This window comes from Heteronotia binoei, chromosome 15 (genome assembly GCF_032191835.1).
Source record: "Heteronotia binoei isolate CCM8104 ecotype False Entrance Well chromosome 15, APGP_CSIRO_Hbin_v1, whole genome shotgun sequence".
NCBI classification, from domain to species: domain Eukaryota; kingdom Metazoa; phylum Chordata; class Lepidosauria; order Squamata; family Gekkonidae; genus Heteronotia; species Heteronotia binoei.
In genome coordinates, this window is record NC_083237.1 from 45,354,169 (window position 1) to 45,466,155 (window position 111,987).

A 111,987-nucleotide genomic window follows, 5' to 3' on the forward strand; every position below is an offset into this window, starting at 1 on the left:
TTAAAATTCTAATATCAAAAGGTATCCTTAACTTAAAAAGAATCTTAATAATAGAAAAAGAAAAAAAGGAAAAATTATTTTGCAAAGAAAAAAAACCCATTTCATATATTCTTATAAAACCCCACTCAGTTATTATAGCTACTTTCTTCTTTTAAAACTTAATTGGTATTCTCAAAAATCATCCAATGTCCTTTTACTTTCCATTTTTTTTCTATATATCTTCTGAATTTATCCCAATCCATTTTAAATCCAGGATTAGTGTTTTCAGATACTTTTAAACCCTATGCTGGTGGAACTATTGTCTGAGTGCATCCTTCTCTTCTTCCTGCGTTCCAGCCTCTCAACAATTCTGCAAAATTGGGAAGCTCAAGCAGCTTACATTGTTCCCTTCTCTTGCATTTTCTCCCCACAACCACCCTGCGTGTGAGAATGTGTGTGACTGGCTTCGGATCACTCAGCAAGCTGCCATGGCAGAATGGGAATTCGAACCTGGATCTCCTACATCCTAGTTCAACACTCTAACCACTATACCAGTGTTTCCCAAAGTGGGCAATATTGCCCCCTGGGGGGCGCTGAAACGATCCAAGGGGGCAGCAGTAGCCTTGGGTGCAATTGGGGGGCGGTGAATAAAAATAAGGGGGCAGTGGAAGCATAAAGGGAGAAGAGAAGAGGGTTGGAGGTGTCAAAACATCATGTTTCTGGGAGGGGTCCAGAATTTCTGATTTAAATAAAAATTCCAATTAACAAAAATGGAAGGTTCCTTTTTGTCTACTACTTAGTGCGTATTCGCCCAATTAGACTAGTAATGAGGACCAGAACTCCTTCCAATTACAATATAAGAAGGATGCAGTTTATTTACAAGTCAGAATAAAAAAATAGAGGTGTACAGACAAACAAGAAACAGAAAACCTTACTATATCTTAGCCAATGCTTGCTACAGTTAGCAGCTTCTTAAGGTTGCTTGCAGTTTCAGCAATACAGTTCAAGTCAGGACAGTGGAAGCATTGAGGCAATTGCACAAAGTTCTCTGAAGAGTTCTAACCTGTAGCTTTCTCCTCACAAGGTTTTCTGCAGAGCGTCAAACTTCTTACAGTTCTCTGGTTACCAGTTGGTTGCTTCTGTTGATTTCAGTCAACTGCAATGCCCCAGACACAGAGTGTCTTCTGCAGGGCCAGTGTGTGGGAGTGGGCAGGGTAGGCAACCGCCTAGGGTGCCACCCTGCCAGAGTACGCTGCCCCCTTCTCCCCCTTCCCATGTGGCATGATCACGCCAGCCAGCAAGCAAGCCAAGAGCCCTGGGCGCTCTGCTTTTCTTCGCAGGGCAAACGTTGCCTGAGCTTGTCTGAGGCAAATATGTCACTGCATCTTTTAGTCCACTTCTTGAAGATAGATTTCTAGGGGGGCACTAAGTAATTTTTTTTTCTGAAAAGGGGGCATTAGACCAAATAAGTTTGGGAACCTCTGCACTATACCATGCTAGTTTTCTAGGTTAGGTGGAGAGAGATTGACTGGCTTGGGATTTAACCCTGTTGGTCACATACAACACTATAATCACTAAGAGTTTTGCATCCATTCTTATAACCCTGTGAGGTAGGCTAGGCTAAAAGTAAGGATGTCAACCTCCAGGTGGTAGTTGGAGATCTGCTATTCCAACTGATCTCCAGGCTACAGAAATGAGTTCACCCGGAGAAAATGGCTGCCTTGAAAGGTGAAGTCTATGCCATTGGAGTCCCTCCCAAACCCCACCCTCCTCAGGTTCCACTCCCAAAATCTCCAGGTATTTCCCAACCTGGAGTTGGCAGCCCTAGCTAAGACAGAGCAACTGGCCGAAGGACATCTATATGACTGAGGAATCCATTTATTTATATACCACCCTTCCAATTGGAGCCCAGGGTGGTTAACAAGAAGTTGTGAATACATTTTCAGAAATACTATTTTATATATATATATATATATACACACACACACACACACAATAAAATGTAAAACAATGTTTAAATACAGCAATAAACAATCACATGGCGTTGAATATTCCACATCCTACTCCAGGGGGGAGGAGACGGGAAGGCCAGACTTGATATCAACTCCACAGTTAGCATGCCTTGGAGATCAAGATACACTAAAGGAGGGGTGGCCAACAGTAGCTCTCCAGTTGTTTTTTTGCCTACAACTCCCATCAGCCCCAGCAATTGGCCATGCTGGCTGGGGCTGATGGGAGTTGTAGGCAAAAAAAAACATCTAGCGAGCTACCGTTGGCCACCTCTGCTAAAGACAACAGCAGCTTTGGAAAACGGGATGTATGGCATACCTCTGCTCAGGGGTTGTTTTGTAGAAAAATAGGTGGTGGAGCTCATCCAGGGATTGTTATGCAGCTGCATCTACTATTCAATGGACAAGGAGGTGGAACTCTCAGAAAGGTTCAGGAGCTGCGCTTCTGTGAGCTCCCACTGAATCTGAGGCCTGCCTCTGCTGTACTCCTTCCCCACACTCTTCCCCTCGCCCAAATCTCTAAGGGGAGGAAAACACAGATACACACCCCGAAACCAATAAACAACTCGAAATCTTCTTCGACAACTAGGAAGACTGTAGCTCTTTGGTCTCGCACAGCACTGCGGGAGCGGCCCGCCTCCTACTGGCCGCCGACGGCACGACACGCTCGTGACTACAACCCCCATCATACCGTGCGTGCCGTTTCCCACGACGGAGATTTGAGGCATTCCGGGAGTTAGAGTCCATTCGGCCGCTCTTTGCGGGAGAACCGACACCCTCGGGACTACATCTCCCAGAATGCTCAGAAGCGCTGTTGCCCCGCCTTTCTCGACCACCCTCCCCGTAGCAGGGCCGAGCTGAGTAAAATGGCTGCTGCAGAGGCCGGGCCCGGGCAGTGTCGGCGGCAGGGGCCGAACCTCCCCCTCTTGTTCTTGTGCTAAGGAGGGGCGGGCGGACGGGCCTAGCTTTGCAGCGGAACCGGGTAATTATGGCAACCTGTGGGGGAAACGCTTTGCCGAAGAAGCTGATATTGTGGCCGGGAGTGGGGGTGGGGTAGGTGTTAAAAGGGGGGGGGTGATATTAGGTGTGCGCAATGCAGGGGTGAGGGCCTGAAACCCACAGAGGGGGGTGGCAGTGGGGTGACGTTGGAGAAAGGGATGAGTCTCTAAGGCATGAGGGGTGTGATGGGGAGCTGGTTGGGGGTCTATTTTGGAGCTGAGAGGATCCCCCCAATTGTGGCAGGGGGCCCTTTGGAGCGGCTGCATTTGAAGGTTAGAAATGATGAAGGGAGAGAAACAATAGTATCCGAAGAATACGCTGTGTGTTTCTCTTGGAAGGGGGAGAAAGGTCTTGAAGGGTCAGTGTCCGTTTTAAGGGGCCTGACTTTCGAGGAAATCACTAAATCTGGGGGTGGAAGTATTTTGCGGCCTGCATATGTATGCACATTGGTAGTGTTGGACACATTTTCGTGGGGTTTGGAGGTGTAGCGTGGGGGCTTTTGTTGGCCTTGGCAGGACGTTTGGGGCCGCTTTCTGTGGGTTTAAGGTAAGAAGCTGGATCGTTGAGAGCTTGGGATCGTTTTGAGCTATGATGTAAGGTTGGGGAAGCTTGTTTTTAATATTCCGGGGGCCTGGATTGTTGGAGGAAATGCGTGATTAATGGAGTTCATATACATCAAAGGAATGGTAGACCTGAGAAGCAGGTTATGGAGGGGAACAACTTTGGCTGAAGGTGGCGCAGAGCCGAGAGTGAATGTAGGTGAGAGCAGGAAAAATGAAAGTAGGAAGTGCACGGTGAAGTGAGAGTTACGCCTGCTAACAGGCTATTCAAAATGTGGGACTTGGAGTGGGGGAAGGAGTTTGGCAAGTTGGTGGTGTGACGTTTGCCAGATGACATCCAGATGTTGCAGTTCAGTATGAGAAATTAATGGGATGGTGGGTTAGGGTGATGTGGGGGGGGTTTGTGTGTGTGGGGGGAAGAGATGCAGTCCTAAGTGGGATGACTTGGTGGCTTTAAATAAAAGGTTGGATAAGGAACTCATAGGTTTAGCTGTGGGCTGTCCTTGGGGAAAAGAGGTTGGGCAGGTGGTCTGCTCGGTGGTTTCCAGTTGTCTGTGCTTTTTGCAATATATAACAATAATGCACATCTTATGGTTCTGTTAATGTGTGTAGCTTCTAATGTGCGGTGGTAGAGAGTTTAAAAAATGAATGGGGAACTTTGGAAGACTAGGTAAGCAGTTGAGGCTCTTTGGTCCTTACCTCCTTAAAGCTTAGGAAACATTGTATTGAATGTCTTAATCTTTCCAACATATCCCAAGTGGTCTTTTGCCATTCTCTTGATTTGCTTTGTCATTCCAGTGCTAAAGATCTTGCACACCTTCAGCCTCTCATTTGAGTTCTCTCCTGTCACTTCCCCTGATGTGCTTGTTGCTTTTAATTCTCGAGTTGTTCCTTCAGGCTTTTATAGAAGGAATGGACTGAGGCTTCCAGTGGAGAAGAAAGTCACATACACTGGGAAAGACAGAAAGGCGCTGGGTGCCAGGCAAAAGGAAGGGGATACAACAGGGAGCCTGTGAGCGTTAAATGAGCCAAGTCTTGTATGGAAATCAAGCAGCTATGGAGGAGAGTTCATGTGTGGGTAGTTTTTGATGACGGAAACCTCATTTAGCAGGTTTAGATATAAGGGCTACAGAAGACAATTATTTATGGACGAGACCTGTAGCAGTGAAGTCTAAATAAACTTTGTATAAGGCTTTGACTTTAAAATGTTAGATTGTAGAGGCTTGGAAGTATTTTCTTATTTCACAGTTCCCCACCAAGAGAGGGGCTCTTAAAGAACCCCAGCACTCATCCTGAGAACACCTCTGGCTCTAGGCACTTCCTGTGTTCACAAAGGAAAGGGTTTTGTTTTAAAAACTGCCAGGTGTGCTCTTCTTGCTATTACATGTTGTAAAGCAATTGGTCCTGTTATACAAAACAGCTTCTGGGACTAAACCCTGATGCTTTCTCCTTTCCTTCATCTTTCCCCCGACTTGCAAATGTGCATGGAACATGTCTGTTTTCAAGGGGAACAGGGATGATTGTAGATGGGATAAGAAACCTTTTTCCATAGTCTGCAGTTACTGTCTGATTTAAACACGCAGGCTTCAAACGTGGCAAGTGTTTAATATTCTATCATGGCATTTTTCTCTTGTTCACGTTTGGGTAATAATTAGAAATGCATAATTGGTGCCCTAATATATCTCTTCAAGAAAGCCAGCTGTGAGCTGTTCATTCCCAGCCCTTCTTTCCTCGCCTCCAAAATCCTTACCCTTGAATGCAGGTGATAACAAACCTCAACTGTACTAAGGCTTATCAGGGAAGAGGAGGGTGTTTTCCTGAGAAGGGAGTAGTGTCTGATGAATAGAAAGTCAGTCCAGGAGCCAGGTCTGTGGGTGGTGCGTGACATATCTGTGCATGTTCCAGGGTCGGGTGCCAGGATTCCTGAATTCTGCGCAAGTGGAGTGCAGAGCGCAGGAAACTAGACTGAAGCGCTCAGGGGGGTCAGATGCTGGAATACTGCTGATATTGCTGACTCTTTCCCTCCCTTGGTTGTCACCCAGGATTTGCAGTTCCTGCAGACATGGAAGAGGAGGAGAATCGACATCCCCCAGTAAGGGAGGATCCTGCACGAGGTGGGGAGAAGCCGGCCGCTGAACCGTCTCTCGATGCAGATTGGGACCAGTCGGGTGCCTTCTGTGCTGGCCAGGTTATCATTTTGGTAATGGCTACCTCTCTTCTGTGATGAGCATCACTTCTGAACTTTTGTATTCTGATTGTGGTTGGCAGATGCAATGCATGTTGGGAAACTCTGTGTGGTTGAGCTCATGGAGAATGGGGCTTGCATCGCTGGGAGCGTTAATTTGTCTTCTCCGCTCTGGAGATGCAAATGAGTGTCTAAAACTAGGTTGCTTATTTACATATGTAAAATGGGCAGCAGATGATTTTGGAGATCTCCCCCTGCCCTTTTCTTAGAAGGGTTTGCCATTCCCCCACCACCACCACCTATGTATATGTTGCTCATTTTTGCAAACTTTTGTCTTGTACTCTGCCTGGGGTACAGGATGACATGTAATGTATTGATGAGGATTCTTGCAAGAATCTGGAAGAGGCTGGTAGAGCCCTGCACGTCATCCTGCCACTGGATGAGGATTGGATGATGAATTCCTCCCCCCACGCACACCAATACAGTACAAGGGGCTGAGTCCCCTTTCCCCCTTTTTCTATCTACAACCGAACCAGTGGTGGTGGTCTAGAATTCTCTGCTCAAAATCTCAACTCTACATTTTTGTTGCAGTAGCCACTCTCCCCCATGGATTGCATATATGTGCTCACAGAGCTTTGTGGGAGTATGAGGAGAGGGCTTGGCTTTGCAGGAGAATGACATGCTTGTAAGGGTGGTGGAGCAAGCCCTCCATTCCGCAGGAAGGGGCACAGCTAGTTGTGAAGAGTGGGTGAGCCGTCCCTTGATTCTTTTATTGTTATTAGCCCTGGAGGTGTCAGTGGCCCTACATCATCCCTATTTTGCAAATCTTGCAAGAATCTGGAGGTCACAAGGCTGACATCTGATGACGTGGCTTCCTGCCACTTGCTACAGCAACAGAGATTTGTGTTTTCTCTGCTTGTGCAAACTTGCGTTTTGCAGGATTCTTCAAATGCAACTGGATTTCTCCACCGACAGCTGCTTTTTCTATCCAGAGAAAACAGGCAGGAGCCAAATGCCACAGCGGATGACCAAACGAATCTCCCACATGTCTCAGATTTCAAGAATCTTGGGTCGTCTCATGATTTAAAGATTAAAAATTAACAGGTTTTTGTTCTGGCGTATGCTTTCTAATGCACCTCACAAAGTGGGCCATAGTCCCTGAAAGCATACGCTACAATAAAAGCTTATTCATCTTACTGCGCAAGGCCCTTGTTTATTTTTGCTGCAACAGTCAAAGACGGCTCCTCCTCTGGAATTATTCACTTTCCTGGGAAACCATGAGATAATAGCTTATTTAAAATGCCAATCTAAATACACATTAAGCAGTTTTATGACATGTAACATCTCGTTTTATAGTCTTTGCTGCACATTCAGTAAATCGTAAGTATGTAAAATGGCAAGGAAATAAAAATACATGTGCATTAATGAAATGTAGGACTGCCCACCTAATCCATCTGCATTTTATTGATGGATCAGCCCATCAGTCATCTCTCCCCCCGCCCCTTAACACAGTGGGCAATCAAGTGTTCAGCTGTCTTGAATTCTAGAGTTCAAATGAGTAAAGAAATGTTATGGAATTGGATAAGGGACTCCCACTGGGTTAACTGAGGGCTTGTAGCCGAATGCCTTATTATAGCAATAACTGAATTGCGTGATTGAGATCTCACTGCTAATTGGGCTCCAGTGGAAATGAGTTTCAGGTAACCTACACAACCATCGATAATTATGAAGTGTGCGCATTCAAATCAGAAATGAGGCAACCTTGCAACTATGACATGGAAAGGTCCTGGAAAAAGCTTTGTCTTGACTGTAGCTTTCCTGCGTATCGAAAGGATTTGACAGGCCTTCTTTTGTGCCTGCAGGTGGATCTCTGAACTTCAGAATCATGTTTAATATCAGCACTTAATTTAATTGCCTAGACTTGGATCCAAGCTGTCTCTGTGCTCATCAGTGATCTTCTTTTCCCCTAGGCTGCCCTTTTTGGAATAGCTCCTTGTGTCCCCCAATAAGCCATTCCTAAGAATACGAGGGACGGGGGCATTCTGGGGCAGAGGAGCCTGGGAAGAGGCTTTAGGAGGCCAAGGATGGAAAGGCTGCTCCGCCTCCCCCCCCCCCCCCCGGTGCTTAGGGTTCTTTGCATCTTAGGTCTCACTGCTTCATTTTTTTCGAAAGCCAATCCTTGCGCATTTACCCCATATTAACATGTTTCTATTACAGCGCAGACTTTTTAGAAACCACATTTTAGAAACCACTTCTTCATATTATCCCAAATTGGGTATTCATTAAAGCATAAATTCTTGATTTACACTCCATCCCCTGCTTCTCCCCTCCCTTGGTGCATGCTGATTGTTGTGTGGGTATGTTTATTTATTCAAGCTGTGTGGATTGGATAAAAATATGGAGCAGAGGTCCATATTTGGCTATTAGCCACTGTGTGTGTGTGTGTGTGTATGCCACTGTGTGACACAGAGTGTTGGACTGGATGGGCCATTGGCCTGATCCAACATGGCTTCTCTTATGTTCTTAGGATTTCAGATCCATAGAATAGTGTTTCCATCAGCCTTTCCAAGAAATCCACCAGAACTGCCAACTCACCTGCCCCCCCCCCACATGCATGGATTTTAAAAAAGAATATTATCGTTTAATCTTATACGCTTAAAAGCAGTGGTATAGGAGAGGGCTATCCATCAGTGGCTATTAGCCACAGATTATTATTGGAACTCTCTGTCTGGGGCAGTGATGTTCTGTATTCTGGGTGCTTGGGGAGGCACAGTGGGAGGGCTTCTAGTGTCCTGGCCCTACTGGTGGACCTCCTGATGGCACTTGTTTTTTTTTTGGCCACTGTGTGACACAGAGTGTTGGACCGGATGGGCCATTGGCCTGATCCAATATGGCTTCTCTTATGTTCTTAGGGTATTTTGGCTTTGGAGGGTTAAGCAAGAACTAAATAGTTAGAAGCACTCACAACAGAAATACTGTCTATAGCCAAATCAACCAATTGGGGAGGAGTGGTGGTGGTCCTTTTTTCTTGCCCAAATTTGACATGTGCTGCCTGATTCGATGCACTTTAGTGGGGCTCAAGTTTGCCCTGCTGCTCTCAGTTTGGCATACTCTCAGGTAAGTACTTTTGCCTGAGGGTAGCTCTTGCTGAATGCAGTAGGACTTGCTTTCAGGCAAGCATAGGATTGTGGTGTCAGGCAGAAATATGTTCCCTTGCTTGGAAGTGACATTGACTTGCAAGGCAGCATGCACTGGAGCCGGGAACTTGGGAAAGGTGCATCCAGAAAGCATACTGGCAGTCTTTCCTCCAAAGAGAGAAAACAAACATTCATAAAACTGGTTGCCTTCAGGGCATGCTGAAGAAGGGAAACAGAAAGGTAAATAAGCAGTATAGCCAGCACAGAGGATCAAGCTGACTTAGACAATGGGGGAGTTTCAGTGAGGCACAATATACAATATATATAAAGATGACTGTAGGCAGCAAAGCCAGGGACTTCAGGTCTAAAAATGTCTCAGGATGTGTGCGTCGGCAACACAGAGCTGATTCTTCCTTGGTTGCCAGTTGTGCATCCTTTGCAACCGCATGGCAATTTGAGAGTCAGACTTGAACAGGAAAAGCTTTTAAGCAACCCTTTGTCTTTGTGATTGATTCTTTTTGATGTCCTGCTGTAGTTACTGTTGGGATTGCCTTGTGAGATGCTCTTTGGTTCATGTTGGCACTGGACTCATTCTGTTAGTTCAGATGAATTCAGAGACCATCAGTGCATTTGGGAGGGGGGGGAGCTGGCTGTGGGCTGCTGGTCGATGCGGTTCTTGAACTTTTTTTGCACCTCGCGCTAACGCCATTCCTTGTTTCCTTTTTAATCTTCCCAGAAAGCTTTGCAGCAAGCTGTGGGCAGTGGCTTGGCGACTGAACTGCAAGATCCAGCCAGTGAGAAAGGTATCTCAAAACTGAGGGGGTAGCCTTAGACCTTGAGAGGAGCTGGAGGAACAGGACTGGGGTGGGGGGTGCACCTTCAACAATGGAATCCACGGGCCTTACAACAATTCTGTCTTAGCAACAGAGTTGCCAGTTGTTTGGTGGGGAGGATGTCCCTTTAATAGAGGCTTAATGCAGAATGTACCCTGACCTGGATGGCCCAGGCTAGCCTGATCTCATCAGATTGTCAAAGCTAAGCATGGTCAGTCCTGGTTCGTACTTGGATGGAAGACCACTGAGGGAAGTCCAGGGTTGCTGCGCAGAGGCAGGCAGTGGCAAACCACTTCCCTTCATCTCTTGCCTGGCAAAGCCTTTGGGGGGTCACCATAGGTCAGCTGCAACTTGATGGCAAAAAACCCAACGCAGGATGAACGCACTTGCCTTTGCCTCTGCCCAATAGCCACCCTGAGTCCCTGTTTTCCTTTTCAGACACTGAACGCAAGCACACGAGCCGAAGGAAATGGTGCCGCAGCTCCAGATCTGAAGGGCTCGGAGGAAGTTGGCTGGGAACAGGGGATGCTGCGTTGGTCTGTGACAGGAACCCCCCAACTGGTGAGGTATGTTTGGGTGTGTGTGTGTGTGCGGCTTGTATTAATGAGCACACAGATCTTGGCAAATGGCTGCTGCTGATTCTCAGCACTCTGTGGTTTTCCAAATGAGTTCTGCCGAATTCTGCATTTATCCCCCTAGGTTGGGGCTGTTTCTTTGCATGTGCCGGCATCATGATGGTATATTGGGATGAACAGTTACAGGTCTTGGCAGGGCTATTTTTGAGCAGGAACGCACAGGAATGCAGTTCCGGCTGACTAGGCATCAGGGGTGTGTGGTCTAATATGTAAATAAGTTCCTGCTGGCTTTTTTCTACAAAAAAGACCCGTGAAACAGCAGTGATGTTAGGGGGTGTGGCCTAATATGCAAATGAGCTCCTGCTGGGCTTTTTCTACAAAAAAAAGTCCTGGGACTTGGGTTTGTATTCTTCCATTCACTAAAGTGTGGAGCCTCCTTCTCCAGCCAAAGGCTTTGCCATCAGTTGGGCACAGTGGTTAGATACAACCCAGTGTATTGTGAATACGGGGATATCGTAGTGGTGTGTCTCTTTCCTTCTTCTCTTCTGGAGGAGAAATTGCAGGTCTCAGCCTGCCCCTTACTTATACAGACTTATTTGTTCCTCCAGGTTTTTGAGCCTCCTCCTTCTTCTGCGGTACCTGCCTTGGCTGGAGTCCTGGATTACCTGGAATGGGCATGCCATTTGCCTCAGGAAGTAGAAAGTTCCTTGGGGACCCAGGTGGTTTAGTAAGTGGGATTTTTAAACAGCGACAATTACAAGGGGAAATGAGCCCTGTCAACTTCGTGTGCTGTGCAGAATTCAGCTTTGAAATTCTGCAAAAAGAAAAAAAATCTGCAGAATAGTAAGCTTGCATGGTTGACGCAATGCAGTAACAGCTTTACTAAAATGTAATCCTGTTCACCAGTTTCAACAGCGTCTTAAATATGTTGGACTCTTGTTTTAGTCATTGGATAATGATTTGGATCCAGTTGCAAAAAGTAAAATGAAATTTGCAGAAATGTATTTTTAAATGACTCCGTGTGAGAGGGTGTTTCAGAATCACCCCCAGTCTACAGGTAACATTAGGACTTGGGGTGGGGGAAGCACTGCTGGTTCTGTGCAGTCCGATGACCTCAGGCATTGCCACATCCCCGAGAAAAGGGGAAAGCAGTTGCTGAAAGCACTTCTCAGCACATCTTCGATGTCTGAATGTGCTGCCCAGATGACTGTTCACAAGCACCCTTAAGAGGTCAGACTGTGTCAAGTGAAGTCTGGGATCCCCAATGGGCCGCAAGGAGGGAGACCATCTCTAAGGTATGTAGGGTAAAAATACAATGAACTACACCCACTGCCGTGTAGGTCAAAGCACACGCCAGAGCAGCGGAGCAACAGTTTCACCCACCTAGGGCTGGAAAACAGCTGGATTCAGAGCTCCCATCACCAACAGGAAATGGACAGGTTTTGGTGGCAGTTCGGTATATCTTTCAGCCCCCCCCCCCCCCCCCCCCCCCAAGGATGTGAAATTTTGTGCTTGGAAGCATTTAAATGTAGTGGTTCTCAGGGCAGAGAGCAGAGATTATATCTTCCAAGCCTTCATGATGCAGACATTTTCTTTGTTCCTCCCTCACCCTTCTTCGTGAATTGCCTCATTCTAAAGCTTTATGGACTAAAATGTTGGGTGCGGAAGGCAAGTGAGGTTCCCATCCTGATTCTGTTTCTCCCCTTTCCCCCATCCCTTGCCCAAACAGTGGGGAAGAAGATATGGAAGAGGTAGAACTGGTGGCTGAAGTCCAGCTGGGGGACGTTGCTGCCTTGTCGGGCATCTTAAGAAGAGGTCGTTCTTGGAGGATGCAAAAGTCTGGTATGTGTCTGTGTGCATACCCCGGAGAATGCTTCTCAATTGGTGGTACACATCACCTAGATGGGGCACAGGATTTTCGTAATGAGAGTTTCAGGGTACAAGCTTGCCCCAGAAGGTTGGACCAGAACCAACAGGTTGAAATTAAATCAGGAGTTTTTGTCTAAACATTATGAAGAACTTCCTGACTGAGTGGCTCCTCAGTGGAATATGCTTCCCCAGGAGATGGTGGGCTCTCCTTCTTTGGAAGTTTTTAAACAGAGGCTAGACGGCCATCTGACAGCAATGCTGATTCTGTGAACTTAAGCAGATCATGGGAAGGAGAGCAGGAAGAGTTGCATTCTTTCTCCTGGCCCTTTCTTACATGCCCAGGGAAATACCGATTGCCACTCAGGTCAGGCAGCGATTTTTCTTCCTGCCAGTTTGGCCAGGGATCCTGGAGGGTTTTTTTCCTTGCCACCTTCTGGGCATGGAGCAGGGGTCACTGGAGGTGTGGGGGGGGGGAGGTATCTGTGAATTTCCTGAATGGAGCAGGGGGTTGGACTAGATGGCCCTGGAGGTCTCCTCCAACTCTGTGGTCTTATGGGCTTTCAGTAGTCAAAGATCCTTTCATTTGTGTCTTGCAATGGGAGCTTTGGTTTTTCAAAGCTTAGACTTTCAAACACTTGTTGGTCTCTAAAGCGCTACTGGACTCAAATCTAACTGCAGGGTGGGTTTTTTTGGGGGGGGGGTCTCTTTTTTTGTCTCTGTTTAAAAACCTCTTTCCTTGGAGGTTTTTAAACAGAGGCTAGATGGCATCTGACAGCAATGAAGATCCTGTAAATTTAGGGGAAGGTATTTGTGAGTTTCCTGCATTGTGCAGAGGTTTGGACCCTGGGGGTCCCTTACAACTCTATGATTTGAAAGCTACTGTAAATTATAAACAGAATAACAGAATGTTTGTAAGCATATAAACCTTGTTCTCAGAAAAAGGAAGGGTTTAACGTGGTGGGACCCAAGTTCTTTCGTAGAGTGGTTGGTGGGATATAGGATATGAAAGTCTGAGAACCACTGCCCTGTATGAATGAGAGACTGCTGGGAAGCAAAACCCTAGATGTTCCTTAAAGCAGTAGATGAAAATTGGGTTTGCAGATGGGCCACAGGGAGGTCTTCAGGAATTTTTAACAGCATCCAGGTGTTGGGCCGCCTTCCCCACCCGGGATCCTTGTCTTAGAAAGAGGTGGGGGACTGTTGGCAGTCGCAGGCATCCGCAGCTCTCTTCACCAAAAGTTTCTCAGTCCCTGGCTGTTATTTAGGGTCTCTTGATCATCAGCCATGGAGGAGACTTAAGACTGAAGGACCAAGTAGCAACTTTTGTGACTCAAGATTTGGATTGAGGAAATGACAGGCCACAGCTTCAGGGCTGGATGTACCGTCACTTCACGGCCAGTGGACAGGGGAGGGCTTGGGTATTCTAAGAACCTGACCTCTAAGGAGCACCAGGTCTGATCTAGAGCTGGGTAGGCTAAAATGGAGAAGATAACACTGAGGAATGGTGGTCTCCCTTTTCAAAGGGCAGGTTGTCAAAACGCAACTCCTCTAAGCCTCCTAATCGCTTCTTTATTATTTTTTTTAATCCTCTCAACAGTCTGCCTTGGATCATCAGCACCTTGCTGGAGAGGAAGGAGGGACTGTGCCGTCGGCCACTCTTCCCTTCCGGAGCAGCCCTACCCTCTGGACCCACACAGAACTCTGCCAGTAATGGACAGGGGCCCTTGGACTTCTGTTTTAGTCAGGAGTGAGATTTCACAGTCCCCCAAAGCAGACAGGACTTCACCGTATCTGGGCATGACTCTGGGCACTGGCATGGGGATATCCAATGGGGGGCAGCAACGCCCGCAGGGCGCCACGGGCCGTGAGTCCGAATCCCAGCAGCGCTCCCAGCCGCCACCTGCCAACTCCCTGGACAAGGCAGATTCCAGCACCTCCTCCTCTTCCTCATCCTGCTCTTCATCGGCATCTTCTGTGTCCCGCCATCAGGGCCTTCCTGGAGAAGGAGGTGGAGGTGGCTCCGTCAACCCCTGCCCTGTGATGCGTTCCCCAGACCTGGATATTTATGATCCCTTCCACCCTACCGATGAGGATAACCTGAATGGTGATTTCGGCTTTGGCGACTCACCCCACAAAGAGGCAGAGGGCGGCCGGCACGACCAGAAATATGACCCCTTTGACCCCACAGGCTCCAACCCCAGTTCTTCTGCTAGCACCCCTTCTCCCGAGGAGGATGACGATGATGACGAGGAGGAGGAGGAAGACGACCGGGACCAGCCTCCCCCGGACATGTCCCACAGCATCAGCCGCATCTCAGAAACGTTGGCTGGGATCTATGACGAGAACAGCTTGAGCCAAGATTTCCCCAGCTCAGACAAAGGGCAAGACGATTCGGAGCCCGAAGTGGAACCCGGCAGGGATTATGAAAGCGAGTCGGCCTGTCCCGCTGAGCCCCCTGAGGGCAAGGAGCCCCCCGGGGCCGATTCCACATTGCCTGAGGAACTTCCCCCAGAACCATTGGAATCTAAAGCTCCTGAGCCACGCCGAAGGGTCTTTGTGGTGGACAAAGCTCCTAAAGGCCGTCTGGATGCTGAAGCGAAACCGCAGCTAGAGGGCAAAGTGTCCCTGGAAGTGGTCACGGTTGGAAATGCCAAGCTAAGGACAGGGGAGAAGGCATCCAAGGGAGGCGGGCATCACCGGGGTGGACGCCGGTCCTCGATGGAATGGGACGGGAGTGGAGGCGGGGACTCAGAAATCGAGGAAGGGGAGATTGTCCAGCCAGAAGACGAAAGGTACAGCCCCATTCGACTGTTCCGGAGCAGGTGTCGCCCCGCTGAGCAGCGTACCCTGCGGGTGGTGGAAGGCGATGACTTCCTGTCATTGCACGCCGACTCCGATGATGAAGGAGCCTTGCAGATCGACTTCAGCGAGAGCCAGCCTGACCCACGTTGGAAAGGCGTGGACTTGAGGCGGAAGATCCTGACTCAACGCCGAGAACGCTACCACCGTGCTCCATCCCCCTTGCCGCCGCCTCCGCCTCCTCCGGCCCCCAAACGCCCCGCTTCCAAGTCCCACTCTGGTTCTAGCTCTGGCTCCTGCAAGAAATCGAAAAGGGAGCGCAAAAGATCACGGGAACACAAGGCCTCAAAATCCAAGGAATCGTATGCCACTTCGTGGAACCCGAAGAAGAAATCAAAGTCTCGCTCCAAATCCAAGGAGCGGCGACGCTCCCGCCACAGGGCCTCGCGGTCTCGCTCTCACCACCGAACCTCCCGCTCCTGGTCCCCTTCCATCAGCACCAGCTTGTCCGCAGTTGGTTCCTCGCACACCTCCGCTGAGCGTCGCAAGAGCAGGCGTTCTAAGTCAAAGGAGAAGCGGCGGGGGCGCCGTTCCCGATCGCGCAGCAGCAGCCGTGCCCATCGCAGCAGGCACAAAGACAAACACCGCGGGGATAGTAGCAGGAAGAAGAAGAAACGCTCTCGCTCACACGAGAAACATCCCTCCCGTCGCTTATCGAAGGACAAGGAGCGGGAACGGGAGGTCCACCTGTTGGAAGAACCCAAGTCGGAGAAGGTCTTGATGGAAAGACGGAGAGACACACGGACTGTTGTGCCGCCATCAATCCAAGACCTCAATGACAACGACCTCTTCACCATCAAGAGGACCATTACGGTTAACCAGCAAGAGAAGATGGAGGGGCTTCTGGAGACACCGGAAAGAGCGAAGCGAGAGGTGCTCTACGACTCTGAGGGAATGAGTTTTGATGCTTGCTTCTCAGACCGTGAACCTGTAGAGGAATCCAAATCCAGCGGGGCTCGCTCAGCAAGCAAGGAGGAGGTCGTCCCCTCCCGTAAGGACAAGAGGCCCGAGGAGGACACCAAGCAAAAGTTGCCCAAGGAGAAAGAGCGCAAGAGAGCCTACCCTGAGGACCGTCCCAGTGCCCGGGACAAGTATAAAAAGAAGCTCAAAGAGGGGCCTCCCTGCTCTGAACAACAGGAATTGCCCAAAGCAGAAAAGAAAGCTCGACCCGACAGGGACAAGGCTGGGAAGAAAATTAAAGCTGGAAGTCACAAGGAGAGCGGCAAGCTAGGTTCAGGCCGGAAAGTGAAGCTCCAGTCTAAGGTGGCCGTACTGATCCGGGAAGGGGTGAGCAGCACCACATCAGTGAAGGAGGTCGGTTCCATCGGCGTGAAGTTTAGCCGCGACAAGGAGAGCCGCTCGCCTTTCCTCAAGTCAGAGGAGAAGGTGCTGATGGTTGGGGCTTCGGCGGCAGGCCAAGGCGAGATGGCCGACATCAAGGAGCCAGGATTCAAGCCCAAGAAAGTCAAAGGGCTGAAGGCCAAGTTGGGCGTAAAGAAGCTGAAAGGGCTGAAGCCGAAAGGTGCTTCGGAGCCCAAGAAAAAGAAAAAGCTCAAGGTGAAGACGGGGCTGAAGAAGTCCAAAGCGGACAGCTGCAGCCAGGGCGCGAGCAGCCCTTTGAGGGTCAAGGAAGAACCCTCCTGGTCCGGCTCGGAGAAGTCGGAGGGCACTGCCAAGCCGCCGAGCCCTCAGCTGTTGCCTCCTGGCCAGGAGCTCACGCCCGACTCCCAGACTGTGGACAGCAGCTGCAAGACGCCCGACGTCTCCTTCCTTCCTGAAGACCCCCCGGCTGAGCAGCCCAGAGTACTGGAAGATGATGAGCCCGAAGCAGACAGCTTGTCCGAGACCAAAGAGGAGCAGCCGCCGCAGCAGCCTCCCCACACTCCGCGCCCTTTGCCTCCGCCGTCTGCTCCCATGTCTTGGAACCTGCAGGGTGGGGTCGACTGCACCAGCGGAGTGCTGGCATGTATGTATCATGACGGGGAACGAAATGGAAGGGGAGTGAGGGAAGGTAGCCTTTGGTGCAGCCCTTCTGCCAACAGGTTTTACAGCCCTACAGACCCATCCTAAGTAAGTCAGGTGTTCTAAGAAAGCAACACTGGAATTTATTTTGGAACAGATTGTGTTATGCAGTCCTCTCAATCTCTTCTCAGAAGCCAGATCCTCTGTCCTGCAGAAAAATAAGCCCGGTTTAGAGCCAGATTTCCCAAAGGTTCATTGCCCAAGCATCAAAGTTTATACTTGGCAGAGGGTTGGATATAGTCCATTTTTGCTCCATCTCAGCTGGTTCCTCTCCTTATTATGGCCTCCATCTCACATAACTTTTGTCCACATGAGTCCTATAATCCCCAGCATGGCCTTTTTGGGTGACCAAAGTGTCCCTCCCTCCCTTTTCCCTCCACCAGCAGAGAAGTTTGGTTGGTTCTGACCCAGATTTGGGAAGTCTGGCAAATTCCAATATCCCTTCAGTAAAGAGACAAGTCTGTTTTTCTGTGGTTGGGTGTGAAAGCTTCAATATCTGTATGTAAACAAAGAACATCTGTGCTTAAAAATGGCAATGGCTAGTGCTTCTCTCCCTCCTGCAGTCAAACTCTGTGACTCCCAAAATCCCAAAGCTATTAATTGGCTGAAGGAAAGGCACAAATGCACATGGGCATGATTTTTGCATCCATTTTTGGCAGAACTGAGTTATCACCATTGTGATAACAGATGGAGCCACAAGTTCTGATCTGCATGTTCCTCTATTTGCCTGTTTTTCATAGCTCAACTCGCTGTGTGCGTACTTTTTTTTGGGGGGGGGGGGGGGGAAGTGCATGACGGGGATGAACGGAAGAAAGTAATGTGAGTATGAAGTTTTATGGTCTTCAGAGGCCAAGGAATGGAGTTATGGAATTGACCCTAGGGCAATAATGTTGGTGACTTTTGGGGGGGCTTTTCTTCACTATCCCTCCTAAAACCACCTTTGAAGTCTCCTCTTCGGCCCCATCCCTGCACTGATGAAACCCATAAGCGCTTCTGTGCCTGTTGCAAGGGGAAGTGTGTTCTTAATCTAGGCTTTCCATCGGCCTAGAGACAGCCTCGAGAGCCCTGTGGCACAGAGCGGTAAAGCTCTGGTCACAACCTGAGTTCAATCCCGGCAGAAGCTGGGTTCAGGTAGCCGGCTCAAGGTTGACTCAGCCTTCTATCCTTCCGAGGTCGGTAAAATGAGCGCCCAGCTTGCTGGGGGGAAAGTGTAGATGACTGGGGAAGGCAATGGCAAACCACCCCATAGAAAGTCTGCCATGAAAACATTGTGAAAGCAGCATCACCCCAGAGTCGGAAACGACTGGTGCTTGCACAGGGGACTACCTTTTTTTTAGAGACAGCACACCAAACTGTTGTGTGATGGTCTGTAATGCCTCTGCCCACTTTGTATGCTGAAAACTGGCAGGGGCGGGAGGCTAGGCTCTGGGCATCTGTCTCGTTGCAGTTCTAGGGCTGATGATCCAGAGATTACTCTGAAACTTAATTGACTAGAAAGACTGGGCCCTTCCATTATACTGAAAATTTGACCTGTCCAAAAATGGGTGAAGTGGAGGATTCTGAGAATTTCTGACCAGTCTTAATGTTGGGAGTAGAAACACAAGCAAAACACACACAAAGCCGCTTTATGCTGAACCAAGCCTTTGGCCTGTGAAGTTCAGTCTTCTTGCCTACTCTAACCAGCAGTGGCTCTCCAAGGTCTCAGATCTTTTGCAGTGCTTGATCCAGTTTGGTGTAGTAGTTAAGTGTGTGGACTCGTATCTGGGAGAACCGGGTTTGATTCCCCACTCCTCCACTTAGAGCTGCTGGAATGGCCTTGGGTCAGCCATAGCTATTGCAGAGGTTGTCCTTGAAAGAGTAGCTGCTGTGAGAATCCTCTCAGCCCATCCACCTCACAGGGTGTCTCTTGTGGGGGAAGAAGATATAGGAAGGGGTGGCCAACGGTAGCTCTCCAGATTTTTTTTTGCCTACAACTCCCATCAGCCCCAGCCATTGACCATGCTGGCTGGGGCTGATGGGAGTTGTAGGCAAAAAACATCTGGAGAGCTACCATTGGCCACCCCTGATATAGGAGATTGTTTGAGTCTCTGATTCAGAGAGAAGGGCAGGGTATAAATCTGCAGACGTCTTCTTCTTTTAACTGGAGATGCTGGGGATTGAACATGGGATTTGCTGCAGTGCTAAGCAAGCGTTTTCCCACTGAACCATAGCTAGCCAATGGCCAGCCTAGATGAGGAGGGGGAAGAGGATGCCAAGGTCTTTGGATGAGGACTGGCCTATGAAACACATGGATTCTGTGTCTGCAGAATAGACTGAGGCAAGGGCCAGCAGGACTGGAAACGCATTAATGTTCACACGTTCTAGGCCTGAGCCTAGGATTAGTCAAGCGGGGGCATAGCTATTTGGGGGTCAGTTCTATTCCTAAGGCTCTTGTTTCCCACCTAGTGACTGCCCTGCTCTTCAAGATGGAAGAGGCCAACCTCGCAAGCCGGGCAAAAGCCCAGGAGCTTATTCAAGCAACCAACCAGGTACAAAAGCCTGTTTTGTCTAAGTGCTGGAATATAATTAATGATGTCAGATTGAATGGTGGGATGGATTTTGTTGCTGCTCTTGGCAAAATGGTGATGCTGACGACTTTGATTTCAGCAACAGCTTGTATTTGAAGCTCCAAAACTTCAAAAGCAGCCGAAAAACCTTGTTTTGACAACTCTGCTTTGATTTTTCTGATGTATTTGGATATTTTTTGGAAATGTTTGTTCTAGCTGTAATCTGTCTTTTAAGTTGTACTTCTGGCCCTTATGGAGATATATGGGTAGCTCCCTGGGCTGGTAAAGGCTTGTTTTTATGTTGGGTCGGGGGGGGGGGGGGGCTGTTTTTCCTTGGCCTGCTGCCCCACCTCTCAAACTGGCCAGCTAGCTCTGTTCTCTGTTCCTTACTGGAGCCCTCTGTTGACTTGTTACTGACAAAGTTCCTAAGTTATTTGACCCAACCGCCAACTTTTGGAGGTATAGTTCTTGCATAACCCATGCCAATAGTTTCAATTGATTTTTTTTTTGTGAAAGGTAGCATAGGGGCTGCAGCCCTTAGGTTTAGCAGTTTTGAGTGTTGTTGACTAAAGTGGGGCTTACCTCTAAGCAAGCATGCCTGACTGGATCAGACCAGCAGCGCATCTAGCCCAGCATCCTCTTTTACACAGCAGCCAACCGTTGCCCTGGATGGCCATCAGCCAGAACAGAATCCAAACCCCATCCCTGTTGTTGTTGTTTCCTGTGACTGCGAATCAGAGGTTTGCTGCCCTTGACTACAGCTAGTGGCTGTTGATGCACCTCTTCTCCAAGAATCTTGTCTACCTCTCCCCGCCCCTTTTAAAACCATCTTTGCTTGTGGCCCTCGCTAAGTCCACTGGTGGTGGATTCCACCATTAATTAGTGGATAAGTGAGTTCTGATTGGTGGTCCAGTATGCCAGACGGTTCTGTCCAGTTTGCTTGGATCCTGCAAACCAGTTCCATGCTTGCTTAGATAGCCTCTGCCACCGTGCTCACTTCTGTTTCTGCTGGCGCTTCCATTGGCATAAGGGCTCGTTGAAAATCACTGATCTTGCGCGAGTGGAAATGCAAGCACAAGAAAAAGCACATTCTGGCAAAGGCCCCCTAGTGTGGGCATACCTCATTTGTAGTATCCAAGCCTCCTCCTAGTGGCAAGCAGGTGATGTGGGGTTTGGAGCCCCCTGCATGGTGTGCGTGTGGTAATGGCATGCTCTGGAACAAGGGTGGCCAAACTTGCTGAATGTAAGAGCCACACAGAATAAATGTCAGGTGCTTGAGAGCCACAAGACATAAACGCCAGATGTTTGAGAGCAGGCAGGAAGGAAGGAAAATAGATGGGAGAGGTGGAAAGAAAACTTTAACTGCATTCTCCAAGCCACTGACTGGCTTTGTTTGAAGAAGGGCTTTAAAGTGACAAATGCCCTCTCCAAACCAGCCAACAGGGTGGTGGGGGCTTCAAGAGCCAGATAATATTTGTGAAAGAGCCACATGTGGCTCCTGAGCCACAGTTTAGCCACCCCTGCTCTGGAATATCAGGGCATCTCATAACGGAGCTCTGCTGAAGATGCCACTTGCAATGCATGTTATCAGGTGCTACTGGATTCCTCGTTAATTTTGCTACAGCAGACTCACAGGGGGCTACTCTGGGCTTGGAAGATCTTTTCTAGACACTGACGCAGCTGTGCCCAGTAGAAGACTCGCTGTACCTAAAAGAGTCTCTCTTTCAGCTGATTATCATGCCATTTCTAGCTCCTGGTTCCACTTCCTTCTGATCAATTTTTTTTTTTGACAGCTTTTATTTTTGAAAAAAAATTCCAAAAAACAAATTGGAAGTTTTGTCGCACTAGTTCCGAAGGTTTGTTCTGACAGTAACCCAAAGGTTAAACTGTTCCTGTCTCTGAGAGTTCTAATCACTCCCATTTCTGGCAGCTTTTCAGCAGTCCCCCATTTAAAAGTTGATGGAGCAAACTGGACGGCAGCCAGTGGAGGGAATCCTAGCAGCTATGGGCACTTCACAGAGAAGGAGTCAGGGGGTTGCTTTTTTCCCATGGGGGAGAGGAATGCATGGCTTACCCAGCCTTTCTACTGTACAGCAAATTGCAGGTATCCCACTTAGGGCCCAGCATTCCTGGATTGAGTTCTGAAGCATGGAAAATAAAGACATGTGTGCCACAATGGTTGGCATCTAAGTAATGGACTAAAGAACTCTCTTGCTTGTTCCATTTAACTATGTTTTCCTGCTCTTTTTCCTCTTTAGATCCTGACCCACACCAAGCCTTCGACATCCTTGGGGCCTCCTCAACCACCAGCACCACCCACCCATCCGCCTGCATCGCACCTGGCTGTGCCCCCTGTCTCGTACCTGCTTCAGAGCTCCTTGCCTATGGGAGGATGCGGCTCAACGCCCCCTACCCCTACAGGGGTGTTGCCGGGGGCTTTGAGCCAGGCCCCGACAGGCTCTTCCTCGGCTGGCATCTTTGCTTCCTCATCAGGCACTGATCTGGGCAGCACCAGCTCTGACGGGCGGGGAGACAGTGATAAGGTAACAAAAAACATATGGGGAATTGTTTTGGGAGTAAGAGAACAGTTGCCATTGGAGGGTGTGCAGATACTATTTGAAATTTCTCAGGACTTTTTGCTTCAGGATCTGCCTCCCTCCAGACAGGGATGCTGCTTGCTTTGTGGTGTTCCTCGTGGCTGATCAACTTCCATGAGCTTCTAAAGCAGCAGTGGCCAAACTTGCTTAACGTAAGAGTTGCATAGAATAAATGTCAGATGTTTGAGAGCTGCAAGATATGAACGTCAGATGTTTGAGAGCTGGAAGGAAGGAAAACAATGGGGGGAACAGGTGGAAAGAAAGCAACTTTAAATGCATTTTCCAAGCCACTGGATAGCTTGGCTTGAAGTGATTTAAAGAGACAAATATCTTCTCCAAGCTGGCTGATGGAGCGGGCTTTGAGAGCCACACAGTCTGTCTGAAAGAGCCACATGTGGCTCCCAAGCCTTGGCCACCCCTGCTCTAAAGAGTAATACCCCAGATTTTGGGCAAGGAACAACCCAGTTTTTCATATGTACGAGAAAATTATTTGTGAATCTTTGTCAGTGCCATAAGGGGATGTTGTAATGTGTACATGAACCTGTGAAGCTGCCTTATACTGAACCAGACCATTGGTTCATCAAAGTCAGTATTGTCTGCTCATACTGGCAGTGGCTCTCCTGGGTCTAAGGAAGAAAACTTTCCCATCACCATTTTTAACTGGATCAAACCTGGACCATCTGCATGCCAAGCAGAAGCTGTTAACTCTGAACTACAGCCCCTTCCAAGAGGAGATGTAGGCTGAGCTAAGTGCAGAGATTATTTTGTGTCAGGTCATATCAAAAGAGTCTGGTGTGAACCTCTCGGGGGGGATTTGAGGCCAGGCTCTCTCCCTTACTAATTTACCTCACAGCATGGTGGTGAGGATAAAATGGAGGATGGTGCATAATTATGCACACCGTCCTGAGGCCCTTGGAGGAAGGGCCGGATAAAAATCTACTGGATGGACAGAAGTCCTGAATGACCCAGAAGAAAATTGGCTAGGCCGGAGTTGCGCCCTATGTGGCTTGCTTACCTAAGACTCGTTGTTTGTAACTTCCCTGTTTCCCACTAATTTGTTTGTCTCCGCTTCACTTCAGTACCTGAAGAAGCTTCACACCCAAGAGCGGGCTGTGGAGGAAGTGAAACTGGCCATTAAACCCTATTACCAGAAAAAGGAGATCACCAAGGAGGAATATAAGGATATCCTGCGCAAAGCCGTCCACAAGGTTAGAAGGGGTGTGTGTGGTGGGAGATTTGGGAGCAAAGGACACAAGGGCAAGGTGTTAACTCCCACCTCCTTTTCTGCTCCTGTCTAGATCTGCCACAGCAAGAGTGGAGAAATCAATCCAGTCAAGGTGAACAACCTAGTGAAGGCCTACGTACAGCGATACAAGTACTTTCGAAAACATGGGCGCAAGATGGATGAGGAACCAGGCCCCCCCAAGGAAATGGGGATGTTGGACAAGTCTGGCTTGCCCATGCCCCCACTCTGATCTCCTCTGATGTCGGAAAAAGTCAAAAATGGGGCCCTTCTTTTATGCAAATAGGCTTGGCTGAGATCCCTAAACCCCCATTACCGTGGGGTGTGGACAGAAGGGACGGGATGACTCTTTTTTTTTTTGTTTGGGAGGGGTGGCATTTGGAGAGTGCAGTTCTTGTTCATCTGCTGCCTGCCCCCCAACCCTGCTCTCCTCTCTCCCCCCCCCCCCAACACTTTCAGCTTTTAGCCACAAAATCGACGTGTGTTCTACCCTGTAAATATGAGATGGAAATGAACGGGACTAATTTTTAGTTCCACCGCTCTGGAATCCCCCATGATGAATCGGTGGATGTTGCTCCTTCTCCTCCCCACCTAGTTTTTACTCATTTAGCATGTTTTTAATTTGACGGTTTTATTCTTGCGCTCCCTCCCCGCCCCCACCCTCAGCCTTTGAGAAGCAGCAGTACCACAATCGGCGGATAGATGGCGACTTTTGGCCGAGGTTGGGCAACACCTCTCCCCCGCCCCTGCAGTTGTAAGTTTGTCATACTCCCCTCCCCTCTATTATTTCCCTTTCTCTTCATAAAACTGCATTTAGCCATCTAAAACTCTGCTCATCTCTGTGATCCTTTTAGGCCAGGGTGATGCGTCGCTTTGGAGGACTTTTCAGCCCTCGTGGGCAACAGTCTTCCCCTTCCACCCTTTCCTTCTGCAGAGCTCGTTACAGAGCAGCAAACTCTAAGAACCAGATTTGATCCCCAACTCTTCCTCCACATGCAGGTGCTGGCAACCTTGGGCCAGTCACAGTTCTCTCAGAGGCGCAGAGCTGTTCTCTCAAGAGCAGTTCTCTCAGAATTCTCTCAGCCCCACCTACCTCACAGGGTGTCTGTTGTGAAAAGAAGGGAAGGAGATTGTAAGCCACTCTAAGACTCCGAGTAAAGGATTCTCCCCCAGGCAAAAAAAGTTTCTTCTTGGCTATCAGATGTTTTGCAAGTGCCACCCCCCCCCCTAAGTCTTAGAGCAGGGGTGGCCAAACTGTGGCTTGGGAGCCACATGTGGCTCTTTCACATCTATTGTGTGGCCCCTGTTGGCCAGTTTAGAGAAAACATTTGTCTCTTTAAATCACTTCTTCCAGCCAGCAGCTTGGAAATGCATTTAAAATTGCTTTCTTTCCACCTCTCCCTCCCTCTATTTGCCTTCCTCCCTTGCAGCTCTCAAACATCTGTTTAAGCTATGTGGCTCTTACATTAAGCAAGTTTGGCCACCCCTGTCCTAGAGGTTGTCCCAACACTGTATGGAGGCTCCTAAAATTGCAGCCCTCCCTCCCCCAAGCATAATTTTCTCCCTTTACGGGAGGGCATGGGAGCTCCTTTGTTCCTTGGGGGCCCTAGGGATGCCAGCCTCTAGGTGGGACCTGGGGATCCCCAGGAATTGCAGCTCATTTTCAGACTACAGAGATCAATTCTTAGGAGAAAATGGATGTTTTAGAGGGTGGACTCTGAAGCATTGTACCCCACTGATCTCCCTGCCCCTTCCCAGGCTCCACCCCCAAATCTTCAGTTTCCAGACATAGATCTGGAAGCCCTACCTCCCGTCCCTTCCAGTGGCCGAGGTGGACCTGGCAACCTTTCCTGACCGCAGTGGACTGTTTTTCCGTGCTCTTTTCTTCACCATTCTTTTCGCCATCAAGTCAAGCTGACTTCTGGCAACCCCTAGTGGGGCTTGAAGGCAAAGAGATGTTCAGAGGTGGCTTGCCATTGCCTGCCTCTGTGTCATGACCATTGTTCCCTCTAAGCTGAGTTAGTGTGAGCTAGCTCACAGATTTTTAGCCTCCAGCTCACACATTTTTGCCTTAGTTCAGGAAGGATGGTCCCAGAGCACACTAATTTATGCAGCAGCTCACAACTTTCATGCCAGTGGCTCACAAAGTAGAATTTTTGCTCACAAGACTCTGCAGCTTAGAGAGAACATTGGTCATGACCCTGCTATTCCTTGGGGGCCTCCCTTCCAAATACTAATCAAGGCCGGCCCTGCTTAGCCTATGAGGGCATGTCTAGCTTTAGAAAAAATAGAGTGGATTTCTGTCTTGCCTTTCACTCAGAGTCTGAGTGCTTTACAATCTCCTTCCAGTTTAGTGTAGTGGTTAAGTGCCTGGACTCTTGTCTGGGAGAACCGGGTTTGATTCCCCACTCCTCCACTTGCAACTGCTAGCATGGCCTTGGGTCAGCCATAGCTCTCGTAGGAGTTGTCCTTGAAAGGGGAGCTGCTGTTAGAGCTCTCTCAGCCCCACCTATCTCACAGGGTGTCTGTTGTGGGGCGGGGGGAAGGTAAAGGTGATTGTGACTGCTCTGAGACTTGAGATTCAAAGTATAGGGTGGGATATAAATCCAATATCATCATCTTCCCTTCCTCTCCCCGCACTATAAAGTAGGCAGGGCCTTGAGAGAACTACTCTTGAGATAACAGCTGAGAGGACCGTGACTGACCTAAGGTCACCCCATCAGCTTTATGTGGAAGAATGGGGAATGAAACCTGTTTCTCCCAGATTAGAGTCCATATTCTTAAGCACTACACCAAACTGGCTCTCTTCAGGTGACAAAAAAAATGCCTTGTAAATACATGTCTGGAAGGGGGGGGGGGGCAGTGGGTGTGGGTAGAAGACAGTAAGCCTGGCCACGTAGCTGGAATTTGGTGTTCCAAGTGTTCAGTGGCAGTTGGGGGGGAGGAGAAGCAGGATTTTGTTTTAAAAAGCAGACTAGAGGAGGAAATGGCCTCAGGCTGCAGCTCCCACAAGCTGGACATGCAGGCAGCCAGTGTGTTGTTGTGAAGTAGAAAACTGCACTTCAAGGTGGCTGCGTTATTGTTGTGGTTCCTGGCAAAATGAACTTAAATAGGATGTAGAAGGGCAATAGCAGTTGAAGCGCTTGTTTTAGAGTCCTGTTGCTATTGGGGCTCTCAACGTTAACCAAACTCCTTTCAACTGTTTGCTTGTTCTTTCTTCCAAATCATGGGTTGAAACGCTGTGAATCTGTAGGGTCATCTCTACTAGGCCCCATGCAACAGATTCAGAACTGGCTGGCTGCAAGCTCCCAGTCTGATAAAGATGAGTTTGAATAGTAAGGGGAAAGTGGAGGAAGAGGCCCTGCTTCGGCAGAGAGGGTGGGATATAAATCCGATAAACTAAAAGAAAATGGTAAAAAATGAATTCTGAGCCCAATCTAACTGCTTAAAAGAGTTTATTGAAGAAAATGCAGCGCGGAACAAGGTTTTCTTAAACACTTCAACAGAAGGAAGCAAGAACTTGAACAGCAGACAGCACAGAAGAAAAGGGAGAGCCAAAACGGTAAGCAGAGCCAGAAAGAAAAGGAAAAATGGAATCTGAAGTATCACAATAATGAAGAACCTTAAAAGCAAGTGAGAAAGATTTTTGTTTAGGGGGGAAAACACTGCATCATTGAGGGCTTAAAATGTTTATTCAGAGCTGAGATTTCTGAGATCCATTTTAAAAATAACTAACCCCTGAACAATACTGACCAAACTCCTCTGTACCTTTCCCTTAACACACCCTGAGTGCAAACAACAGAAGCAGTAGTAAAAAAAATACAGCATAACTGGATTAGTTATAGGAAGTGGCTTTTCCTATGCTTGGCTTCTGACAGGAGTGCAGTGAGTACTACTAATGAGTGGTGATTCTGAAAGTGAAACAAGTAAGTGTATACTGAGTTGCTCTGAGTAAAATCAACTGCCCCATTAGAAGGATGACTAAGGAACAGCTGCCATCACCTTAAGGAGGGAGAGGGGGCGGGGCTGCAGTTCAGCTGGCTGAATGGTCCCTTCCTCATGCCACAGGTGATGAGAAGGGCCCAAAGGGAGTGTCAGGTGTGACTGAAATAGCCACAGCTTGCACATCCATCCTCTCCTCCCAGTCTCTCAGGCACTCCAAAAGGGTAGAGTCCTGCAGCGAGTCTGATATCCTCAGGTCTGGTTCAGCTCCGTTCAACGACGACGCCCCATTTGCCTTGCTCAGTTCGTGAAGCATTTCAAACACCTTGGGGATGACCTGGATGGGGGCAATAAAGCCAGGAGGAACAGATCACAGACTGCATTAATTCCTGGGGCTGCAAAGCCTTGTTCTCTCACAGAATATCTTCAAAGTACCTCATCTTTATCCTCAGCCTGTAACATGTTTCCACGTTCGTCTCAGTACCGCAAGGCAGAAAGGGGGAGCAGGGGGCAGAGGCAGGTTTTTGCTAGGCTGGTGTTCGCCTGTTCACAGCAAATGCTAGTATCACTGTGATGAACTAGACTGGAGTGAACTTTGTGAGCTGCATGGAGTGTCTTTACAGGTATGATGTCCTATGGCTGGTGGAGTATGTGGGTAAATATGGGGCAGAAGGAAATCACAATTGCAAAACACGGACCAAAAGGCTATGAATTTAACAGCCTGTCATTTCTACAGAAAGCCGAAATGTGTACAAGAGAAACAAGAACTGAAACAAGAACTCTTAGTGGGGGGTGGGGGGGAGTGGGAGGTATTTGTATTTTCTAAAAGGAAAGATAGGATGTAAATATTTTAATAATTGTTTTAAAAAGTAGGGTCCCAATGGATCAGAGCAGTGTTCCGTCTTGTCCAGAAACCTCACGCTGGCCAACTAGCCGTCAAAAGGCCAATGAACGGGGCACAGAGGCCAAGGCGTTCCCCTAATGATGCCTCCATAGGTTGCGGAGGTTCCAGTTTGGTGTAGTGGTTAAGTGTGCGGACTCTTATCTGGGAGAACCGGGTTTGATTCCCCACTCCTCCGCTTGCACCTGCTGGAATGGCCTTGGGTCAGCCATAGCTCTGGCAGAGGTTGTCCTTGAAAGGGCAGCTGCTGTGAGAGCCCTCTCAGCCCCACCCACCTCACAGGGTGTCTGTTGTTGGGGAGGAAGGCAAAGGAGATTGTGAGCTGCTCTGAGATTCGAAGTGGGAGGGCGGGATAAAAATCCAATATCATACTGAAAACATCCTCAGCGAACAGAGGACTATTTTTCTGTGGCTGTTCATTCCCAAGTCTCACGCTCTCTGATTCCAGAGGGGTGGCTTTCTTAGTCTGGTGCTTCAGAACACGTGGCATAAGCAAGACCAATGGATTTCTTGTGTGCCTACCCAGACGGCTTAAACTGGTGAAGAGGAGGGAGTTAAGGAACCGACAGAACAGCCAGGCGGCTGCAGAAATACAAATAAAGGGATGGGGAGGGAGAGGAGGGTTGTCTGGGAAACTGGTCTGGCTGGAGAACAGCACGACAGACGACTGAATGTGGGACAGCAACAGCTGAGCTTCAGCGCAAGCCAGATATGGAGAAGATCTAGTTGGGGGTGGGCTAATGATCCTGGAAGCAAGGACTCCTGGCCCCGTAGGGCAGTGGGGATGGGGGCCTGTGAGTTTCCAGCCTAAGAGAAACTCCTCAAAACTGTTGTCCTCCTTAGACCTGGCAGATGTTTCTTCTAATACTGTTGTGAGCTTCTGCAAACAAAGATTTTATAGATCTTTAATAGATTTTTTTCTCATTCAGATAGGAAGATGAAAGAGCCTCTGCCTCTTGTGCATTTTGCACAAGGCCAGCAGCCTGCTAATACTATGGGAATTTAACAGTAGATGTATCAAATTTTCTGATTCCATAGCCATTAATTGGTAAGTGCTGTTGGTATGGACAGATGTTTTAAGAACAACAACCATGTTTCAAATTTTCTGTGTTCTGCCACTGTCCTACATTCAGGCTTTTAAAAATCCACATTAAGCAGTATTATTATTTTTCCACTGTTGGGAAGAGAATACAAGTACTTTCAGAATTCTTCTGCCCGAAGTGCTGGAACTCATTGCTTATGGAGCAAGATTTGAGTCCAGTAGCCCCTTTAGGACCAACAAGATTCCCAGGGTGTAGGCCAGAGGTTCCAACTCATTTTTTGTGAGGACCGGATCTGACCTAAATGAGACCTTGTTGGGCCAGGCCATGGGTGTGCCTATTTAAGATTAGGTAGCAGAGATACAAACACAAGCACACAAATATATATTTTAAAAAACTTAGAACATACTTAAAATGTGAGCACTCATTGGTCTTAAAGATGCTTTCTTTGTATTTCTCCCATGGGAACCAGCTCTGGCTCTTTCCTCAGCCAATAGATGGAAGAGAAGCTTGGCTCAGTAGCTCTGCAGTGCAATTGAGAGAACCTGGCAAAGCAAGCTATTCCTCCCCCCTTCCTCCCCGAGGGAGGAGCCTCAACCAATGGAGAAAACAGGTTATGCTCTGTACCTCCTGTACAATTGAGCAAGCCTTTCAAAGCAAGCTGTTTTGTGGAAGGAAGCAAGAAAGAGGGAGAAGGAAGCAGATGAAAGCCAGTTGGGGGCCTGATTTGGCCCCCAAACTGCATGTTTGACACCCCTGGTATACGCTTTCAAGGGGTCAAAGGCCTTTTCAGATATCTGACAAAGGAAACATCGACTCTCTAAACTATTCTCCCTGGAGCTAGGTTATTAACCCACATTAAATTTGCTTCAGTCTGCACACCTAGATGTTTTCTTATGAGTAAAAAAAAAAAAAAAAAGGAGCACAAAAGCAGGGTACTGTGGAAAACAACAAACCTGAAGACACGTACCTGTACCATGACCAGTTTTTTCTTCCAAAGGCGTTTGGGATCAGGATCAGGCCAATCCTCCCCAAAACATAACCATAGAGTATAGTTAGGGGAGCCATTGCGTCCCTCCAGGAATTCAATCAGTTCTGTAATGGAAAAGGGGGGAAAAAAATGTTTTTCTCTGCTCCCTGTTGTTCCACCAGATGATGAGATGGGAGACTTCCTTGGTGGTTATCCCATCCAGTTCGAGTGGTTCTTCAGTGGAACAGGCTTCCTCGGGACGTGGTGGGCTCTCCTTTGGAGGTTTTCAAACAGAGATGAGATGGCCATCTGACAGCAATGCTGATCCTGTGGACTTAGGCCAATCATGAGAGGGCATGAAAGGTGGCATCAGTGCTTAGTTCTTGTGGCCCATTCTTAAAAACATAAGAGAAGCCATGTTGGATCAGGCCAATGGTCCATCCAGTCCAACACTGAATCCAGTCCAAGCCCTCCAACTGTTGCCCCCCCAGCACCAAGAATACAGAGCATCCCTGCCCCAGACAGAATTCCAACAATATGATGTGGCTAATAGCCACTGTTGGACCTCTGTTCCATATGTTTATCCAGTCCCCTCTTCTTATATTGTGACTGTGAGCTAGGGTGGCCATAATGTCTGAAGGCCAGCCAGGAACACCTTTGGGGGGGGGAAGGTAGGGGTGCGACCCAGGGGGATCGTTGTGGGACCCAGGGGGCCAGCACAGCGGCACGCCGAAGCAGCCTGTCACTAATAACACAGGTCGAGATGCAGGACAGGAACCCGGAAGTGACCGACAGGCTGCTTCAGCGTGCCGCTGCGCCGGCCCCCTGGGCCCCACAATGATGGGACCGATGCCACAGGGACGGGCTCGAAACACTCTATAACCCCTCAAAAGAACAGCAGTCTAGCTCGCTTCCCCCGAGCCCTGCCGCCATAAGCCTCAAGGGGGCTCATTTCGCGGCATCTCCCGGCGGGAGGGTGGCACCCGCACGGGACACATATCAAATGAAAGAGGGGGCGCAGGGCTATCAGAAACAGCTGACGGAGGGAGTCGGGAGACCACCCCACTGGGGGATCCACACCCCGAAAGTGATGAAGGTGGCGCAGATAGAGCCAACAGAGCAAACAGGACAAAATAAATAGGCTGCATTATGCAGCACAGTTGAGAAAGTGCCTTATCCCATATACTGATGAAGTAAATACAGGATCTGAGAACAAAATTGCACCAGAAGACACAAACACAAAGCTCCCTTACACTGAATCAGTGCTTGGGTCCACGAAAGTCAGTATTGTCTAGTCCAGTCACAAACACAAAGCTCCCTTACACTGAATCAGTGCTTGGGTCCACGAAAGTCAGTATTTTCTAGTCGAGTCACAAACACAAAGCTCCCTTACACTGAATCAGTGCTTGGGTCCACCAAAGTCAGTATTGTCTAGTCCAGGGGTGGCCAGAGGGAGGGAGGGAGGGAAGGAAGGGAGGAGGGAGGGAAGGAAGGAAGGAGGGAGGAGGGAGGGAAGGAAGAAAGGGAGGAGGGAGGGAAGGAAGGAGGGAAGGAAGGAAGGGAGTAGGGAAGGAAGGAAAGAAAGGGAGGGAAGGGAGGAGGGAGGGAGGGAAGAAAGGAGGGAGGAAGGAAGGGGGGAGGGAGGGAAGGAAGGCCCCCTCCACCCGCTTTCGGCCCCCTCCCTCCCTGCCTGCCTTACCTGTTTCCAGGGCGGCGGAGAGTACGGCGTCGGCAAGGCCGGCGCTGGTCACTGGAGGGCCTCCAGCGACCAGCGCCGGCCTCTCCGACGCCCTCCCCGGCCTCCGCCTGCACTGGAAGCCCGCGCGCGGGGCCCTGCGGCGGTGGCGGAGGCCGGGGAAGCGTCGGAGAGGCCGGTGCTGGTCGCTGGAGGCCCTCCAGCGACCAGCACCGGTCTCTCCGACGCCCTCCCTGGCCTGGACTGGAGGCCCGCGCGCGGGGCCCGGCGGCGGAGGCCGGGGAAGCGGCGGAGAGGCCGGCACTGGTCGCTGGAGGCCCTCCAGCGACCAGCGCCAGCCTCTCCGCCGCTTCCCCGGCCTCCGCCACCGCCCCCGAACCCCGCGCGCGGGCGGGGAAGGCGGCGAGTGAGGGAGGGAGCGTCCCCGTGCACGCGCAGGGACGCTCCCTCCCTCGCCGCCTTCCCCGCCCGCCCGCGCGGCCCCCGGCTCTCTGGCTGGCTAAACCGGGACCTCTAATGGTCCTGGTATAGCCAGCCCGGGAGCCGGGAATTGGGGGCCAGAACCGGGACTTTCCCGGGAGACCGGGACGGTCTGGCCACCCTACAGTGAGCCACCCAGAGTCCGTATGGAGTGGGCGGCATACAACTTGAAGGTAAATAAATATAAATAAAAATGTGCCCAGGGAAATGCTGTGATCCACTTTGGGGTCAGGAAGCAATTTTTCTCCAGGCCAGTTTGGCCAGGAATCCTGGATGTTTTTTGCCATCTTCTGGGCATGGAGCAGGAGTAACTGCAGGTGGCAGTGAGGGAGAGAGGTATTTGTGAATTTCCTGTGTTGTTCAGGGGGTTGGACTAGATGACCCTGGAGGTCCCTTCCAACTCTATGATTTTGTAAGGTGACCTTTTTAGCTTCTGAGATCTGACAAGATCCAGCTAAAAATGCTGGATTTAGGGGCCAGGCTATTATGATAATGATGATTTAAAAACGTTTCTAGGCCGCCTTTCCACTCAACTCAGATTTCTCGAGGCAGCAAACATTAAAACATTTCAAGCATTGAAACAGTGTTTAAAGTACATATCACAACATTTAAAACATTAAAAATATAAAGACATTAAAACGGGGAGCCGGCCAAGTGAGGGTTAGTCCAGGAACGCCAAACAAAACAAGTCTTCAGCAGCTGGTAGAAAACGATAGAGGGAGACAGACGAATCTCCCCAGGGTGTGAGTTCCAAAGTTTTGGTACCACACGGCTTTTTTTTGTAGCAGGAACTCCTTTGCCTATTAGGCCACACACCCCCTGATGTAGCCAATCCTCTAAGAGCTTACACGGCTCTTAGCCCAGGACCCACTGTAAGCACTTGGGAGGATTGGCTACATCAGGGGGTGTGGCCTAATAGGCAAAGGAGTTCCTGCTACAAAAAAAAGCCCTGGTACCATAACTGCCCTTACTTGAGTTGCCACCCAAAGGTTCTATCACTGGGAGGGTCATTGCATGCTATCATGTAGAGCAGATTATTGATGTTGGGTGTGGAAGAGAGATGGAGGAAACGTAGAGATAGGGCCTGAGTTCAACACATTTAAGCTGCACCTCCCAAAGCCGCCTTTCTTTAGATGCTTCTATCCTGCTTTTCTTCCTGATGGGCACACATGAAGCTGCCTGATACTGAATTGGATCCTTGGTCCATCAAAGTAAGTCATGTCTACGCTGACTGGCAGGGGCTCTCCAGGTTCTTGGGCAGAGGTCTTTCACATCCCCTACCACCTCACCTTTTTGTGTACCTATTTAAGATTAGGTAGCAGAGATATAAACGGACAGACAAACATGACTAAAGATTTTTTTAAAAAAACACCTTAAAACATACTTAAAACATTAGCACTTGTTGGTCTTAAAGGTGCTTTCTTTGTATAACTGGGCAAAGGAAGCTCTGGCTCTTTCCCTTTCTCCCCAGGAGACCAGGAGGGGCCTCAACCAATGGGGAAAATCGACATTTTGCTCTGTAGCTCCTGTGCGATTGAGCAAGCCTTGCAAAGCAAGCTGAGATGCAGAAGGAAGCAAGAGAGAAGGAGAAGGAAGCAGACAAGAGCCAGTAGCTTGGGAGGTCTGATTTGGCCTCTGGGCCGCATGTTTGACACCCCTGGTGTGGTCAACACTGCCTTTGATGGACCAAGGTTCTTATTCAGTATAAGACAGCTTTATGTGTTCAGCCCCCAGAGGGTTAGAAGCCATACCATCATACCTTGCACGAACTGCTGCAGGCTGTAAAGGCCACCAAAGCATTCCTTTGGGAGTCCCCCATAACGCATCTCAGCTGTAGGCGTCTCAGAGTGGCTCCAGAAGACACGGCAAGGGCCCAGCCGGGTGCCGCAGAGCAATGGACCTTGGCTGCGGAGTAGCACTCCAGGGGCCAGGCGTTGCAGAATGCGATTGGTGAACGCTGCTTGCACCTGGTCATTCAAGGCAGAGGTGTCAGGCAACATCACAGTTGCTAAATCCGGATAAGTGACCGGGGATCCAGGAGGCACGAAGCACAAGCCCTGCACGTTGCTGAACGTCTCGATGAAGACCTGCCGACCTCTATAATAGACCCGCACTTCGTAATCTGTTTCTAAAGAACAGAAGGAGGGGTTGGGGAGGGGATAAGTGAAGCCCCTTCCAGTATCTTGCATCATTATCTGCAGAAATCACTGTCATTATTCCTCTAAAAAATAAAGCTTGTTCAACCACTAAAAATATTCTTGTGAAAACAGAAGGCCAGAAACGGGCATTTTGCCACTGTGCTGCTCTACCTCCCCACCCTGTTAAAAGAGTGAAATAATTCAATGTCACCTTCCTCTAACAGTCGCAATTGCTCCTTTGTGTAGCCTACAAGATTGCCTTAGGCCTTTTTACAAAGAAGACCTGGAACTGTACACTGGTGTGCAGTTATGATTCATGCATGTAGTGCTACGTCCATGCGTTCCCTTGCATGTGCGCGCATGCTTTGCTGCTTAGAGCCACGTTCTGTGAAGTTTCTAAATAGTAGGAGAAAATCTTCACAACTGGGAATCTGACAACCTTGTTGCAGAAGACTCGGATTTCTGAACAGTACAAATCGCCTTTTTCTGTTGCAGGAACTCCTTTGCATATTAGGCCACACACCCCTGAAGGCCTACTGCAAGCTCCAGGAGGATTGGCTACATCAGGGGTGTGTGGCCTAATAGGCAAAGGTGTTCCTGCTACAAAAAAAGCCCTGATATATTCTTTCAGAACTACACTCCTCCTCCCCCTGCAAAAAAGCTGCACAATTTTTTTTTGTCTGGTCACACCTTAGAAATCTGTCTTGAGCAGAGGTGGCCAAACTGTGGCTCAGGAGTCACATGTGGCTCTTTCATACATATTGTGTGGCTCTCAAAACCCCCACAGCCAGCTTGAAAAATGCATTTAAAGTTGCTTTCTTTCCACCTCTCTCCCATCTTCCTTCTCTCAAACATCTGATGTTCATGTCTTGCAGCTCTCAGACATCTGATGTTTATTCTCTGTGGCTCTTATGTTAAGCAAGTTTGGCCACCCCTGGTCTTGAGAATATCAACTGCCTTTAAGCCTAACCTTTCCTTGCCTTGGCAGTGGAGCCTCATCTCCCCACAGGCTTAGGACTGCCATTTTCTTTTTCAATTGCCACAAAACCGCACCATTTGCAAGGCGAACAGGTGAAATGCTGGCCACAAAGAACTGGTCTTACTAAACCAGTTTGGTGGTTTTCATGTCCGAGGCAGACAAGAGTTCCTTCTAAGCCAGTTATCGGAAAGCCCAGCATTCCAAGCCATGCTTTGATGGATGTGTGGGTAAAAACAGGGTACGTATTTGCCAGGCTGCAGTATGGATATTCGTATTTCTATTGCCCGCCTTCTTCAAGCACTCCTCCTAAGCCACTCGCAACTTCTGGTGAAACCCTGTCAATTGCACACAACAGAGTCCTCCAACTTAAAAGGGGGGGATGGACCCCTTTTAAATATAGGAAAAGTGGACCTCTTAAGTATGCTTCAGAACCTTTCACACCTAAAGCAATGACAGCAATGCTGATCCTGTTAACTTAGGCAGATCATGAGAAGGAGGGCAGGAAGGGTTGCATCAGTGCTTAGTTCTTGTGGCCCTTCCTTACATGCCCAGGGAAATGCTGTTTGCCACTTTGGGGTGAGGGAGCAATTTTTTTCCAGGCCAGTTTTGCCAGGGATCTTGGAGGTATTATTATTATAATCATTATTATTGCCATCTTCTGGGCATGGGACAGGTGTCACTGGGGGGGGGGAGATATTTGTGAATTTCCTGCATTGTGTATGGAGTTGGACTAGATGACCCTGGAGGTCCCTTCCAACTGCATGATTCTATTGAGTCTATTCTATGATTCTATAGGAAGGTATTATGACCAGAGTTCCCTCTAAGCTGAATTAGCATGAGCTAGCTCACAGTTTTTTAGCCTCCAGCTCACACATTTTTGTCTTAGCTCAGGAAGGATGACCCCAGAGCACACTAATTTATGCAGTAGCTCACAACTTTAATGCCAGTATCTCATAAAGTAGAATTTTTGGTCACAAGACTCTGCAGCTTAGAGGGAACATTGATTATGACCCCTGCTAACTAGGCAGAGAATGGCAGAGAATAAAAGCTTGGTCCCCCTAATCTGATACTATCCAATATTACATAGCCTTAATTTAGCAGCAGGATTGCAAAAATTTAAACAGGTGATATTCAGTCCATCCTTGCTGCATCTGTCATTGCAGAAGTTAAAACAGACACAATATGCAGATAATCTGGAGTTCTGACATGTGGGGCCACAAACAGATCGCAGCAGTGGTGCTTCAACATTATATCCCCCCACCCCTCCCCACCTGACTGAGAGTATCAAAAAGAAAAGCGGTGTCTGGCAGGGTGTGCGTGTAAAAAAAACATTTCCTGCTCAGTTCATGATGAAATCCTAGCTGAAGGGAATGAGGCAGTAAGCTGCAAGAGGGCTGCTTATTCCACTCTTCCTTCAAGGAGCTCAGAGAAGCACACATGGTTTTCCCACAGCAACCCCATGAAGTAGGTAAGTCTGAGACTGTGACTGACCCAAGGTGACCCAAGGTAGAGCAGGGATTTGAACGCAGCTCTCCCAGATCCTAGTCAGACACCCTAACCACTGCCCTATACTGGCTCCCTAAGGGGATGAAGAGAGAAAAGAGAATGTATTACAAAATTATGAACACATGGCACCTGGTAATCTTCCGCTATTACAAATTATCTCCAATCAAGATCAGTTCCTCTGGAGAAAATGGCTGATTTGAAGGGGAGGACTCTATGGTATTATACACTGCTGAAGTCCTCCCCCTCCCCAGCCTCCATCCCCAAAAATCTATAGGTGTTTCACAACCTGGACCTGGTAACTCTGTCTTTAGGGTCAGGACTGGCCCTGCCACTAGGGCACTGGCCTTCTGGGAGCGCTGAATTGGGTGCCCCCCAAGTGACTCAATGATGTTACCCATGCAGGCGGGCACCAGAAGTTAGCCGTGCCTAGGGTGCCAGACAGTCTAAGGCTGGCCCTGTTTAGGGTTAGAGGTAGGCCTCTGGAAAACCCATCACCCTGGAAATGGCGACATTACTGTTAGATGCAATCTCAGTTTTGGCCACAAGGGGGCCTGCATCCCAAAAGCTTACCTAGCACATTGGATTTCATGAGCTGCTCCAATGGTGTCAGTGGAGTTGCTGGTGGGGCCTGATCCAAACCAGATGGGGGGAGGCCTACACAGGAAGCTGCATTATCTGTTGCTGGCACTGAACAGAGAACAGAAAAAAAGACGACAGAGTACTTGAGAACTACAGTGATCTACAGGGCTGGAGAAAAACATCCGGTCAGTTTTATAGAGGCATAATGAAATGTTATTTACTTGCTTTGGACGGCAGACTCTATAGCATAATGCCCTGCTCCCCTAGGCTCTTCCTCCACTTCCAAATCTCCAGGAATTTCCCAACCCAGAGTTGGCAACCGAACTAGGTAATGTAGGTGAGATGGCAAGACACAGGAGATAAGAAGGGAAAGGAGAATCCAGAGCGCATACAACCCCACCCCCCTTAAAACAGGCCCCAGGCAGGTAAAGGTGAAAGGTAGGCCCTGGTGAAGACCACTTACTCTAGAGGGAGAAAGGGGGTAGCAGAATGACTGAACACAATGCTTATATCAGGGGTGTGGGATATATCCTCTAGATTCAAAAAGCCTACCAAAATTATTGGTGTACAAGGCTGGTTCCAACGGTATCATCGGGACTGTTGGCGGAGTCAGATCCACACCAGAGTGGGGTAATCCTACATAGTAAGTTGGGTTTTCTGCTCCTGGCACTGAATAGAACATTGTGGAAGGAAGAAAGACAAGAGAACACTTGAGAATTGACAAACGCAAAAGTTCTGGAATGGCATAGCGAGACCCAGCATATGAGCCACAGATGGTGCTGAAGAGGAAGTTTCCTGGATTCCTTTGGAGGACATTAAATATGGGGGGTGGAGGTCTGGGGGGCAGAGCTGTTTTCTCCGGTCCTTCGCACCAAACCCTTGTTGCCTTTGCAGTTTGGTTGTTGGTAGCACATTTTTAACAGATCTCTGTACTGTAAGAAAAAGTGTGAGAAGCCCTGGACTCTCATCTGTTGAATGAACAATTTTTTAGTGATTTGCTATTAAAATTGTGTGTCCCATCTAGAACAGTTCTGCATCCTACCAGTGGTACGCATACCACTGGTTGAAAACCACTGACCTAAGGGACTGGGAACAAGTAGACGATTGGGGAGGAGAGATAGAGAGCACTAAAAATATTTGAAACAGGATCATATGTTGAAGGTGAAGGCTAAAGGTAGGTCCTTGGCTTGAAATGCTCAGAACCACTTAAGAGTGGCAGGATTATTAAATGCGAGTCCAGTTTTGGCTACAAGCAGGATTGGATAAAGACTCTGGATCTGAAACAGCATACTAAAATTACTGGCTCCCAAGATCAGCTCCCAAAGGACTAGGGGTGGAGTCAGATCCAAAACAAATGGGGACAAGCCTATGCAGTAAACTGGATTTTCTGCTCCCAGCACTGGATTGCAGCAACACTACAGGAGAGAGAAAGACAGTATAATGCTTGAGGACCAAAGTATGCAGAGTTCTGTACCCCAAGGCTTTTGGCACACAACAGTCAGATTTCTTGGGGAAAGAAGAGTGATCTAGTGCATTGGGGTAGGTGGCACTAAAGATCAAGACTCTGGGGTCCCTTTGGAGGGCAAAGAATACCATGGGGATGGAATGCAGGACTCTCTCCACTTGGCAGTTTGCTGGAATGAAAGCAGATTCTCCATGGTGGAAGGATGTCACAATGTACAGGTCCAAGTGGGCACAGCCATGTTGGTCTGAAGCAACAGAACAAGGTTTGAGTCCAGTGGCACCTTTAAGACTAACAAAGTTTAATTCTGGGTGCAAATTTCGTGTGCAGGTATCTGATTAAGTGTGCAGGCACATGAAGGGCTTATACCCAGAATTAAACTTTGTTGTTCTTAAAGGTGCCACTGAACCCAAGCTTTGTTAGAATGTTCAGATGTTACTCCTCACTGCACTATTCCTGCCCAACTTCTCTTCCCGCAGGGGTTCATTTCTCATGCTTCCTCTTGAACATAATCTGGTCCCTGATGCAGGACTTCTGTCCCATTTACAGTGCAGTGAGTAGAATTGCACCATGGCTTTGGAATGGCACACTGCTTTGCAGTGTGGTGTTAAGATGCCCAAACCACACACACTTTTGCTAACAGTACGGAGATCTATTCGAAAATATACATGTGGGCTTATGCAGCCTCATGCAGCTACCTTCTTTCAGTTTGGTGTAGTGGTTAAGAGTACGGACTCTTATCTGGGAGAACTGGGTTTGATTCCCCACTCCTCCACTTGCACCTGCTGGAATGGGTCAGCCATAGCTCTCGCTGAGTTGTCCTTGAAAGGGCACCTTCTGTTAGAGCTCTCTCAGCCCCACCTACTTCACAGGGTGTCTGTTGTGGGGGAAGGAGATAAAGGAGATTGTAAGCCGCTCTGAGACTCTGATTCAGAGAGAAGGGCGGGGTATAAATCTGCAGTCTTCTTCAATCGTCTTCTCCATCGGTAGATCACCAACACACACTTCCTTCCACTACAGCCCTTGCACGCCTTCCAAAATGTTATAAAAGCTTCAAGCACAAAATGTTGATGGAAAAGCAGTACACCCGCATGTTTTACTTTTTATCTATTTACTTTCATTGTACACTGCCTCTCTTCCCAATAGGGATGCAAAGGAGCTTACATCATTCTCCTCTCCTTCATTTAATCCTCACAACAACCCGGTAAAGTAGGTCAGGCTGAAAGAAAGTAACCAGTTGAAAGTAATTCCAGTGAGCTTCCATGGTAGAGTGGAGATTCGAACCTGGGTCTTACAGACCCTAGTCTGACACTCTAACCACTGCACCAGGAGTGGCCAAACTTGCTTAACATAAGAGCCATATAGAAAAAACATCAGATGTTTGAGAGAAGAAAGGAAGGAAGGAAATAGATGGGGAAGAAGAGGTAGAAAGAAAGCAACTTTAACTTTGAATGCATTCTCCAAGCTGCCACCTAGCTTGGCTTGAAGACAAATGCCTTCCCCAAGCAAGTCAATGAGGTGGTGGGGGCTTCAAGAGCCACACAATACGTGTGAAAGAACCACACGTGGCTCCCAAGCCACAGTTTGGCCACCCTTGCACTATATCATAGGAGTACAGATCTTGGCGTTGGTACACAAAACACTTCTCATTGACTTCTTTTGATCCCTGTTTTCTCCAGCATCCTATCCAGCCTTGTACCAGACCCCACATTGCTCACCTTGTTCAGAACCGGCCAGGTCCAGGGACTTCAGCACATTTTCTAGTAAGTCATCCTGGAGAAAAGGATGGAGTTGGCTCAAAGTCCTTCATTCTCTCCTCTGCCCCCTATTCATTCCTCCCCTTTGAGCTGCTCTTAGTCATCATTTTGTTTGCATTTCACCATTCCCTGGTTGATTGGAGGGAGGAGTGGGGGAGAAAGAGAGAAACTGACCTGGCAAGGAGGTGAGCTGTCTCCACTTACTCCCAGATTTTTATGCACCCCACAAGCCGCTGGCTGCGCATGGTCATTTGGACCTAGGAGTGAAAATAATACATAAACCATGATGCTTTCCATCTCACCTAGACCATTTGTTCTCCCTTCTGGATTCCCATCAGAAACCCTTCTCCAGATATCTGGCTAGTTTGTCCTTACTGGCAGGACGCTGGATTTCAAACACTTTGTGAGGGTCTTCCGAATCTGTGCTGTTATCGGCTATCATTTTAATCTCTGGCTTTCGGTTCAGGGCAGAGCGGAAGTTTCTTTTCCATTCCGAAGGCGTTGGGACATCAGTCCTTGGATCGTAGCAGCCGCTGGCAGTGGCCCAAGCCTAGAGCAAGGAGAGAAACTTTCCCAAGTCTATAAATGAATTAATGAAGGATAAATTTATTTATTTATTCTTGTTAATTTGTATTCCGCCTTTTCCCGCAAGCAGGCTCAGGGTGGATCACAACAAGAGTTAAAACAATGAAAAATTACAAGCTAAAACCATAAAATACAATAAAACAACACATAAATCAAAGGCGGTGGTTCCCATTGGGTGCATTCTATATATCCATCTATGGCTATTAGCCGTGATGCCAAATGAAGCCTCCATGTTCAGAGGCAGTAACCTAATGAACGCTCATTGTGAGATCAGTACTTTATGCCCTGCTTGTACACCTTCCTGAGGGCATCTGGTTGGCTACTGTGTGAAACAGGATACCAGACCAGATGGACTTATGAGACTTATGGTCTTATGAGAGCCAGTTTGGTGTAGTGGTTAAGTGTGCAGACTCTTATCTGGGAGAACCGGGTTTGATTCCCCACTCCTCCACTTGCAGCTGCTGGAATGGCCTTGGATCAGTCATAGCTCTCTCAGAAGTTGTCTTTGAAAGGGCAGCTTCTGTCAGAGCTTTCTCAGCCCCACCCACCTCACAGGGTGTCTGTTGTGGGGGAAGAAGATAAAGGAACTTGTAAGCCATTCTGAGACTCTGATTCAGAGAGAAGGACAGGGTGTAAATCTGCAGTCTTCTTCTTCTTATCCAACATGGCTGTTCTTAAATCCAGCCCATTAGAAACTTTTGAAATCTCAAGAGTAGAGCATGAAAAATATTACATTGTCCTATTGTTTGTTCCCAGCATTAGATACAGAGCCATTCTGTATCCCGGGGAGGGACGGTGGCTCAGTGGTAGAGCATCTGCTTGGTAAGCAGAAGGTCCCAGGTTCAATCCCTGGCATCTCCAAAAAAGGATCCAGGCAAATAGGTGTGAAAAGCCTCAGCTTGAGACCCTGGAGAGCCGCTGCTAGTCTGAGAAGACAATACTGACTTTGATGGACCAAGGGTCTGATTCAGTATAAGGCAGCTTCATATGTTCATATTCTGTCTCTGAGCATGGAGGTTGTTTAACTATCATGAAAACTGTCAGTAGGACTGTTCTCCCATGAATTTGTCCATTCCAGTTTTCTTTTTAAAAAAATCATATAAACTAGCAGCTGTCATTACATCTTGCTGCAGTATATTCCATACGTTCACTGCAACAGGTTTGGGGCGCCTTCAACTAAACTTTTAAATTTCTGTGAGGCAAATGCAGGCATTTGCTTCCATCCCATAGACCAGAATTCAAAACCAACATTCATCTATACCTAACCTGTAGGTAAGGAGTCCCCAATGAGGCACCCAGGGGTTTTTTTTGTAGCAGGAACTCCTTTGCATATTAGGCCACACACCCCCAGATGTGGTCAATCCTCCTAAAGCTTATAGTAGGCCCTGTAAGCTCTTGGAGGATTGGCTAAATCAGGGGTGTATGGCCTAATATGCAAAGGAGTTCCTGCCACAGAAAAAGCCCTGGTGACACCTGTGGGAGTCCACAAAGTGTTTTTAGAAAGTGGGCAGGGCCAGGTGGAGCTCCTGCCCTGCAAGGCTTCTGCTTGGCTACTGGAGATCTTGATTGGCTGTACAGATCAAAATGTCATTTCAGTGGCAGCAGACACAACAGTGTTGGTTTCATTCTCTTAATCCTTTCCCCTTCTTTCTCCCCTGCACTTTGACTTCCTCTGTCTTTATGTGTATGTGGCTCCGCCTCCTGTGGTGGCCATTTTGTGGTTGTGTCCACCACTTTGTGTCAGAATTCCAAAAGTGCCCAGTGGTTCAAAATGGTTAGGAACCCCTGCTGTAAGGCATTACTGTGATTGTTTAACTCTGGTTGGTGGGCAGAGCACAATATTAAATATGTTATATGGCTCAAGACCTCTGGCTGAAGAAGCTTATTAGTAATAAAGGTAAGGCTATTAAATACATTATTAAATAAAGCTTGCTTTACAGATTTCAACAAATGATGTGCACCAGTTTGAATACTTGGTAGGTATTATTTTTTTAGCAGCAGCTTACGAGTGAAAGATCACCAGAGGTAAAAGGAGAATGTTGTATGTGGTTCCTAAAAGAGTAGGGACACATCCACACAGGTAACAATTTTACCTCAAAGAGCTGGAAATCTTCTGGGGTAGCACTCTGTCGAGACTTGTGCTTCCACGGTATTCGGAACCGGGTCCGTTCTGGGTTCAGCCATGACGCCCCTGGAAATCTCTGGGCATCCAGCTGCTCCAACAGCCAGGGCACTATGAGGGGCCTCTGAGTCCCCATGGGAGATGCTGGATGTGGGGCCCAGGCAGGAGAGCAAATCAGGTGCCACAGTGTAATCTGCTGGGGAGAGAGAAGGAATGACATAATTTGGGTGTGTTTTTTAAGATACATACCAGATGACAAAGCTTGGCTCGGCAGCAACGGCACACACTGGTTTTTTTAACGAGCTTCCCCCCTTCCCAAAATGGGTTCACAGCTTCTTACTTGTTGCCCTCATAATAGCCCTGGGTTATAATATGTTTGCCTGTTTTACAATTGGCCGAGGCTAAACTAGGGTTGCCAAGTCCAATTCAAGAAATATCTGGGGACTTTGAGGGTGGAGCCAGGAGCAAGGCTGTGACAAGCATAACTGAACTCCAAAGGGAGTTCCGGCCAACACATTTAAAGGGACTACTTTTAAAATGCCTTCCCTTCATTGGAAATAATGAAGGATAGCGGCCCCTTCTTTGGGGGCTCATAAAATTGGACCCCCTGGTCCAATCTTTTTGAAACTTGGAGGACATTTTGAGGAGAGGCACTGGATGCTACACTGGATGCCCCCCCCCCAGAGCATCAGATACCCACAGATCAATACTCCATTATCCGCTATGGGAATCGGTCTCCATAGGGAATAATGGAGTGCCCAGCAGACATTTCCCCCCCCCCCTTTCTGATGACCCTGAAGTGGTGGGGGGGGCACCAAACCGGGGAATCCCCTGCCCCCACCTGGGGGATTGGCAATCCTAGGCTAAACGGAGGCCCGGGAGACAAACACACGTCCCAGAGGCGTCCCTCTCCGGGAGGGGGATCCAGAGTTGGCTGTGCGTCTAAAGTCCAAAACCGGCCAGCTGATCCCTTGGAGAATTCAGATTCCAAGGGATTGCGGAAGCGGTTGCGAAACCGGCTTGAATCATCCTTTCCTTCGCCTCCTCGGGTGAGACAGTCGAAATCTGGAAGGGATCGCGTCTATCTTTCCCCCTCCTCCTCCCCCCCCCCTCTCTCTGACTCTCTTCTTCCCAGAGGGAGGGGTCTTCACGGGACACCCCGAGGCAAGACCCACCTGGCAAGGGATTCTTTTCCTCCTCTCCCCGGTGCAACAAAACGCGAGACTTCTCGGACCTCCTAAGGACCACGTGATCAGGAAAAAGTTGGTTTCGATTCCTAAGAACGGGGATTTTTCCGGGCAGCCGCCTCTGAGATCCGAACTCTCCGCCTCCTTGCTGTGTGCAGTTCTCTTGGTGGGACATTTTCCTAGAGGACAGGTTTTTTTAAAGCAAGAGACAATTTTAAAACAGAGGGCATAGCTCATATTAGGATGATTCACAATTTTACAAAATAGTAAGCTTCGGAGTTCCACAGAACTCTTTAATCAGGCTGGAGGTAAAGCAAAACAGAACGGTGCGGGGGGGGGGGAGAAAAAATTATGTTTAGCGCTTCGTGGTAAAAGCTCTCCTCTCCTTTTGAACTAGGATTTGGGAGTCCCAGGTTCGAATCCACGCTGCACATGGAAGCTCACTCTACAGTTGCCAGATCCAGGTTGAGAAACTCCAGGAGATTTGGAGGTGGAGCCTGGGGAGGACAGGGACCTCAGTGGAATACAATGCCAGAGAATCCCCCCTCCAAAGTATCCATTATCCCTTGGTGAACTTGATGTCTGTAGACTGGAGATGAATTCCAGGAGATCCCACCTGGAGGTTGGCATCCCTAAAGCTCACTGGGAAATCTTGGGCTAGTCAGCCCTTTTCAGCCTAACCTACCTCATGGGGTAGGTTAAAATGAAGGAGATGAGAACAAGGTTGTACATCACTTAGAGCACCCATTGAAGATAGAAAGCGGAGTATAAATGTCTAAACTAAACAGGCTTTAAAGAAGAGGGAGCAGAGGAAGTGTCATGCAGAATTAATTAACCTAAGATGTTCTTTGTGCCTAGAATAAACGGTTTAATGTAATTAAGTCTGCATAACACTTCCCATGCTCTCACTGAAGGCTGTACTGAGTGGCAGACAGAACAGCTGCTCCATTGCATCTGTGATGTCTTTTTCCTCTTCTCTCCCTGCCCCCTTTAACATTCAGCTAGGGGGAACTCCAGAGCTTGCTCACTGAAGTCTGAATCTTTTGAAAGGCACTAATCAAAGTATTACTTGTGCTTTGGGATTTAGAAAAAAAAAAGAAGTTTCTCAGGAAACGAGAAGTAGACAGCTGCCTTTCGTGTGTCTGTATCTTGCTTTCATCCAAAATGAACGGGACTGGGCATCTTAAAGGGTGACTTTGGACTTGGATGTGTGTAAAGTGCTGGCAAGCCACAGATTACTTACAGTTCAGAAACATATTTGGGTAAAGGGATAGGGACTGTGTGGACTGTTCTACAGGGTATAGTTCATGCTGTCTGCTGCTGCAAGTTAGCTCCAACAACGTAATTTCTGCATTATTTGACATGCTGTGTTAATGCTTATTCTTTGTCTCTCAACTCTGTGCAGATTTCTGCTTGGTTCCAGATTTCCACAATCCAGATCCTTTTGCATGTTTATTGGACATCCTGTCCTGTTGGTTGCATTAATTTACACTGTGTCATCCACCTTAAGTTCCAGTGAGAAAGGTGGGCTAAAAATAAAATAAATAGATGAAATAAATTGTTAATAGTCCATGTCTGGTAGTGGTGGAAAGTGCATTTAAGCCAATTTATGGCAACCCCATAGCGAGAGCCAGTTTGGTGTAGTGGTTAAGTGTGCGGACTCTTATCTGGGGGAACTGGGTTTGATTCCCCACTCCTCCACTTGCAGCTGCTGGAATGGCCTACCACAGGAGTTGTCCTTGAAACGGCAGCTGCTGTGAGAGCCCTCTCAGCCCCACCCAACTCACAAGGTGTCTGTTGTGGGGGGAGAAGATATTGGAGATTGTGTCTCTGATTCAGAGAGAAGGGCAGGGTATAAATCTACAGTCTAATTCAAGGCAAGAGACAAACAGAGGTGGTTTGCCATTGCCAGCCTCTGTGTAACAGCCTTAGTATTCATTGGTGGTCTCCTATCCAAGTACTAACTTCAGCCAGCCCCTCAGAGATTGGATGAGATCAAGCTAGCCTGGACCATCCAGACCATGATTGCACTAGAGTAGGGCCCATTCAGATACTCCAGTCCACAAAAACTCTACTCTGCAAACACTTATGCTGGAATAAAATCTTGTTAATCTTGAAGGCGCCACTGAAGCCCTTTGCAGATGCAGAGTTCACCTGCACACTAGGAGTCCAGCAACTGTGCATGTCCTGTTTATGTGCATACCATATCCTTGTTTGGACACAGTGGATACCTGGCTCTCCATCTCTTTCTCCATGGAGTCATTCCAGTATTCATTTTTGGCATTTGTAAGTATGTTGCTCCAAGTGTCTTAAAAGACAACTCATGACAGGATGAAGGGATTTCTTTTCATGTTTGTAAGAGATAACAGTAGAGGGTGCTAATGTCCAATATTTACTGGTAGCTTTTATGATTTGTTTGTTTGATTAAAACACATATGCAGGAACACAGGTTGAATCCAGGGCCTAACCAGCTGGCTGGAGAATTTGGAAAGATTCTTTTCAACAGTCTTTTTGCTGCCCCAGCTCTTTTTCAAACAGATGTGACTCCAAGCACCTGCTTTCCCTTAAACAAATAAATTACACAAATGGAGAAGACAATACAGACATAGATTTCAAGCCGCCTCTTCTAAAGTGGCACTGGATCCCTAAGATTCCCCCTGTGTTTGAAAACAGACCCATGGGGGAGGGGGCACCGCACATGAATCTCATTGCAAGTGAGATCTCTGCTGTGCTTTCCTTGTGAAAGCCAGGAGAGTCACAAGACGCTCTTTGTCATGTTGTGAAGTGGTGCTCATGTCTAGACTGATTCTTTGCTTTCTTTCCCTGACAAGGAATATTGATACAGAAAGATATGGCTGGATTAATCACCAACCACAAGGAGTATTCTCCGGAGCAAAGCCCAAACCAGGCTTTTGAGGAATTGTATGGGATGCATTTTTCTGCTCCCATTTTTTCCAGGGTAAAGAGATATGTTTTCAAATGAGGAAAGTGCCTTTATGTGCAATTGTGCCAGTGTAAGCATGGGGAAAGAGCACTGATTTGTGCCATTGTGAGCATGGGGAAAGAGCACCCATTATAGCTGAGAAGGAATGACCCTTCAGAACAGCATTAGGCTCCCAAGCCACAGTCTTTAGTTCAGCATGATGGGACCAGGGCCCAAATCATCTCATGCCATCCAGTAACTAGAGTGGGTTCTGCAATGCAGGCACCACAATGATTGTCTAAACTGTTTGCTCTTCCTTCCAGTTAGAAATGCCCCTATCCCAATGTGGTTTAGTAGTTGGAGTGTCACGGGTTTTTTGCCCATTCCCTCATTGGTTGTTGGAATAGAATGTAGTAGTTTGTTGTTGTTTTTTTAAAAGACAACAGTTGACCTGTTGGTGAGTGTGGTTGGGAAGAAGACAGCAGAAAAAAATAGCAAAAAATATAATTCCGTGTATGAGACTGTAAGCTATTTGTCAAGCATTTTGGAAATTCTGTGTTCTGATCTCTTTCCAGTCCAACCAATGATTATGAGCCAGCTAGCAGAATCTGAAACAACACTTCAGTTTTTGTTTATATGACATGGTTTGCCAGGGAGTGTGGACAAAGTTTAATGTGGGCAGTTAGAACGGGGCAGGGAGGGAGATAGGACAAGAAATGGTTAGTTGGAAAAGTAGGTTTTTGGCCAGCAAAAGAAAGGTGATTTTTTCCCCCCTTGCATACTATAAAAAACAGCAGCTTAGCTCATTTGAAGTAAGCTAAGTTGTACACTATGGGACTTGCTCCCAAGTACACAATCCTATGGGTTCCTGCCCTGTGTACACATACTAGAGCCCCACTACTGAACATGGTAGGACTTGCTGCCGAGTAAACACAATACAAGCACTGTAAGGTTGGATTTCCAAAAGAATGCACGTTTGCTGGTGCACACCCCTATTGAACTGGAAGAAGTTTCTTATTCGCAGAATTTAGAGGAGCCCTTTGACGCAGCATTGGGCTCTGATTAGACATCTCCTGCTCTTTCAAATAGCTGCTTATGGGCAAAATTTCAAGAGTCCTCCATTGCCTGTTCTCTCTGCAAGCACGCAAATTCCTGTGTCTGTTGAGTTGGCTATCATGCAACCGTTGAACCACATAGAAGACCTAGGCTGGTCTCCGTTTTCCTATCCACAGCTTGTATTTTCTGAGTAGAGGACACAATGCTGTTACAGCCCACAACTCCTGTATTTATATATTGGTTGTAAATATCATGTTTTGTTTCCCAAAGGAAAGTGGCTTATATCATTTTTTCCTCCTCCATTTTATCCTCATGGCATCCCTGTGAGGCAGGTTAGACTGCAAGGCTAGCCCTAGGCTACCCAGAGAGGGGTTCCATGGCTAAGTGTGAACTGGGATCTACTAGAAGGTACTCTGACACTCTAACCCAGGGGTGACCAGGCTTGCTTAATGTAAGAACTGCATAGAATAAACATCAGGTTTTTGAGAGCCGGAAGGAAGGAAGACGGGGAAGGGGGAGAGAGGTGGAAAGAAAGCAACTTTAACTTTAAATGCATTCTCCAAGTTGCCAGTTGGCTTGGCTTGGAGAAGTGATTTAAAGAGACAAAGTCCTTCTCAAAGCTGGCCGATGGGGCAGCAGGGGCTGCAAGAGCCACCCAATATGTGCGAAAGAGCCACATTTGGCTTCTGAGTCACAGTTTGGCCACCTCTGCTCTAACCACTGGCATCTCTCAAGGAGTCTGGCATTCAAATCCCCACTTGCACTATATTTCTTTACTTCTGTCTCCTGCCTTTCCCCCTAATGAGAACCCAAAGTGGCCTCCATCATTCTCCCTCTCCTTCATTGTATCACAGAGCTTTGTGGTAGTGAACCTCCCAGGGGATTGTCGTTAAGGATAAACGGAAGGCAAGGGAGAACTATGCGAGTCACCTTGGACTCTCTGGAGCAGGGGTGTCAAACATGCAGTTTGGGGGCTGAATCATGCCCCCGGAGGGCTCTTATCAGGCCCCCAAGCAACTGGCTGTCATCTGCTTCCTTTTCCCTCTCTCTTGCTTCCTTCTCATCACAACTAGCTTTGCAAGGCTTGCTCAATTGCACAGGAGCTAGAGAACAAAACCTCTATTTTCTCCATTGGCTGAAGCTCCTTCCTTGGGGAGGAATAGCTTGCTTTGCCAGGCTCTCTCAATTGCACAGCAGAGCTACAGAGCTAATAGCTACTGAGCTATTTTCTCTATTGGCTGAGGCTCCTCCCTTGGGGAGAAATAGCTTGCTTTGCCAGGCTCTCTTGATTGCACAGCAGAGCCACTGAGCCAAGCCTCTCTATCTTCTATTGATGGAGGCTCCCCACCGCCCAAGTCCATGGGGAAGGAAAGAGCCAGAGCTTCTTTTGCCCAGTTTCCTGGATCCCATGGGAGAAATACAAAGAAAGCACCTTTTAAGAGCAATGAGTGCTAATATTTTAAGCATGTTTTAAGTTTTTAAAAAAAGTATATTTGTGTTTGTCTCTGTTCTTTATAAAATTTCTATCTCTGCTACCTAATCTTAAATAGGTACACACATGGCCCAGCCCGACATGGCTGGGCTCAACCAGACATGGGCTGGCCCAACAAGGTCCCTTTTATGTCAGGTCGGGCCCTCATAACAAATGGGTTTGACAGCCCTGCAATGTAGGAATGGAGGGTGGGACTGAATTGCGTGACAGTCGTGAGAGAGGGTAATTCTACAGGTGAAGCGTTTTTCCCCTTGGTAACTTTTACTCCGTTTCCGTCCACTGAACTCGCGTTTCCCCTGAGGCTTTAAAAGGGAGCCCTAGCGGGAGTGATCCTCACTAGAAGATCCTGATGCTGGGAAAAGAAGGGGGACGGCAAAAGACGAGGTGGCTGGACGGCGCTGCTGATGCAACTAACGCGAATTTGAGCAGACTTCGGAGGATGGTGGCAGACAGGAGGGCCTGGCGTGACTTGGTCCATGGGGTGGCAAAGAGTCGGACTCGACTGTGCGACTGAACAACAAAGCGGGAGTGTAAAAAAGCGACACCCTTTGCTCCTCTCTACTTTTATTAGAGGCGGACAACATGTGGTTTTCGACAGAAGGAAGGAGTGATTTTTTTTTATTTATTTAAAAACCCGGTATTTTCCAACCATCCTGCTCCTCAAAGACACGCGATGGGGAACCCGAAGCCGCACAAGGACACTAAGGAGACTGTAGCCCCTTTGTGAGTGTGCGTGAGGCGATCGAGACAGAGCGCCCCGCCCGCTTCTCGGCCTTTTTCTACACCCAGACACCCCGCCTTCTTTCCCTCCTGCGCGCGCACACGCCCCTTCAGCCGTTGCTCCGGGGCACGCACGCGACTGCGCCCCGCCCCTCGCCCCTTCCTCCCTCCCTCTCCCCCACGCGAGCCCCCCCGCCCTCCGCGGGCGCTGACGAGGAAGAGGGCGGAGGCGGACGAGGAGCCCGGAGCCGCTGCTCGCCTCGCCCCTTCCCTTCCCTTCCTCCTCTCAGTCGCTGCCAGACGTTGCCGGGGTGGCTCCTTCCCCCTTTTTCTTCGCCTTAACCCCCGCAGGCGCTCACATTTTTCTCGCCGCCTTCTTCGCTCCCTTTCCCTTCCCTTCCACTCCACCAGCGCGGCGGCAGCAGCAGCAGCAGCCCCTCGGCTCCGGCAGCCATGAACCCCAGCTGCGCCCGTTGCGGCAAGATCGTTTACCCCACGGAGAAGGTGAACTGCCTCGACAAGGTGGGTGCTGCGGGGGGAGAAGGAGGCGGGGAGGGGAGGGGTGGAAGCAGGGAGGGCGAGAACCGACCTCGGGGTGGGGTGGGGATTGCGGGGCAGGGAGGGCGGCTGGGAAGGGGCGGCGGCTGGGAGCTGCTGGAAGTGTGTGCAATTGGGGGGAGGGGGTTAGATTAGGAAGAGAGGGGAGAGGTAGCTGACGGCGGAGGGAGGGGAAGAGAAGGAGTAACTTGTGGGGTTGGATAAGGGAGAAGGGGCAACCTGGGGATTGGGAAAGGGTAATTTTGGACTGGATTGGGGGCTGAATAAGAGAGGGGAAGGGGCAAATTGGGGGTTGGGGAAGGGTGCGATTTAGGGGTGGATTGGGAGTTGGGGAAGGGAGGGGAAGGCAAATTGGGAGTTGGGGATGGGTTCATTTGGGGGTGGATGGGACTTGATAAAGGAAGGGAAGGTCTGATTTGGGGGTAGATGGAAGTAGGTCAGTTAGGGGTTGAGAAAGGTGGTAAGGGGGGTTGGGCAGGGTGTGATGTAGGGGTGGGTTGGGGTTTGGGTAAGGAAGAGGTGAGGATAGATTGGGGTAGGAGAAGGGGCAAACGGGGGGTTACGGAAGGGTTTGATTTAGGGGTAGATTGGAGTTTGGATAAGGGAGGGAAAGGGGACAGTTTGCGGGTGGGTGGAGTAGGGGAGGGAACTAGAGCACTGTCCTGGGGGAAATTGGCAGGGAAGCAATACAGGCCCCCAAGTGAGGAATTGGCAGAAGGAGAGTTGAAAATAAGGAAGTGAGTGGGAAGGCAAAAAGGGAGGGAGGGAGGCTTTGATAGCTAGTGGAATGCAAGAGGTGAAGAAGGGGTAATTGGTCATGGGAAGAGAGACCCAAGGCAGCTTGGATTAAAAAGAGAGGTGGCAAAGGCTTGAGGGAGAGGTGAGTAGGTAGTAGTTGCTGCGAATGGACCCAGGGAAGGACGGATGTGAGAAATGGGTGAGGTGCCTGGGAGAAGGGGGGGACAGGTCTGGGTGGGCTAATAGGTTGCTGTATGAAGGCAGCAAATGTGAGTTCTGATGGAGGACCAAAGAGGGGTTGAATAAGCAGGGTGCATCTAGGGGGTGTAAGTGAAAAGAGGGGGAAATGAGGTACACCAGAGGAACCAGGTGTGGAGGCTTTTTTATTGACCTGTGGAGGATAACTAGCTTGGTTTAGGTCGGTCAAATGTAGTGTTTTGTATATGGCCTGCTTCAGTGAGAAATGCAATTTGGTGCTTGACTTTGGGAGGGGGGATTACAGAAAGGCAGAATGGGAAGGGTTTAATAAGACTGATGATCTGTGTTAACAGCTGGTCCCTTTGAGGATGAAGTGACTTGGTAGGCTGCAGATGTTTGATCCCACATATGTCATTGGATAGTGATAAGCTATGTGTGTGTGGGGGATGTAATTTCACTTCGAGTTAAAAGGTTAAGGCAGCTAAGATTCTCCATGGAATGGGAGTAAAAGGCTAGAATACCTAGGAATTGACACATCCCTACAGTGTCTCCTTTTTGAGAAAGACTTGGGTTTAGGGGACAGAAGCAGAAGATTGTTTTGAGGTTCATAAACATGCAATATCAACAGGATAAATGACTGCAAGTGATTGCGTATAAGATTCATTACACACAATTAAGGTTTGGAGCCTGCTGTTTATTTAGGTGAGCTCAACTCACATACCTTCCCACTAAATGAGAATGCTATAATATGAAAAATCTGCTTTTGAAGATTTACAGGGAATGATGGCTACCAAAGCAGATTTCCCATGTTATAGCACAAGGATGGCCACTCAGAATAAATATCAGATGTTTGAGAGCCGCAAGACATAAGCATCAGATGATTGAGAGGTGAATAGAAGGAGGGAGAGATAGGTGGAAATAAAGCAACTTTAAATGTCCACTTCAATCCGCTGACTGGCTTGGCTGGAGAAATGATTTTAGAGCAATTCCTTCTCCAAATTGGCTGGTGGAGTGATGGGGGCTTTGAGAGTCACGTAATATGTGTGAAAGAGCCATGTGGCTCCTGAGCCACAGTTTGGCCACCCTGTTATAGCATTCTCATTTAGTGGGAAGATATGTGAGATGAGATCACCTAAGTAAACAGCAGACCCCCAAACCTTACTTTCTCCTGCCACTTTTCTTTGTTTAAGCTGCTGTTAAGTTCAGTTTGCTTACATTTCTGGTAGCATTTCTTCTCAATTATCTAAGAAGAAAGTGTGGCATAAAAGAAGACTGCTGGAGAACAGCACCTTCTCAATTCCTCGAGTTCATGTTGCAAAGTGAGGGAAAAACCACCATGGAACAACTGAATTGGTGTTGGGGATGTTCCAGATTTGACTGCCAAGTTCAGAAAACGTTTCTGAACTGTCTTGATGGCTGTTGATTTGAAAAAAAAATCTGTGTCATTGCCACATTTTGTGGAATTTTTTTCTTCAGTGTTTTTAAAATTGCTTTTTGTGAACAATTAACAGAATTTTTCCAGTGCTTATATTCCACGGTAACAAACGCAGCTGGGTGTCTCAACAGACAAAATGAAAAGGATTCACAGGGAATAACTAGCTGTCATCTGCTTTACATTAAATTCTGGTCTCCTGCCTCCACCCTTCAAACTGATTGTTCTGCAGTGCCTCCAACTTTCAAAAGTTAATATTGGGCTTATAGATCTCTTGTAAGAATTGATTCCTCATTTTGCAGTTATGGTAGCTTACAAATATTTTAATTGCAGCCTCCTCCCTGTGGTACTCCATAGTTAAGGAGAAGTCAGTTGTGTGTGTTTGTCAATATTCTCAGTGAAAATGTCAATTCTGGTTTGCCTTTCGGTTGCTAATACCTGCATTTGGGGGCTGTTCCTTCCAGGAAAATGTCTCTGTGGCTTGTCCTTTAAATGAAGATGTTTTGATGCAAGATTCCAAAATGAAGAGGTTCTACTCTTTGCTCTCCTACCATATTCTAGGGGCAGCTGATGGCCATGCTAGATGTGATCATGGCAGAACAGGTTGTTTAAACCTCAGTTTCCTCAGGGGAACAAAGAGAGCTGTATCCTGGCTACGCCTACTGCTTAACTCCTTGTTATAATATTTGAGCTTGGCTGAGGGGGGAAAAACACCTGGGGGGATCAGACTGTGGGAGGGGTAAGCTACAGATGAGAGTGAGCTTAGCCTTGCCCTGCTAAGTCGTGGGTTTAAATGAATGGGTCTGCTATCATTATCTAATGAGCTTCCTGTGGATAGACAATTGCAGAGTAGGGATGTGGTTCCTTATCATTCTGAAAGGGAGGATGTTCTGTGTAAAGGGCACTGACTTTAAAGGAAAACACAAACCGAAGTATTGAGGAGTGGCTGGCCTTTTCTGTGGGTCTCTTACAGTTGTGTGCCATGTGGTAATTACACTCGTCTCTCCCTTTCCTGTCCGCTGAAAGAAAGTCCAAACTTTTAGGTACTCAATACAGTATCAAGATCTGGGATTTCTTCTAGTGCTGGATATGCTGTGTAACACTCTCTTTGAAGGTGGCAAGGAATACAGAACTATTGCCGTGTTAGGGTTGTGAATGGCAATATCTGTGCCTAGAAGATGGAGGAGTCTTACTCCAGTATTGATTGATCTGGAGATTTGTGATGTAAATAGTAGACAGTGAGAACCTTTTCCTTTAACACAGTAGTGGGACAGAATTTAACAGTGCTAGATAGTCAGGAGCCCGCTTGACTTGGTTCCATTCAGAGCAAGCTATTCTATTTTTTATTTTTAGTTAGAATCAAACTTAACATTTGGAAGTACTTCCAAAGTGAATAGAGGAAGGAAGGGGTCTATCTCAAGTTCATAGCTGAGGCAGGTGCCCTCCTCCTTGCATTGTAGTTGAGTTCAACTCAAGCAGAGATTCATGTGAAGCTCAGTTGTACATTTGGCATTACATGTGTTCTGAATTGTTTTGGGACTTAGCCAGGGTACCAGATTGAGCATTGTCACTTCAGGCTTTCACTGGAACTTCCAGCAAAACAAAATTTGTGCAGTGTAGATTCCATTGATCAGCTCAAGTTATAGTTATATCCAGTTGCTTAGATCGTAAGTCATGTAAGTTGAGAACTGCATTAGAGTGATTTTACAGGGGAAATGTTAATAGAACATTATGATTCACTTCCATATATGGAGCCAACTGGCAGGTTATATAAAAACTTCAGTTTAGTGTAATTTTCCTTAGTATGCAGATCCCTATCCCATCAGTTTTATAGATAACAAATTTCATGTAACTCCCACTTCCTGGTATTGTACATAGTTGGTATTGTGATTTCGATGACTTAATTCCAACTGCAGTTTCTAAGTTATTTTTTAAAGTGTGGGTACAGGGAAACTTTTGGCTGTAGTATTTTAGGCATTCACTTCCACTATGAGGTGTTTGTAAGGACTGCTGTTAATGCAAATCAGAATTGAATCTCTTGAATGGTCTGCATTGTGCGATATAAAATGGTACTTGGTAAGTTTATAGCAATTACTTTTTGAGATCACAGCTAATTCACAGGTGCATCATTCCTGTACCTTGTGTCCTGCTATAGGAACCTCACTGAATAAAAAGCTGTGATAAAAGCTGTATTTTACTACAAAATGTTTCATAATTTTTCTTCCTCCTGTTTTTTCAATGACCACTTGGGATGGAGCAGAATTTTTCTATGCAGATACAAAACTGAGGGTGAGCAACAATGGACTCCCTCATTGAGCTTTAGATGTCATCCACTAGGCAAAACCGGTCATTGCATTTTGTAGCTTACCGAGCATGACTTTCTTAGTCTCAACCATTCTTACAGCTGTATTCACACAGATATGCACACAGCTGATAGACATGTCAACAGATGATGTTTGATTTCCATATTAATCTTGCATGGTGTGTAGTACTGTCCTTTTATCTTTCTTCTTTTGGACTGCATTGGGTGCAGTTGTATGAAGATGCCTTTTGTGCTTGTGGTTTCTACAGTTATAGCTGCACCGGCATTCTCTGTGATCAGAGGGGTCTCCAGTATGGGAAGCATGAAGTCCATCCGGATTTTCACACAGATAACAGATGAGCAGTGGGTAACAGATAAGCAGTGGAGGCATATGTTTATAGATTCTCCTAACTTTTTTCCCCCCAACATTCATCATTTATTGAGATTAGTATATATAACAAATCCATAGTAATAATAAGTATTTAACAATTAAACAAACAAAAATTACATAGTTCATAATTATCCACTCATCCAACACCCTGTGACCCGTCACCCTTGTTGCCCATACTTATCTATCACTGCCTATTGTATGCCTAGTACTTGATATAGCTCTCTGGACCACCTTGGCCCCCACAGCCTAGAGGGAACTATGTTCAAAATCACATCCCGGACCCTGTAAATTATTGACAGCCGCCAAAAATGGTGCCCAAATGTCCTCGAATTGTTGTTGTTGCATCATTCGTCGGTAGACCAGCCTTTCATCCACCGCCAATCGCAGCATGTCCTCTAACCATTGCACTACGGTTCCTGAAAAATCCGTTCTCCATATCTGCATGATTATCCTCTTTGCCGTCATCAGTGCCCGAAATCCCCAATATCGCTGTGGGCGAGACAACACCCATGTTGACGGGAAGTGGTTTAAAAGAACTTGCATGGCTGTAAATCTGTGCTGACCTCCCAATACGCGGTTTATCCACCTGAGTATATCGCCCCAGAAATCAAGCAGCACCGGACATGCCCAGATCATGTGGCTTAGCCCCGCTTCACTTCCCTGGCATCGCCAACATGCTGGTGAAGTCAAGAGGTTAAATTTGTGTAGTCGAACAGGTGTCCAGTAAATACGGAAATGAATTTTTTGCTGAATTAATATCAAGCGTTGATCTTTAGAAACTTTTCGGATCACCCTGTTGATTGTGAACCATTGGAATGGTAAAATGTTAAGGTTCAGTTCATCTGCCCATTTTACCCGTAATTCTTCAATTAGCTGTTGTTGTTGCGTCCCATATCGAAAGTGCGTGTACAGGGCTTGCACTGGATTATCTTGTTGCCATGTCCGCCTTAATACAGCTAAAAGGGATGGTGGATCAGGGGCAGCCAAGGCATCCGGACCCAGCAACTGCGTCAGCGCCGTCTTTATTTGGTAATAATGTAGCCATTGGTTAGATTCAAGATTATACTTGTCTTGAAGCTCCTTAAATGTCCAGAATTCTTCTCTGTTTGGGTCTCGTAGATGATCAAGAGATGTTATCCCTTTTTCAATCCAACCCTTCCAGACCACTTGGCACCCTCCAATCCTCAATTCTGGGTTTCCCCAAAGAGTCATTGATCCATGTAAGAAGGCGTTAAAGCCTTGCTTGGTACCTATTAGCTGCCATAATCGCCTGGTGGCCTGAACTGCTGGAAGCAATACTTCCCCTTGGTGGTGCTTCGAACCCAAAACCTCTAGCGTAGAAAGAGGGGCCACTGTTGAAGCCTCGAGGGCCACCCAGTCTGGAGATTCCTTCCCTACATCTTGCCTCCACTTACTAACACTTGCCAACATATAGGCCCTATGGTATGCACTTAAGTCTGGCATACCAAAGCCACCTTGATCAATTGGGAGCTGGAGCCTAGCCAAGGAAAGTCGCGGCCTTTTCCCTTCCCATAAGAAGTTTGTTATTAGAGTATTGACTCTTTTAAACCACTTCTGTGGAATATACTGATGGAGACCTCGGAGAACATAAAAGAAGCGGGGGAAAGTAACCATCTTGAGGGCATTCACTTTACCCCACAGTGACAATGGGATGGGTTTCCATCGGGTAAAGTCAGCTTGTGTTTTCTCCAGGAGCTTTCTAAAATTCATCCCCACTAAGTTTTGACTTCGATTGGGAATTTGTATTCCTAAGTATTGAATCGAGTCCTCCTGAAGTCTAAACCGCCTTCCCACTGCCTCAGGAGTCTTCTTACCGCCCACTTGGAGTACCTCTGTTTTCCCCCAATTCACTTTGTAGCCTGCAAGTTGGCCAAATTCTTCAGTAAGCTTAATAATTGCTGGAAAAGAGGACTCTGGCTCAGTCACCATCAAAAGGGCATCGTCTGCATATAACAGAATTTTAAATTCGCTGAGACCGTGCTTCATACCATATATGTTCGTCCTTTGGCGTACCGCCTGGGCGAGAGGCTCAATGCAGATGTTAAACAGGAGTGGGGAAAGCGGACACCCCTGTCTTGTGCCGCATGCCAAATCGACTACTCCAGACTGCTCTCCATTGACTCTAATTCTCGAGGTCGCATTCTGATATATCAACTGGGTCCACCGAAGGAATTCTACCGGAAAGCCCAGGTATGTCATCATCTTCCTCAGGAACCCTCTGTCCACACGGTCAAATGCCTTCTCAGCGTCAATAGAGATTAGAAACGCAGATTCCGGCTTCTCATTATAAGTGGCTATTAAGTCAGTAATTAACCGAACATTATCAGCTCCCGAGCGACCTCGGATAAAGCCTGCTTGAGCTCTGTTCACCACCGAAGCTATTACTGATTGAAGGCGTTGTGCTAATATAGCCGTCAGTATCTCCTAACTTGAACTGATCTCAAAAAGTTCGGGGATTTAAAAATACTAACCAGTTAGCAAATGCACTTTAATATTCTGAACACTGTACATATTATAGACCAAGGATTCTCAATATATTGGTATACATAAAGGCCTTCAAAGTTAATAGCTATATGGTTACAAACTTTTATAGGTACATACTTGGTGGTATACTTACTATTTTCTGCTGTTAATGACTTGAATGAGTGGTTTATTCTTGTCTGCTGCGACATTGGAATTGTGAATTGCATAGCTCTTGGCTGCATGATCTTGAAATACAGTTTGCAGAGAGACTGAAGTCTGCATATATACAGGAGGTGAGAAGATTGTGGTTTTGAATTGTTGAGTCTCTCTGCAGACCTGCATCTTGGTGGTAGAAGTCTTGTTATTGCCTAAATGTCCAGATGCTTTACCATGAACAAAACAGATCTTCATAGGGAATTAGTTATAAACTTACAAAAAAATCTACAATATGAGGCCAGTTCTGCAAACGCCAAAATTTCAGGTGGACTTTGAATGTCACTGAGTCAAGTCTTGGGTTTTGGGGAGGACTTACCTTTCCTTTTGACTGCTGTGGGCTTCAAAAAAGAAAAGAAAAATACAGCACAAGTCTTAAATGAAATGTTATGATGGAGCATGAAATTAGTTACATTGCAGGTGAATAGAGAACAGGTTTTTCCTGCTGGGAACTAGAGGGGTCTGCTTTACTGAGGAATGTAGGAAATTTCTGCAAAAGGAGTTGGTGCATAGGTGAAGTTACAAATTTGTTGCCCTAGGCAGACAAAGTGAGAAAGACTCCCTTTGCTCCAGTAATGAGTCATTACATTCTTCTGTCATATTGGGTTGTGGTGATGTTTAAATATTGGGTGTGGTGCTTTTCATTCACACCAGAAGCTTCATAGTTTTTTCTAAGTATTCTGAACATGAGTGGTTTAGGAGTTTAAGAGTACTAAACACAATCATGCATCTGGACATTAAGCATGTTTGGCCTTTGCTTCATATTAATGCTCATTTGTAAATCTGTAGTCATTAGGGTTTGTAGAATCTTTTGGGATCAAGTGCCGTGTTCTACTGGAGAAAGTTTTCCTTACAGACGTTTCGTTCTCAGCTGCGGAGAATCCCGAAAGATTCTACAAACCCTAATGATGTTACCAGCCGTGAAAACCTGAAATCTTTGATAAATCTGTAGTGTTTGCATTTGGTAAAAAACTGGATTTTTACAGGAAGGGATCTTAAAATCCAAATTGATGTGATCATATGACAAAGTAAGCTGTAGCTTACACGACATCCATTAGCTTCTCCAGAATTGATGCTTGTTCCCTTCTATTTAAAGCAGTTTCTAGTCCTCATAGATACAGAGAAATTGTAGTAGAATGATTTATAAATCAGCCAAGCTGGTTTAAACCAGCTAGAATGATTTATAAACCAGCCAAGCTGTGGCTGAGATATCTGGGTTTGTAATGGTAAACTGATCTGCATCTGCCTTGCACATGTCCATAGCCCTGTATGGCTTTTTGCTCATCGCTGGAAGGGTCTTTGGCTTTCTCTTGCCAAAATGAATTTCATCCAATTTTTGTTTCTTATAGTAATCTGCTTTTCATGGGTGGAAGTCCTTATTTTTGAAATGTTAATTTTTCTGATAGAGTAAATTGTGAACATTTTCTTTAAGAATGGTGCATTTGCAAAAAATGTAAACTTCTGGATGTAAATGGCCCTGTAGATTCTGCCACTGTCTACATAGCTGCCAGTGGGCCTACCTGGGCATGTATATTGTAGCTCATGATACCCACCATATGCTTTACCCTGTGCTGTTAATCCTGAAATCCTTCATATTCATCTGCAGAATTTGGTGTGTGTTAAAGGCAAAAGAAGAGCCTTTTAATTTGCCTAGCTTGCATGAACAGGCTACATGAATAAGTGTTCACGCTGTGGAAGTTGAAAGAAATTAGGATAGACTTTCAGAAAGCGGAAGAATCAGTGAAAATACTTGAGCCTTTTTTGTGCTTATCCACAAAACATGGACTCTCTTGGTAGCAACTGCTTGGCTACAAGAGTTTGGCAGTTCATATTGTGTTGCTCAGGTAACATATGTGACGGGCGTTTTCCACTTGCTGTCATTGTAGTTGTTGGTTGATAACAATGCTGCCTGTTGCCAGAGTGGAGTCTGTTTCTTCCTTAGGGCATTGTGCAGGAGGAAGGCACCTCTCAGCTAACTCATTTAGTCCTGGGGTTCCAGAACTCATCTGCATTCTCACAATCAGCAAAACAAAAACATTATTCCCTTTAAGTATGCATCTGGAAATTGAGGCTGTTCCTACATCAATCTTGCATGAGATGAGCAGTCTTCTGAGACCAGATGGGAAGCCTAGGTTGGCTTTGAAGTAACTGTGAAGGGAGACCTTCCTTGGTATATCCAGATTATGTTTCTGTGCTTAAGGCTGCATAAGGCAACTTCCTGTCTGACAAGAGGCCTCTTGTTACAGCTGGGTGACAGGTTGCAAATATTTCCTTTTAAGGTTCAAGCTTGTGTCAGTATAACACAATTTTTTTTTAGGGCTGAGCAAATTGTGTAAGGTATTAATGCTTGTTTCTTAAAAACAAACAAGTTACCAGTAACTGAACGTTCAGGATTTCCCCCTGAGACTTTAATTAAACACAGTGTTTTGGGTTGAGTAGTCACAATAGAAAGGCCTTTGAGCATATTTCTCATCAAGCATTGTACAATCCTACCTAGAATTCTAGCCTTATTCAAAATACCATTTCTAGATCAAATTAGCATCCTTCAGGTAGGAAGTAGTAGTCTATTAAAAGCTTTTACCCTCCCATTTATCAACTCTTCTTTTTCGTTTTCCTCCAGTTCTGGCATAAAGCATGTTTCCACTGCGAGGTCTGCAAGATGACCCTCAACATGAAAAACTACAAGGGCTATGAGAAGAAGCCATACTGCAATGCGTAAGTTGCTTATAATGCTTACCGTCTGTTCCCTTCTTGATAGCACTAAAAGTGAAAAATATACCGTATTTTTCGCTCCATAAGACGCACCCGAGCATAAGACGCACCTAGTTTTTAGAGCCGTTTGTGTGAATTTAGAGGCATTTGTGTGAATTTTTTGCAGTATTCGCACCTTAAGACGCACACACTTTTCCCTCAACCTTTTTTTGGAGGGAAAGTGAGTCTTATGGTGCAAAAAATACAGTAATTAAAAGGGGCTGTGTGGATCAGTAAGCCTATATGTTGGTTTGTTGAATTTCCTTACTAGAGGAAAGATGAGCAGGGCACCTCCGATCTGTGTTTCAGAGCAATCTTATTTGGTCTTTTGGCATGCTTCTAAAGGTTTGTCATTCTTGTGGATAGTATTTCTGTAGTAGTGCTTATTTAGTTAATGGTACCAGTATGTTTGATGATAATAGAGAGTATGAAATATCATGGTTCTTTGTATAATGCTTGCAGTCTAAACACAGATGGTTAGGACAAGGAACAGTAAGGACTTCTTCCATTTTGGTGGGAGAAAACCCTTTGTATTTCTTTTCTGGAATAAGTGAAAGGCTTTTTTAAGGAAAGAGTTTATTCATTCAAAGTGTATACTGTGAATGTAAAATCTACAGGATTCATGTGTACATAATAGATATAAACCATGTATTTTCCAGGGCATATTTATTTATTTTATTTATAGCCCACCCTGAAACCATCTCAGAGCGGGTAAAATCAAATCATTAAATACAAATATAATTTTAAAATATCTGAGGCAGCAATTACAATAAATACAGTAAAATATAGTATAAATACAACAATTCTATAAAAATCCAAACAGCTGTGAAGAGGAATGGGGAGACATAAGGGGAGGGGAAAGGAATAAGAGGGGGAGGCCAAATTAGCTACCAGCTAGGGCCCCTATACTGCCTTCTACCATAGGCCCAGCAGAATAACTCTGTTTTGCAGGCCCTGAAGAATTGTACTAAATTCCACAGGGTCCTGATCAATGTTACCTCTAAACTACAGAACCTTGTGAGCAAAAATTCTACTTTGTGAGCTACTGGTGTTAAAGTTGTGAGCTGCTGCATAAATCATTGTGATCTGGGACCATTTTTCCTGAGCTAAGACAAAAATGTGTGAGCTGGAGGTTAAAAATCTGTGAGCTAGTTCATGCTAACTCAGTTTAGAGGGAACCCTAGTCCTGATCTCTTCTGGAAGAGAGTTCCACCAGGCTGGGACCAGAGCCTAGGAAAGAAGGATACTCTCTGGGCTGGGGGACCACCAGTAGATTTTGATTGCTTGATCATAATGCTTTGTGGGGGACATACCAGAACAGGCTCACTGTTAAGGGCTTTAAAGGTCAACGCCAGGACCTTGAACTTGATCTAGTCCATGATCTGGAGCCAATGCAGCCAATAGAACATTTAAATGAAACTAATATCTTCCACTATTTAAGTGTTACTTGCTTTAGTTAAAAAGCTTAAATGTGTATTTAAGTAGGCTGCAAATTCATTTATACCTTGTCTTTCTTTCCAAGGGAACCTAAAGTAACATATCATTCTCCTCTCCTCCATTTTATTTTCACAACAACCCTGTGGGGGTAAGCTAGGCTGAGAGTGCAATTGGCCTAAGGTCATCCAGCAAGCTTCTATGGCAAATTGGGGATTCAAACCTGGGCCTCCCAAATCCTAGTCTGACATTCTAACTATACCATGGTTGCTCTCTTCAGTTTAAATCTATATCTGAACAAGCTGCTAGTCCTACTGTAACTGTATAAGACTGTTTCTTGCCTTTCAGATGGCAAAAACTTTAATAAGTGATAGAGTAACATAGGGTGCAGCACTCTGCAGCACTGTGTGCATTTGCAGCTTTGCATATGGGAAAATTCTAAAGGGTATGCTCAAATCCCATAAATTTTGTATATGCTAAGTTATAAATTATGCTAAGTTCTAAATTGTATATGCTAAGTTATAAATTATTTATTTTTATTATGAATGTTTTATTATGAATGTTATTGTTAAGTTGTTCACCACCTTGAGCTGTGTGTATTCAGGGGTAGGGCAGTCTATAAATTTAAATTATAAATAAATTATAAATACATTTTTTATGTTGACAATAAGAAAAGTTTAGACTGGATTAGTATTTCATATGTTTAAACTTTTCTTAAAATTTCTCTGTGTGTAGTTTATTATGTTTCATAAAGGGAAAAATTGGGTTGGGGAGGAAAGGATAGAGGGAAAAATACAAAAAGGGGAAGAGAGAGATATCCTTTTTTTGTGGTTTCAGAATTTCTGGATATATTACATCTCTGGTTAGGACATGGGTGGTGGAAAGTACAGCAAATAGTGTGGATGCAAACTAGTGGCAGCAATTCAGAAAAAGGTAGCGGGTATTGAGGGAGGTATTTGACAAAGATGGGTTCCAGAGACAGAAAACTTTCTTACATGGTAGGATGGTGGCATGAAAAGGAAGAAATGTAGAGAGGCAACACTAGAAGTACAAAGAGGTATCAAAGAAGACAGTGAATTGAAATATAAAACTATAAGTGCTTTGAGAAGTAATGGTTTAAGTGTATAATTATATTTGGAAGAGGGACACAATCATTGTATTGGAGACAAGAAAACTTCTAGAGACACATTTAGAAAACAGGTTGGGAAAAGCTGAGAAAGAATTGGTGCTTAAATATTGGCATCCTCTGGAAACATCTACAATTTTCATAATGTATTTGCCATCAGAGCTGTGTACTTGGAAATTTTTTTAAAAACCCAGATTGCCTAGAATTCATATATTACTGCATAAGGGCTTGAGTAAGAGAGTTTCACTTGGAAACAGTTCTAAAGATGTCAGAAGGGATGCTGATGTTTTCTCTATCAGTGAAAACCTTGGTAATTTAATTTAGATATTAATCCTTATAAGCTTTTTGTTCACAGTGCAAACACTTTGAACTCTTAAACTTTGGTAAACGCACGCTGGTCTGCTCTGAAAATGGAAATAAGTATGTAAATATAAGAAATAACATGAAGGACTAGAAACACTGGGATTAATTGTGGTCTATTGGTATAAAACAACCTTGTCTGAAACCTGTGAAAGGCGTGACTGCTTCTGAAGCCCTTAATCCAGGTCTGTTGTTTGGCATCCTCAGCAATGGAAAAATTAATATTGCTCCACAGGGATCTTCTATGAGATTAACTTACTGGTAACAAAGAGAATGAAACTGTTTTCTACTAATAACTCCAGGCACATCCAGTTTTCTTTGTGGAGGCCCTGTTCTGACATTTCTACTTATGCCACCTACCATTACCTACTTATGTTGTCCAGACATATGTGATGTTTCAGTTTAGACTGATCTCTCTGACCTACATAGCTAAGAGGAACCAGTGCCAACTGTGCATTGTAGTGGGAAAGATCCTACTTTTTCTCCTGGTGCGCTTTCTGTGTTCCTAGCTGCATACTTAAATATATGTAGCCTTTACTAATGGGAGAGAAGCAGCAATCTAAGAAGGTAGGCCACTACCACCCCCCAGCTCTTTAGTGGCCAAGATGGGTGGCCCCTGTCATAGTGTGATGCCTTCAGGCCACCACAGCCTCACTAAACTTGTGTTTTCTGTTCCGCCTGCCTTCTCTGAGAATGAGCTGTTCTGTGAGCTCTGTTCACATCCTGTTACTCATAAGGCAAAGAATGAAGACATTGCTTGATGGGAAGATAGGGAATAATGGGATAGAGCCGCATTGACTTTGAATAGGAATTTGGGAAATGCACACATACAGGAATAGTGTAATAGATTTCAAGGACACCAAGGGTCCAAGTCCAGAGTGGGAAGGGAACAGTTCTGACAGACCTTCCCACCCCAGACTTTGTGCCCAATTTTGCAGCACAGAATTTGACTTGTGACACAAGATATCTAGCATGAAACTTCATTTCCAAGAGCCTTGGTTTTTGTTTGGTTTATTATTTAACTTGGTTTGTTTTTCTTTTGTGTAATGCAAAATGTTCAACTTGGAAAAAATTCTATGTTTTTAGTGAGTCTATTTTTAAGAAGTGTTTCCATTTTCAAGCAGGGGCATTTAAAATGTTTATTTTCAATTGAAAATGCAGCCACAGCTTGAGGGCACGATGTTTGAATTAGTCCCCTTTTCTCTTACAGAAGGGAATGCAATTATTAATATAATACTTGCTAAGATATATGCTTTTCTCTTAGATCTGTTATCTTTATTTTTATGCAAATGTATTCACATTTCATGTGTTAAAACCTGCCTAGTTGACTGAGATTTCTTTAATTGAATGGTGACAACCCGTAATTTTAACCCTTATAGTAGGAAAGTCGTACTTCAAAACATGCAGGCAGTGCTTGAGAAGTTCTAGAGCTGAAGTGTTCCTTGTCCCATTGCAGGTGCTTTTGTTTCTTCAGCCACTGAATCTTCAAGCAACAGATTTACTATAAAAAGCCTAAACTGAATATTCTAAGGCAGGGAGCCTCCTGCATATTTATACTTTGCCATAATATTTTAGCTAGGAGGGAGTGGGGTTCAGCTCCAATCATTGCTGTCAAAGCTACATCTTAGGTGTTCCTAGTGTCGCTCACAAGGCCCTCCTTTCTAAGCAGTCTCCATAAAAACTAGAACTACACAATGAAGTCCTATCATTCTCTGTGGAGTGTGGAGGAAAAAAGGCCACGTTTATGCTGGCAGAAGTGAGCTTGTTTTTCCAAACATGTTTAATACAGGCTTTCTTCTGTCCATGCTCTGGCTGCCTGCCAAGCTGTAAGCTTATTTCTCAGTGAGAGCAGTAGGAAGAAGGCTGGGCGTCCTCTCTGCCTTCTTGATGCCATACGGTAATCTGAACATAGCTTTCCAATAGGAGCCCTTGCTGCTTGATTGTGTCATCTGAGACTTTCCTGTTCTGATGAAGGGGAACGGGGTATGTTTGCTCTGTTCTCTGTCAATAGGCTCTAAAAATGAATCACGCTGATCAGTGAAATGCCCCAGTGTTAGCGTACTGGTGCAGTGTAGTGCTAGAACTATTAACTGGGATCTATTTGGAATGTGTGTGATTGAAAACTTGCTTCTGCCATGAACTTGCTAGATGACTTTAGGCAAGTTGCCTGCTGTCCTTTCTGCACCCTCTTCCCATCTGCAGTGTGGGGAGAAGGCTGACCCTACCTTATACATTAGTTTTAAGAACTTCAATAAAGTCCTTGTGAGCCTCTGATGTATTTATTGATGGGATTTATATCCCACCCTACTTCGCATGCAGGCTCAGTGTGGCTCACAGTCGTCTTAGAATACAGTAAAACAATATCAAAGCACAACCATACAATAAAACATTAATTTATACAAGTTTATAATTAAGCACCCAGTTTAAAATGCCAGATGGCCACACAACTATTAGATTCATTTCAGTGTAAGCTGAACAGTCTGGTGGAATATGTCAGTTGCTTCTGGCGTCATTGAATAGATAGCATCATGGAGCAATTGAACTGGTTGAGGCAAGGCAGACATCTTTCACGCTGGGGATTACTAAATGGTGCTGGTCCAAAGAATGCAAAGCTCTTTGGGGCACATGGGGAGAGACAGTCCCACAGGTATGCTGGTCCCTGGCTGCATAGGGCCGTAAAGGTTATTACCATAACCTTGGACCTGATTTGGGACTCAACTGGCAACCAATGCAATTGGTGCACCATTGGCCTAATGTGCTCCTGCATAGCCATCCCTATCAGTAGGTGCACTGCCACATTTTGTGCCAGCTGGAGTTTCCAGGTCAGCTGGTAGGCCTGCGTAGAGTGAGTTACAGTAATCAAGTCTAGAAATGACCAGTGCATGGATCACTATTGCCAAGTCCCGGGAGCAAAAGTAGGGGACCAGTTGCCTGACTAGCCAAAGATGGTAAAAGGCTCATCTGGCAGCTGCAGTGACCTGGGCCTCCACAGAAAGGGAGGTTAAGGGTGACAGTCTCACCCACTCACACTCAGGTCTCGGTCATGCATACCAGGTCTGCATTTTGCACTGCGAGATAATCCTGTAGAGTTGAGGTCTTATTAATAGACCTGGCATCGCATGACATCAGTGTTAGCCTCACTACCAGCATCCCTCTGGATGGAGCGAAGGTTGGAAGGGGACTGGGAGTAATCGTATCTTTATCTCTGGACTCCTATGCCCACCGTTATACCTCCTACATCCTCCGATCTCCAGAATCCCCAATATTATTGTGGCCTCCCCTGCTAGCTCCTCCCAGCTCAGATCTAATCCTACATGGTATCCTCCTGGGCCAACAGTAGCAATACAAGGATCAACTCACTAACATTCACTAATACCCAGCAGGCCTAGCAAGGGAATTCACATTCAGTTTAAGAGCCAACAAATAAACGTAACAAACAAAAGCTATCCACCCAACCCACCATTCTTACTCCCACCCCTCTAGTAAGAAAATCTAGTTATAATTGAGTAGATTATTGATGGGTAGGGTGATAGTACTGTTAACTTCTCCTTGTTGGCATACTTAAAATCAAATTCCTAGTACAATACTAACTTGACTAGTCAAACAATCAATTTCTCTCCCTCCCCTCTCATAAAAATTATGTATATAGAATTAATTTAATTCCTAATTCATAAATTAATTTAATTCCTAATAACAGCTATGATTATTCCCCACCCAGTACTAAACAAGCTATTTTATTAAACAATAATGTTTAAATCAGCCAATGTAATCGATTTAAGTCATTAATATTATATTACATTCTCTGATTTAATTAACCAACGAATAACAAACAGTAATAAATAAGCCACTTATTAATCAATTAGACGTCTCAGTTCCTTAACTCTCCAATGAATTCAGCAAATTAGTAGGAGTAAAAATGAACCAAAGGTAATCAGTTAAGGGTGAGTGGGTGGGTGGGATAGATTAAGCTAAATAGGTAGACTACAGAGGGGGATCTCTAGACAAGTATAACCTATGCTATGTTTCCAGATAAGGAGGAAAATAAGCAGGCAGTCGGAGAGGCGATTCATGATGGGTTCTTAACTTGACTCCACTATCTGTGTGTCTGTGTATATATACAGAGAGAGAGAGAGATCCCCCTCTATAGTCTACTCATTTAGCCTAATCTGTCCCACCCACCCACTCACCCTTGATTACCTTTGGCTCATTTTTATTCCTACTAATTTGCTTAATTCATTGGAGAAACTATTTTGTGTGTTAACTAGCAGAACAAAGTTAACCTCAGTAAATGTAAGGCTCTTACATTCCACAGAGCTCGTGGCGCAGAGTGGTAAAGCTGCAGTATTGCAGTCGGAACCCTCTGCTCACGACCTGAGTTTGATTCCAGCGGAAGCTGGTTCAGGTAGCCGGCTCGAGGTTGACTTAGTCTTCCGTCCTTCCGAGGTCGGTAAAATGAGTACCCAGCTTGCTGGGGGGAAAGTGTAATGACCGGGGAAGGCAATGGCAAACCACCCTGTTAAAAGGTCTGCCGTGAAAACGTTGTGAGAGCAACGTCACCCCAGAGTCTGAAACGACTGGTGCTTGCACAGGGGACCTTTCCTTTTCCTACATTCCACTGGTTAAAAATTATTCTTGCTGCTTTAGTTTGTCTACTGATAATAACTTCATCCTTATTTCTGTCATAATCTGTGCCATAGTTAAAGAGTTTCTGGTTGCAGGTATTGAATTTATTTATATGCAGTATGATGATGACCGTTAATTGGTGAGCAGAGTTTCTATTGGGTTTTACATAATCTCCCCTCCCCCCCCCCCCCGCCTCACCTGAAAGTAAATGAGCAAAACCTGTTGGAAGGAGAGACTACAGTAGGATAAATGACCTAAGAAAAGAGAAATTGAGGTTTTGCTCATGCAATCAGCATAGTAGATTTAATAACTGCTTTGAGGTTATAAAAGACTTTCTGTTACCATATTGGGCTAATTTTAGTTAAAATATATTTTCTAAACAATCAAGCAAGCTCAAGATCAAGAAGGCAGCTGAAAATATAAAAGGGCTCCTTGACATTTATTCTGCCAATTACGGTTCAGATGCATTTCTTACCTTTGACCAAGAATTGTGAACATGAAAGGCATTCATTGTTGTAGAACCACTCACCCCTCTCATGTTGTCTGTCTGCAAAGCCTCTATTTTTTTAAATTCTTGCACCTGTCTGTCCCACAAGCTTTCATGTAAAAGGTTTCTATACCCTCCTTTTCTCTACCTTACAAAGTCTCATAGCAGCTTACAAACAACATTCCCCTCCTATCCCCATAGCAAGTACCTTGTGAGGTAGGTGGAGCTGACAGTTTTGGGAGAACCGTGACTGGCCCTAGGTCACCCAGCTGGCTTAATATGGATTGTCCAGATTAGAGTTGGCCACTCTTAACCACTATGCCACTCTATTGCTCTTTTGGGAATGAACACATCTCCTTCCACTGTACAACACAACAGTTTACATGATTGCATGGAATCATGCCTTATTCTGCATTTGCAGTTTGTTGGGAGGAAGAAAGATTGACCATGAATCAAGGTGAACCAGATCTTGTGAAATGATCTGGAATTTGATCAGCATATAGAGGTTCTTACACATATACAAGCAAGCCAGGCCAAAGTGCATTGGAGCGCACAAGTTTTTCATCAACACAAAAGGAAGGACACTTGGGACTGGCTGGAGTGCTGTGGTTAATGGAAGAGGCTGTCTTTCTTGCTTAGACCCCACTGAACTGGCCTTTCCCCCTCTAAATGCAGTAGACTAGCTGGCAGGAAGCAAATGGCCTACTTGCACAGTCATATGTCTCTCCCCCCCCCATGCCTAGGAGAAAGATGCAGCACTTCTTTCTGCACAACAGCTGTCTTTTTAAAAAAGTCATATATTGGAGAGGAGGGAGAGGGTGTTTGCATTGGAGAGATGGTATTGGCTGGCTGCAGTTCAATTTTTCTTATAGCAACAGTTCTAGAAAGAATACTGTGGTGGAAATCTTAGTGTGACATGAGGGTTGCATCTGAATTCTAGTGTGGCTGTAGTAACTTCTCTAGTGGCAGTCCTGTGAAAATACTAGAAGCTTCAAAATGTCCAGTTTGGTGAACTTGCCACAGAGCTACTGTTCACAATGGCTTAATGTAGCATCTTAGGATTTCCCTGCCCAGTCAGGGTATGTTTGTGTGGGAGCACTTCAACAGTGCCTAAAATTGGGCCCAAAATTCTAGAGCTGAAATATTTGTGTGTTCCCTATTTCATGAGTTCTGAAGCAGATTTGGATGTTTGCCTGCTGACATTTTCAGTGCCTTCGGAAGCTGATGTGGCTGAGTCGTGAAGCAGGAAAATCTTTATTTCTGCCACCAAGGACCAAAATACATAGTAGAGGCTAGCACACGTTTTGTTTCCTGCATTGCAGTTTGGGTGAGTTTTTGTACCGCTCCTACACTGTGGTGCTCACCTGAGCTTTTTATCCCTTATGCAGATATTCACATGTTCCTCTCTTGTGGCTCTGCTCTCCTTATGGGAAGCTTGAGGGTGCAAATAGTGGAAGTTATTACAAACCAAAATCAACATGCTTTGAGGCTATGTTCTATGGTATCTTCAAAGTTATCTTGAAAATTCATGATCTGCCTGTCTGAGTCTTAGCTTTCCTTTTAATTATTTGATTTTTTAAAATTATATACTCATATTTCACACATCTATTTTTAAGGCAGTGGACTGGGAAGACTCTTTTGCAGACTTGCTGTTGTAGGGCCAAAAGAGAAGGAACTTTATAGAGTGATAAGCACAACTGCCTTTTTGCTTATGTGTTAATTATTTCACAGACTGAAAAAATAGGAAATAGAGAGTATTGCTTGATTGATCCTGGTCAGTGGCAGCTTGAGAGGACTATCCTGGAAGTGAATTCAGGTCTTCTTTAGTAGGCGCCTGCCTTCTTTTGGGGAAAAGGTGATGGATGAGTAGTTGTACATTACCATCAGCTTTTCTGCCACCAAATTTGAGCCTGGATATGTAACTGAAACTGCGCTTTATTGTGTTGGTTTTTCAGCTAGGGAAATTATTCCCTAGCCTTATAGGAGGTTAAAGGATCCCCTCCCCCCAACCTCTGGATCAGGGAACATAGCAATCATGCAGAGAACTTCAATAGTGGTATGGCAGACTGTAGAAGGCCGGCCCCTGTGCTTCTGCGTTTTCTAGTACCTGAAATGAACACTGGTAGCTTAGAGGAGCGACTTGTAAAGATCTGTGTCTGATGTGTCCCCATTCATGGATTTTTCTCTTCAAGTTATACTGTTACAGCTTATGTCCCACTTTCTGTATTCTTAAAGGCTTGGTGGGTGGGAAAATGGTGTTGCTTAGTAGCAAACTTCACACAGATGTCACCTTTTGCAGTGTATGGAACGAATGGCTTCTTTTCAGTAGAACTGGAAAACTAGATTTTAAATAGCTCCACTTTACCTGTTGCGCAGTGGTTGCTTGAATATAGTTTTAGAAGAACTGAACTTATACATCAATATAGTTCTGTCTTTGTTTCCTCGTCAGAGCTGAAACTTCCCTATAACCAGTTGCTTACCAAGTCACATATCTGTACTCTCAAAGTCTGGTCACATATTTTTGTCTCTAGAGTCTTTGGTCAGCTAGCAGTATGATTCTCATGCGAGTCATGCACTACTGTGTTTCATTTCTAGTGCTTGCATTATCTCAAGGACTTAGGACAGGTAAGGGCAGAAGAGAAAAGTCTGACCACAAGTGCTGGTAGCAGAGATAAAGGAAGAGGAAAATAAAATAACTTGCACATAATTGTATCACTTCTGAAGTTTTGGGGGATAAATCAAAATGCCTGAACATTTTGTTAGCTTTGTGACCGAAGCTCACCAGCTTTTTCGAAAAGACTGTGAATACAAATTTTCTATGCTGTGTTGTTGAACTCTGAGAGGTAGGCAAATAATTTCTGACCTTTAGTTTGAAAAAAAAAAAAGCCCACTTTTTTCTTTACTCTAGATAAGCTGCCAACTTATGCCAGCATCATCTTTTCACCCCAGGTAGTATTTTTGCCAAATCTTTTCTGTGTAATAGAAAATGAGCTACGGGGTCACCTCCCTTCCCATTGTTGTGAAATTGGGGAGAGTTGAAGGAGCGTGGGTACATGGCTGACAGCCATTTGCCAACAAAGAAGATTTGAATGTTTTTTGAGGAAGAACATAGATAATATTAAGACAAGAGAATGACGGAACTGAGTCATGAACAGGGCTTATGTGAAGAGGCAGCAGCTTGTTTGTTAAACCCTTTATATAGCTACTCTGATTACTATGTCTGCATCTTAGGATGGCAGAAACGATCCCATAACCACAAGTGCTAGTATTTCTGTTGACTGCATTGTCAAACACGTGAGTGTTGGATCTCATTCTAGTCATAAGACAGGATCCAGGCTTTATTTATTAATTTAATTTAATTTATATCCCACCCTCCCCACCAAAGGCAGGCTCAGGGCAGCTTTCTTCTTTACATCACACTATTCCTTTTTCTGACTTCCTTAGTGATCAGTAGCAATATAAATATTCCAGGGAACACATTTGGTAGCTGACTTTGCAAAAACAACATGTTAATGTTTACTTGGGCTTTTTGTGAAAAAGGCATGTATGTTTAAATGTGACAGTCTACCAATTTCCAGAGGTTCTTCACTATTAAAGACTTTAATACTGGGGAGAAAGGAGGCATATAAGTGAAGGAAATAAATTGACTACCAATGAGAGTTCTCTTGAAGCAGCCAATATCTTATAACAGAAGAGTTGGACTGGGCACTGGTGATAGTAGGTGCTGGATTCTTCACAGCCAGTTGCCTGCCAGTATGTGGATGCAGTTCCACAGTGGCAGTTCACTGTTAAATCCAGTTTATCTGCTTGATTTCAAGCCCTAATTCCAGGAATCCCTGGTGATTTAGAAGAAGAAAAAGACTGCAGATTTGTATCCTGCCCTTCTCTCTGAATCAGAGACTCAGAGCGGCTTACAATCTCCTTTGTCTTCTCCACCCCACAACAGACACCCTGTGAGGTGGGTGGGGCTGAGAGAGCTCTCACAGCAGCTGCATTTTCAAGGACAATTCCTGCGATAGCTATGGCTAAACCAAGGCCATTCCAGCAGCTGTAAGTGGAGGAGTGGGGAGTCAAACCCGGTTCTCCCAGATAAGAGTCCGCACACTTAACCACTACACCAAACTAGCTCTCAGTTTGAATATTCAGGGCAGCTCCTTCTGACTTAATAGACAGTGTGGTTCCTGTGTCTTGTCTAACGCTCTGCCCTTCTACTATACTGTGGCTTATGAGATAGAGATAGTATCAGCATTTAAGTATGAAGGAGTAATTAAACCTGTGTGGAATTAGGTATATTGGGTACAGAAGCATTTAACATGGAAGATAACCAATGGAGTTGAAAGTGGAATTCAGATGTTGACACAATCTTAACTTCTGATTCTCCTCAGCCTCATTGTTTCAGATTTCTCCCTATTGTGTTAGAATGCCTGTTGAAACAGGAGTGTCAGCTTTGGCGAGCATATTGCATTGCAGTTCATTTTTTAAAATCTCAGTCTTTCATATGGTATTTCAAAGTTGCATTCTGTGGCCCTTTGGCATTAGAGCAGTTACCTTGTATGTATGGGGGGAGGGGAGGGCGTTCCACAGTTTAAAATTGCTTTCTTTTTTCTCTGCACCAAAACCCGGAGGCCACTGCTGGGACCCCCCTTCTTGAACACAAGCACTGGATATGGTTGCCATGGCAAACTAAGGAGCCAGCTCTCTCCGCAGTAGCAGCATAAACCTCACGAACCGTGACTGAACCATAAATGTGCCAGTATGTCTACCCATAGTGTTATGTATATTTGGGAGCATGTTAAAGACTTGAAGGGAAAATAGCCGCCTCCTTCCACAGAAATCTGATTCCATTGGCAGGCAAATTACTGTGTGCATGTGTGTCCCTAGGCAATTATATGTTCTGATTAAATTCATGCTGCTGCCACTCCCTTGACCCCTTCCCCCCAATAGATGGCTGTGGAGATGGCTCTGGGTCCTGTGCTTTTATCCCCTTTCTAGGACTGCATTAAAAAAGTAAGAACCAAGAGGTAGCCCCTCATTGCTCCACCCCTGTCTGATTGTGTACCCCAGCAACTTTTTTGTATGCGGTTGCTGCTAGCCTTTGCTCCTTCCTGCTAAACTACAAACAACTTTTGGTAGCCAGATTCAAGCTGCAGCCCTCCCCATTGCTTGTCTTCCTCCCCTTTAGTATGTCTGTTTCACCCCCGTCTGTTGGTTCTACCCAACTAAACAGATAATTGCAGTTGCAAGTAAGATTACCATGGTTAATAGCTTACTTATGGTATGATTAGCCTGAATATATGAGAGAAACTCTTCTGGGTACAGGATTTGTTCCTTTTTGGGGCACCTGAAAATGGTTTTTATTGCAGGTACCAGTAGCTGTTTATAGTTTGGTACTCATCATTGGTGCAGCTTGGGTGCTGTCACAAAAGCCTTTGCCCTTTCTCTTCTAGGCCCATTAGATTCTAAGGCCACTGCTAGATCAGCTGGACAGCTTATAGTCTACTGCCTGCCTGCCTCCCTTATCTGCTCTCTAGAGCCCACTTCTTGTGTGCTAGGAAGGTGTGTTGTTATCAGCCTCTTGTGCAAATAGGTTGTTTGACGTGTACCTGAGAATATTAATTTACAATGCATCTCAAGCAGAGTTGTATCCTTCTAAGCCAGTTGAAGACTGGCTGGCCTTATGAGTGGAAAAAGGAAGTGGTTGTAGAGTTGCTCAGCAAACCACTGTGTATGAAAAAGAGTGTTGCAAAGATACTTGTTTACAAAATAGATAGAAAAAGATGCCTCAGAAATCTAAAACACAGTGTAAGTTTCTAGAGTCTAGTCTTGTGATGTGTAAGTACAATTCACACAGGGTGAGATCTGAACTCCTGCTTTGGATAGGAATTTTCAAGGGGAGTAGAAGTAGGAAGCTGTGGTTTTATTGTCCTTTTATAGTAGGTGTATTGCTCCTGGTGGAATGGAGATGGAAAAGTCTGCCTGGCATAGGTTGCTGTGACACATGTTAATTCTGAAAGCCGATCTTGGAGTGCCTTACTGATGAGAGTGAGGATGTTTTCTCTCAGAACATTGCTCTAATTTTTGTTATTTCCAGCTTGTGTGGATCACAACTTCAAATTGTATTTATTTCTGTTTATGAGGGGGCAACAAATTCCACTGTGTGGCAGAAGACTGGCTTGAGGAGCTACTGAGTTTTTAGAGGAATTTAAAGCAAACTTGTTGCAACCTCTGATGGCGTTCCCTTTATTTTTTCTGTATTTCCTATTCTGTGTCTGTCTACCATTTTTGAGCAGATGACCTTAACTTTGCTCCTGTACCTCTTATTCAGTGGCCCTGCGTCATATCTGCTGCCCAGCGAATTACACTCTTCTAAAATTGGGTTTGGGGAAGTATTCAAGATAATTTCTTTGTCTTAAAACGAAATCCTAGGGACTCGCATGTTGTGCTAAATGTGCAAATAATGCGATAATAGCATCTACATATTCAGTTTCACCCTTCTTATCTATTTACCTGTGTCTTGATATAAAAAGAGTCTGTGTTTCTGTATCAGAAGCCTCCCGTGATACGTAGTGGAGGGAGGGAAATGAATTTGGAATACGTGGGCAGATTTTATAAGTGCAATAGATAAATTTTAATAGAAATTACAGAGGTTAGTGGAGCTGGTTGCATGTTTAGCATCTGGGTTGAAGGCAGCTGGAGTGCAGAGGGGCGGCACAAATTCAAGATGGCAGCTTTCTGTCCTTATTGTGCTGTTGCTGTCCAATGATTTCAGAGTAGATGCCAACAGTAACTTCATGTTAGAAGGCCACTTTGAAAGGTCTTCAGACTTGCAAAATTGTTAGCATTTTTATGTCTCCATAGTCAGGGTGATTTCTATCTACTATATATATTGGCTTGGCATTTTGTGGGGCTTCTGCATTTAGAGTGCAATACTCTGCCTTTTTAGTATATGGGACACTGACACACCAATCCTGCTGGTGGTCCTTTAGTTTTCATGTTTTTGCACAATATAATCCATCACTGATGTCATATGGTCATAGATCTGCAAACATTTTGGGTGAAAGAGGTTGAGTCTCTTCACTTATTAGAAGTAACAGGAACAATGTTCCTGTCCATCCCATCGAATAAATGGTTGTCTGTGGTGTGTTCTGAAAGCATGATGTAATTTGCTGTGTGCTTTTAAAAAAAAGTTCTTAGTGAGCATATCTAGCACATCCTTTTTGGGTTAGAAGTATTTTTAATCTTTCACTTCCTGCGTTTCTGCTAAATTGTGCCTGCAGGTATTTTCCCTCTTCCTGCACTGGCTTGTCGCTTACCTTTAAGGCACACTTCAGCAACTTTATGTCAATACGAGTTTTAGTAAATAAATTAGATCCCTATGGACTTGATACTTAAGAAACTCCCCCAAAGCCCCCAAACATCTTATGTGTTGACAATAATTTATAGTTGTCATGCTGTAGAGATTGCAGTTGTGCAAACTACTGTCAACATTACTACCACCCATTTCTTTCTGGAACATAAGTTTTTTCCCCCGGCTTGCTTTTCTTAGTGAGGAAAAAGGCCAAAATGCTGCATCTGGCATACCTAGAACAAACACTGTGGGGGCAATGACTAATAGCACTTATAAATTTTAAAAAGTCATTATATTCCCATGTTACAGTTTATGTTTAAAAGGTAGAGAAAAGTTAGCCAGAGCAGCACAATAAAGGCTGGGACGGTCACAAACTCTCACATTCAAGCTGAATTTGTTTGTTTAATACACTGCCTTTCTCCCCAACGGGGACCCAAAGCAGCTTGCATTCTTCTCTTCTCCTTCTTATAACAACCTCATGAAGTAGTTTAGGTTGAATGTATGCACCTAGCTATGGCCCCCAAGCAAGCTTCCATGGCAGAGTGGAGATCTGGGCCTGGGTCTGTCACATCCTATTTCAGTCCTCTAATACAATGCTGCAAAGGCAAGACTAACCTGAGAGCCAGAGTGTTGGATTAAGATGAAATAAAAGACTCGGATCAAACCCCTTCTGTTATTCTACTAAGTAGCTCACTGAGGGACTTTGGGCCAGTTACATTCTTAAATTGACCTACTTCACAGGGCAGTCATAAGGCTGAAGTGGAGGAGAAGGGTGAGGAAGAATCTTGCTTTACTGGGTCTCTACCTGCTATGTGGGCAGTGGTAGGTATACTGTTGCTACACATGCCTGTGCCTATGCTGTGGTTTGCTAAAGCCACCTGAAAACTGTGCAGCTTATGTGATACGTTGCGTGTAGTGCTGTATGAGTAAGTTGTTTGCCTGTCTGGCACTACATTTTACATTGAGCCTTGGAGATACAAAATTCCAGAACTCTCTCCTTGGGACAGAAACCTCACTCCTTTAATGACAGTTGAATCAATTTAAAGGCTCGGTGCTTTATTTTAGCTGTTGATTGGTGGGAACCGGAAAACATTCATACACTCTTGTAGTATTTGTAAGAGGAGGATGATCTGTGGGTGTAGGAATTACCGCTGCTTGGTTTTGTGATAGCCCAGCATAAGCAAGACAGGCAGACGTATTTTTTTCACACCCTTCCTACTGGGAGCTCAAGTATAGCATAGCTGATTCTCACCTCCCCCATTTTATCCTTAAAAACCACATTGTGAAGTAGGTTCAAGCTAAAGGTGTAACTTGCCCCAAAGTCACTCAGCAATTTGTATGTCAGAGTGGGGATATGAACCAGGGTCTCCTTGGTCTGAAATAGTTTTCTGGCTTCATATCCTCTCTGTAGGATTGTGCTGAGTTGAAAGGCCTCAGGTTGCAGGGGGAAGCTTTAAACCCTACAGAGTGGGGGAGGGAACCATCTCCCACTCTGCCTCTCCTGAGTCTTCACTGCTCCCGAGTTCATTCAGCATGACAAACTTGAGCTGAGGCACTCACTCGAGAAGGCAGTGAATTCTTCCCATGCCAAGGAAGCAACACTGACAATATTCAGGAGGGGGAGGGAGAGACAAGTGCTTGACTGTTTCACTGATGTAGCCCAAGGACAGCTGAGATTCCCAAGCTCTGAAGCTGAAGAGCTATTCTGTTAGATCCAGTCAAGGCTCTGCCTGCACTGTGCTGGGAAACTTTGCTTCAAGGCAACACAGATTCTGTGACACGAAAGAATTATTCAAATGTGTAGATGTCTGATTGTTCTTAATTCTGCTAGCTATAGGGAGAGACAAATAGCTATGTGGAACAGTGAAGATCCTGCTTCCCCAGCCCTTAATATGATCTGAGTTCAGCAAGCGGTAGCTTCATTTTCAACATCCTTCTGCAGTTAGGAGGACTAGAAACTATGGAAGATGGTTGGGGTTTAAGGAATCTGCATAAGACAGACTTTGCACTTGTGAGGCATACACAAGCAAATCTCCTTTCATCCGGTTTTTGCAAGGTTAAATTATTTGCAAGAAAGAAATTCTCATCATGCAGTAGCACATGGAATTACAATGTCTCCGAAGTTAAGATCAGGGAAGCTGCCTACTCATGAACTCAGTTATCACTTCTCAGAAACTCATCCCAATTTGCATGGCACATCTGTTCATTGTTTTTCTGTACTAGCTAATCAGTCATTTTAACTCAAAAAGCCTCATGTAAGCATGACAAGGTATTTATTTTTAAACATTTCTGTGCCTTGGATCCCATGTGGAGAGAGAGATGAGAAGGCTTACAAATAAAGCATTAAAACGAATTAAAAACTTTATAAACTTAAGAACAGCTTAAAAGCAGGCCAGGGACAGCACAGCAACAGAGTTGACATGGAATGGATCACAAAAAAAAGGAGGAAACTAAGGAAGGGAAGAAAAAACCCTTTCATCAGACAAATAGGACAGACTTTGGCCTAGCGTCCAAAAGACAAAGTTGAATGTGCCAGGCAGATCTTATTTGGGAGGTCAGAAAAGGCAAAAGCTTTTTTTTGAGTATTGGGTAAGGAGGAATGTGCCAACTTCTGTTTCAGGGAACAAAGGGAATGCGGAGGGCCAATCCTCTGTGCAGTAACTTTCTCATCCCAGTTATGCTGCTGTGATGTGTTACGGGTTGCTTTAGATGAAAATGTAGAGGAGGAGGAGGCAAAGCTTATTTCCCTTGCCATAGAAATTGTCTCTGCCTCTTCTGTGCTGCCAGGCAACTTTTAGGCAGCAAAAAATTAGAATTTCCAGAGCTTGGTTCTACCCAGTGAACAGCTGGGGTTTTTTTTGGAGGACCTGATTCAAGTGCCTTATCTGTCACCATCTCTCTCAAAATATAATTTTCATAGACTAAGATTTTGAGTATGTTAACAATTTTGGTTGGCTGTCTTGCCCTTCCCTTCTTCCTGCCCCCATGATAGTATCAACACTTACCTATTAATCAACCTGAATAATTTGCATTAAAATGTATCTAAATCAGGGGTTTTTTTTGTAACAACTCCTTTGCATACTATATCACACATACTGATGTAGTCAATCCTCCTGGAGCTTAGAGTAGGCCTGTGCTAAGAGCCCTTTAAGCTCTTGGAGGGTTGGCTGCATCAGGGGTGTGTGGCCTAATATGCAAAGGAGTTCCTGCCACCAAAAGAGCACTGATCTAAATTATTGTATATATTTGTAGACTAGGCTTGTGTTGTAGCAGAGAAAAGTCATCTGGGTGGGTGAGGAGAATGTGTGGAAACCTAACCACTGTATGTTGTTAGGCAAGATCCTTCTGTTTCCTGTGCTTGTAGCGGAGATGTTGTCTTCCCCATCCTTGACTGATTTTCTACTGCAAACATACTAAGGAATGCCTTCAGTGCTTTTTGACCTTATGTATGTCTGAGGGATAAACATGTTTACCTCATTTCCAGATTAGTGCTTGTAATTAATCCTTTATCAGTCAGATAAACCTGATAAATTTGAACCAGTTCTCCATTAAGTCTGTCTGATTTTTTAAGCTCTTCTGAAAGAAGGGATTCCTTACACTTCTAGTGCTCTTGGAAGTGAAACTGATGACAACACCATAAAAACCTGCAGTGGGTTTGCAACAGAGCCCCAAGATGTAAGATGAAAATCTCATGCAACTAATCTCTGCATTTGTCCAACTTGGAATAAGAAAATAACATTATCTTGTTTTGTGAAACTTGAGTTCTTGGGCTAGAGCTACACTTAGTAAAGTGAACAACTACAAGTTTTTTTACTGGCTTGATATAAACCTTTAAAAGATGAAAATAGAAACTGCCCACATGGTAGTAAATGAAAGGAAAGTTTTATCATATGAGCTTAAAAGGTGTGTTGATCTGTTACTCTCTGGAAATAGAAGAGATTTTCTGAGTTTAAAATGCATATTCCTGTAATGAAAGAGTGGTAGTGATTTGGCTATTTATATATTTTATCATCATGTGTCATAAGGCTAAAGTCCTTATGGACAATTGAGAATGAGCTTGACCAAATCCATTGGGGTTTCTTCTGAATAAACTTGCATAGGAACAGCCCACAAGTATAGTAAATATAACAAAACAAGCTATTCTGAATTAACATTTATTTTACTGTACTCCAGCTCAGCAAAGAATGTGTCTTTCAAACATCATACCTCATGTTTTTCTGAAAGAACCATATATTTTTTGATTCTGAACCTTTTGAGCTTCATTAACCTCCCCTCCCCCCCAAAAAAAAGAAAGAAAAAAGAAAACTCTGCATGAACTAAAAGAAGTTTCTTGACTTTCACATGGCACGCTTCATCCTTCACAGACTTTTACACACAGAGTTAAGTTGGGGACAGTGGGTTAAATGGTAGTTTTTCTCACACTGTATTTTCTACCACTTGTTAGTTTTTCACTTGATGCAGAAGATGAAAGAATCTGTGCTATGGTACTTCAGAAGCAAGAGGCTTTTTCACTATGTTGCAAGGACTAGATGCTTGGGAGGACTTTAATCTGGGCCAAAAAACTGAAGATGCTCTGTATTCTGTACCATCAGAAGTATTCTTTTCGGTATGATGTCTGATGGATTGCCAGGCTTGCAAGGTAGCAGCTTTATAAAAGTTTAATGGTGTATAGCCATATTAGTTTAAACTCTGCTTTTAACAGAAGCGTGAAACACTTTTCAAGCGAGAATACTGCATAAATTTCCTGTCCTCCTTCCAATTTCCCTTTTTAGAGGAAATCAGTGAAACTAAGGGGAGGGAAATCTTATATTCTCTTCTAGGCAATTGCAACACTACTTGTCACCCCGCTTCTTTGCTTATCTGTTATCTATGACTGCTAAATTTGAAGTGTTCTCTGTCAGCTAATCCACAATGTATTTGTTCATTTATGCTTCTGTGGCCCACTTTTCTCTAGGACAAAAGAGACGTTAAACATGTAGGTTGGGGGGGAGTGTTTACCTACAAGGATCATACTGCCCATGAGTTTTGTTCATTAATTTCTAGTTGGGGCAATGTAATAGAATAAACAATGCAGTAAAACTGAGGAGAATGCTCTAGAAAATGCTCTAGAAAATGAGATTACAAAATTGGAGGAGGATGCAGTAAAACAGCGTAATATTTACACTGGATAGTGTAAGAACATGTGCCTCAGATTTCAGGCATTAACTTCAATCATGTTCCCTTTATAAAAAAATCCCCACAAACATTCCATTTTACAAATTTTGCAGTGTAAGGTAGGGCGTTTCTGCCAGTGGGGAGCCACAGGAAATAATACATGGATACAGACAGCTGTTGATCTTACCCATTTTCCAATAATCCCTTATAACCCTCCATTTACTGGAAGCAGCTGTCATAGAGACACTTCATAGACAGCAAATGTCTATGCTGTCAAAACAGATGAAAGCATCTAGATAGGAATTGGGTGGAGCCCATGAGCAACCTGGAAGCATGTTCATAGTGACAAGGAATGGCCAGAACTGGTGTTAATTGTGTGTGTGTGTTTTAAAAAAAATTTGCTGACTGAACCAAGTCAAGGGCAGCCACTTAACACCGCCACATTTCTTCCCTTTGCAGACACTACCCGAAGCAGTCCTTCACCATGGTGGCAGACACTCCAGAGAACCTGCGCCTTAAGCAGCAGAGCGAGCTTCAGAGTCAAGTAAGGCTGTTTATGTTCTTTGTCCCGTTTCCTGTACTTTTGTCAGTTGATTTGTATGGTAGATTCCTTCAAGTGACCAGCCCCGAAGAGGTTATTAGTAAAACTGCAACTCTTTTAAAATAAACTTGCTGCTTTCTTGTGGGGAACGAAGGCTGCTAAACCCTTTGCCAGAGGAATTGAAATTAACAAAGCTGAAATGAAATTAACAAGCTCTGACAAGCATCCACCCTACAAGCAGATGATATTTATGATTCAATAATCCAGGGCCAGCAACTCAACAGAGCACATAAAAGCAGCTGAGAAATGTGCTGAGGTGGAAGGAGTTACAGGTTAAACAAACCAGATACCACCTGCTAAAGTATGCAGTAAAATAGATGAACAAGCCATTTGTGATGAAGAATGCCAAGCAGAATCTGGAATACTGTACAAAAGATGAGAGATGAAGGGCTCAATACAGGCAGGGATCAGGTGGCACAGGAGTGGGACACTGGGAGCAAGCAACTCTGTTCCTTGAACAAGGAACTTGCTCCTTGTGTACAGATCCTTTTTATCCCCCCCAGTCGCTTGCAGATCCTATTTTTCCTCTAGCTCAAGGCCCTCTCTTCTTCTCTCAAAGTCCTGCTCCTCCATGTCCTTCATGTGATGTTACAGCAGCTTTGATTCACCATTTTTAATCTCTTTTAAAATCTGTAAATGGAAAGAATGTCTCACTTCATAGGATCATTAAAAGGTGGATGAAATGACTGTGTAATTCTCTTGATGCTAAATAAGGTTACAAGTCCATCTCTCACCGCCGAGTATTCAGAGGTAAGTCCCACTTAGAGATGTTCATGGGATTATGACCTTAATTGCTGAGCCTTCAAATGGGCTGCCTGGATGCCTTCATAGAGGAAAATTATGGAAGCTAAAATGAAGCATGAACACGTATTGCCAGCTGGTTGTCCTTGCTTTTTGGAAGGCTTCTGCATGTTGATGTGCTCCTTTTTAGCACAGTTCAGAGGACTTTCTAATTTGCAGCAGAATGCAAAATAAAACAAATTTCTTTGATGAAACTCATCAGGAAAAGTACTGGGTAACTGTAAGCTAAGTGTCTGAATCCCAGGTCTTCATACAGCCAATGAGGGGAGGCCAGTGAGTTACCTTCAAAACGGCAGCACTAGTCTCCTTGTTTTCCCTACTCCTTAGGTCCTTTAACAGGCTCTTTCTTAGCTGTGTGGAGGCACAGCTTTGTGCCCAAGCTCAACTATGAAGAAGGAAGGGAGGAGGAGGTGTTGCATCTGTGATGATGCTCTGGTGTGAATCACTGCACCTGTTACTACTGACTGGCTTTATGAAGCAGTACCTTTATAAAAATGGAATTGTGTTCCTCAAAGAAAGACAAGAGTAGTGGGAAATTACTTAGAAAACTTGGTTTTCCTGTTTAAGATACCAGTAATTACTTGGACAGTGAGGCACGTGGACTATAAAGGCCACTGCCATCTAGCCTGACTTGGTCCATTAGAGGTCTTTTCCAGCTTTGCTATTTAACTTCCTTTTAACAGGAGATAGCGAAGAAGCCTTGGAACTTTGCACATGCAAAGCAGCGTATAAAGGTAAAGGTAGAGTCCCTTGTGCAAGCACCAGTCGTTTTTGATTCTGGGGTGACATCACATCACAACGTCTTCACGACAGACTTTTTTACAGGGTGGTTAAGAACATAAGAGAAGCCATGTTGGATCAGACCAGTGGCCCATCTAGTCCAACACTCTGTGTCACACAGTGGCCAAAAAAAACAGGTGCCATCAGGAGGTCCACCAGTGGGGCCAGGACACTAGAAGCCCTCCCACTGTGCCCCCCCCCCCCAAGCACCAAGAATACAGAGCGTCACTTGCCCCAGACAGAGACACAACAATATGCTGTGGCTAATAGCCACTGATGGACCTCTGCTCCATATGCTGATCCAATCCCCTCTTGAAGCTGTCTATGCTTGCAGCCACCGCCATCTCCTGTGGCAGCGAATTCCATGTGTTATTCACCCTTTGGGTGAAGGACTTCCTTTGATCCGTTCTAACACAGCTGCTCAGCGATTTCATTGAATGTCCACAAGTTCTCGTATTGTGAGAAAGGGAGAAAATGACTTATTTCTCTACTTTCTCTGTCCTGTGCATAATCTTGTAAACCTCTATCATGTCACCCCTGAGTCGATGTTTCTCCAAGCTAAAGAGCCCCAAGAGTTTTAACCCATCTCTATTGCCGTGAAATGTTACAGTCAGAGGAAACGTTTCCTCGGTTTGCCATTGCCTTCCCCAGTCTTCTACACTTTCCCCCCAGCAAGCTGGGTACTCATTTTACCGACCTCAGAAGGATGAAAGGGCTGAGTCAACCTTGGGCTGTTACCTGAATCCAGCTTCCGCCAGGATCGAACTCAGGCAGTGAGCAAAGAGCTCGGACTTTAGTACTGCAGCTTTACCATTCTGCACCACAGGGTCCTATAAAGCAGTGTATACTTAAAGATTAATGGTCTTTGAGCAAGGAGAGCTTGAGTTCACTGACTTGTAGTTCTCTACTTCTGCTGCTTAATTTTTTGTGGTACAAGGAAATTCATTTTTGGGGGGCCATAAATCTTTGTGTGCTTCTCTGTCGCCCAAGCTGGGTTAAAGTAAGTAAGTAGGGCTCCACTTTAGTTCAGCTGTATGGCATTATTTCCTCAAGATCTGCTACCTTACCAAAGCCTAGCAATATCTTGCCTGTACCTCTGGTATTTATTGCTTCCTATTTCACTCATTTTCAACAGAGACCTCTTCTTTCCCTCTCCTAGGCAAGTTACCCCTTTCTTGCCCATCTGTATGTGGGAAACAGGCTACTTGGGTATTACTTAGGTTTTCCTGGGGTATCAGTTGATTTGCCACTTGAAATCAGCAAACCAGATTTGGAAAAGGTCCCTACAGTGTAGTGAGTAAAACCAGGAACAAATACTGGTATTCTGATTAAACATTTACTTAAGAGCTATTCATTAACAAACTAGGATGACTATTAGGTTTCTAATACATGTACATATGATTATTAACATGTGAGTCTGATACAGCATTCATTATCGTTGGAGAAGTATGAGGGTTGGAATAATCTTAAACTCAGCAATTATTATAAATGTTGCTTCTGAATATCCAAAAGTCTTCCAACAGGCACAGATTCTGGCACTGGAAGCAGTTAGGTCAGATTCACAGTTAAGCCAGTTTGCTGGCTTTGTTAAAGAATACTTACAAAATCAAGGTCCCAGGACTTGTTAAAGAATACTTACAAAATCAAGATCCCAGGACTACGTCCTTCAATCAAGGGGCACTTACATTTTAGTTAGAAAAGAATATATTTCTGAGGAGACTTAGTCATACTCCTTTTCCTGTTACCCTGGAAAAAGGGAGGAGGCCTGCACAGCTGTTGCAGGTCTCCGTGGAAAAGCCTTCAGATTGAATCTGGTTCCATGACGGAACTTTTCCTGTGGCTGAAGTGGTCCAACCTCATATTGCGAAGCAGGCTTTTTATCCTCTTTGAGACTGGGGAGGGGGCTTTCTCCCATTCCTCACTGGCTTGAATCCAAGTGAGACTTCCTTCTTTGCTCCCCCCCCCCCCCCAAAAAAAACAGTAGATGGTGCCTTGCGCATCGAGATGTTATTGTAAGAGGGAAGAAATCAGTCAGGTGACAAAAATTCTTCACGGGTTATCAACTTGGGAGCCCACCACTTTAAGCAGCTGCACACAGTCTTGATAGAAATATAAATACTACAAGAGAAAATCCAGGCTTGACTCTAACCTCAAGATGGGGAAAATTATTTCCATGAGCTATAGGCAGAAGCTTGCACCATCAACAACATTGTTTTGCTGCTGTATGATATTCAAGATGTTGGTATTAACTTTCAAAGGCCTAAATGGTCAGGGACTGCCATACCTAAAGGGATGCCTCCCCTCTAAGCTGAGTTAGTGTGAGCTGGCTCACAGTTTTTTAGCCTCTGGCTCACACATTTTTGTCTTAGCGCAAGAAGATGACCCCAGAGCAAACGAATTTATGCAGTAGCCAAATCAGTCACTTATAGCATTAATCCAGTAGCTCACAAAGTAGAATTTTTGCTTAGAGGGAGCATTGGCTATGACCTCCTTTGTTGTCTTTGTCCAGCTGTGCATGGGCTTTTGGTGGTGCCTGGCCCTCGATTTGCATGTTTGAGTGCAACAAGGGCGAGGGCCTCTTCCATTGTGGCTCCAACTTGGTAGAGATTCGTGCCCTGAGGGACTTGTCAGCTTCCCATAGGGTGTTTAAGACAGAGTTATGCCACCAGGCATTCCAGTAATGTAATTCTGGTAGGCTCTAACAACAACACTGTCAACATTTATGACAGATGTTGTGGAGTTTTAATTGGATTTTATTAGAATCAGTATGTTATTACTGTGCTGTATTGTCATGTCAGTTGCCCTGAGCCCCATTCTGGGGGAAGGGCAGAATAAAAATTAATAAAATGAAAAAATATTCAGCAGGCTAAAAAAGTGCCCCATTATTAATGGTACTGAGTACAGGTAGATTTAAAAGTTTGCAGTAATGCAGAAAACAGATGTTTCTGGTATATTGTTAAGGAGAGGGGTCTGTACTTCAGTGAAGGTGTGGTCAAAACAGGAAAAAGAATGATGAGAGACAGCTTAAAATTCACATTCCTGAGTAACTTCTTAACACAGTTTGCAGAATTATAAGAGGCACATTTATTTCACATTGAGGCTATCATGCCTTGGCTTCTATCCTTGATTTAAGCTCTTTGGGCAAGGGTTGTGTCGCTTGTTCTGTGCAGTGTCTGATACCCTGTGTCTGGTGGTGGCACATTCTGCCTATCTGTTCTTAAGCATGTCTTCATCTGAAGGGCAAACTTGCTATGTTCTTGATGTGCTATGTTCTGTGCAGCTTTGCTTTCAAGAAAGAGACCTTACTGCAGGTTCTTCTAAAAATCTCTTTGCTCAGTCAGAGGGCTAGTTTTTTGCCTCCCAAGGAATGTGTTAAAAGGAGCCAGTATATTTAGTGTCATGGATCTTTGGTATTGCATGCAGAAAGGAAGTAACCCAGAAGCCATTGTCCTCCAGTTCTCTTGTAGCTATGTAGGTGGCTGAGAGACAAGCATGCAGCCAGCTTGACTGGAAAGCTGCCTGTGGTTTGAGGCCCTCTGTAGAAAGAGGAGGATTGTATTTATACCCCACCCTTCAGTTGGAGTCAGAGCAGTTTACAATTTCTTTTCCCTTCCCCTCTCCACAGCAGACACCCTGTGGGGTGGGTGGGACTGAGGGAGCTCTTGAGAGAACAGCTATGACAGAACTTGTGACTGACCCAAGGTCACACCAGCAGCTGCACTTGGCGGAGTGAGGAATCAGACCCAGTTCTCCCAGATTAGAGTCTGCACTCTTAACCACTACAGCAAACTGGCTTTCATAAAATTTGTAAGTTTATTGGAAGGTTAGCATTGGAAGGGCAACACTATAGAGTCTGCCAACCCATTTCAGATGGGCGCATACCTTTGGATTGAGATGCATCAAACATACTCCCCCCTCATCTTCCTAACTAAAAGGATAACAGAATTAAACTAGTTGATGTACACAACACAAGCAATACCACTGTTCCTCAACTGCTAGCTCATAGCCCCATCTGGCCCTCTGAGCCCTTTTCCTCCCTATCCATTACATGTGTCATTGTATCTTTTCCTGCTCTTCTTGGTAGGTGTTAAAGCCCCTTTCCCCATTTCCATAGTTTGTTGTGAAGTATGCATGTGTGTATTGGGAAGCAGGCGGCTTCTGTGAGCAGGGCTGTGTAGGATGAATAGCCCCACAAATGTTGTGGGGGGCTAGCTTTGCTTGTAGTTGGAATAACACTTAAGGCATTGTGGTGATTCAGACAAGTGGCTCCAAATTAGCTTTTCATATGAAGAAAGAGCATTTGGCCTTCAGGGCAAGGCATGCTAAAAACTACTCTGGACAGTTTGTGCCCAGGAGGTCAGAATAGAAACCTTGTATTGCACATTGTATCATCTGGTAGCTCTTGGAGCTGATAACTAGACCATCTACAAGAGCGTTTGTGATTAAGGCTGCCACGCTGAAGGCCTCCCACGGACCTCAGAGGTCTGGGTTTTATTTTAAGATACTAAGAAGGCGTAGCTAGTTCTGGTAGCTTGCTGGAAGTACACAATTATCTTCTGTGCGAGTAAACAAGCCCTCTAGGTGGGTTAGTTTTAATGTCTGCAGCCCACAACTGACTGTGGAATAAGAGGGCTTATTTCCTGTCATTTTGCTGCCTTGAATGTTGAAAATAGTGTCTTGGGGGAGTAGGAAAAATGCTGAAGTAGGTCAGTACCTTGGACATGGAGTCTTGTGGTTGCTTTGCTCCAAGATAAGTGTCCTGTTACTGAAGTACCTCTGAAAGATGCAGGTTTTATTTTTTATTGAACTCTAAGGAAGGTGCAAGGCATCTACTATGTATGTATAGCTATGTAGTGTGGCTTGGCAGCACTTTTCTACACAACAAGTATGCACTGGTTTCTTATCAAAACGCCTCTTATGGTCAGGTTTTAACCCTGAACTTGTAAATTTATCCAGTAAGACCTATTCTTTCATTTGATGCATCTGTCCAGCACAGAATTCCAGTTCCTTTCTTGAAGAACAGAGGAAAACTCTGGGATAGACTCAGATGGTTTTGAGTATGGGGAAAGTATTCCTGTAAATATGAGGAGTGCACAAGTAAGGAATGACCTTTACAGACTTATCCAGTCATTGTTTCCCTATATGTGAATGTAGCCATTTGCGTGTTTGGCTGTCCTAATTTTTAATACAGATTTTGGCTTCTTACTAAAAACTTGCTTTTAAAAAAGCAGAGTGGCTTACACATTGTACAAAACATTATTTATACAGTTGGCTCAATTATGAAGTAGTTCTACTTGTAGGCAGATCTGTATGCCACACTGCTAAACAACCCTAAACCAGAGAAAAATGAAACCTGAGAGCTGTTGGTCCGTATTCTGGTTCTACTACTTAACAAGGAAACTATGAGCTGGTAAATCTTCAAACTATCTTCCTTCACCTGGTTTCTGAGATTTCACCAGCCAGTGCTCAAACACTTTTGAGCCAGTGCCTGCCATTGTGTCCTTGAGGGCTAGCATCTTGATGGGAGAAGAAAAGGAAAGATTAATAGTGTCCAGAACCTATTTCTTCACTTATGAGGAATGCACACAGCTGAGGCTAAACTGCAAACCACTTATTTCAGAGTAATCCCATTATTTATATGCCTATTCTTAAGGACAGTAGTCAAAAATTTGATTATGGGCTGCTTAATTGCTGGGAAATAATGCTTCTGTAACTTTCTGTTAAAGTCTGACAAAAGGGGTTTCTTCCTCAGTGAGAGGCTGCTATAGTCCCCCTCTCTTAACTTCCCCATTTAGTGCCTTTAGCTTTCCATCCCCGCTGTCCTCTTTCTACCAGCTCATAATAGGCTGGCATTGAGTGGGACATGGGAAAGAGGGAGCCGGCTTGCCTGACTCACTCTGGTCTGGCCTTCTGTGAGGATCGGAGCTGAGTTGATTCCAGCTGAGTGCCCATAAAAGGACAGAGAACTGAAAGCCAGCCTTGTCTGAGAAGCACTTCCTCTGCTTGCAGCACTCTGTTGCCCCACCCACTGATGTGCAGGAGAAATGTCCCCTTTGACACACTCTCTACAAAACTGTAGCCAGGATGCTTCCTTGTTGAGCCCCTGCCCCCCCTCCCCCGTAATTCAGTTAATAGTTTTATGCCATACAATGAATTTTATGGGGGGGGGGAAGTGCCATTTGAATTCCCATTTTACAGATAGAGCAACTGAGTTTTTCTGTATAACTGGCCCAAGGCCAGTAGTCTTACATCTAGGACACAAGAGGAGAAATATCTCACGTACACCTGTAAAAAGTTTCTTCCTTAGAATGAAAATTTGGGACAAAATAGGAAGAAACATAATGATTTCTCTTGCCAGAATCCCTTACCTGGTCTCTAAATGAATATTAATTTATGAACCTTTTTACAAGCACAAGTTGCTTTTCCTGTTGTTGTTGTTGTTGATGATGATAATAAATCAACTTAATTGTCCTTTCCCAGCTCATGCTGAGCTCAGGGCGGCATACAACATACGTTAAAACAATATGCTAGTTAAAAACAGTACAATAAATCAATTTCAAATATAAACTCTCAGATGGCACCCTGTAAGTTTTTTTGCATTATGGACTGCCAGGGCATCATGCTGGGTGGGGGGAAATGAGACAAAGCATTTGGAGGCAGGGGTGGAACGAAGTTGCCAAGCTGAGTAATAAACCTTTGCTGCCCTCAACCAAAAGCCTGCCAGAACATCCCTGCTTTGCAGATACTAAGTTCAACTTACTATAGCCTTCTTTTGTGTTTTTATATTAATTTTTTTTAAAAAAAATTGTTAGCTTGCAGAATAAGATACATTTAGATACTTTAGGAATCAGCACAATCTTTAGGGTGCTGGTATAGTATAATAGCTAAGGTTGGTTAGTGACCCTGGAGGGGTCCCATTTCAAATTTCTCTTCTGCCAGAAATTCTTTAGGTGGCTTTAGGCAAGCCCCCAACGTCCGAGCCCTTCCCCCATGTGCAGTATGAAGTTAATACAGTTTCATTTTAGAGGACTGTTGTAAGAATTCCATGTCTGAAGCACTTCAGATTCTGAAAGTGCACTATAACTGCTAAATATTTCATGTGATGCTAGGTATATTTGTGGGGCAGTTTTATTCCAGTAGTGGACTGCTATAGCCAACAGAAGATCTAAATTTGAGGATCTCCATTAAGTTTTACAACAGGAACATTTACAAACATGCCAGCAATCACAGACATACCTTCTGTTTTACTGTGATTAGCTTATTATCAATATTTTAGATATTTATGACTCTATTCCACCAAGTTCAGGATCCCCAAGGCAGCAAAGTCAAAACATTTTTAAAAGGCTTTTAAAGCCTTTAACAATAAAAATCTAACACAGCAAAACACATAGATGCATACACATAAACAGGAAAGAAGGTCACTGGAAGAATGTCGAACGGAAAAGTCTTTACCCACTTGCAGAAGACAGTAATGGAGGGGGTCAGATGCCTCTTCCAGCAGAAGGAATTTCATAATCCCAGCGCCATAGCTAAGGAGACCTGTTCTTGTGTTGCCCCCTGTCTAACTGCAGGTAATTAGAGGCACCCAAAATATGGCCTCCAAAGGTTGTTATAATGGTTAGATATGTTTGTAAAGGAAAAGGTGCTCCTTAAAGGTATGCCGGCCTGAAGATATTTGAATGCATCAACTGAGTTTTCAAGAGTGTCATGACATGATAAGATGAACTTTGGTGAGTGTGGAGGAGTTTGAATACCTTTGGTACAACATCTCTGCTCACTCCCCCCTCCCTTTGCAAGTTCCTCAGGTGGAGTCTCTGTGCCCTTCATTGAATTCTGCTGCAGAATTCAATGAAGAAAGCATAGAGTTTCTACTCAGCCAGTATCTAGTGCAAAATGACAGGATTCCAAGTCCCAGAGGCTTTTGCCTCTGGAGATGTCCTTTTAGGGCTGATGGGAAGTGATAGGCAGGGCTTTTTTTCTGCTGGAGCTCAAAGGAGCAGAGCTCTGCCTAGACTGGCCAGGGCTCCTGCTGGGCTTTTTTTTCTTTCTTTTTTTAAAAAAGCACTGGTGATAGGTACCCATCTGGAAAAGTTTCGCTTGAGTGCCTCCGAAACCTGGAAGATGTGGACTGGAAGCTGACAGTTTCTGTGTTATACCATAGTAAGAAGACTGAAAAGGTATAGGATAGTTTGCCTAGAGAACTCGTTGCTGTTTAACTTCTGTTAAGTTCTTTGTGGGGGCTGGAAGTTTACTAATATTTGGAAATATGCAAAGTAGATAAAATATTTGTCCCTGGGCTGCCATGGTTTAGTGTAGGGGTAAAATAGTTTGATAGCGTAACTGTCTGTATACATAGCCGATAAAGGACCATACGAACCTTAAGATTTGCATTACACACATGATTGTGGTTTGAAACGCTGCATGATCTGTATTCACCTGACCTTTGGCTCCCTTCTGTAAAACTGTAAAACTTTGCATGTTGTAACATTTAGCTCTTTTCTCTGTGTGGCTCCTTTATGAGTAACCGCTGTAAAGGCATCTCTATAGTGTTCTGGGGTGATGCATGTTAATGCTGCTTCCTTGCCTTCCTGATTTTTGCTGGCACCTTAGAAGTCTTAGTTAGACCCAAATGACTTAATTGTATGTGGTAGAGTGACACAACAGTCAGTATATAAGGTGGCTCTGAAATAAAAAGAGGATCCTTTATTTGAAAAGAAGCATTTGTCTTAAATATAAATTAAGTATAACAGCATTACGGTTTCTGAATGGCTGATAAGCTTAATGGACTCGGACAGATACATAAGTGTAATGGTTCCTTAAGTAGACTTAACCATACAGGCTTATTTTGTCACTTGCCACTTAGGTCAGTAACTTTCTTCTGCACAGCTTAACTTCCCTACTTGCCACCCAAGTTAATAACTTCCACACAGAAAGCAGATTTCTCTCACACTCTTCAGGACTCCATTGAGGCTTGTTCCTCCACGTGCATATTGTCTCTCTTAACAAAACAGTCAGTTCTGCTTCTGCACCCTAGCATACAGCTACCATCTGATCATAATACACTTTCCTCCCCCTTCCAGCCCCCCTTTCTTATTTTAGAGGCCTACATTTTAGATCAACAGCAACATACATTTAAAATGCCACATTAAATCGTAGAAATAAAACACACATACATGGCAAAACACCACACCTATTCTTACACCAAGCCAAGTCAGTCCAGATGTTTGCCTACTCTGCCTAGCCTTCCTTTTACCGTATTGTGACAGATACATCTACAAAGCTTCTCAGATCCACTTTGGAACACAGGAGGACATCTTGATTTTTTGATTTTTTTTTTTTTGCTGGAGTTCTCTCAGTAATAGCAGGATAAGTACACTTTGGAACATTAACAAGAATGATCCCTCTGCTTACTAAAATCAAAACTGTGTAAGGTTTCAGAGCCTGTTAACCTCACACTAGAGCTCTGTATTGGCATATCCTACTTACTGAAGGCTCTCAAACATTTGAGATCCAGGAAGCTGCTTGCAGCTGTGGCTGTCTCTCTCCTGTCTGTGAGAACAAGGCCCCCTGTCTTCTCTTCTGCTGGGTCTCAGTGGGAATGCCAGAACGGTTGTTTACAGGCAGTAGGCAGCCAATTTGAGGGCTTTGGTCCTTGCTTGAAGGGATTGGATAGCTGAGTAAAGAATTATCTCTTTGCTGGAGCAACAAAAATGTCATGTTGCACGGAATCTTGCATCAAAGAACTTCAAGAAATTTAAACTTACATGCTGCTCTTGCTTGGCCCATGCTGCCTACTTGGTTTTTTACTTGGCCCACCATGGCATTCATTGTCTTCATCTGCATATCTAATGTTCTAGCCAAATGTGAAATTAATTTGGGGAGGCGACTTGGCTTGCATATTTAAAATGAACGTACTGTTCTGTGTTTGCTATCTTTAGATATTCTCAGGACATTTTTTGAGCAGGAATGCACAAGAATACAGTTCCGACTGGCTTGGCATCAGGGGGTGGGACCCAATATGTAAATGAGTTCCTGCAGGGCCTTTTCTACAAAAAAACCCTGTGCAAAACAATGATGACATCAGGGGTGTGGCCTAATATGCAAATGAGTTTCTGCAGGACTTTTTCTACAAAAAAAGACCCTGTATATTCTTAAGATGAGCTGGTCTTTGTGCAGTGATTAGACTCACAGTGGTCCTCATTCCATGGACCATGGAGAGCCACATCCTCAAATCTCATCAATCAAAAGAGCCATATGACGAGTGCATGCCCTGCACATGGCCTCAAGCACACAGAGACCATAAGCTATATAAACCCTTTAATTATCAGAGCCTGTCTTAGCATGTTGAGTTGTCTCTCTGCGCTTCTTTGCTTTTGGGTTAGCATGTGGTGTGCCCCATTCTGCCAACCCCTTATTCAGCTGCACAGGCTGAACCGATCTTAAAGAACCCATGCCACTGTACAACCAAAGATATAAGCATAATGGAGAAATTGTATTTCATTTTAAAAATGAAACTGTTCTGTTTTGGGTCCGTAGTAATTATGAAATTATTGCTGTTTCTTTAAAAAACCACCCACTTGTCTCTCCTGGGGCATGGGGTGGATATCACAAGGAATGGCACTTCGGAACTGTTGCAGGTAGTCCCTGAACCATTTAGCAAGTATCACTGTATTAGAGGCTCAGACTAGGATTTGGGAGGCAGAGTTCAAATGCTGACTCAACCATGAAGCTTCCTGGATGACTTCAGGCCAGTCATTGTCTCTTAGCCTAGCTCCACAGGGCTGAAGATAAATTGGAGGATGGTAAAATGATGTATCCTTGAAGGAGCCGAAGGATAAATATGTGTTATTTGTTTAGAACAGCTACATCCCATCTTTTCATGTAACTGCTGAAGGTGGGTCACAAGGGGAAAGAAATGAAATAGTATAAATTTAAAATAAATCAACAAAATATCTGAGAAAAAAAATCAGTAGAGCTAATTGCCCTGCAGTAAAACTAATTAGCTGTTGCGATGGGAGTGCAGTGACTTTGGACAGGTTTTCAGAATAGAAGATTCTTTGTGTCCATGAGCTAGCTTGGCAATCTTAGGTTTTTCATTTCTGGGCTTGTGAGATAATTTTTCAGTACTTTAGCAATTCGCAAATACTGCTGGTCTCTCTCAGTTTAATTCTTATGATCACATTAGAGTTTCAAGGGGTAACCCCAGATTTAAAGCTGCAGGCAAATAATTGGAAGCAGGAGGGAATTTTAGAATAATTGGTTGGCCCACACAATAAATAGCAATTTTAATGTAGCTGAGGAGGTAATAAAATCTAATGATTCCTATGAAGTCGCAGTTTATTTAGCTAAAACACATGTGGGAGGCTATATTTGGCCCTTAAGACTTGGCAGCTATAGTCAGTTTTGATGGCATCACGAAGAACACGTTCAGATTATCAGACGTCTGTGTTTGAGATGGAACACTTGAAAATGATGTTGCAGGAAGAATGTAACGCTGTCTTCTGAGACTACACTAGCAGAGTCAACAGGAAAGCATACAACAGTGCGTTGCTAGCCACTGATCATCTGGTCCTGTGGTTCATACAACAAAGGAGTATGTGTTAGCAGGAACTAACAAATTTGCTTGCTATAACAAGCCTCTCCCCAGCTGCCTTCTGAGCTAGGGTCAAAGGAGAGGGATTATGCACCTTACAGTTACATGGCATTTTGCCCTTAGGGAACATAAGGGCTGTGGGGATGTTCCTTCTTTGCTCTCTCCAGCTCTAAGCTCAAAAGTGAAGCTGGGGTTCATCTGTGTGATGCTGGCATCTTGAAGCCATGACAAGCACTTCAAAAGGGGAGCAAGAGATGTGAAAGCATGGAAGAATGGTTAGGAAAAAAAAATTCCCAGAGAGTATTTCAGTTTTCCCAGTGGAAAAATTAGCAGTTTTGAGACATCAGAAGGAAGGGGAGGGAGGGAAGAAACTCCTATGGAATATTTTCTCTTTTGGAACGAATGTAATGCTTTTTAAGATGAAGTTTTTGCTTACTCAAAACATGTGGCTTGAAGAATTCTGTGTAAGACAATCTTAATCCAATTCCAGTTCCAGCAACCTTTAATGGCGTAACAAGGAAACAGTGCAATACGGTTTGACAATGTAAAGACAATAGTCAATAGATTAATTTCTGCACTACACTGAGATCAGTGTGATGTAGCGGTCAATGTGTCGGACTAGGATCTGAGACACTCAGGCGGGAATCTCTACTCTGCCATAAGAGCTGGTTGACCTTGGACCAGTCAAAGTAAAAATAGTTTCCTGTGCACACTGTAGACACATACAATAAATATACTTTCAAATATATTGTTTAAAAGTGACCTATGTCCGCAATAAGCATTTGTTTTCTTTCAGATGAAAAAAATTAAAGGGAGTTGGGACAGTGACTAATGCTGTTCATTTAATATAAAAACAAATGCACTTGCAGAGTTCGTTTTTAAGAACAAAACCCCTATCTCTCATAATTGCATGGAAGTGTAAGAAAACATCCCTGTTAAAGAAGCCAGAGGATTGCACAGAAAGAGCTTCAGTTCTTTTCTCCTATCTCTCCTGTCCTGGCAGACCAGCTAATAACTGTTCTCTGTGCCTGTTGCCCTCTTCCCTCAAAGCACATTTTGAGCCAAAAAACATGAACATTCCATGAGGTTAACTCTAACATAATTTCTCAAAGCTTGACCCAAGCTCACCTGAGGCTTTGCTCTTAAGCAAGCCCCAGAAATAGCAATAGCACAGTTTGTCCTTATGATATGGATGAATGTGGGTATGTGCTTTCATTGTGGCTGGTAGCAGGGCTATTTTTTTTTTAATTAACTTCCTGGCTAGGTGTTTGCTCCAAGAAACAGAACACTAGGTGTTTGCCCTGTAACTCATTCACTTATTCCAATGCATCGTTCTTGTATTCTAGGTGGAACTGGCTTTGAAAGTTTGATTGCAACAATATTTTGGGTGCTTCTACCCACCTCAGTTGTGGATTCTCTTGCTGTGGGGAATGGCGACCCACAATCCTCCCCCCACACTCTATCACTCATGCCTTTTGAGACTTGTACATGTTGAAGGGGCTGTTGAAAGTGAGGACGATGAGTTTCTCCCTATTAATACTCTTTCCTGTGTGCAGGTTCGCTACAAGGAAGAGTTTGAAAAGAACAAAGGGAAGGGCTTCAGTGTGGTGGCTGATACCCCCGAATTGCAGCGAATCAAGAAGACTCAGGATCAAATCAGCAACGTAAGCTGTCCTGCATGTGGCTTTCTGTGTACCTGTGTGGTTTATTACATGCAAAACTGCTTTAACTAATCCCGCCCCCTTGCTGCTGCAACTACTGCAGCACAGTTCAGGTGACGTAGTTCTGAGAATCTGAGCTAAGAACTCATGAATTCTGTGACTGAAATTTGCACCTTTGAAGATGAGGGTCTGCCTTGCATCTTCCATTCAGCAGCTGAAACATGTTGAATAGGTGTGTGGGTAGAATAGATGTTATGGTATTCAAAGCAAAAATAAAACATCAGAGCTGATCATCAGTCAGGAGTTTGAAATTTTCCCCTTGAACAAGGAGTAGGGAAGCCAAGACCGTCCAGTTTTGCCAAAAGAATAAGCATGCATAACTTAACTCCTGACTTCCTCCTGCCAGGAGAAGTGAGCAAACATTTTTAACAAAGTAATGTTTGCCAGGAAATATGAGCTAGTTTTGGTTCAAGGTGACATTAACTTCATGTTTACTATCACAGACCAAGGCATAATGTGAATTGCAGAATGTGGGGCAGTAGGCATGCTAGAGGCATGAGGAAGAGATGAATGGACCACCACTTTGTGACTGCCTATGAAGATTTGGAGAAAAATGCCTCCATTTTTATCACGAGGGCTGAAAACTTGCGTTGTCTGTTTATAAAATAAAACTGGTGATCCTTTGGAGCCCACTTTTAGCACTTAACACTAGCAATATAATCCAGAAGATCTCCATATACTTACTCTCCTTCCTCCACAGACTAATATGAATAATTTGTGGTATGGGTAAGCATTAAAATCTGAACTTTCTCAGAAGAGCTGAAGTCTGAGTGCTTGAGCATAATACCATGTGTTTTATGCCAGAATAGTACATCGTAAATGTGTAACATGCAGTCTAATCTGTCTCTACTTCTCTTCCCATGTGCTGACTGAATAACTCTGGCTCAACTCTGCTGCATGTCTCATGCCCAGCAACTGCAGCCAAATGCACACACATGCCTACTAACTTTAAAACCGCTTGCTAGGGTGGCCTTTGGTTGATTTCCCTTTGACCACTTTTCGTCCGCCATTTGTATGCAGCAGTTCTGGCTGGCAGGCAGGCACTGCGAGATTTGAACCTCTCTCTGGGATGTGAGCCGGGGGGGGGGGGGGGCAGGTGCGATAATGCTAGCTTGTTAAGGACTCAGTGAGAGGAGGAGACAGGATGTAGGGAATGGCAAAACCAGACCAGAGTATGTCCTCACCTTATCCATGGATAGCCTCTGTCATGGGTTGTAAAGTGCTCTGCAGCTTCTTTTCTCACAAGGGCTGTACAGTTAGTGAGGCTAGGAGCGGATTGTGCATGTGTGTCTGTGTATTTGACCCAGTCCTCCAAGAGTGTCCAGTGAGCTTAATGGCTGATTAGAGATTTAAGCCTCTGTTGGGTCCAAATCCAGTATTTCGAATAGTGAAAGTGCCAGTACAAATTATTAGAAAACGAGTGCAGCAGAGTTCTTACAGTTAGCATTAATTATATTTCCCATTCTAAGGCACAAGTGTAAGATTACAAATTGGCTGGAACATAAATAATCAGACATGGATGTACATCAGAGTGCTTCACAGTAGCTATCCACTCATCTTACCCCAGCTCTGGCTAAGAGCATTTAATTTTATAGATAGGAAACCTGTTGCTGTAAAAACAAGTAGTGTGGCACCTTTGAGATCAACAAATGTATAGTGGCCTTTGTGGGCCAGAGTCGCATTTCCTCAGAGGGATGAAGTGGTTGTGCATCCTACAACAGACTCTGAGTTGGTAAAGTTTATGCCCCTAGCAAATTTTCCTAGCAGAATTTCCAAGGTAACTGGCACAAAACCTTGGCTAAACTGGGATCTGAACCCATATAAGCACTTGGCTAAACTGGGATTTGAACCCATGATCTCTAAGGCCAAACAAGACTCTCTTTCTGTTGGATCTCACTGACTTGGGTTGTGGTAATCACACCAGGTGATTAAACTGAGGGAAATGGGTTTCCAGAAATAAGTATGAAAAATAAAAATGTACAGAAGGTGTAGAATGGTGAACATAGTGCAAGCTAGCAAAAAGAATTGGATATCCAAGACTCCGATGAATGAAAGTGTGTGGAGGCTTCTTAACATTCATTCAGTAGAATCCTAGCTGTTTTTTTAAAAAATCTCCCTGAGGCCTGTTGATCTGTCCTTCATCATTGGCTGTACCCATTTTGTGTGAGCTGGCACTCTGGGAGTTAATTCTGGGTGAGCCCGTCAGACTGAATTCAGTCTCACTGGGAGTCCCTTCCCAGGCCCTCTCTGCCCCATAGCCTTTTGCTCACCACGCTTGAGCTCTTTAATGGAGCAATTACCCTTTTGCTTTGCTGTTTTCCTCTTCAGTTACAAATTCCATCTAGTCCCCTCTTGACTACAAGCCTCCGCAAGCTGATATTGAATGCTTGCCTTGGGGAAAGGACTCTCCCGTGGTGACTTGGTATAACTCAGCTTGCCCCAGTTTCCTTGGCAAAATCCCCAGAGCCGCATAGGTGTACCAGTGGGTAGGTGGTAGGGAATAGCCATCTTCTGACTCATTCCGCCTTCATACTGGTGGTGGTATGCAGTGACCTGGACCCTTAAATAGGGGATTCTCCACCACCTGTTATGGGAAAGAAGGGAGAGTGCACCACTAAATAAAGGAACACCTAAGCAAAACTATGTGTGTTCCTTTGTGAACACAATGATGAGCATAGACTATGTGAGCGGTGCCTTGCTGATGCTTCAGGAGCCGGAATGTAAAAGTGGATGAGGGTGGAGATCTGGCAGGATTTGCAGTAGTCTTGAGAGCTTGACTCAGCACTTCCCTAGGCTGCCAGAGGCAGAATAAATTATGCACTACGAAGACATGAGATTTCATCTTTCAGATTGGACACTGTAGATTCTTTTCTACCATCCTTGCCTCTTTTCTCCTGTTACGGAGTGGTGTTGAGGACTGGTCACTATCCTTATTGAGCTGTTAGGAAAACTGAGTGTAAAGGATGATGGCTAGGACAAGATTCACCCAAGGGAGTGAATAGGGAGATATGCGAAGGTTTTGAGCAATGCCCCTCTAATCCCCCCTCCCCCGCAGAGTGTAGCAGTTCACATCCTGAGCAAAATAGAACGGCTGCAATCTAAACGTGGGCAGTGCAAGACCCTGCGCAGCTCCAGATTGCTGCTGAGAGGGGTTTCCTGTGTTAATGAGCACAGTTTAGAAGGAACACTGAACTCTTTGGCCCAGCACTCCCCCTGTACAGTTCTTTCCCTTACCTGGATTCCTATATATCCGCATAGACACAGTGTGCCCTCAAGTTTGTTTCATGTAGCTTGTCACTTCAGCCGATGCATTGCCTCATTCTCTCCCCCCTCCCATTGCAAGGTTCAGGGTGTAACAACAGAAGCTTACCTGGGGTATGTAGCAGAGCTGTGATTGCAGAGGGCTGGATTTTTCTTTGATAACACTAGGCAAACTTTTCTGTGACTGAAAGTGATTGTAGAAGGAGGGAGGTTACCAATAGCAACCTGGCTTTGTCTGTGCAGGGATTCTGTCACTCTTTCTAAAGCTGGAATGTAACGTGGCTATGAACATGCTGTGTTCTGTTGAAATGTGGTTTTCAACCCTGAGCATATCCCTTGGAGCCAAAGATGTTACTTTTTATACTTGCAACTGTATCGCAGCTGCAAATTCCAGTGGCAATTTACGGTATGCAGATGGGCCTGATTCTAATAGGTGCTGCAGCATGGCGGGGAAGAGCTCCTGTCCTGGCCACATTGGTTTTGCCCACCAAAATGACCGGGGGGGGGGGGGAGTATTTGTCTTATTGGGAGTCGGCAAGTAAAAGGTGCATATAGGTTTCTGACAGACCAAATAATCCCCCCCTCTCCTGGGTTGCTTTAGCTCCTGAAAATGGTGTCGGTTTTTGATGTGCAGTGAACAAACATCTGTCTAAAAGCATCTTTCCAACATTTTATTTAAAGCAATTTGTGTTCTTGGCTTACAGGCTAGAAAAGGGCAGCCCAGACATCTGAAGGGAGGGATTGACTGGCACTAGATTCTGCAATATGTGCCAAACTATTCTTCTCTCCCCCGCCCCCATTCCCCACCACAGAACATGGGGGGACTGTGACAGTCCTCCTAACAATGTGGCACTGCTGTGGTTCTCTGCTGCCACCTTCTGGTGTGCATGCTGTATTTCAGTACCCTCTCAGATTTGAAGGGAGAGAAGAGTTTTAGAGTGAGCAAGCCAGCAACTAGGTTGACAGGGCACAGCCTCTATTTACTCAACCTCCCACCCTTTGGATTGTTACATGGTCACGTGTCCGCAGCTTCTCATGGCTGTCAGCACAATGCTCTCAACCACTGAGTTTTATCTGGAGCAGGATGAGGTAGAAAATTATGTAGCTAAGTATCATTCTGTCTCTAATCTTCCTTTCTTGGGCAAAGCACTCCAGGTGATCTTGGCTAAATCATCTGCTCTGGTTTTCAGTCTGATTTCAGACCGGACTATGGAATGGAGTTGGTTGAAGACCTCCTTCTCAATGTAGACAAAGGCCCAGGCCTCTTTGTTGCTCTTGCTGGGTTTGTCTGCTGCCTTTGATACAGTAGACCATGCCATCTTGTTGAGGCTCTTGAAGGCAAAAGTAGGCATCAGGGATTGTATGCTGGACTGGGTCAAATTATTTCTCACTGACCAAACTCAAAGAAACTGCCATTGGGGACCTGTTATTAGTTCTAATATTATTTCCTGTTGTTCTAATGTCACCTCCTATCCTTCCTCTATAGATAAAGTATCATGAAGAATTTGAAAAGAGCCGGATGGGCACACCTGGCGGGGAGGGAGGGGAACTGGAGCGTCGTAACTCCCAGGAGGGTGCCAACTACAGGAGGCCAGCGGAGCCGCAGCAGCAGCCTCCCCCACACCAGCAGCCCCACCACATCCAACCAAATACCCCTGGTAAATGAGCTGAGGTCATGCTTGAGCTGGGGGACAGGTGGGGTGACTTTTGCAGCAGTTGCTGAATAACTGGGTCGACTTGTGGCCTCCGTTTAACTCCCCAAGAATGAGCTCTTTGTTGTCTGTGTAAGTTCTTCTTGGACCAGTTCTATTGCTGAGGCAATTCAGAGCAGAAGTCCAACAGAATTTTTGGCTCGAGTAGAAGCCGGATTTCTGTATCAGGTTCCAGGCCATGCAAGAGTTGGTTGACTGTTTTCTTGTCTCCCCCAGTGTACCACCACCAGCCGCCACAACAGGCAGCATCTCAGTCTTATGGCTACAAGGAGCCAGCAGCACCTGTCTCCGTACAGCGTAATGCCCCATCTGGAGGAGGGGTGAGTGCAACTCAGAGGGAATATGGGAACCAATGACTAGCTACCTTTTTTTGTGGCCAGGAAAGGGGATAATTTTTTTTTTTAATGGAAAGGGGGTGATTTTAATGGCATCTTGCGTATTACCGGTATCTCCTTGCCTGCATGGAGATGTGCATGGTGTTACTGGGTTTTCATGAAAGCAGAAGGTTCAGATTTTCGCTCCAAACTAGAGAATTCAATTCTTTAATAATTTTTTAAGCTTGTGGAGAAAAAGAAGAGCATTTCAAAGTATTTATTTTGTTATATTATATTTGTATCCTGCCCTCCCCGATGGGCTCAGGGTGGCTAACATCAATTAAACCAACATAAATTACATTATTACAATAAAATCACAATAAGTTATTAAAACACCTGACCCCAGGAACACAGCATGCAGACAGTGTAAAGTATACATGCAAAGTAGATTAATGGCATTGAATATATATAGTGCTTTGCCTTTAAAATCCAGGTGGGAGGCAACCCTCCCATGAAAACAGAGGCAGAAAGATGGTATCCTGCTCTTAGCTCCCCATCGAGCCCATGATTGCACTGATACTTGGGCCATGATCTAAGGGCCATCCCTGCCTTTAGTACCAGCCTTGGTCCCATTGGCTTTGATAATAAAGTCCCCCCAAGTCCAGTCCTTTTCCCTGGCCAAAGTCTGCCCCCACATCAGCGCATAGGTCCCAGGTCACAGTGTGCAACTGTGGTAGCATAGCACCAAATTATCTGTGGATTTATTGGCTTTTCTTCCATTTTAGTCACCCACAGGTAGTTTGACTGAAGCACAAAGTGTATAGGGAAGTCACTCAAGTGGTAGGGAGCATTATCAGTCACCAGTTCCATTCATCAGTGCTTGTGGTGGCTGCCAGTGACAGTTCTTAGATACTGTTCTTTTATTTATGTCTGAAGTAGCTGCTCTGTGCTGTAGAACTAGATGTCCTTTTTGGCTGATGCCTCTTTACTTCAGCACAAGTCAGGGCAGAGGCAGGAGGTTAACGTCCATGTCTCCTGGATACTTTGGTCACTGACAGATCACAGCCCTTTCCCCTGATTCTTGACCGCTGCAGCATACAAATTGCACTTCCTGGAACCAGCCCAACTTGTGGGCTGCCCTGAGCCTGCTTTGGTGGGGAGGGTGGGATATAAATCAAATAAACCTAACCTAGCTGCTGTCAGCAGAATTGGGTGACCAGCATTAGTCTGCATTTCTTTTTGTGCCACCTCATGGGAATCCCTGAGTGCTGATCTGTCCCTTCTCCTCCCTGCGCCCTCTACCCTGAAACCTCAGAAGCGGTTCCGTGCAGTCTACGATTACAACGCAGCGGATGAGGATGAGGTCTCCTTCCAGGATGGCGACACAATCATCAACGTGCAGCAGATCGATGATGGCTGGATGTATGGCACCGTCGAGCGGACCGGTGATACAGGCATGCTTCCAGCCAACTATGTGGAGGCTATATGAGCCTTGCCTGGGTACCGCCCTGGAAGCAAGCAGGGGGAAGGGCTCTCATCGTGTGCTTCTCGTTCCATTATCCCTTCTCTGCTGTCTCTTGTCATGCATCGGTTACTTTGTTCTGAGCCTCTGGCATGGCCATTTTTTTATTCTTCTGCCAACATAGCCTTGTTTTGGAGGCATTTGACAATGGGGTCTCTCTCTCTCTTTTTAAAACTATCCTTGTAAGACTTTTTCTTTTTAAGACCAATTGTCCTTCCATCCTCTCCCTCTGCTTTCATGGAACTTGGCACTGTGCTCTCCTCCCTCCCCAGGGACCTGCCATTTTGGGAAGTGATTTGGATTCTGAATTAAGTGAGCCTGATCTAACCAAAACTGTACACAGGAATGGGAACAAGGGAGACCTATGGGGAACGAACCTGGTGCCATATCTGTTTTTAGGGCTGTAGGGCCCTGAGTAACATGGGGAAGAGCCTCTGACCAGTTTTCCTCTAGAAAAATTTGTCCCAGGGCTGTTTGCATGTGAATGTTGACTCCCCTATCTTCCTTTCTGTAACATTTTAAATGTCAACTTGACAGAGATCAAAGAGAAAACCGTACTTTTAAGGCCTTCCGTGGAATCATCCTCTATCGCTTGCTTGTACAAAACAGCATATTTGTTGCATTCTACAAGGAAGCTGAAGGCCAATTTTAAGTGCTTGGTCCGAAGGGTGGCGGAAGAGGGTTTCAGAGAAGGGAAGGTGTGACTTGTAGCAAACACACCCCAGCATTGGCTCCTGAATGCCAGGGCTAAGTAAGAGCAGGTGTCTACTTTGGCAGGGTTGGGAGAGAGTTGTGCCCACTGGAGCAGGAGGGGCTCTGAGCTTCCAGAGTTGCCTATAATCTTGCCACTGAAGGGGGGACCAGTCTGCACAGCTCTACTTTTGGCGCTCTACCTCTGGGCTGAAGGATGCATGAGGGAGGGACAGCAATATTCCAAATGCTTTCTGGCTATGCCTGCTGCCCCCTCTCCCCAAACAGCTTTAGAATAACTTTTGAGCCAGCCTATGCAAGAATTACCCAGCTAACGATACACACAGCCACCTCTTAAAGCCTCTGGTGCTTGTGTGTATCACATATATTCCCCCCCCCCGCCCCGATGACCTGAATTCTGTTGGCACCTAATACGTGAAGACAGGCAGGCACTTCCCTAAAAAGCCATTTTACCCGTAGCAGCCCCCTTCTTTCTTAGGCAAGAGCCACGCTTGGCAAATGCTATCTTTGGGACCAATCCTCCTTCCTCTTCTGTCGGTGATGTTCATGGAGATCCACCAAAAGTCAATGGACCACTTTCCCCGTGCACCCAAGAGGCAGACCAGTAGACGACAGCATCTCTCTCTCTTGTACCTTTTCTGAGCCAGACAATGTTTACAACCCTCTCTCTTCTCTCCGCTGCCCTCCAGCCAGCCTGGCAATTTGGATGAAAGGGTCGGGGGAACACATATATACCTTGCACTAGAAATATACCTCTCACCCTCTCTTTTGTACCTAGCTGGCAGGTGCTGTTGCTGGCTTTGGGTAGCATCATGGACCAAAAGCAACTCGTGCTCATGTTAGAATGGCAGGGAACTTCTCTAACTGGAACCTTATGAGGCCAGGGTGGTGTGTGTGCATGGGAGAATGCAGGCAGGAGAGGGGAGCAAGATAGGACACTTCTGTACCCAAAATTAGTAGATCCTTGAAAGTCTCCATTTTCTGCTTTTAGTGGCTTCTTGCACTACATTTAAAAGATCTGAAGCAGCTTCTCAAAATCATTCCTGTGTTGGCAAGGAAGGGCATATTCTGCTTGAAAAGTTAATGTGCAACCTGCTCCTCTGCAGAATCACAGTCCTCTGGAGTGGCTCAGCAGTTCATGGATCTAACGGCTGAGCTACTTCCATAGGGTTGTGGAGCTAGTGCCTCTCTGTGCTTGCAAGTGCTGCACTTGTGGAAGGGACCTATGGAAAATCCCTGTTTCTTTAGATGTAACCTGCGTAGTGAGTGGCTGCCTCTTGTGACCATGTGGATCTCTGGAAGTGAGCTTTTTATATCTTCTGCTTTTAAAGGCTGCCTTTGGAAGGTATATTCAAGGAGAGGTGCTTGGGTCCACTGAATTTCCTCCAGTTTTTAGCTGTTCTATCTAATACCTCTCCAGAAGTTGGAACATACAAGGACCAAACTCTGAAACTTGCGTTGACTGCACAGTTTCTCTGCCATTCCACTGCTTCTTTCATGCTGTGTGCTCATGGTCTGCTTTTCTCCTCCTTTCTGTGCCCAGAGGCATATCAAGGGTTAACATCCCCATATGACCCCTATTTTTTCTGTGGACCTTCGTGCAAAGGAAATAAATGTTGGTAATAGTAGAAAGCATCCACGTTGTCCCTTCACAAGAGGAGCAAAAATTAAAGCAGAGCATTCTCCCTTGGTTTTTAGGCCCCTCCCTGGAGTTAAAAGCAACAAGATGCTTTTCATTTTGTTCCTTCTGAAGTTGTCCTGCATCTCTTTGAACTTGGTGGGAAGGAATACTGGCGTGTGGCCTTCTAACATCGCCAGACAGGAGAATTTTAAACTTTTGTCCAGATCCCTGCAGCTGCTGAATTGTTAACCTCCCATGCAGCCCTGCATAACTTGCCAATCTCAGCCGGCAGAAATAGTGACCAAATCATAACAGTTGTGGAAGCACAAACTTTTAAAAATAGTTTTTTCCCCTACTTTCCTCCCTGTACACTTTGCACTAGTGATAAATATGTTAAAAGGAGACTTTCAGTCTCCTCTCCACCAGATCTGTACCCTGAAAGGGAAATACGTGTTTGGAAGTAGCAGCAGTGGCTTTTTCGATCTTTTAGAGATCTGAAGGTGTCTGGGGACCTTCTAATCTTGGGAGGTGGCCTTTCTGAAGGTGCCAACAAGAGTGACTCAATTGGTAAGGGAATGGGGGAGTCACATCCTTGGTGCTAAGACAGAAGCACAAGCTTAGCAGTGGCTGTTTCCTTTGTAGCTAATTAGGGTGAGGCAAAATCATGTATAGACAATCCTTGAGGACAGCTTTTTTCATGAGGAAGATGCAAAATATCATAATGTGAATAAATATTTTTAGAGGACCAAATAAAATTACGATACTCAACTTTTTTTTTAAACTCTCTCCTAGCTTTTTCACTCCTGCCGAAGAAGCAAGTTTCTCACTGCTTGATTTACGTATTTTTCTGCCTTCTTTGACTTATGCACTTTTGCGTTGTTGTTTTTTCCAATAGCTGAAAAGCACCTAAACATGTATTTAAATAAATAAAATGTTTTAAAAACCCAACAAAAACAGCTAAGTCGCATCCGTGTAGCCATTTTTATTCACGTAAAGTCTGTACATCTTAGCTTTCCGAGCTAGATTTCATTGTCTATTAGAATGATTTTTTAAAAAAGAAAAATTGGTTTGCATATATTTTGGGGTTTTCATCTGTTGTCGGTATGTTTTCTTCTTTGTGGGCTTTGCGTGCCCTCTCCAAAAGTCATGTGGGCCTTTTTTCAGTGGCACCATAGAATCAGTCATAATTCCAGCTCTCTTCTGGTTTATGCCAATTTGAAAATAAAAGTATAATTTTTACCTGCTTGACTGATTTTCGTCTTCATTGACTGTTTTACTTTTCCCTCTTCTAGAAATTAATGCATATATTAAATTCATTACATTCTACAAGGAGGCCTCTCTCTCTCTCCCTCCCTCCCCCCTGCCATCTAGAATGGTGACTTTGATTTATATAACCTCTGTTTTGTTTGCCTATCCAAGGGTTGATCCTCAGGAAGCTTCTGTGAACTGAGAGTGAGATAGCATTGATGGCTTCAGTCTCCTCTTGATAGGGTAATTTCTAGTACTCCAGTAGGGTTGCCAGCTCTGGGTTGGAAAATACCTGGAGATTTGGGGGTGGGGCCTGGAAAGGGCAGTTTTGGGGAGGGGAGGGGCCTCAGCAATGTACAATGCCACAGAGTCCACCCTCCAAAGCAGTCGTTTTCTCCAGCAGAACTGATTTTGATATCCTGGAGATTAATTGTGAGAGTGGGAGATCTCCAGGTGCCACTTGGAGGTTGGCAACCCTAAAATTTCAAGTTGGGTTGAGTGTGGCATTTTTTTGGGAAAGGCAGACTCCATTAACAGCCCAGGATCTCGGGTTAGATTCAGTCCCTTCTAACAAGTGAGGAACTGATCACTAAAGGAAGGACACCTTGTTCAGCAGGGAAGGTTCTTCACTTAGTGGAAAGGAGCCAGCCCCTTGCAGCCAGATCTTTATTTCTCGTTGTCCCGGATATCTGAGAAGCATATTTTGCTCCATTCCATGGGCTCTGAGAAGAAGGCCTGTGCTGAGGCTGAAAGATGCCAAGGTGTCTACTAATGGAACAGGTGGAGCTTTTTCTAGGTGGGACTAAGAAAAAGGAGTGCAACTTACCCAGAAGTTCTTCTGCAAAAGTAACTACAGTACAGTGAGAAACCCAAAGAAAGTGCCTTGAATCCCAGAGCGATGGTTATGTGTTGTTCAGGAGTTGCAGCTCTAAAGCTGATGTGCTTAGAAGCTCCAAGGATACCAAAGACCAAAGTGTTTGAGGGTCAAAGGGGAAGACTCTTGCTTGCCAAAACTGAAGTGGTAAAGCTGATTGGCCCCATGAATGGAGGCCAAAATGTAAAGCACAAATTGAGAAGGGAAGATACATTCAGCTGGACTAAATGCACTCAACATTCCCTCGCTACTTGAGCTCACAGTTCCCATTTGGTGGTTCCGTAACTGAGCAATGCCAGGTAACATGTTACCAGGGTAGTATCCAGTTCATTTCTATCTGTAACATTTTACTCATACCAAGTTAAGCTATAGAGTTTCTTTTGTTAAATCCTTTGTTAGAAACTTTGGCCTTTAAAGATCTAAAACATTTATAAAATTAAAGATGCAGGACTTCAAATTTAGAAACACACATTTAGATACTTCATGAACTGATTATAAACTTTGCTACCCTTTGCAGCAGCAAAGAGCAAGGACCCAGTAGCACTTTAAAGACTAACAAAATTTGTGGCAGGGTAAGAGCTTTTGTGAGTCACTGCTCAGTGCACCATTTCTTCAAGATGCTACTGGACTCTTGCCCTTGTCTACTGCTGTAGACAGACTAACATAGCTACCCATCTTGACCTTTGCTGCTCTTGACAGACAGCAATGAATTGGATTCTCATGCAGATCTTAGGCCCCTATACTGTGGGGATAACAGTGGTACAGTGTCCCTTCTAATTTGAAGCAGCTGTTGCCCCACATTATAGGCTCCCCATGAAGACTATGCAGACCTTTCTCCTGTGCCTATGGTCTCACATGGTTCTTTGCTAGCAGAGCATCCAAAAAGGGGGGTTTTCCCTCCCAATGCATCTCAAAGTTGTGGCCAGCAAATCTGCAGGGGAAAAAAAGCAGGAAAAAAACCTTGGGGGTACAGAATGGGGGGGGGTGGCCATAACTTGAAGCTAGTATCTTGCTTTTGGTATCTAAAACTGAAATATGCTGTAATCTGAGCGAGTGTGAAAGAAATTGACTTATTGGTTTATGTTTTTCCCTCAGTGGGGACTCAAAGCAGTGTACGTTGTTCTCTCTTCCATTTTGTCCTCACAACTTGTGGGGTGGATTAGGCAGAGTGTAACAGACCCAAGGTCACCCAGCAAGCTTCCATGCCCAGGTGAAGATTCGAACCTGCGTTTTCTAGATCCCACTCTAGCCACTCCACCATGCTGCTTCTTGGTAGAACTCACAGCTGCGAGGTGCCACACAGAGATGTATCTGAGCAACAGAAAATGAGTCAAGTAGCTTTAGAAAAGCTGTGGAGCAAATTAAAAGGAGTGAGGGGCAAGAAGCCGGTGTGGACATGGACAAGGACCCTGAGTATGCTTTCTGATAGTACAATCAGATATAAATCCACCTATACAGAACCTTCTTTGTCCCACTCAGGCATGTTAGTAATCTGTTTTTCTTAGCAATTACCCTACAGATGATGATGCGATTACTTTTCTGGTCTTTGAATAAAATAGCTGTTGTGGGGACTGAAGGTGGAGTATCCCGGAAGAATTCCCTCCTGCTGCAGTAAAAGGGTTGATTCCCCCACCCTCACCCCTGGCTTAAATTGTTCTACAAAGGGAACCCAGTTTAACTGCCTGCGACTACTTCAACAATCAATTTTATTTTGCGGAGTTCAGACACTCTAGTACTCAATTTTTGTAAGGTCATGGTTTCAATTTCTGCGTTTTACTGGCTATCTCTTCATAGGAGGGCAAAATGAGTGTGATCTGACGCAAGCCAGAGGGTGTGATCCAGCCAACTTTTCTGTTGGCAAAAAAAAGAAAGGATTGAGGTTTCCTCAGATCATACAACCTGCATAGACAAAAGCCATGTGGGGCAGTGGCTATATTGAGGAGACCTGAACAGCACAGCGAAAACACTGGCTGGATCCAGCCCAGAGAGAGCATCTACCGATGAACGTATCCAAACCTCCTCTGGAGGAAAGTCTGTGCTGTTGTGGATACAACCCAAGACTGGGAAGGCCAGAAAAAGCCTTTGGGGAGGATGAAAAGCTGAAAATTCCCAACATGTCAGATCCTCCATGTGGTCAAGCCAGCCTGAGCCTATCATGTCATGTTTCTCACCCCTACTTTGCTCCTGTCCTTTCCATTGGAAACCTGATTATGGTTGAAAGCAGTCTTTCCCTGGGAGCACTGAGACTCAATTTGATACAGATCCTGTTAGAAGGAGTGTGCATTAAGTGTAATCCTACTGCTTTCAGTTCATCACTGACTTTCCCTTGTCCCCCACCCCAAACCTATAAATCTAAGTAAATCCTGGATTTAACTCTCTCTTCCGGGAATGACAGGACTCTTTTCTGTTGTCAAATCTCCTTTACAAACTTGTTGGATGGCCTTTTAAATATTGTTATCACATAATATAGCATTTTTCATTTGTAAAGTGTTTTATGGTATTATATTTAAAACCTTAAGTACTCTCTGCAATAGGTCTAGAGTATTCATCGTTGTAGAGCAGACTGGAGATTAAGTTTGGTGTGGTTAAGTGTGCAGACTCTTATCTGGGAGAACTGGGTTTGATTCCCCACTCCTCCACTTACAACTGCTAGAATGGCCTTGGGTTAGCCATAGCTATGG

The 111,987-nt window shown here is 45.3% G+C and overlaps 3 protein-coding genes and 1 long non-coding RNA gene across 6 annotated transcripts; 3 read left to right on the top strand and 1 right to left on the bottom strand.

Annotated features, from left to right (window-relative positions):
* The first annotated feature begins 2,833 nt into the window (after positions 1-2,833).
* Positions 2,834-24,240, top strand: SCAF1 (SR-related CTD associated factor 1). 3 transcript variants are annotated; one of them, XM_060256788.1, is made up of 11 exons: positions 2,834-2,970; positions 5,590-5,747; positions 9,606-9,672; positions 10,141-10,268; positions 10,886-11,004; positions 12,007-12,119; positions 13,744-16,971; positions 19,473-19,555; positions 21,832-22,116; positions 23,250-23,378; positions 23,469-24,240. In XM_060256788.1, exons 2-11 carry the CDS (start codon positions 5,610-5,612, stop codon positions 23,643-23,645), a joined length of 4,467 nt encoding a protein of 1,488 aa, XP_060112771.1. In that variant the 5' UTR covers positions 2,834-2,970; positions 5,590-5,609; the 3' UTR covers positions 23,646-24,240. The 3 variants fall into 3 exon arrangements, with proteins under 3 accessions (XP_060112771.1, XP_060112770.1, XP_060112772.1); XM_060256787.1 differs by lacking the exon at positions 2,834-2,970 and adding an exon at positions 4,600-4,625; XM_060256789.1 differs by lacking the exons at positions 2,834-2,970; positions 5,590-5,747; positions 9,606-9,672; positions 10,141-10,268; positions 12,007-12,119.
* A 2,611-nt stretch (positions 24,241-26,851) lies between these two features.
* Positions 26,852-44,887, bottom strand: IRF3 (interferon regulatory factor 3). Its single transcript, XM_060255574.1, has 10 exons — positions 44,746-44,887; positions 43,542-43,763; positions 41,239-41,413; positions 41,038-41,120; positions 40,825-40,879; positions 38,197-38,307; positions 37,636-37,752; positions 34,202-34,570; positions 30,267-30,391; positions 26,852-27,692 (listed from the first exon to the last, which is right to left on the bottom strand). The coding sequence occupies exons 2-10, from the start codon at positions 43,704-43,706 to the stop codon at positions 27,471-27,473; spliced, it is 1,422 nt and encodes a 473-aa protein (XP_060111557.1). The 5' UTR covers positions 43,707-43,763; positions 44,746-44,887; the 3' UTR covers positions 26,852-27,470.
* Positions 44,553-46,315, top strand: LOC132583861 (uncharacterized). Its single transcript, XR_009556223.1, has 3 exons — positions 44,553-44,923; positions 45,155-45,379; positions 46,163-46,315. It is a non-coding gene; the product is annotated as an uncharacterized LOC132583861 (long non-coding RNA).
* Positions 46,316-51,033: 4,718 nt separating this feature from the next.
* On the top strand, positions 51,034-108,423 carry LASP1 (LIM and SH3 protein 1). Its single transcript, XM_060255312.1, has 7 exons — positions 51,034-51,470; positions 61,885-61,979; positions 83,007-83,091; positions 97,879-97,986; positions 102,791-102,962; positions 103,233-103,336; positions 104,646-108,423. Exons 1-7 carry the CDS (start codon positions 51,402-51,404, stop codon positions 104,817-104,819), a joined length of 807 nt encoding a protein of 268 aa, XP_060111295.1. The 5' UTR covers positions 51,034-51,401; the 3' UTR covers positions 104,820-108,423.
* Positions 108,424-111,987: the final 3,564 nt, after the last annotated feature.

Excerpts from the sequence above, each read along its gene's own strand:
- IRF3 (XM_060255574.1), bottom strand. The coding sequence starts at position 43,706 with ATGGGGACTCAGAGGCCCCTCATAGTGCCCTGGCTGTTGGAGCAGCTG. Across the intron at positions 37,753-38,196 it reads CTTGTACACCAATAATTTTG|TGCCAGCAACAGATAATGCA; the intron begins GTAGGCTTTTTG and ends TTCTCTGTTCAG. Across the intron at positions 34,571-37,635 it reads CATGAAATCCAATGTGCTAG|AAACAGATTACGAAGTGCGG; the intron begins GTAAGCTTTTGG and ends TCTGTTCTTTAG.
- LASP1 (XM_060255312.1), top strand. The coding sequence starts at position 51,402 with ATGAACCCCAGCTGCGCCCGTTGCGGCAAGATCGTTTACCCCACGGAG. Across the intron at positions 51,471-61,884 it reads AGGTGAACTGCCTCGACAAG|TTCTGGCATAAAGCATGTTT; the intron begins GTGGGTGCTGCG and ends GTTTTCCTCCAG. Across the intron at positions 83,092-97,878 it reads AGAGCGAGCTTCAGAGTCAA|GTTCGCTACAAGGAAGAGTT; the intron begins GTAAGGCTGTTT and ends TCCTGTGTGCAG.
- SCAF1 (XM_060256787.1), top strand. The coding sequence starts at position 4,604 with ATGGAGGAGAGTTCATGTGTGG. Across the intron at positions 5,748-9,605 it reads CTGGCCAGGTTATCATTTTG|AAAGCTTTGCAGCAAGCTGT; the intron begins GTAATGGCTACC and ends TAATCTTCCCAG. Across the intron at positions 22,117-23,249 it reads GGCGGGGAGACAGTGATAAG|TACCTGAAGAAGCTTCACAC; the intron begins GTAACAAAAAAC and ends GCTTCACTTCAG.